Genomic DNA, 121,896 nt, shown 5'->3' on the forward strand with positions numbered 1-121,896 from the left:
GAAGGCAGGGTACACCCTGGGCAAGTCGCCAACATGGACAGACAACATTCACACTCACATTCACACACTAGGGCCAATTTAGTGTTGCTAATAATCTATCCTCATGTGCATGTCAGACCAACATTAAAATACAATAGCATAGTAGGCCTAACCATTCATTAAAAACAAGGCAGCGGTTTTATTTAACAAGTATATTTAATATTTTGGCCACTGTAACATTACACACAGTTTGAAAGGAACACTGTATTTGACAATTTCAGTAAGTGGTTATTTGTCGTGACAGCACGGTCGAACAGGGGTTAGTGCTGGTGCCTCACAATAAGAAGGTCCTGGTTTCGATCTCCAAGCTCGGGGTCTTTCTGTGTGGAGTTTGCATGTTCTCCCCGTGAATGCGTGGGTTCCCTCCGGGTACTCTGGCTTCCTCCCACCTCCAAAGACATGCACCTGGGGATAGGTTGATTGGCAACACTAAATTGGCCCTAGTGTGTGAATGTGAGTGTGAATGTTGTCTGTCTATCTGTGTTGGCCCTGCGATGAGGTGGCGACTTGTCCAGGGTGTACCCCGCCTTCCGCCCGATTGTAGCTGAGATAGGCCGCGACCCCGAAGGGAAAAAGCGGTAGAAAATGGATGGGTGGATGTTGTGTTACAAATAGAGCACAAGGAAATGGAGTAAAATTGCTATGAAATGAAATGGGGTAGGATGAAATAAGCTCTGTGTGGTATTCTTAGGTTGTGGTGTGTTGGTTCTCTGTCCCCGCACCTGTTCTCACTCTCTCGCTCCCCCCGCTGTGGGGCGTGCAGCTGGCTCGAGACAGCAGGACACACCTGATTCTAATTAAGGGTCACACTACTTAACCGTGCTGGTGCAGCTTGACGGCGCCGGAGCTTTGTACTGAGTTACCACAGCCACGTCTTCCGTGGTCTCGCAGGAGAAAGTACTCGTCTTTTACATGCCCGATTTCCCAGGTCTGCCCAGTACTTCCTAGTCTTGCCTAGAGTCCTTATTTTTGTACTTTGATTTTCTTTGTCGTTATGGCGTGCTAGTTTTTGCTGCCATAACCTTCTTTTTTGCTGCCTTATTGTGTTTCCCTCACAATAAAGAGGAATACTTTTTGCCAAACGCTGACTGTCCCTGCATTTTTGGGATGGACAACACCCGCAGGTAACACTCTGCTTCTTCCTACTCTTTTTCGGATGTGCTGTAATGAAACAACTGGAAATATGTGATGCATTACATTTTATCGTATGCATGTTCGAAATAAACTGAAACTGCAAACTGATACATCTCAACTTTGCCGTGAAAAAGTGTGTCCACCTGGTTATATTACATGAGACACCTGTTCTCCATTGTGTCTGTTTGTAAAAACTCTGATTGTGCGCTGTCGAACATGATCTTCGGCTCGAAGAACCAGCAATGTCACGACGTGACGACGTGCCGTCATGTCCAGGGACCGGTACTTTTCAAACAGTATAGTAGCGTTTTTGATTCATTAGTACCGCGATTCTATACCAGTTCCGGTATACCGTACAACCCTAGCTCCTACAGTAGCCTACTCACATGAGCTAGATTCGAGTTTCATGTAAATGTATGTTTTGTTTGTTTAAATGCGATCTTATAAATTTGAATGTGCCAGCGCTAACAAAAATGATGTGAAATACTTGGACTGTTTACTCAATTTGTTATTCCAACGCGAATCAAAGTCGAGACATTCCCCGGGTCTGCGGTGCAAATGTGCCGCCGCCCGCCCGACATGACCAAGGAGTCACAGGTACACATTGTGACAGCAATAGGTGGAAAAATGATGGCCTACATAAATTAATACATGTCCTCACAAATAATATGAATATAAAGCATTAAATGCATTGGCGATAAAGTGAATTTTGTGTCTTTGCCTCGACCTTTTTTACAATGTAGACATCCAATGTTGGCAAAGCCCGAACGACCACCTCCATGTGTCACCAAAATACCCACAGCCAGGAGGAATGTGTGTACGCCAGCGCACATTTCCACGTCAACGTCAGTCTTGACACATCTCACCTTTGCCGTGAAAAAGGGCGTACCCCAAGTTTTTGCCTGTAAGCAATTTTGTTACATAAGGGCCCAGGTCTTAGGTCTCGTCTTAAATCCTACCATACCTTAGCAAAGACCACAGTTTTATAATTTGACAAATGTAGTCAAATCCCCCCCTCCCTCCCAAAAAAAATCAACATAGTATTTTGCTTACCTGTTTTTAGAGTAGGACAATGAAGTAAAGATCTTTCCAAAATTCTGTGAAGTGTTCTGTTAGCGGCGCTTCCCTGCAGGTCCTAACTTAGGTTCTCAGTCCGTAATGCACAAGTTCCAAAAGAAACAAATGAACACAAAAATTCCCCTGTTTACCATAAGTCGTTCGACAACTCTCATAGTTGTTTTATCATGTTTGGTCAATCTGCCCGCATCGCATCACAAAACTAGTTTGTCGAACTCGTCAATGGTAAAATGTCCCTGGCAGGTACGATAAAGCAGGGGTGTCCAAAGTGCGGCCCGGGGGCCATTTGCGGCCCGCAGATCATTTTTTAACGGACCCACGACACATTCTAAAAATACGATAAAAAAACAAAAACAAACGTGGTATAAAAGAGCAAACAGGTGAAATGTAACAAGAAAATGTTGCAATGTTTACTCTAATAACACAAAGCTGCCATGTAGGCTGTTTCTTTCTTTAAAAAATAATATTTAATCAAAATCAACGTCATTATGAATTATTGACCTATTCAAGGCTCCAATTACGTCACATTAAATATTCCACTTTGAGATATTCTTTGGGGAAAATGTTCCATATTTTGTGTTTGCCATATAAAAAACTGAGCTGTTGTTTTTTAAAAGAAGGGCCTAAAACGAACAAACAAAAAACATAAACAACAATAAACTTAGAATTGACGGACAGATCTGAAGCTGATCTCGAGATTAATGTGCTAAAAGTAATCAGTAAAAAAAAAAAGTATAATTTATTTTTTAACACTTTAATGAGTAGGACCCTTTTGGATCCCCAATAATTTTAGTGGGATTTTTTTTTTGCGTGTGTCATTGCTCAAAAAATGTCAATGTTGTTATGAGTTATTGACCTTTTTAAGGCTCCAATTATTTTATAATCTCAAATATTCTACTTTAAAATTTAATTGGGGGAAAATATTGCATATTTGGTGTGTTTTTTTCCATAAAAAACCTGGGTTTTCTTTGACAAAAAGGGCATACAACTTAAATGTTTAAAAACGTGTTTTTGACAGATAGACCTAATGTTGATCTAGAGATTTAAACTTTGAATAATAATAATAATAATAATAATAAATAATGACACATTTTTTATATTTTTTTGATCAAAACTCTTTGGGTTCACCAGGATCAAGCCTGGGTGGCGGCCTGAATGTATATTTTTTAATACATTTATTGTATTGGTTTTTAAAATAAAAAATATCAAAATGGCCCCCGCTTGCTTTGATTTTTCAGTGTGTGGCCCTCAGTGGAAAAAGTTTGGACACCCCTGCAATAAAGTAATCAAAACCAACAAACACACACCATGTGTAATACTATGAGAGCAATAGTTTGACAGTGGGCGAGACAGCTTGTTTTTTAATATGGTAAGTATGGGTTAAAATAAGTCATGTGTGTGAACAAAACTCTTGGATTTTAAAGGCCTACTGAAATGAAATTGTTTTATTTAAACGGGGATAGCAGATCTATTCTATGTGTCATACTTGATCATTTCGCGATATTGCCATATTTTTGCTGAAAGGATTTAGTATAGAACAACGACGATAAAGATCGCAACTTTTGGTATCTGATAAAAAAAGGCTTGCCCCTACCGGAAGTAGCGTGACGTAGTCAGTTGAACATATACGCAAAGTTCCCTATTGTTTACAATGATGGCCGCATGAAGTGAGAGAGATTCGGACCGAGAAAGCGACGATTTCCCCATTAATTTGAGCGAGGATGAAAAAAGATTTGTGGATGAGTAAAGTGCAAGTGAAGGACTAGTGGGGAGTGGGGGGAAGATAGGGAAGATGCTGTGAGAGCCGGGGGTGACCTGATATCCAGCTGGAAATGACTAAAACAGTAAATAAACACAAGACATACAGTATATATACTCTATTAGCCACAACACAACCAGGCTTATATTTAATATGCCACAAATTAATCCCGCATAAAAACACCTAGGTGTTTGTTATGCTAGCTCCTAGCTACTAGCTACTAGCTCGAGCTAGTTATAGCTCGAGCGGGTAATATGGACAGGATCCCGTCCATATAACCCGCCAATACAATTCAGACACCTGCACAACACACACACTCACTCAGCCCAAAGAACCGTTCACCTAACCCAGGGGTCGGCAACCCAAAATGTTGAAAGAGCCATATTGGACCAAAAATACAAAAAACAAATCTGTCTGGAGCCGCAAAAAATTAAAAGCCATATTATATACAGATAGTATGTCATGAGATATACATTGAATTAAGAGGACTTAAAGGAAACTAAATGACCTCAAATATAGCTACAAATGAGGCATAATGATGCAATATGTACATATAGCTAGCCTAAATAGCATGTTAGCATCGATTAGCTTGCAGTCATGCATTGACCAAATATGTCTGATTAGCACTCCACACAAGTCAATAACATCAACAAAACTCACCTTTGTGTATTCACGCACAACGTTAAAAGTTTGGTGGACAAAATGAGACAGAAAAAGAAGTGGCATAAAGCACGTCCGAGAAATTCGGAGAAAGTTATATATGTAAACAAACTGGGGTGAGTTCAAGGACCGCCAAAATTAGTAGGACAAAACGGCGCTCGCCAAATACTTGAATCAGTGAAGCATGTTTAATATAAACAGTGTGATTTCTAACAATTAGGGAGGTTTGTGTCATGTTTGTCCTCCTACAGAAACCATATTAAAACCAAAAATATTTTTTTCCATTTTTCATACATTTTTGAAAAAGCTCCAGAGAGCCACTAGGGCGGCGCTAAAGAGCCGCATGCGGCTCTAGAGCCGCGGGTTGCCGACCCCCGACCTAACCCAAGGTTCATAAAGCTTATATATTTAACCAAAGTTACGTTCATGACACGCACGTACGGGTAAGCAATCAGATGTTTGGAAGCGCGCGGGTGGGACCTGATATTCAGCTGGGAATGACTACAACAGTAAATAAACACAAGACATATATATACTCTATTAGCCACAACACAACCAGGCTTATATTTAATATGCCACAAATTAATCCTAATGCTAGCTCCTAGCTACTAGCTCGAGCTAGTTATAGCAAGCGATCAAATGTTTGGAAGCGCAGCTGTGTACTCACGGTATCGCAACTGTGTATCCAAATCAAAGTCCTCCTGGTAAGAGTCTCTGTTGTCCGAGTTCTTCGATCTTGACTGCATCTTTCGGGAATGTAAACAAAGAAGCGCCGGCTGTGTACGTGTTGCTGCTGACTTCCCTCGCAAAATAGACGCTTCGCACCGACAACTTTCTTCTTTGCTTGCTCAGCTTCTTTCTCCATAATGCAATGAACAAATTGCAACAGATTCACCAACACAGATGTCCAGAATACTGTGGAATAATGACATGAAAACAGAGCTATTTCGTATTGACTTCAATGGTGTCCGAATACTTCCGTTTCAATGATTGACGTCACGCGCATACGTCATCCTCAGAGGCGTTTCGAACCGGAAATTTAGCGGGAAATTTAAAATTGCACTTTATAAGTTAACCCGGCCGTATTGGCATGTGTTGCAATGTTAAGATTTCATCATTGATATATAAACTATCAGACTGCGTGGTCGGTAGTAGTGGCTTTCAGTAAGCCTTTAATACACTATCTGTTCTGTTGGAGTGGGCCATAATGGGAATTTTTATATCTATCCAATACCAAGTAAAACTGAGTAAATTCCTGTCATTAATGAAAGTACATATTACACTGGGGATGGTTTTAATAGTACAATGGGTCCAGTGATGGACAAAGCACAGTCTATCATTCATTTCAACAGCCGCAGTCTAAACTGTAATAGATAGAAGTAACTTATTAAAAGGCGCATATTGACATGCGCCGGATCCAATCCCCTGACCAAATGATGACTTCACATTCACTATGATCATTTTTCTACCATTTAGCTCACAATTAAGACATAGTCTTTAGAACCGATCCAAAGCGAGCGCGTCAACTGGCTTTTGAGGCAACTATTGAATGACATTGTTTACAGCAATGTAATGTTCATATGTCACACAATCATGAAGTAAGAGGGCAGCAAAATAATGAAAGACACATACAGGTAGAAATGTGTATTCATGCACACTGCATGCGTCGGTGTAAGACGCAATTTCATTCATGTAGGAGTGGAGAGGCAGAGATGTGGGCACTGCTTTGTGGCTGAGAGGCCTCAGATTGGTGGAAAATTGACATCCTATAAATATTAATCTTTATCTTTAAACTTTAGCGCTCCCATTTAGATTTAGGTTTAGATTTAACATTAAACGCTATTTAGATTCAGGTTTAGATCGGGGTAGTAGAGATCATTAATAGTGCGTTCACGCCGTTGTTGGCCAAGTGGTTTCTTCTGAAACTTGATCCGTTTTAAGTCCTCTGCACATGCAAGATGCTTTCAGATTATGTCATGTATGCACTGATCTCTGCCGCACTGCTCAGGTGTGTTTCGAGGGCGCAGGGGCCAGCTTCCTCTGTTGCAGACAACCCCATGCCAGGAAACTAATAAGAAAGCCTCAAAACAGGCAGACCACCCAACGCCGACCTACACACAGACCTCGACTATGACTTAGCAAAAATAAACTGGAAATCCTTGAAGTGAACATCCGAGGATTATGCACTAATATCGTGGACCTCTCCAACCTCTGCTCAGAAAAAGAAGCCATCAATTGTCATCTTGGTCGAGACGTTCCTGGACTCCACCTTTCCAGATGGGGCAGATTCCTGGCTACTCACTCAGCTGTCGCAAGGATCGCATTGGGGCGGCCGGAAGTGGTATAGCAGTCTACTGTCTAGAAGGTGTATCCATCTACCACAATCCATCCAAAGACCCTGAAGACTTCGAGCTTATGTGGTTCACTGTTGCTCTGAAGTTAAGGAGGCTGCTGATAGGTGCTGTTTACTGCCCCCCAAGTGCCTCCAATGAAGTCTTAGACTAATTCAACAGAAACACCTTCTCTGTGATGGACGAGTTCGGAGCCCAGTCAGTGATGCTCATTGGCGATTTCAATGTACACCACAAAGAGTTCCTGGGGTACACTTATTAATGATCAGAAATTATGTATATTGAGGCACACCTTTAAAAATGTTTGGATTTCACTCACTGTACGCAGTTATTGAAGGACTGCCTCAAGGTTCCATCTTGCAGCACATTTTTTGCTATCTATTGCATTGGTAATCTATTTTGTTATTTTGATTAATGCCATTGATGTTGAGATGTTGGCTCTGTATCCGTATTGGTTGTCTGTGAGTGTTTCATTTTTTATCATGAATTTGTCCCATCTGTTCAAGAGTTTTTCAATCATTTTAGAAAATTGTGGAAGTAGAGAAACAGGTCTGTAGTTTGTAAACTGGTCTTATAAATTGGTACGACTTTTGCTATTTACATTGTATCTGGGAATTTCCCTGTTCAAACTTATAGGTTGCTGATATGTTACATTTTCTGAAATCTCTTCAATAACCTGTTTTATCGTTTCCATATCAGTCAGTTGAGGTCTTGATTTACATTTTTTCACAATATTGATTATTTCGTCTTGTCACACCTTCGAGGAAAATCGAGTGGGGATTTCTGTCTGTAGTGTCATTCAAGTCCTCAACTGACTCGGGATCTGGAATCTTTTCTTCCAGATTTGGTCCAATCTTCACAAAGTATGTATTGAAGCTTTCAGCTACTTTGTTCGTATTGTCATTTTTTACATTTCCATCTGAGAAGTATTTAGGATAATCCTTCTTAGCACCATTTTAAATAATGCTATTTAGGATTAGGATGTTGCGCTCATATTGTTTTAGGTTTGGTCCAATAATTGACAGCAATAATCTTTCCTACGTGTTCGTAGTATGCCAGTTAGCTAGTTCTTATATGTTTTGTACTTGTTTTCTGCCTCTGTAGAGCTTTGTGTTATAAATGTTCTATATAATGTATTCTTCTTATTGCAAGCATTTTTCAGTCCTTTTGTCATCCATGGTTGATTGTTTTTCTTTTGCTTCTTACTAAGTTATTTCAATGGACAGTGTTTGTCATATACTGTATACATTTGATCTCTCAGATCATTTTTGAAAGCTGTCATACTTTCTGTGCATATTCTCTGAAATGTCTTTTTTTCATCAATGTTCCTCTTTTTGGAGTTTCCGTCGTAGATTATGAAAACTGGCAGATGATCACTGATGTCGGATATTAGCAGACCACTTGTGGTATTATCGAAATCATTAGTAAAAATATTAAGTGTGGCCCTGTGTCCTGAGATTCTGCTTGGCCCTGTGATTTTAGGATATAAACTCAGGTTGTACATTGTACATCAATAAAGTCATCTATGGACTTTTGTTTGCTAGGGTTCAAGAGGTCAATGTTGAAGTCTACGCATAAAAAAGTAATTTTTTTACTGATTTCAATAAAAGTTGCTCTAATCCAGTTCTCAAACGTATCAATGTTTGACTTCGGTGATCTATATATACAACTGATCAGTACGCTTTTGCTTTTTTCATGACATATTTCAATGGTAATACATTCTAAGATTCTTCATCACGTACACAGCTACTCCCCCTCCATTCTTGTTGATTCTGTTGATATTGTTTTGTTCACATCCTTCTAGTTCAAAATCTATTCCTTTTTTTAGCATCCATCCATGTTTCTGAGATCACGATAACTTTGAAGGTTCGTTGAATTGTTCCAAAAAATGCGTCACGTTATTGTAGTTTGCATACAAACTTCTGCTGTTTATATGAATAATCGACAGTTTGTTGTCTATTTTAATGTTTCCGTTATATTTGTTATGATCCGCTGCCCGGATCATATTTCTGTTTACGTTTTCAAGTCACTTGTGTTTTTCTGTTAATCTTGTTCTCTTTCTAGTTCCTGTTTATGCACCTCTGAGTTTGGTTACTATAGCAACTTATTACTTTCACCTGCCGCTGGGGATCCCGACACGCACCTGTTTATCATCACTGTCATTATTATATAAGCCTGCCTTTCCATTCAATCGGTCTTGCTTCGTAGTTTGTTTCCTTACAACAGATGACGACTTTTGTTCCTGCTCTGGTAACCTTCTTGCTCCCACGCTAAAGGCACTGTATGTTTAGTGTTTACCTTCTAGCTCCCACGCTAGCTCCTTTTGTTTCTACCTTAAGTGCTATGAGCACGTTTGTGTTTGTTCCAGTATTATTTATTTCTTAAATAAATCATTCTTTACCTGCAAGCTGTGTCCGAAGCCTGATCTGCATCCGTGGGAGAACGAACACCCGCATCTATGCGACCCGGTCGTCACAGTACGAAGCAAGCAAGAAAAAGTTCTCTCGCTGCGGGCATGTCGGAGGAAGATGAAGGTGCGTGGATGGTCCTCCGAGCGATGGGGGCAGAGACGCTCCGCTGTTCTCCAGATGAGGAGATGATTTGGGGACCTGGAGGTGTTCTGGTCCCAATCGACTCTATCTGGCCCGGGGAGGTCCGCTCTCAGCCCGCTCGCACGCGTCAGCGAAAGCGGAAGTCAATGAAGAAGGCTTCGGCTCGCGGCAAAGACGTACCAACCCCGCCATTCGTCCCTCCGGAACACAGCCATCTATCTACAAGCTGCCCAGGATTCCTCTCTTCAAATTTCTGGTAATTCCATAGATCACTTTGCCAAAGATTTGTCCTCCTGGCCTGTCAATCACTGGGACTGCAGCTATGACGTAATTTCGTTGTCGCCCCCTGACGACACGCCCCCATCCACTTTTGATGATGTCATAGACGAAGACATTTATGTACATTCTGTCAATTCTTTCTGTCAGCCTTTTACAAATGACTTTAATTCTGCAATTAATCATCATCAGGACACTTTTTTTTTTATCTAAATCTAGTCAGTCCATGTCACCTGACTTTCTAGCTCCGCCCCCAGTTACTTTGGCCCCACCCCCTATGGCTCAAGCTCCGCCTCCCCTGTCTGCCGTGCCACGTGTTGCTCAGCGTTCTCCACTTCCTGTTCCAGCCCAGTCATCTTCCGGGACAATCCTTGAAAAGTTCAGTCCTGCTTGGGTGGATGAGTGGTACCGGAAGGTACTTATTGATCTAAAACTTGAGGAGCAATCCCAAGCAGCAGAGTACACTCCGCCTGCCATTGGGGAGCACAATAGACTTTTTGAACAATCAAAAGGGGAGGAGTCTACCCCCATCCTCACCTCCTCCCACCCACCCCTAAAGACTGTTCCTGACTGCACAGAACGCGTCTGGGATCCGCTTCTTCAGAGGGGGGCTAGTGCTGGGTGTTTTGCTAGCGAGAGGGTACAGCTTCTCCCAGCCAGACAACAGGAGGAACAGTTTGGCGTTCTTAGGGCTGGCGTCAACGCCATGGCGGAACGCCAAGACGCCTGCCCTGAGGCTTTGGAGAGACAGCTGGGAAGTATGATGATCCCTTCTACGGCCGACCCAGCAGTCCAGCTGAGACATCCACCACCCACAGGTAGTCCAGTGCCTGCTCCGCCCACGCCGGCAGACGAGCCGCCGGCTCCGTCCACGCCGGCAGACGAGCCGCCGGCTCCGCCCACGCCGGCAGACGAGACGCCGGCTCCGCCTCTGGCTCCCCCCACGTCGTCGCCGCCTGCTTCCATGGCGTCGCCGCCTGCTTCCATGGTGACGCCGCCTGCTTCCATGGCGACGCCGCCTGCTTCCGTGGCGACGCCTCCTGTTTCCACGGCGACGACGCTTCATGTTTCCACGGCGACGACGCTTCATGTTTCCACGGCGACGACGACGCCACCTGCTTCCACGGCGACGTCGACGCCTCCTGCTTCCACGGCGACGTCGACGCCTCCTGCTTCCACGGCGACGTCGACGCCTCCTGCTTCCACGGCGACGTCGACGCCTCCTGCTTCCACGGCGACGTCGACTCCTCCTGCTTCCTCGGCGACGGCGACTCCTCCTGCTCCCACGGCGACGTCGACGCCTCCTGCTTCCACGGCGACGTCTGCTCTCTCCAAGTCTTCGGTGGGTCTTCTCAGGGAGCCACCACCTTCCTCAGCCTCATCGTTGTCTCAGCGACCTCGAGTGGTCAGACTGCGCAAGCAGCTCGCTCAGAGGTCAGTGAAGGGACGCCATTGGCGCAAACAGCAGCGACACCCAAGACTTTGTCATAGAACTCTCTGGCTGCTGAACTTCTGGCGCCAATCACGCCCACCTTTTTGGCGAATGTGGCCTTTCCGTGGTCGCCCGCCTCGCCTGCGGCAGCGGCGTTCCATTCGCCACCGCCATCTGACTCGTCCCCGTTGGATTCGGGGACACGTGGCCTGGCGACCCTCCGCCAAGACCTCCCTCCACCCTCCCTTGACTTGTGAACTGCCTTGTAGTTGGGGGGGTTTAGTTTTTCCAGGGGACATCTGAAATATGTCCCTTAAGGGGGGGGGGTACTGTTATGATCCGCTGCCCGGATCATATTTCTGTTTACGTTTTCAAGTCACTTGTGTTTTTCTGTTAGTCTTGGTCTCTTTCTAGTTCCTGTTTATGCACCTCTGAGTTTGGTTACCATAGCAACTTATTACTTTCACCTGCCGCTGGGGTTCCCGACACGCACCTGTTTATCATCACTGTCATTATTATATAAGCCTGCCTTTCCATTCAATCGGTCTTGCTTCGTAGTTTGTTTCCTTACAACAGATGACGACTTTTGTTCCTGCTCTGGTAACTTTCTTGCTCCCACGCTAAAGGCACTGTATGTTTAGTGTTTACCTTCTAGCTCCCACGCTAGCTCCTTTTGTTTCTACCTTAAGTGCTATGAGCACGGTTTTGTTTATTCCAGTATTATTTATTTCTTAAATAAATCATTCTTTACCTGCAAGCTGTGTCCGAAGCCCGATCTGCATCCCTGGGAGAACGAACACCCGCATCTATGCGACCCGGTCGTCACAATATTGTTCAACAATACTATACAAAACAAACCATTATTCCTGGTATGAAAGAACAAATGTGTATTTGGATCTATATCCTTATCTAATTCTGGACTATTGTGATCTATGCTGCTGAAGGTTTTCAGTTCCATACTTTCCTGTTCACCAAACATTTGTGTTGCTCTATGAATGTCTGTAAGTGTGGTGAATGTGCACCTGAGTGAAGATCTTCTTGTTCGGTAATCCCTTGGAGTGTTGTAATTTTGTAGTTGAATGTCGATGTTTGTTTTCCGTCAGACTCCATTATCATTGTTGTTGTAGTTGCTGGGAGTTCTGATATTCGTCCAGATCCTTAATTTCTTCAACTAGGACTCTTGCTTGTGGACCTCCATTCAGCTGTATGTAGATTTTGCAGTTGGCGCTCCAAGTTCCCTCAATTTTTCCCCCCCGTTTCCTCAACTACTTCCTTAACGTAAATGACCGCCATAACCACAACACCAGGGGGTGCTCCACTAACCACGTTAAACCCAGATTCCGAACTAACAAAGGTCTTAACTCATTCTCTTTCTATGCCACATCAATGTGGAATGCGCTCCCAACAGGTATAAAAGAAAGGGCATCTCTATCCTCCTTCAAAACCGCAATAAAAGTTCACCTCCAGGCAGCTACAACCCTAAACTAACACCCTCCCCGGATTGCTAATAATCAAATGTAAACAATCAAATGCAGATACTTTTTCTTTTTCTTATGCCTTCTGATCTCTCTCTCTCTCTCTCTCTCTCTATGTCCACTACTTGATGTCCATATCCCCACCCCACCCCCCCCCCCCTCCCTCCACACCCCTGATTGTAAATAATGTAAATAATTCAATGTGATTATCTTGTGTGATGACTGTATTATGATGATAGTATATATGATAGTATATATCTGTATCATGAATCAATTTAAGTGGACCCCGACTTAAACAAGTTGAAAAACTTATTCGGGTGTTACCATTTAGTGGTCAATTGTACGGAATATGTACTTCACTGTGCAACCTACTAATAAAAGTCTCAATCAATCAATCAGTCAAAAGTCTCGTGCTTTCTTGACAATTTCAGCATTGCGTTTAGTGAGGTGCTCGTTCATGTACACATTTGTGCCCTTCAGCTTTTTTCCCTGTGTCAGAAATGCCATTTTAGATTTCCTGTTGGCGAGCTTAACGATGATGACTGGCATGGTGTTGTTGCCTCTTCTATTCAGTGGAATGCACACATCAATGGTGTTAATATCGACATCAATTCCCTTTTATGGCAGAAAGTTGACCACATGTTGCTCTGTTGAAGCAGTGTCCATATTATCTGGTTGTCAACTGCTCTTGCGTAGGATCGAAGATTGATACGTAGCCCTGCAATGATGATGTCATTCTGTCGTGTAAACTGATCCACTTCCTCTTTGATGTTTTCTAAAACACTGATAAGTCCCAGATTGGTGATATAACATATATAACATTAAAGGAAACAACAGAGGTATTTCTTTGTCTCCCACCATATCTGAGTTATTGTGTAGAAATATGGGGAAATAACTACAAAAGTACACTTCATTCATTAACGGTGTTACAAAAAAGATCAGTTAGAATAATACACTATGTTGGATATAGAGAACATACAAACCCTTTATTTATTAGATCAAAAATACTGAAATTCCACGACATAGTCAATTTGCAAATTATACACAAAGCAAACTATAACCTGCTACCCAAGAATATACAACAATTCTTCTCAAAAAAAGAGGAGAAATATAATGTTAGAGAAAAATGTAATTTAAAACATTTGTATGCACGTACTACACTTAAGACCTTCAGTATATCAGTATGTGGAATTAAATTATGGAATGGATTAAGCAAAGCTATCAAACAATGTACTAATATGATCCAGTTCAAGAAACTCTTCAAACTTAAAGTGTTTACAAAGTACAAAGAAGAAGAACCATGATAAACATTCTGAATTTATTTCATCCATCCATTCATTTTCAAAATAATCTTACTCATCTCACCATATGAAATGTAACTTACTTCACAGAGTATTATTTATTTATTTATTTTTATTGTGATTACTTATGGAGTATATTGTGAATAAATTGAGAACAGGAAGTGAACAAAAGTTTTAGCAACTGTTATGTAAAAGAAAAAGGGGTAGTATTAAATAAGCTCTGCTTCTTCCTACTCCTTTTCGAACATGTTGAAAAGAGAAACTGGAAATTGTGATTTATCATGTTGTATGCTTGCATGTTTGAAATAAACTCAAACTCAAACTCAAACCATGGTTACAGTGTAGCCAAGTGCTATAGGCTTCATCATATGGATATTCTGGTACAGCAAAAAAAGCATGTTCCCCGAGATAGCAAGCGCCCCCTGCCATCGCACCCCCCAAATATTTGAGAAGGAGTGCTCTAAACCAATACGAAAATGTCCATCATACAGGAAACTGCTTTTCAGGAATTTCAAAATTTAAAGACACTAAACTGAACATTACTGTTTTCTAATTGTTACTTTAGATGTTTACATTGTCAGTTTAAAGACATTTAAATAAGTTATTTTTATATTTGCTTGTTAAGTCAGTTGCTTATTTAGAACTGAGCTTCTGGACCACAGGCACAAGTTGGATTGCCAAAAGTTGGTCAGATTTATAGTAGCAGCCATAGGTGGATTAATGACCGGGCCTACCGGGCCCAGGCCCAGGGGGCCAGAGGCCCCAAGGGGCCAGGCCAACTTGGCCCCGCGGCCGCGACCCAAGCAAAACTACTTTTGCAAAAATAATAATCTTAAGCCCCAAGGGGCCAGGCCAACTTGGCCCCGCGGCCATGATCCATAGAGGGTAAGAGGCCCCAAGGGGCCAGGTCAACTTGGCCCCGCGGCCGCGACCCACAGAGGGCCAGAGGCCCCAAGGGGCCAGGCCAACATGGCCCCGCGGCCATGATCCATAGACGGTCAGAGGCCCCAAGGGGCCAGGCCAACTTGGCCCCGCGGCCACGATCCATAGAGGGTCAGAGGCCCCAGGGGGCCAGGTCAACTTGGCCCCGCGGCCACGATCCATAGACGGTCAGAGGCCCCAAGGGGCCAGGCCAACTTGGCCCCGCGGCCACGACCCACAGAAGGCCAGAGGCCCCAAAGGGCCAGGCCAACTTGGCCCCGCGGCCGCGAGCCACAGAAGGCCAGAGGCCCCAAGGGGCCAGGTCAACTTGGCCCCGCGGCCACGATCCATAGAGGGTAAGAGGCCCCAAGGGGCCAGGTCAACTTGGCCCCGCGGCCGCGACCCACAGAGGGCCTGAGGTCCTAAGGGGTCAGGCCAACTTGGCCCCGCGGCCATGATCCATAGAGGGCCAGAGGCCCCGAGGGGTCAGGCCAACTTGGCCCCGATCCATAGAGGGTCAGAGGCCCCAAGGGGCCAGGCCAACTTGGCCCCGCGGCCACGACCCACAGAGGCCCCAAGGGGCCAGGCAAAATTGGCCCCGCGGCCATGATCCACAGAGGGCCAGAGGCTCTCAATCATTATTATCAAAGCTAATTCTCAAATTGGATGGATCACACAACCTCACTCACATATTCTTTATCAATTATTAAAGGTTGTTTCTGAATTTTGATCACAGAACTTAATGCAAATATTCTTGATTGATTGACAAAGCTCATTCTCAAATTTTGATTACACAACCTTACTCTGACAAATTATCATTATCAAAAAGCTCTATCTCGAATTTGGATCACAGAATCTCACTCAAGTATTCTTAGCTGTGCCCCTCCCCCATCAAGTCTTTCATAAACCGGTCTGTTCTTTTAGAATCTCCTCATTTGGTATTTTGAACTCGTGAGAGACTGCTCAAAATTTGGTTTCCTTTCCCTCAGTTCAGACTCAGAGATAATTTGAAATCATTCAACAAGAAGTTTAACGCGCGCACACACACACACACACACACTTGAGTTGAGCATTACTTGGAAATTCTTATATTTTCCATTTTGCTGTTATTATCAGCATCTTCCCATTTTGTCCTTTTCTTTCGAGAAAGTTTACAGTCTGACATTTGTCACTGCTGTCAGTTAATAACTTTTTGGTCTTTGACCCATTTTGTCATTTTCTCGATTCGATCGTCACTGACCACTCTCTCCTGTCTGGCAGACATCGTTGCTGCCATCATAGCTAGCAAGCTGCCTGCAGCGGGTCATCCCTATGTTCCCCGTCCCTATGTTACCCGGGTCCTATGTTCCCCTCTACCGGGGAACTAAGGACCCTTTTTAAAAAAAAGGGTTCTATGTTCCCCGCTGCGGGGAACGTACAACACTTTTTCCAGAAAAGGGTTCTATGTTCCCCGCTGCTTCCAATGCGCGACTAAGTAAGACGCACGCAGACACGCATGACAGAGACGCGTTTAAGTTGTCGAAGGAAGGAAGTTCGCGTTTGAGTTGCTCTATCTGCTGCCGCACGCCCTGTGACAGGTTAGGTTTAGGGATGGTTTTGGTCAGGGCACAATTTCGCCAAAAAAGTGCTCCACAACGCCCTGTGACAGGTTAGGTTTAGGGATAGTTTTGGTCAGGGCACAATTTCGCCAAAAAAAAGTGCTCCACAACGCCCTGTGACAGGTTAGGTTTAGGGATGGTTTTGGTCAGGGCACAATTTCGCAATTTCGCCAGATACAATGCAGGGAACATAGGACCCTTTTTTAGAAAAAGGGTCCTAAGTTCCCCGGTCGCATACAAAGACCCAGGAACAACCGGGGAACATAGGACCCGGGGAACATAGGACCCGGGGAACATAGGCACGCTCCCGCCTGCAGATAGCAACATTTTGGTGTCCTTTGGGAAAATATTTAGAAAGAAGACAAAAGTACACACAGTTGTACAACTATTATCTTTATGATCTTTTTTTTGTTAGTTTCTCTGTTACTGTGTGTGGCCAATTAAGCGACTTTTGGCCATACCTGGCTGGTGACATTTAGCGACTTTCTGGTTGATGTTAAGATTAATAATAGCAACAGTTCTCTTCATCTTAATGCAATTTATTGTGTCTGTCTCTCCACATTTTGCCATTAGGTACTTTGAGCTCTTGTTGGTCAGTCACTCTAAGGTACATTGTTGCTGCCATCATAGCTAGCAAGCTGCCTGCAGATAGCGACATTTTGGTGTCCTTTGAGAAATATTAAGAAAGAAGACAAAAGTACAAGACATTGTACGATTACTATCTTTTTAAAATTATTTGTTTCACTGTGTGATTGACCGACTTTGCCGCTAGATTTCGCGTCTTTTGGCCATACCTGGCTAGCGACTAAAAACATCATTTAGCGACTTTTTGGTTGTGAAGATAAGTGGTAAAAGCAGATCTTCCTGTTGGTCTTCCCACATTTTGCCATTTGGTACTTTGCACTCTTCTTGGTCACTCCAAGGCATTTGTCCCTGCCTTCAGCTAGTCACTTGGCTCTTTTGGAATATATTTCACTGTAATTGGCTCTCTCTCTCTCTCTTTCTCCTCAGTACAAATCAGCCTGTTCCCTTGCCATTCATCACTGACCACTCTGCTCTCCTGTCTGTCAGACATTATTGCTGCTTGCAGATAGCTTGGGGTCCTTAGAGAAAATATCAGAAGAGAAAAGTACACAATTATCTTAATTATCTTTTTTATTCAGTCAGTCCTTCAGTGAGTCCCAGTGTGTTGGCGATTAAGCAACGTTGGCATTCAATTAGCGACTTTTGGCCATACATGGCTGGCGACTCAAAAAACTAGAAAAAAAGTACAAAAAGTTGTACAATTAATATCTTTATTATCCTTAATTCCCCTGAATCCTAGAGTGTGTTGCAATTAAGCAACTTTGCTGCTAGGTTTAGCGACTCTTGTTTTGGGCATACCTGGCTAGCGACTACAAACATTATTCAGCAACTTTTTGGCTGTTAAGATTAACGTTAATAAATTAAATCCTAATATAATTTATTGTGTTGGTCTCGCCATCTTGCTATTAGGTACTTTGAATTCTTGTTGGTCTCTGCTAAGGTATCTGGCTGTTGTCTTTGCCTTCAGTTAGTCACTTGGCTCTGGAATATATTTAACTGTACTTGGCTCTCTCTTTCTCCTCAGTACAAATCAGTCTGTTCCCTTGCCATTTAGACATTTTCTTGATTGGATCATCACTGACCACTCTGCTCTCCTGCTGTCTATCAGACATTGTTGCTCCCATCATAGCTAGCAAGCTGCCTTGGTGTCCTTTGTGAAAATATTTAGATAGAAGACTAAAGTGCACAAAGGTGTACAATTATTATCTTTTCAAAATATTTGTTTCACTGTCAGTGTGATTGACCGACTTTGCCGCTAGATTTCGCGTCTTTTGGCCATACCTGGCTAGCGACTGAAAACATCATTTAGCAACTTTTTGGTTGTGAAGATAAGAGGTAAAAGCAGATCTGCCTGTTGGTCTTTCCACATTTTGCCATTTGGTACTTTGCACTCTTGTTGGTCACTCCAAGGCATTTGTCCCTGCCTTCAGCTAGTCACTTGGCTCTTTTGGAATATATTTCACTGTAATTGGCTCTCTCTCTCTTTCTCCTCAGTACAAATCAGTCTGTTCCCTTGCCATTTAGACATTTTCTTGATTCGATCATCACTGACCACTCTGCTCTCCTGCTGTCTATCAGACGAATCAGTTGATTCTCTGCTCTCAATTGTCTATGCTAGTAAGCTGTTATTCTCTGCTTTGGAGTGTTGATGCTGGGTTGCTAGTTTTCTAAATCACCTCACACACTTGAAGGAAGCAGCACCGATCATAAACACACAAACAAACTCACACACACACACACACACACACACACACACACACACACACACACACACACACACACACACACACACACATAGTTGGTTTATCTGCTGTGATAGGCAAAGAGCCAATGTGCAAAGAAAGAAGGGAAATATGGATCATAAACGTTTAAGTGGAGGAGCTAGAAAAAAAATTCAGCAAGAAAAGAAAAAAAAGGAATCAGTTTTACTTGAGAGTGTTCCAAATATCTCCAGCTTCTTCAGTACAAAGACATCTGCTGAAAGCAATTCTATAAATGCTACTGCAAATTCAGCTAAGGTTAGCAATGCACCTGAGCTAGCATGTAGCTCCCAAGATCCTGAGACCACTACAAGTGTAGACACTGAACCAAATGCTTCTGATGCTTATGATTCAACCAATTCAGCAGTAGCCAGTTGCTCGGATGAATGTGAGGTCACTGCACCTCTGGACAGCATAGAAAATGAGCTGAATCTTTCTTCAACACCATCTACAGTGACAACTCTACCTAGTGATCCCGCTAAATGGGCTGAGACCCTCACTGAGTCAATGAAGGAAGTTCTTATTCAAAGAGGTGCAAAATCATTTCACAACCGTCACAGCCATTATCCAGCTTCTGTGAGGAACAGTGGGCTAGGAGGCAAAACCCGATGCCTAAACAATGAACATTTTACTTCACACTTGCCCAATGGACAACGAGTACAAAGAGAGTGGCTGATGTACTCTCCCTCTACTGGTAATGTTTACTGCTTTGCATGCAAACTGTTTTCCCCAAAAACGCATTCTTTTGTGACAGGCTATTGTGATTGGAAACACTCAGAAAGATTTGGTGAACATGAGCGAAGTGCTGAGCACATAACCTGCATGCAAGCAGTCTTGAACCGCGCCAAAGGTGCCACAGTTGATGCAGACCTGTTCAAACAGTTTCAGGCAGAGAGCAGCTATTGGAGGCAGGTGTTACAAAGAGTTGTTGCAGTCATTAAATTCCTTGCAGAAAGGGGCCTTGCATTTAGGGGTAAAAATGAATCGTTAGGGTCTCCTCTCAATGGGAACTACCTTGGTATTCTGGAGGTCCTGGCTGAATTTGATCCCTTTCTAAAGGATCACATCAGAAAGTTTGGGCAGATGGGTCGAGGTAATACCTCATATCTGTCCTCCACCATTTGTGAGGAATTCATTGAATTGATGGGTGCAAAAACCAAACAGGCTATAGCAGATGAACTGCAAGCAAGCAAATACTACTCTATCATTGTGGATTCAACCCCAGATTTATCTCATGTGGACCAATTGACATTCATATTCCGTTTTGTTAGCAAAGAGGGCAGTGTTGTTGAACGCTTTGTGGGTTTTGAGCCCATTACTAGCCATACAGGTGAAAGTTTGGCTAACTGTGTCATGTCTGTGTTGGAAAATCTAGGGTTAGAGCTGTCAAATTGCAGGGGGCAGGCTTATGATAATGCCAGCAACATGTCAGGGAGGTATAATGGGTTGCAGGCTCACTTAAAGAAAAGCAACCCATTAATACACTATATTCCATGTGCAGCTCACTCTTTGAATTTGGTGGGAGTCAACAGCATTGACAGATGTGGAAATGAAGTCTCTAAGTATTTTGACTTGATTCAGTCTATTTACAACTTCACAACTGCATCCACACACCGATGGGACAGGGTATTTGGCAATTCCAACATAGATCTCACACTTAAAGCTTTATCCAACACGCGTTGGAGTTGCCGTGCAGAATCTACCAAAGCACTGTGGCAGAACTACAGTAAAATAAAAGCAGCACTACAGGTTATTTCCACTGATGACACAGAGAAACGAGACACACGAACTGAAGCTGACAGTCTAGTGCGGAAGCTGGATTCACTTGAGATGGCCTTCATGGCAGGCTTTTGGGACACTGTTCTGTCCAGATTTCAGGCCACAAGTCTGCAACTTCAAAAAGCAGACATGGACCTTGGTACAGCAGTTAGATTGCTGGAATCTCTGCGCACCTTTGTTCTCTCCCAAAGAGATCTATTTGATCATTTTGAGCAGAAAGCCTTAAACATGTTGGGTGGCACCCCATCTTACAGGGCTGAACGGACGAGGAAACGTAAAAAGTTTGCTGATGAATCAGCATCCCCAGATGTTGTGCTTGAGGGAAGGCAACTGTTTCAAATAGAGACATTTATTGCCTCTATTGATCAACTGAGTTCAAGCCTTAATCACCGTCTGGAGGCCTACAAACATCTGAACAATTTGTTCAGTGTCCTTTTCTCTTTGGATACAGAGTCCAATGCTTCAGTCCTTCACAAGGCCAAGATTCTCACTGAATCATACCCATCTGACCTCAATGAAAGTCTTGGACAGGAGCTTATACAGTTCAAATCTTTTATACAGCTCAACAACACTGATGAGGAGAGGACCCCTTCAGGACTGCTCAAAACAATAATACATTTTGGACTACAGCCTACGTTTCCTAATACATACATTGCGCTACAGATTTTTCTCACTCTACCGGTCAGTAACTGTGAGGGAGAACGCTCATTCTCTCTTTTGTCAAGAGTAAAAAATGAGCTGCGCACAAGAATGACTCAGAAAAGATTAAATGCGTTATCTCTAATGGCAATTGAGAGTGAGCTGACAAGAGAGTTGGACTTCAATGATGTGGTGGATGATTTTGCAAAATTGAAAGCACGAAAGAAACCCCTTGCTTAAAGGTGCACTGTGTAAGATTTTTAGGTTATTTCCAGAATTCACCCATTCACTAATGTTAGGCTACCTGTTTTCATGAATACTTACCACCACCATAAAATTCTAAGTATCCATTATGACTTGGAGAATTGCACTTTTGCCATTTCTGGGAAGTGTCACCTGGATTGTGAAGATAGGATTGACTTTAGGCAGAAGCTTGGTGCTTTCTCTGGCAAACTGAACCTCAAGCTTCATTCTCTGCAGCTTTGCATTCTTGTGCAGACTTTCATCCACAAGGAACTTTTCAACTTCCCCACTATCGTGAAGGGGCCATCAAAAGATTTCAGTGTGTCCAGCATGTCTAGTCTCTTACTCTCCTTTCTTTGAGCCATCTCTTGTTTCTCATCTGCCCTACTCTCGAATTTTGCCTTCATGAATTTACTCCAGTTGAGTTCAACCTCCCTTTTTGCTTGTGCTGCTGCCTTGAAACCTCTGAAGCTCCTGGCTCTTCTGTAAAATTATTGACCTATTGACTGCGTTCAGTGTGCCCAACTTCTTCAGTTTGTAGTCCACCTTGCCACATTGTCTCTCCATCCCAATGTTGTGCACAGGGGTGCCATCAATGTTACTAGCCTGTTCACTGACAGGGTCCATTGGGAAGGTCTCCTCATCCATCCTCTGCCTGGCCAGGACAGTCTTCAGATGGGGCAGCATGAGATCTGTCAGCTGCTTCACTTCATCCAAGTATTCGGCAGCCACGTCTGACACTGAGTTCAGGACATGTCCAGTGCCTGTCCAGCCACTATAGCATTCTTGGAAATGGGCTATCTTGACCTGCATGCAGCCCTTGTACCATGAACTGGCCTACACCTTTCTTTGTGGTGCTCTCCGATGCATGTTATCATTTTACCTTTCTCCTTCTCCTCAAGCTTAACCACAAATAGATACAGACTTTGAGCCTCAATTTGCTGCACAGCTGCCGTTATGCCAATGTGTTTTCCTAAGATATTATTTTATTTTTAATGATAGAAGGGAGGAAAAGGGGGCAAAAATCATGTCCGATTTAGTTTTTTGGGTGGGTTGGGGGGTTTATTTCATGATAGCTACCAACTTCCAATACATAATATCTCTCAAATGACCCAATGCACCATCACTGAAGTGGGCGTAATCATTTTCAAAAATGTTTATTTTTAGGCCATTTATCCCCTCCCCCTGTGTCTGTGTGAAACCTGTGCTTGTCAGTGTCTGTGTGGTATACCTAATAGTGTGTGTGCAGTATGTGCACTCTTCTGTACAGTACAGTGTGCATGTCTGTTCACAGTATACAGTATTTCTTGCATAGTGCGTGCGTGTGTGTGCGCCCACACGCGCGGGGGGTTGAGGGGCCAAGACCATGTCAGGCCCAGGGGGCCAAAATTTCTTAATCCGCCCCTGGTAGCAGCTATCACTATTTCCTGTTGTTAGCATCTCGCGCCTCGTTATTTGACAATGGACACATCAAAGGCTCACCAATGTGGAGATGAGTTATTGATAATAACTAAATAAATAAAATAAGCTTCTTTGTTGTTGTTAGCAGTGTTCACTCTTAAGTCGGAAACGGAAGTTCCGCTTGGTGAATATCTTTATCTACCGCCACAACATAATGATAGAAAATAAGACAATTCCCGCAACTTAATACATATAAGACCTAATTTAACCCTTAATGTAGGCCAAAAATATATAGCATATGCGTTAAAAAATTTACAAATCTTCAATGTGATGACGCTGCAATATTTGAAGCACGATGTGTATGACAGTTTCCTTAAGGTTTATGCTATCTTTTTATTTTAACCAATTTGTAAAATGGAAAAGATTTCACAGAACATAAACATTTTTAGCATATTTTTTTGTCTGAGTTTAATGCAAGCCATTAAAAACATGATCAACATCCAACAAGGGTCCATGGTCTGGTCTCACCAGGCTTCAGATCGGCCGACACATGAACAAGCTTTGTAGAGTACAGGGCTGGGGCCAGTGGACATTTTGGTAGCTGAACAACAACAAAATTCATTATTTCTGGTCATTAAAAACAACTTCTAACAATTAATATACACAACATCTAAACTGTTAAATATAAAAGAAAATATGCAATCATTCAAACAGTTAATTAATTCAGCAGAATATGACACCAAATGATAATAATACATATTGCATAGGGACAATTTTGACTCCGCATCACTAGTATGTTTAATTGACTGACTTTTTTTCTTTACAAACCATAGATTCTGAATAGGGTGATGTGAGTAGAAGACAAATCATTATGAGAAATATCGAGTAGCGCGCTCGAATGTGCAAGCAAAGCTGCTAAACCTGCAGTGATAACCAAAGCTGGATGGGAGAAAGGAACATGATAATAACAATTAGTATACAAACAATGCACTTGACCTCTCATGTTGTCTTCTTCTTTTGAGCTCACCTTGTATCTGTGAGTGCTTTTGGATAGAGGCACCGCCATTAGTGCAGGGACAGAAGTGGTTATGGGGGAAGTCACAGTCATGGTAATGGTGATGGTGTTGTTGGTGGGGTTGGTGTTGCTGGTGGTGCTGGTGGTGATAGATTTGCTTGGAAGTGAAGTCAGAGTGATGGTGGTGGTGGTGGTGGTGGTGGTGGTGGTGATAGATTTGCTTGGAAGTGAAGTCAGAGTGATGGTGGTGGTGGTGGTAGTGGTGGTGTTGCTGGTGGTGGTGATAGATGTGCTTGGAAGTGATTTTCATGGTAGGGACAGTGGTGGTGGTGGGAGGAGCAGCAGCAGTGGTGGTGGGAGGAGCAGCGGTGGTGTTGGGAGGAGCAGCGGTGGTGTTGGTAGGGGCAGCGGTGGTGTTGGGAGGAGCAGTGGTGGTATTGGGAGGAGCACCGGTGGTGTTGGGAGGAGCAGCGGTGGTGTTGGTAGGGGCAGCGGTGGTGTTGGGAGGAGCAGCAGCAGTGGTGGTGGGAGGAGCAGCGGTGGTGTTGGGAGGAGCAGTGGTGGTATTGGGAGGAGCACCGGTGGTGTTGGGAGGAGCAGCGGTGGTGTTGGGAGGAGCAGCGGTGGTGTTGGTAGGGGCAGCGGTGGTGTTGGGAGGAGCAGCAGCAGTGGTTGGGGGAGGAGCAGCGGTGGTGGTGGGAGGAGCAGTGGTGGTGGTGGGAAGAGCAGCGGTGGTGTTGGGAGGAGCAGCGGTGGTGTTGGGAGGGGCAGCGGTGGTGTTGGGAGGAGCAGCGGTGGTGTTGGGAGGAGCAGCGGTGGTGTTGGGAGCAGCGGTGGTGTTGGGAGGAGCAGCGGTGGTGTTGGTAGGGGCAGCGGTGGTGTTGGGAGGAACAGCGGTGGTGTTGGGAGGAGCAGCGGTGGTGTTGGTAGGGGCAGCGGTGGTGTTGGGAGGAACAGCGGTGGTGTTGGGAGGAGCAGCGGTGGTGTTGGGAGGAGCAGCGGTGGTGTTGGTAGGGGCAGCGGTGGTGTTGGGAGGAACAGTGGTGGTGTTGGGAGGAGCAGCGGTGGTGTTGGTAGGGGCAGCGGTGGTGTTGGGAGGAACAGTGGTGGTGTTGGGAGGAGCAGCGGTGGTGTTGGTAGGGGCAGCGGTGGTGTTGGGAGGAGCAGCGGTGGTGTTGGGAGGAGCAGCAGCAGTGGTGGTGGGAGGAGCAGCGGTGGTGGTGGGAGGAGCAGCAGTGGTGGTGGGAGGAGCAGCGGTGGTGGTGGGAGGAGCAGCGGTGGTGGTGGGAGGAGCAGCAGTGGTGGTGGGAGGAGCAGCGGTGGTGGTGGGAGGAGCAGCGGTGGTGGTGGGAGGAGCAGCGGTGGTGGTGGGAAGAGCAGCGGTGGTGTTGGGAGGAGCAGCGGTGGTGTTGGGAGGAACAGCGGTGGTGTTGGGAGGAGCAGCGGTGGTGTTGGTAGGGGCAGCGGTGGTGTTGGGAGGAACAGCGGTGGTGTTGGGAGGAGCAGCGGTGGTGTTGGGAGGGGCAGCGGTGGTGTTGGTAGGGGCAGCGGTGGTGTTGGGAGGAACAGTGGTGGTGTTGGGAGGAGCAGCGGTGGTGTTGGTAGGGGCAGCGGTGGTGTTGGGAGGAACAGTGGTGTTGGTGGGAGGTCTGGGACGGGTAGGTTGCACTGCCCCATGGCTGCCCCCAAACATCCATGCCAGGATCAAAAGCAGCAGCCCACTATTAAACATGTCTGCAATGCAATGATCACACACAGTTAACAAACATTATGACACATATACCGTCAGCCAGAGATCTTCAACCTTTTGGTGGATCAGGGGTTTAGGGAAACATTTTGGTTGACTTTTTGGTCGTTGTGTCTGACTCACTACTTCGAGTCCAACAACTCACACAGTTCTACAACTACACCGATGAAGATTACAGTGATGTCACTTTTTCGACTTTACAGACTTCATCATGTCTCCAATTTCGCCCCTATTTCCTGACTATCGCGATCGACCCTCGTTAAAACAATAAACTAGTGGGTCACAGACTTTTTTTCACCAAGTACCACATCAGAAAACACTTGGCTCTCCCAAGTACCACCATAATGCCTTTCATTCATCCATTTTGTACCGTTTGTCTCTTTCGGGGTCGCTGGAGCCCATCCCAGCTGCACTCGGGCGGAAGGCAGGGTACACCCTGGGCAAGTCGCCAACATGGACAGACAACATTCACACTCACATTCACACACTAGGGCCAATTTAGTGTTGCTAATAATCTATCCTCATGTGCATGTCAGACCAACATTAAAATACAATAGCATAGTAGGCCTAACCATTCATTAAAAACAAGGCGGCGGTTTTATTTAACAAGTATATTTAATATTTTGGCCACTGTAACATTACACACAGTTTGAAAGGAACACTGTATTTGACAATTTCAGTAAGTGGTTATTTGTCGTGACAGCACGGTCGAACAGGGGTTAGTGCTGGTGCCTCACAATAAGAAGGTCCTGGTTTCGATCTCCAAGCTCGGGGTCTTTCTGTGTGGAGTTTGCATGTTCTCCCCGTGAATGCGTGGGTTCCCTCCGGGTACTGTGGCTTCCTCCCACCTCCAAAGACATGCACCTGGGGATAGGTTGATTGGCAACACTAAATCGGCCCTAGTGTGTGAATGTGAGTGTGAATGTTGTCTGCCGAGCGATGAGGTGGCAACTTGTCCAGGGTGTACCCAGCCGTGCGCCCGAATGCAGCTGGGATAGGCCCTAACAACCCCCGCGACCCCGGGAGGGACAAGCGGTAGGAAATGGCTGGATGGATAGGTTGTTTGTCGACCGACTATATGGAGCCCGCGTACAACTAATAGTACCACTGTTTGAGAATCACTGCTATCGACAATGTTCATGAAAGCCAGAGTGGTCAATGAATCTATGCTGCGACAAGACCTGGTAGGAGTGGACGAGGTTATCCTCATGACTAGCCTGGAACACTATTTTAAAAAGGTAAAAACGCCCCATAGAAATATGGGGAAACAACTACAAATGTGCGCTTCTTTCACTAACGGTGTTACAAAAGAGATCAATTAGAATAATACATCATGTTGGATATAGAGAACACACACACCTTTTATTTATTGAATCGCAAATATTGAAAAATTAACGATTTGGTGCATTTACAAACAGCTAAAATTATGTACAAAGCAAACTATGACCTGCTACCCAATAATGGTAAATGGTAAATACTTGTATAGCGCTTTTCTACCTTCAAGGTACTCAAAGCTCTTTTTCAGGGTCAAACACTGATGACATCTATTAAACAGACAAGAAGCAAGGATTTAAACAGAGACAGGATTAAATTTGGCTCAATGAGGAGAAACGTCTGGGCTGTACTCTTTGCACAGTCTTCCACCACGCTCTGACGAAAGATTGCACGCCTCCTCTTTTATTTGGACTTTCCCTGATTACATGGCAACAGCTGTTTCTAAGGGGAGAGGGGGGTCGTAAACAGCTGTTGCCCTTGGTCACAAAACAGTTCAAAGAGAAGATGCCTGGAGCTTGCGTCAGGTCCTGCTTCCTCTCCGCTTTGTAGATCTCGGGTCAAGACAAAATCTTCTTGTGGATTACAATAGATCAAAGAAACCGACGCCTTTATGTCGCTTCCCATCGTACACAGTGGAGTTTTACAAGCCTTCTGCTTGGTAAGATCAAAGATAGCTTTTGTCTGCTCGCCGGGAACTCATTGAAACACAAAGTTTTGTGATAACTTAGATATAATTATTCTGACACTCTTTGACACTAATTCCACATTCACTCATTCACACACACCGATGGCGGGAGCTGCCATGCAAGGCCCTAACCACGACCCATCAGGAGCAAGGGTGAAGTGTCTTACTCAAGGACACAACGGACGTGACGAGGTTGGTAGAAGTTGGGGATCGAACCAGGAACCCTCAGATTTCTGGCACGGCCACTCTCCCAACCGCGCCATGCCGTCACCCGTTCTAATGTACAACAATTCTTATCAACAAAAGAAGAGAAATATAACCTTGGAGGAAAATCTAATTTAAAACAATTGTATGCGCGTACAACACTTAAAACCTGTAGCATATCAGTATGTGTAATTAAATTATGGAATGGATTAAGCAAATAAATCAAACAAAGCACCAATATGATTCAGTTTAAGAGACTGTTCAAACTACAAGTGTTCACAAAGTACACATAAAACATATATTTTTTTTTTTTAGATAATGATTTTTTTATTTAATATTTATTTTCTTACTTATAGTACAATGTCTATTTATTATTTAATCATTGTTGTATAAGCGGAAGAAGATGGATGGATGGGTGGATGTTGTGTTACAAATAGAGCACAAGGAAATGGAGTAAAATTGCTATGAAATGAAATGGGGTAGGATGAAATAAGCTCTGTGTGGTATTCTTAGGTTGTGGTGTGTTGGTTCTCTGTCCCCGCACCTGTTCTCACTCTCTCGCTCCCCCCGCTGTGGGGCGTGCAGCTGGCTCGAGACAGCAGGACACACCTGATTCTAATTAAGGGTCACACTACTTAACCGTGCTGGTGCAGCTTGACGGCGCCGGAGCTTTGTACTGAGTTACCACAGCCACGTCTTCCGTGGTCTCGCAGGAGAAAGTACTCGTCTTTTACATGCCCGATTTCCCAGGTCTGCCCAGTACTTCCTAGTCTTGCCTAGAGTCCTTATTTTTGTACTTTGATTTTCTTTGTCGTTTTGGCGTGCTAGTTTTTGCTGCCATAACCTTCTTTTTTGCTGCCTTATTGTGTTTCCCTCACAATAAAGAGGAATACTTTTTGCCAAACGCTGACTGTCCCTGCATTTTTGGGATGGACAACACCCGCAGGTAACACTCTGCTTCTTCCTACTCTTTTTCGGACGTGCTGTAATGAAACAACTGGAAATATGTGATGCATTTCATTTTATCGTATGCATGTTCGAAATAAACTGATACTGCAAACTGATACATCTCAACTTTGCCGTGAAAAAGTGTGTCCATCTGGTTATATTACATGAGACACCTGTTCTCCCCTGGGCCCTCATGTAACAAGAGTTAAGTAGATTTCCTACAAAAAAATAGACGTACGTTCAAACCCAGGAATCAAAGTACGCAATTAAAATTCCGATGTATTAAAGCAGGGGTCCTCAAACCTTTTGACTCGGGGGGCCGCATTGGGTTAAAACAATTTGGCTGGGGGCCGTGCTGTATATATATATATATATATATATATATATATATATATATATATATATATATATATATATATATATATATATATATATATATATATATATATATATATATATATATAGATATATATATAGAATAGAATGGACTTTATTGTCATTATATTTGCATATAGCGAGATTAAGGACTCCAACTTAAAGGCCTACTGAAACCCACTACTACTGACCACGCAGTCTGATAGTTTATATATCAATGATGAAATCTTAACATCGCAACACATGCCAATACGGCCAGGTTAACTTATAAAGTGCGATTTTAAATTTCCCGTGAAATATCCGGCTGAAAATGTCTCGGTATGATGACGTTTGCGCGTGACGTCACGGATTGTAGCAGACATTTTGGAACAGCACGGTGGCCAGCTTAAGTAGTCTGTTTTCATCGCAAAATTCCACAGTATTCTGGACATCTGGGTTGGTGAATCTTTTGCAATTTGTTTAATGAACAATGGAGACAGCAAAGAAGAAAGCTGTAGGTGGGATCGGTGTATTAGCGGCTGGCTACAGCAACACAACCAGGAGGACTTTGAGTTGGATAGCAGACGCGCTATCCGACGCTAGCCGCCGACCGCACCAATGATCGTGGTGAAGTCCTCCGTCGCGCCGTCGATCGCTGGAACGCAGGTGAGCACGGGTGGTGATGAGCAGATGAGGGCTGGCGTAGGTGGAGAGCTAATGTTTTTAGCATAGCTCTGTAGAGGTCCCGTAGCTAAGTTAGCTTCAATGGCGTCGTTAGCAACAGCATTGCTAGGCTTCGCCAGTCGGGACAGCATTAACCGTGTGGTTACAGGCCCAGGGTTCAGTGTCTCCTGAGAGTAGAAGTAAGTAGTATTGTTGATCTTCGGTCTATCCTTCCAGTCAGGGGCATGTTTCTTCTGTTTCTATCCGCAGTTAAGCACGATGCTATCACGTTAGCTCCGAAGCTAAAGTGCTTCACCGATGTATTGTCGTGGAGATAAAAGTCACTGTGAATGTCCATTTCGCGTTCTCGACTCTCATTTTCAAGAGGATATAGTATCCGAGGTGGTTTAAAATACAAATCCGTGATCCACAATAGAAAAAGGAGAAAGTGTGGAATCCAATGAGCCCTTGTACCTAAGTTACGGTCAGAGCGAAAAAAGATACATCCTGCCATCCTGCACTGCACTCTAATCCTTCACTCTCACTTTCCTCAGCCACGAATCTTTCATCCTCGCTCAAATTAGTGGAGTAATCGTTGCTTTCTCGGTCCAAATCGCTCTCGCTGCTGGTGGGAATGATTGTAAACAATGTGCAGATGTGAGGCGCTCCACAACCTGTGACGTCACGCTACTTCCGGTACAGGCAAGGCTTTTTTATCAGCGGCCAAAAGTTGCAAACTTTATCGTCGATGTTCTCTACTAAATCCTTTCAGCAAAAATATGGCAATATCGCGAAATGATCAAGTATGACACATAGAATGGATCTGCTATCCCCGTTTAAATAAGAACATTTCATTTCAGTAGGCCTTTAAGGTGTGGTAGTGGGAACAAATATGGGATAAAAATAAATAACACAAGAACTAATAAAGATAAAACTAAGAATTGAAGTAAATAGACTACTATCCAATAAAAATAATAAGCAATCCTGTACAATATACAAAAAAATATACAAAATACTGTACAATACACAGAACAAGACAAGAGTACCGGAGTGATAACAATCAGTGTCGGATGTATTGCACTCGAAGGGTAATATTGCACAGTAGGGTTTTAGGGTAGGATATTGTATGGGGGTGAATTATTTATTATAAGTTAGAGTTCAAGATGGTGACAGCTCTGGGAAAGAAGCTGTCTCTGAGCCTGTTTGTTCTGGCTCTGATGCACCTGTAGCGCCTGCCCGATGGTAGCAGGTCGAACAGGTGCAAGCCAGGGTGTGTGCTGTCCTTGGTGATGTTTTTTGCTCTGTGGAGGGGAGGGGGCAGCCGATGATTTTTTGTGCCCAGCCGATTAATTTTTTTGTGCTGTTTTTTGTCATATATATATATATATATATATATATATATATATATATATATATATATATATATATATATATATATATATATATATATATATATATATATATATATAGGACAGTGCACAAGGAATATATATATATATATATATATATATATATATATATATATATATATATATATATATATATATATATATATATATATATATATATATATATATATATATATATATATTCCTCGATATATATATATATATTCCTCGATATATATATATATATATTCCTCGTGCACTAATTGACTGAAAGAGTGCGCACTTGATGACACGTTATCGATGGGAAAAATGCATTTTTAGACGATATGATTTGCCTGAGCAGTTAGGAGACACAGAGTAACAAGCGGTAGACAATGGATTAGAAAGGACAGATTTTAAAAAATTATAATACAAAAATATTGATTTATTTTTTGTAAAACTTGGACTTCCTGCAGGCCGTAGTTTGGGGACCCCTGTATTAAAGTGTGAGCATGAACAAATCCAAGCACATTTATTTGTTTACATCCCAAGTACATAAAATTGGTCACGCCCCCTTATAAACACGCAAATCATATTCAAAGTAAGCTATGCCCAATCGCAGGTTAGTTGAGGGGCTTCCTTCTCATGTATGGAGCGAATGACATGCAGAGCGATTGTCAGTCAGCCTGTCATTGTCGTGTCTACGAGGAATAAAACAAAAGAAAACAAAAAAAAGAAATGGTCGTGTCAGGAAGAAAGAGGAGAAGAAAATAGATGTGTGTGGCCAAAACTAACTCCGGTAAATAAGTGCTGCACGCCTTTGAAAAAGATAGTTGCTACAATGATACGTACACTTTAGAAGAGGCGGGTGACTTTGATTACCTACATAATAAATATTCTTTGTGTAATTTACAACAAAATGTGTTCCTACAAGTGTTGTCCCGATACCAATATTTTAGTACCAGTACCAAAATGTATTTCGGTACTTTTCTAAATCAGGGGGACCACAAAAAATTGCAATATTGGCTTTATTTTAACAAAAAATCTTAGGGTACATTAAACATGTTTATTATTGTGATCGAAGAACAATTTTGTCCCTAAATAAAATAGTGAACTTAGACAACTTTTCTTTTAGTAGTAAGTAAACAAACAGACTCCTAATTAGTCTGCTGACATATGCAGTAACATAGTGTGTCATTTCTCATTCTATTTTGTCAAAATGATGAGGGACAAGCTGTAAAATGGATTATTAATTCATTCTTCCATTCCATCCATAGTTTCTCTTTTAGCATGTTCTATCTACACTTCTGTTAAAATGTATTAATCACTTATTCTTCTGTTTGATACTTTACATTAGTTTTGGATGATACCACAAATGTAGGTATCGATCCGATACCAAGTAGTTACAGGGTCATACATTGGTCATATTCAAAGTCCTCATGTGTCCAGGGACATATTTCCTGAGTTTATAAACATAATATGATTTTTTTTTAAAGGAAACAAGATTTTGTGACGATTAAAAAATATCGATGTAATTATAGTACTATCAACTAGATACGCGTTTGTACTTGGTATCATTACACTGGATGTCAGGTGTAGATCCACCCATGGCATTTGTTTACATTCAGGGTGCTAGCTTGCTGTTAGCTATTGTATCCTCTTAAGGTGTGTAATGAAGCATGTTTAGCTATTCCTCGTCCTGCAGGGATGATACTTGTAAGAAACTTACTTTGTCGCCATGGAGGCGAGGATTACTGATTTAGAAGTAGCTAAAACACTGCCGACTGCGAATGGACGTTCGCCGCTAGCTAGCTAGCCATGTCTTAAAGCACCTCTTCCTGAGGGCGTTTCAGTGTTCGGCTCGCAGAACCAGCAATGTCACGACGTGACGACGTGCCGTCATGTCCGGGGACCGGTACTTTTCAAACAGTATAGTAGCGTTTTTGATTCATTAGTACCGCGATTCTATACCAGTTCCGGCATACTGTACAACCATAGCTCCCACAGTAGCCTACTCACATGAGCTAGATTAGAGTTTCATGTAAATGTATGTTTTGTTTGTTTAAATGCGATCTTATAAATTTGAATGTGCCAGCGCTAACAAAAATGATGTGAAATACTTGGACTGTTTACTCAATTTGTTATTCCAACGCGAATCGAAGTCGAGACATTCCCTGGGTCTGCGGTGCAAATGTGCTGCCGCCCGCCCGACATGACCAAGGAGTCACAGGTACACATTGTGACAGCAATAGGTGGAAAAATGATGGCCTACATAAATTAATACATGTCCTCACAAATAATATGAATATAAAGCATTAAATGCATTGGTGAAAAAGTGAATTTTGTGTCTTTGCCTCAACCTTTTTTACAATGTAGACATCCAATGTTGGCAAAGCCCGAACGACCACCTCCATGTGTCACCAAAATACCCACAGCCAGGAGGAATGTGTGTACGCCAGCGCACATTTCCACGTCAACGTCAGTCTTGACACATCTCACCTTTGCCGTGAAAAAGTGCGTACCCCAGGTTTTTGCCTGTAAGCAAGTTTGTTACATAAGGGCCCAGGTCTTAAAGGCCTACTGAAATGATTTTTTTTTATTTAAACGGGGATAGCAGATCTATTCTATGTGTCATACTTGATCATTTCGCGATATTGCCATATTTTTGCTGAAAGGATTTAGTATAAAACAACGACGATAAAGATCGCAACTTTTGGTATCTGATAAAAAAAAGGCTTGCCCCTACCGGAAGTAGCGTGACGTAGTCAATTGAACATATCCGCAAAGTTCCCTATTGTTTACAAGGATGGCCGCCAGAAGTGAGAGAGATTCGGACCGAGAAAGCGACGATTTCCCCATTAATTTGAGCGAGGATGGAAGATTTATGGATGAGGAAAATGCAAGTGAAGGACTAGTGGGGAGTGGAAGCGATTCAGATAGGGAAGATGCTGTGAGAGCCGGGGGTGACCTGATATTCAGCTGGGAATGACTACAACAGTAAATAAACACAAGACATATATATACTCTATTAGCCACAACACAACCAGGCTTATATTTAATATGCCACAAATTAATCCCGCATAAAAACACCTAGGTGTTTGTTATGATAGCTCCTAGCTCCTAGCTAGTAGCTCGAGCTAGTTATAGCTCGAGCGGGTTATATGGACGGGATCCCGTATATATAACCCGCCAATACAATTCAAACACCTGCACAACACACACACTCACTCAGCCCAAAGGATCGTTCACCTAACCCAAGGTTCATAAAGCTTATATATTTAACCAAAGTTACATACGTGACACACACGTACGGGCAAGCGATCAAATGTTTGGAAGCGCGTGGGTGGGACCTGATATTCAGCTGGGAATGACTACAACAGTAAATAAACACAAGACATATATATACTCTATTAGCCACAACACAACCAGGCTTATATTTAATATACCACAAATTAATCCTGCATAACAAACACCTAGGTGTTTGTTATGCTAGCTCCTACCTACTAGCTCGAGCTAGTTATAGCAAGCGATCAAATGTTTGGAAGCGCAGCTACGTACTCACGGTATCGCGTCTGTGTATCCAAATCAAAGTCCTCCTGGTTAAAGTCTCTGTTGTCCGAATTCTTCGATCTTGACTGCATCTTTCGGGAATGTAAACAAACACTGGCTGTGTTGTGTTGCTGACCTCCCTTGCAAAATATCAGCTTCGCACCGACAACTTTCTTCTTTGCTTGCTCAGCTTCTTTCTCCATAATGCAATGAACAAATTGCAACAGATTCACCAACACAGATGTCCAGAATACTGTGGAATAATGAGATGAAAACAGAGCTATTTCGTATTGGCTTCAATGGGGAAGCCATACCTCTGTTAAACTGGCTACGTCACGCGCATACGTCATCATACCGAGACGTTTTCAAGCGGAAGTGCGGCGGGAAATTTAAAATTGCACATTATAAGTTAACCCGGCCGTATTGGCATGTGTTGCAATGTTAAGATTTCATCATTGATATATAAACTATCAGACTGCGTGGTCGGTAGTAGTGGGTTTCAGTAGGCCTTTAAGTCTCCTCTTAAATCCTACCATACCTTAGCAAAGACCACAGTTTTATAATTTGACAAATATAGTCAAATCCCCCCTTCCCCCCCAAAAAAAAAATCAACATAGTATTTTGCTTACCTGTTTTTAAATTAGGACAATGAAGTAAAGATCTTTCCAAAATTCTGTGAAGTGTTCTGTTAGCGGCGCTTCCCTGCAGGTCCTAACTTAGGTTCTCAGTCCGTAATGCACAAGTTCCAAAAGAAACAAATGAACACAAAAATTCCCCTGTTTACCGTAAGTCGTTCGACAACTCTCATAGTTGTTTTATCTTGTTTGGTCAATCTGCCCGCATCGCATCACAAAACTAGTTTGTCGATCTCATCAGTAGTAAAATGTCCCTGGCAGGTACGATAAAGTAATCGAAGACAAACAATCCCAGACCATGTCTAATACTACGAGAGCAATAGTTTGACAGTGGGCGAGACAGCTTGTTTTTTAATATGATAAGTATGGGTTAAATAAGTCATGTGTGTGAACAAAGCTCTTGGATTTTAATACACTATCTGTTCTGTTGGAGTGGGCCATAATGGGAATTTTTGTATCTATCCAATACCAAGTAAAACTGAGTAAATTCCTGTCATTAATGAAAGTACATATTACACTGAGGATGGTTTTAATAGTACAATGGGTCCAGTGATGGACAAAGCACAGTCTATCATTCATTTCAACAGCCGCAGTCTAAACTGTAATAGGTAGAAGTAACTTATTAAAAGGCGCATATTGACATGTGCCGGATCCAAACCCCTGACCAAATGATGACTTCACATTCACTATGATCATTTTTCTACCATTTAGCTCACAATTAAGACGTAGTCTTTAGAACCGATCCAAAGCGAGCGCGTCAACTGGCATCTGAGGCAACTATTGAATGACAGTGGCCATGTTGTTTACAGCAATGTAATGTTCATATGTCACACAATCATGAAGTAAGAGGGCAGCGAAATGATGAAAGACACATACAGGTAGAAATGTGTATTCATGCACACTGCATACATCGGTGTAAGAAGCAATTTCAGAATCAGAATCAGAATCCCTTTATTGTCATTGTATGGAATCAACGAAATTGGACCGCAATCCAGCTCAGTGCTTTTAAAACAAACCTACATGAAATAGTGTTAAGACAACAACAATAATAAAACAATTAAAAATTTTAAAACATAATAAAATGTTAAAAAAAACATATTGCACAGTAGATCTTTATCAGAGGTAAGCAAGTAATAAAGTTGTGAGTGTTAAGGTAAGTGCAGAGTTTAGGGCAATAACAGCTATAGGATAGAAACCGTTTTTCAGTCTATTTGTCCTTGCTTTGATGGTCTTATAACGCCTCCCTGAGGGCGTCAGTTCAAGTCAGTGGTGACCTGGGTGGGATGAGTCCTTGAGGATGCTGTTTGCTCTCCTGTTGCAGTGTCTCTTATGAAGGTCCTCTAGAGATGTAAGAGGACATGCAGTGATCTTCTGGGCCGCGTTTATGACCCCCTGTAATCTCTTTCTCTCTGCCACCGTGCATCTCAAAAACCACACGGAGATGCCATAGGTCAGTATTGACTCAACGGAGCAGGTTATCAGCCAGATCTATTTTCCTCAGCCTTCTCAGAAAATACTCTTTGCTGACCTTTTTTCTGGAGTGCAGTGGTGTTGCTTTTCCAGGTCATGTTGCTTGAGATGTTCACGCCCAGGAATTTGCACTCTGAGACCCTTTCCACCCCCTCTCCCATGATGTAGATGGGCTGGATGAGCTCAGTGATTTTTTTCCCTGAAATCAACAATCAGCTCCTTGGTCTTTGTGGGATTGAGAATGAGGTTGTTTTTTGCATAGTGGTCTGACAGTGCCTTCACCTCTTCTCTATAGGCAGTCTCGTCCCCTTCTGTGATGAGCCCCACCACTGTAGTATCATCCGCAAATTTGATGATGGAATTGCTAGGATGGATGGGAATACAGTCATGGGTGTGAAGACTGTAAAGCAAGGGGCTCAAAACCCAGCCCTGTGGGGCACCGGTGCTGACGCTGAGGGTTGAGGAAAGATGGTGTCCGACCTTCACTCTCTGAGGGCAGTTCGTTAGAAAGTCCTTAATCCAGTAACAGATCTGTTGAGACAGTCCTAACTCCAGCAGCTTGGGAATCAGTCTGCTCGACAGAATGGTGTTAAAGGCACTACTGAAGTCAATGAAGAGCAGCCTGACATAGCTTCTTGGCTTTTCCAGATGTGTAAGTGTGGAATGGAGTACTTTTGCTATGGCATCCTCTGTAGATCGGTTTGCTCTATATGCAAACGAGGGTCGAGTGTAGGTGGTATGAAATCGGTGATATGGCTTCGGACCAGTTTCTCAAAGCACTTCATGATGGTTGGTGTGAGAGCTACTGGCCGGTAGTCATTTGGGCTGCTGGCGTTTCCCTTCTTTGGTAGGGGGGATTATTGTGGAGGACTTTAGGCAAAGTGGAATCACGCCCTGTGATAGGGACTGGTTGAATATTTTAATTAATTTAATTCATTGTCAAACGGCGAAGTGCAGCATCAGGTGTTTTGAGCATCTAATTGTCTTAATGCAACACACCACGCACACTCACACTTTAAGAGCTAACTTTTTTTTTTTAATATGCAACTGTATTGGCATTATTTGTTAAGAATCTTTCATGTTTCCTTCTTCCGCAGTAAGAAAGATGTAGGAGTGGAGAGGCAGAGATGTGGGCACCGCTTTGTGGCTGAGAGGCCTCAGATTGGTGGAAAATTGACATCCTATAAATATTAATCTTTACACTTTAGCGCTCACATTTAGATTTAGATTTAAATTTAACTAGAGATGTCCGATATTATCGGCCGATAAATGCTTTAAAATGTAATATCGGAAATTATAAGTATCGTTTTTTTAATTATCGGTATCGTTTTATTTATTTTATTTTATTTTTTATTAAATCAACATAAAAAACACAAGATACACTTACAATTAGTGCACCACCCAAAAAAGCTCCCTCCCCCATTTACACTCATTCGCACTCATTCACACAAAAGGGTTGTTTCTTTCTGTTATTAATATTCTGGTTCCTACATTATATATCAATATATATCAATACAGTCTGCAAGGGATACAGTCCGTAAGCACACATGATTGTGCGTGCTGCTGGTCCACTATTAGTACTAACCTTTAACAGTTCATAAATGATAAATGATATTGTACTCATTTTCATTAATTACTAGTTTCTATGTAACTGTTTTTATATTGTTTTACTTTCTTTTTTATTCAAGAAAATGTTTTTAATTTAGTGGAGTTTGCATGTTCTCCCCGTGACTGCGTGGGTTCCCTCCGGGTACTCCGGCTTCCTCCCACCTCCAAAGACATGCACCTGGGGATAGGTTGATTGGCAACACTAAATTGGCCCTAGTGTGTGAATGTGAGTGTGAATGTTGTCTGTCTATCTGTGTTGGCCCTGCGATGAGGTGGCGACTTGTCCAGGGTGTACCCCGCCTTCCGCCCGATTGTAGCTGAGATAGGCTCCAGCGCCCCCGCGACCCCGAAGGGAATAAGCGGTAGAAAATGGATGGATGGATGGATCTTATTTTATTTTATAAATTTTAAAAAAAAGGACCTTATCTTCACCATACCTAGTTGTCCAAATTAGGCATAATAATGTGTTAATTCCACGACTGTATATATCGGTATTGGTTGATATCGGTATCGGTAATTAAAGAGTTGGACAATATCGGAATATCGGATATTGGCAAAAAGACATTATCGGACATCCCTAGATTTAACATTTAGGTTTCGATTTAACATTTAGCGGTCACATTTAGATTCAAGATTTAGGTTTAGAGTTAACATTTAGCGCTATTTAGATTCAGGTTTAGATGGGGGTAGTAGAGATCATTAGTAGTGTGTTCACGCCGTTGTTGGCCAAGTGGTTTCTTCTGAAACCTGATCCATTATAAATCCTCTGCACATGCAAGATGCTTTCAGATTATGTCATGTATGCTCTGATCTCTGCCGCACTGCTCAGGTGTGTTTCAAGGGCGCAGGGGCCAGCTTCCCCTGTTGCCGACAACCCCATGCCAGGAAACTAATAAGAAAGCCTCAAAACAGGCAGACCACCCAACACCTACCTACGCACAGACCTCGATTATGACTTAGCAAAAATAAACTGGAAATCCTTGAAGTGAACATCCGAAGATTAAGCACTATTATCGGGGACCCCTCCAACCTCTGTTCAGAAAAATAAGCCATCAATTGTCATCTTGGTAGAGACGTTCCTGGACTCCACCATTCCAGACGGGGCACATTCCTGGCTACTCACTCAGCTGTAGCAGAGATCGCATTGGGGCGACCGGAGGTAGTATAGCAGTCTACTGTCTAGAAGGTGTATCCATCTACCACAATCCATCCAAAGACCCTGAAGACTTCGATCTTAAGTTGTTCACTGTTGCTCTGAAGTTAAGGAGGCTGCTGATAGGGGCTGTTTACCGCCCCCCAAGTGCCTCCAATGAAGTCTTAGACTACCTCGACAGAAACACCTTCTCTGTGATGGACGAGTTCGGAGCCCAGTCAGTGATGCTCATTGGCGATTTCAATGTACACCACAAAGAGTTCCTGGGGTACACTTATTAATGATCAGAAATTATGTATATTGAGGCACACCTTTAAAAATCTGACATTTTGGGATTTCACTCACTGTACGCAGTTATTGAAGGAGTACCTCAAGGTTCCATCTTGCAGCACATTTTTTGCTATCTATTGCATTGGTAATCTATTTCGTTATTTTGATTAACGCCATTGATGTTGAGATGTTGGCTCTGTATCCGTATTGGTTGTCTGTGAGTGTTTCATTTTTATTCATGAATTTGTCCCATCTGTTCAAGAGTTTTTCAATCATTTTAGAAAATTGTGGAAGTAGAGAAACAGGTCTGTAGTTTGTAAACTGGTGTTTGTCACCAGTCTTGTAAATTGGTACGACTTTTGCTATTTACATTGTATCTGGGAATTTCCCTGTTTAAACTTATAGGTTGCTGATATGTTACATTTTCTGAAATCTCTTCAATAACCTGTTTTATCGTTTCCATATCAATCAGTTGAGGTCTTGATTTAAATTTTTTCACAATATTGATTATTTCCTCTTGTCACACCTTCGAGGAAAATCGAGTGGGGATTTCTGTCTATAGCAGGGGTGTCAAACTCAAATACAGAGTGGGCCAAAATTTAAAACTGAACAAAGTCGCGGGCCAAGGTTGAACAAATTAACCTTTTAATAGGGACCCAAACAAGTTTTGCATTGAATATTGAACAATCAAGGCTTGTATAACTTTATAGTGAAGTGCAAAATCGAGTTTCAAATAATAATAATAATAATAATAATCAAAAAATATCAATGGCATATCAAATACAATTTGAATAAAAATTGAATGCCTCTTTTCTATTTGCAGCCTTCTGAGGTAAATATCAACATTAACTTTTTCCACAGGCTAATAAATTTGAAAATAAAATAACAATGAATAAACCAACCATTCAGGACTTTAAACTGCTCAGTTTGCAACACACTGATCTATTCTGATGTGCCCAAGCCAGATATCTGGCATCTTTTCTTGGATGCTAGTTCATTAATGTCGGGGCTCAGGCTTTGCGCTGAGGCAACCTTCATTATCGAACGAAGGTGTTCATCAGTCATTATATCTCGTAGTCCACCCAGACCACAGTCTTGGGGGCGTGCCTTAAAGGCACTGCCTTTAACGTCCTCTACGAGCTGTCGTCACGTCCACTTTTCATCCATTATAACAACGTGCAGGCCCAGTCACAAGATATGTGCAGCTTCTGTACGCACACACACGTGAATGCAACACATACTTGATCAACAGCGATACAGGTTACACTGAGGATGACCGTATAAACAACTTTAACACTGTTAGAAATACAAACCCCGTTTCCATATGAGTTGGGAAATTGTGTTAGATGTAAATATAAACGGAATACAATGATATGCAAATCATTTTCAACCCATATTCAGTTTAATATGCTACAAAGACAACATATTTGATGTTCAAACTGATAAACTTTTTTTTTTGTGCAAATAATCATTAACTTTAGAATTTGATGCCAGCAACACGTGACAAAGAAGTTGGGAAAGGTGGCAATAAATACTACTAAACTTGAGGAATGCTCATCAAACACTTATTTGGAACATCCCACAGGTGAACAGGCAAAATGGGAACAGGTGGGTGCCATGATTGGGTATAAAAGTAGATTCCATGAAATGCTCAGTCATTCACAAACAAGGATGGGGCGAGGGTCACCACTTTGTCAACAAATGCGTGAGCAAATTGTTGAATGGCACATGTTGCAGCCATTAAATTCTAAGTTAATTATTATTTGCAAAAAAAAAAAAAGTTTATGAGTTTGAACATTAAATATCTTGTCTTTGTAGTGCATTCAATTGAATATGGGTTGAAAATGATTTGCAAATCATTGTATTCCGTTTATATTTACATCTAACACAATTTCCCAACTCATATGGAAACGGAGTTTGTATATGCCACACTGTGAATCCACACCAAAAAAGAATGACAAACACATTTCGGGAGAACATCCGCACCGTAACACAACATAAACACAACAGAACAAATACCCAGAACCCTTTGCACCACTAACTCTTCCGGGACGCTACAAAATACATCCCCCGCTACCACCAGACCACATGTTGCTCTGTTGAAGCAGCCTCCATATTATCTGGTTCTCCTCCTGTTGTCAACTGCTCTTGCATAGGATCGAAGATTGATGCGTAGCCCTGCAATGATGATGTCATTCTGTCGTGTAAACTGATCCACTTCCTCTTTGATGTTTTCTAAAACACTGATATTCCCCAGATTGGTGATATAACATATATAACATTAAAGGAAACAACAAAGGTATTTCCTTTTCTCCAACCATATCTGAGTTATTGTGTAGAAATATGGAGAAATAACTACAAAAGTACACTTCATTCATTAACGGTGTTACAAAAAAGATCAGTTAGAATAATACATAATGTTGGATATAGAGAACATACAAACCCTTTATTTATTAGATCAAAAATACTTGAAATTCCACGACATAGTGAATTTGCAAACTGCTAAAAATTATACACAAACCAAACTATAACCTCCTACCCAAGAATATACAACAATTCTTCCCAAAAAAAGAGGAAAAATATAATCTTAGAGAAAAATTTAATTTAAAACATTTGTATGCACGTACAACACTTAAGACCTTCAGTATATCAGTATGTGGAATTAAATTATGGAATGGATTAAGCCAGGGGTGTCCAAAGTGCGGCCTGGGGGCCATTTGTGGCCCGCAGGTCATTTTTTAACGGCCTCACGGCACATTTTAAAAATACGATTGGAAAATATTTAAAACATAAAAAATGGTATAAAAGAGCAAACAGGTGAAATGTAACAAGAAAATGTTGCAATGTTTACTCTAATAACACAACGCTGCCATGCAGGCTGTTTCTTTCTTTAAAAAAATAATAATGAATCAAAATCAATGTCATTATGAATTATTGACCTATTCAAGGCTCCAATTACATCACATTAATTAAATATTCCACTTTGAGATATTTTTTGGGGAAAATGTTGCATATTTTGTGTTTGCCATATAAAAAACTGAGCTGTTTTTTTTAAAGAAGGGCCTCAAACGAACAAACAAAAAACATAAACAACAATACAATTTATAATTGGCGGATATATCTGAAATTGAGATTATTGAGATTATTGTGTACAGTAAAAAAAACATATAATTTATTTTTTAACACTTTAATGAGAAGGACCCTTTCGGATCCCCAATAATAGTGTGATTTGTTTTTAAGTGTCATTGCTCAAAAAATAATAATGAATTAAAATCAATGGTGTTATGAGTTATTGACCTTTTTAAGGCTCCAATTATTATATAATGTCAAATATTCCACTTAAAAATTTTATTGGGTGAAAATATTGCATATTTTGTGTTTTTTCCATAAAAAACTGGGTTTTCTTTGACAAAAAGAGCATACAATTTAAATCTTTAAAAAAGTTATATTGACAGATAGACCTAATGTTTATCTAGAGATTTAAAACTTGAATAATAATAAACATAATAATACTGAATAATGACACATTTTTTATATTTTTTTGACCAAAACCCTTTGGGGTACCCGGGATCAAGCTTGAGTGGAGGCCTAAATGTACAAACCCCGTTTCCATATTAGTTGGGAAATTGTGTTAGATGTAAATATAAAAGGAATACAATGATTTGCAAATCCTTTTCAACCCATATTCAATTGAATGCACTACAAAGAAAAGATAGTTGATGTTCAAACTCATAAACTTTAGGTTTTTTTTGCAAATAATAATTAACTTAGAATTTCATGGCTGCAACACGTGCCAAAGTAGTTCGGAAAGGGCATGTTCACCACTGTGTTACATGGCCTTTCCTTTTAACAACACTCAGTAAATGTTTGGGAACTGAGGAGGCACATTTTTAAGCTTCTCAGGTGGAATTCTTTCCCATTCTTGCTTGATGTACAGCTTAAGTTGTTCAACAGTCCGGGGGTCTCCGTTGTGATATTTTAGGCTCCATAATGCGCCACACATTTTCAATGGGAGACAGGTCTGGACTACAGGCAGGCCAGTCTAGTACCCGCACTCTTTTACTATGAAGCCACGTTGATGTAACACGTGGCTTGGCATTGTCTTGCTGAAATAAGCAGGGGTGTCCATGGTAACGTTGCTTGGATGGCAACATATGTTGCTCCAAAACCTGTCTGTACCTTTCAGCATTAATGGCGCCTTCACAGATGTGTAAGTTACCCATGTCTTGGGCACTAATACACCCCCATACCGTCAGAGATGCTGGCTTTTCAACTTTGCGCCTATAACAATCTGGATGGTTCTTTTCCTCTTTGGTCCGGAGGACACAATGTCCACAGTTTCCAAAAACAATTTGAAATGTGGACTCGTCAGACCACAGAACACTTTTCCACTTTGTATCAGTCCATCTTAGATGAGCTCAGGCCCAGCGAAGCTGCCGGCGTTTCTGGGTGTTGTTGATAAACGGTTTTCGCCTTGCATAGGAGAGTTTTAACTTGCCCTTACAGATGTAGCGACCAACTGTAGTTACTGACAGTGGGTTTCTGAAGTGTTCCTGAGCCCATGTGGTGTTATCCTTTACACACTGATGTCGCTTGTTGATGCAGTACAGCCTGAGGGATCGAAGGTCACAGGCTTAGCTGCTTACGTGCAGTGATTTCTCCAGATTCTCTGAACATTTTGATGATATTATGGACCGTAGATGGTGGAATCCCTAAATTCCTTGCAATAGCTGGTTGAGAATGTTTTTTCTTAAACTGTTCAACAATTTGCTCACACATTTGTTGACAAAGTGGTGACCCTCGCCCCATCCTTGTTTGCGAATGACTGAGCATTTCATGGAATCTAATTTTATACCCAATCATGGCACCCACCTGTTACCATTTTGCCTGTTCACCTGTGGGATGTTCCAAATAAGTGTTTGATGAGCATTCCTCAAGTTTAGTAGTATTTATTGCCACCTTTCCCAACTTCTTTGTCACGTGTTGCTGGCATCAAATTCTAAAGTTAATGATTATTTGCACCAAAAAAAACGTTTATCAGTTTGAACATCAAATATGTTGTCTTTGTAGCATATTTAACTGAATATGGGTTGAAAATGATTTGCAAATCATTGTATTCCGTTTATATTTACATCTAACACAATTTTCCAACTCATATGGAAACAAGGTTTGTATATTTTTTATACATATATTGTATTGGTTTTTTAAATAAAAAATATCAAAATGGCCCCTGCTTGCTATGATTTTTCAGTGTGCGGCCCTCAGTGGAAAAAGTTTGGACACCCCTGGATTAAGCAAAGCAATCAAACAATGTACTAATATGATCCACTTCAAGAAACTCTTCAAACTTAAAGTGTCTACAAAGTACAAAGAAGAAGAACCATGAAAAACATTCTGAATTTATTTAATGCATCCATTCATTTTCAAAATAATTTTACTCATCTCACCATATGAAATGTAACTTACTTCACCGAGTTTTTTTTTTTTTTTTAATTATTATTGTGATTACTTATGGAGTATATTGTGAATAAATTGAGAACAAGAACTGAACAAAAGTTTTAGCAACTGTTATGTAAAAGAAAAGGGGTAGTATTAAATAAGCTCTGCTTCTTCCTACTCCTTTTCGAACATGTTGAAAAGAGAAGCTGGAAATTGTGATGTATCTTGTTGTATGCTTGCATGTTCCAAATAAACTCAAACTCAAACTATGGTTACAGTGTAGCCAAGTGCTATATATGCTTCATCATATGGATATTCTGGTACGGCAAAAAAACAATGTTTCCCGAGATAGCAAGCGCCCCCTGCCATCGCACCCCCCAAATATTTGAGAAGGAGTGCTCTAAACCAATACAAAAATGTCTGTCATACAGGAAACTGCTTTTCAGGAATTTCAAAGTTTAAAGACACTAAACTGAACATTACTGTTTTCTGTTTGTTACATTAGATGTTTACATTGTCAGTTTAAAGACATTTAAATAAGTTATTTTTATATTTGCTTGTTAAGTCAGTTGCTTATTTAGAACTGAGCTTCTGGACCACAGGCATAAATTGGATTGCCAAAAGTTGGTCAGATTTATAGTAGCAGCTATCACTGTGTTGTTAGCATTTCCTGTTGTTAGCATCTCGCGCCCATACTTGCCAACCTTGAGACCTCCAAATTCGGGAGATTTGGGGCGGGGCCGGGGGGCGGGGTTAAGGGGGGAGGAGTATATTTATAGCTAGAATTCACTGAAATTCAAGTATTTCATATATATATATATATATATATACATATATATATATATACAGTATATATAAATATAAATAAGGGCAGCACGGTGGCACAGGGGGTTAGTGCATGTGCCTCACAATACGAAGGTCTTAGGTTTAATACCGGGCTCGGGATCTTTCTGTGTGGAGTTTGCATGTCCTCCCCGTGACTGCGTGGGTTCCCTCCGGGTACTCCGGCTTCCTCCCACCTCCAAAGACATGCACCTGGGAATATATTGATTGGCAACACTAAATTGGCCCTAGTGTGTGAATGTGAGTGTGAATATTGTCCAGTTGTGTTGGCCCTGTGATGAGGTGGCGACTTGTCCAGGGTGTACCCCGTCTTCTGCCCGATTGTAGCTGAGATAGGCTCCAGCGCCCCCCGCGACCCCGAAGGGAATAAGCGGTAGAAAATGGATGGATGGATGGATATATATAAATAAAATAAATAATTGACTTTCAGTGAATTCTAGCTATATACTGTATATATATATATATATATATATATATATATATATATATATATATATATATATATATATATATATATATATATATATATATATATATATATATATATATATATTGTTTATATACATATAAATAAAATAAATACTTGAATTTCGGTGTTCATTTTTTACACATATACACACATAACACTCCTCTCTACTCATTGTTGTATTTGAAAGTGCAACGCTTTGCAGCCAGTAGCACAACTTTGAAGGAGCATAGATATGGGCAGTGTAATATTGTGGGTTGGAGTCAATAACCAGGCGAGGTGACGAAGTTACGTCTCTTTACTTCATACTTCCGGAAGAATAGTCTCCACTGCGGTGTAAACTAATGGGGATCCTTAATAAACTTAACTAAACTTCAGAACCAACTCCCACACTTGCCGTCAGGGTGCGCAATACAACGTAAACCGTTGGCCAACCAAAAAGTAACCACAGAACACTTACTTTTTGGTTGGCCAAGCGGACGTGACGACAGGCTGTCCTCACTCAGGTCCGCACGGACCTGTAGGGGGCGTGTGTTAAGTCCGTCTGGAAATCGGGAGAATGGTTGTCCCGGGAGATTTTCGGGAGAGGCACTGAAATTCGGGAGTCTCCCGGAAAATTCGGGAGGGTTGGCAAGTATGCTCGCGCCTTGTTATTTGACAATGGACACATCAAAGGCTCACCAATGTGGAGATGAGTTATTGATAAGGTCGGAGTTGAAGATGAACTGCATCAAAAAGTTGTTCTGCCAAAGATTGGGGAACTTGATTGTTGCGATCAAGATAACTTCTTTGTTGTTGTTAGCAGTGTTCACTCTTAAGTCAAAAACGGAAGTCCCGCTTGGTGAATATCTTTATCTACTGCCACAACATAATGATAGAAAATAAGACAATTCCCGCAACTTAATACATATAAGACCTAATTTAACCCTTAATGTAGGCCAAAAATATATAGCATATGCGTTAAAAAATTTAAAAATCTTCTATGTGGTGACACTGCAATATTTGAAGCACGATGTTTCCTTACGGTTTATGCTATCTTTTTATTTTAACCAATTTGTAAAATTGAAAAGATTTCACAGAACATAAACATTTTTGGCATATTTTTTTGTCTGAGTTTAATGAAAGCCATTAAAAACATGATCAACATCCAACAAGGGTCCATGGTCTGGTCTCACCAGGCTTCAGATCGGCCGACACATGAACAAGCTTTGTAGAGTACAGGGCTGGAGCCAGTGGACATTTTGGTAGCTGAACAACAACACAATTCATTATTTCTAACAATTAATGTATACAACTTCTAAACTATTAAATATAAAGGAAAATATGCAATCATTCAGTTGATTAATTTAGCAGAATATGACACCAAATGATAATAATACATATTACATAGTGACAATTTTGACTCGGCATCACCAGTATGTTTAATTGACTGACTTTTTTTCTTTACAAACCATAGATTCTGATTAGGGTTATGTGAGTAGAAGACAAATCATTATGAGAGATATCGAGTAGACGAGCGCGCTCGAATGTGTTGGCAGCTGTTCCTCATAGTGCAAGCAAAGCTGCTAAACTTGCAGTGATAACCAAAGCTGGATGGGAGAAAGGAACATGACAATAACAATTAGTATACAAACAATGCACTTGACCTCTTGTGTTGTCTTCTTCTTTTGAGCTCACCTTGTATCTGTGAGTGCTTTTGGATAGTGGCACCGCCATTAGTGCAGGGACAGAAGTGGTTATTGGGGCAGTCCCAGTCATGGTAATGGTGATGGTGTTGTTGGTGGGGTTGGTGTTGGTGTTGCTGGTGTTGGTGGTGGTGATGGTGATAGATTTGGTGGGAAGTGTCTCTGTTGGCCCTGCGATGAGGTGGCGACTTGTCCAGGGTGTACCCCGCCTTCCGCCTGAGTGCAGCTGGGATAGAATCTAGCCCCCTCGCAATCTCAAAAGAGACAGGCGGTCGGGAATGGATAGACGAATGGATGGTTTTGATGGAAGGAGCAGCGGTGGTGTTGGGAGGAACAGTGGCGTTGGTGGGAGGTATGGGACGGGTAGGTTGCACTGCCCCATAGCTGCCCCCAAACATCCATGCCAGGATCAAAAGCAGCAGCCCACTGTTGAACATGTCTGCAATGCAATGATCACACACAGTTAACAAACATTATGACACATATACCGTCAGCCAGAGATCTTCAACAGGGGGGCTTCGGGGTCGTTGTGAACCTTTTGGTGAATCAGGGGTTTAGGGAAACATTTTGGTTGACTTTTTGGTCGTTGTGTCTGACTCACTACTTCGAGTCCAACAGCTCACACAGTTCTAAAACTACACCGATGAAGATTACAGTGATGTCACTTTTTAGTGAACTTTACAGACTTCATAAAAAGCCGCAAGAGGATCAACGGCTACAAATATTAGTTGCCAATTTTGCCCCTATTCCCTCACAACCCTTGTTAAAACTGTAGACAATTAATGTTCACGCAAGCTAGAGTGGTCAATGATTCCGTGCTGTTACAAGATCTGGAAGGTGAAGAGGAGGTTGGCTGACTAGGAAGAGACTGACTAGCCTGGGACAATATTTTAAAAAGGTAGAAACGATTGAAAGACAACAACAGGTGTAAGAGTAAGTGTAATTAAGCGGGCTCTTACTTTAAAATGTTAAATGGACATAAATAAATGGAAGCGTGTAGGGTTTTGAAAAGTTATTTACAGCATCATGTTACAACAAAGGCTTCACATTGTGAACTGAATATTAGAGCGTGACACTGTGTAACAAGTGACAAATTGCCCCTAACAGTAATAACTCGTAAGATCCACATTAATTTCTGTATTACTACATTATTTATGCCAAAACCACAATTACGTATTACATCAACTTTTCTCATGGGCTCTTATTAGCCATCGATATATTCCTGTCATTTTTTTCAAATATAACATAAATATTCATAATAATTGCACAAAATTAAAAATGCAATGTATAGAGAATTAATATTTTTTTATTTTAATGTACTGGCATGTGAAATATCCGCGGAATAGGCATTTTTAAATATTCCTTTTTGCGTCAAATTATTACTTCCGTGTTTTTTGTATGAAATATCAAAAAAATAGGATCCAATCAAAAATTGTTGAGCACTCTCCTCCGCCGCAGTTACTCGCTGTTCCTCTTGCCTAAACGCCGCATTGATTTGCAGGACAGGGAGTCGATCAGGAGCGGCGAAACAAACACGTCAGTTAGCATAGTTAGCATCTAGCTAGCTAGCTAGCTAGTTGTCGCTTTCCGATAGGCTGACCATACGTCCTCTTTTCCCCGGACATGTCCTCTTTTGCGGGGGTGTCCGGGGTGTCCAGGCGGGGTTTCTTAAATGCCTCAAATGTCCGGCATTTTGAGTTAGGGTTGCGTGTATTTTCAATGTATGTCCAGGGTTAAGTTAAGAAGGGGTTAAACAAAACAAACTGTGAAGGTGTGCGCACGCAGAAACATTCGTGAGGGAGGGGCAGAGACACAGAGCGAGAGAGCTAGAGAGTGGAGAGAGACATGAAAACAAGAAATGCCGAAAAGTAAATGCAACTTCACGGATGATTTGCAGAAAAGTATTTGTGTTTTCGTCCTGGCCGTGACACATGGGAAGCAGAATGCACTGTGTGCAAAGCAGAAAAGTGTATATCTGTGGCAAATAAAGAGGCCAACGATGTACAAGCCCATATCGACACTACAAAGCACAAAACAGCTGTGCAGGGCGAGAGCTCGTCTGCTGTTTTTTGTTTAAATGTAATTAACTTGTTTTAAGGCATAATTTATGTTTAGATTATATACAAGAGGTTATTTTGAATATTTCTACCTCTGCACTTTTTTTTCCAAAACTGTGAATGTTACAGAATATAAGTGTGACTTATTTTGTTATACTGTCAAGCGGTGTTGGCGTTAACGCACTTTTTGTGTTTTTTTAACGCATTGAAATCAGAAAGGTCGCAGATTTTTTTTATTTTACCATTTGCGGCCCACAGCTAATGTTTTAAAGGCCCACGGCACATTCTAAAAATACTATTAAAATAAACAAAAACATAACAAAAGTGAAATAAAAAAGCTTACAGGTGAAATGTCATTTAGAAACAGTTGCAATGTTGACTAATAAAACAATTTTTTTTTTTTCTTTCAAATGGTCATTGCTCAAAACATAAGAATAATAATCAAAATCAATGTTATTATGAATTATTGACCTATCAAAGGTTCCGATTACTTCACATCAAATATTCCACTAAGAAAAATATTTTTGGTGGAAGATTTTGCATATTTTGTGTTTGCCATGAAAAACATAGTTTTGTTTGACAAAAAAGGGCGGAAAACAAACAAACAAAAAACACAACATAAAAAAACTAAAACATTTTGAAATGAGGAATAGATGTGAAGTTGATGTAGACTCCAGAGATTTAAGCATTAAATATAAAATGTATGTATGCCCTGGCACACCATTATCATCATTTCATGACCGAAGCAAAACACTTTTTACACTTTTATACTGAAATAAACACCTACAACTTATTCAATAAAAACATAGAAAAAACTACCAGCAGCGGTAAAGTTTAGATCCATGAAGGAAAGAAGAAAGTGAATGAATGTTTATAACTGAATACATTTACATGTGTATACACATTTGTTTTCTTTTGTATTCTTTTTTTTAATGAATTAAGTAACGTTTATGACAACCTTTTTACAAAACACAACATAGAATGTGAGATATAACCGGATAATGCATACATTTGTCTTTTATTTTCAAAACGCTTACAAAAAAGTGGGACCCCAAAAATTTACTGTGGCACCCCATTTTTATGACTTAATTTTGAAAATTCTTAGCACCAACACTGCTGTCAACAAAGGAGAAAAAATTCTTTATTTAAATAAATATATTATTCATGAAGCAAGTTCGAGTATCATTGGCAAATTTTCACCTAGTCCCGGCCTTGGCGTGCTGCTCGCCTTGGCACACATATATGTGTCCTCTTTTTGGGATTTCAGAATATGGTCAGCCTACTTTCCGAGCCACAAGGTTGACGACTTTCTACTCTGCTGCTAATCATATTTGGATCATTACAATCTCATAACTGTTAGTTCCGATCCAGTTGTAGCTCTAGATAATTTATTAGTAGCTAGCAATAAGTTTAGATTTTTGACTTGACAGCTGTGAACAGAGGTCACAAAACCGGAAGTATATCACCCGAGGTGGCGTGGCTATAGGATAGAGTTGCCAAATGGGAAACCTTTTCTGAGTTCTTTGCATGCATGTTATAGAATATTACATTACATTTTCAATGATAATAATGTTTGTGAATTAGCTAGCCAAAAAAACAAAACATTCTGTGGTACATTACATGGGACATATAAGTATAAAAAAACAAACCAGCCAAAGGAGGTTGATAGATGACAACAAATCTAAAGGTAAAGCATATGGAGGCTAATTTGTGTCTTTAGTACAAAAACAATTTTTGGAAACTGAATTTATGTAACTGATTTTTTTGCATTTGAATTTTGTGAACTGATGTTTTTTACTTGAAATTATGCTGACAATTTCATTGAAGAAAAATCAGTGTTTCAAAATTCAGTGTATAAAAATTCAAGACAAAAAAAAATCAGTGTTTCAAAATTCAGTGACGAAAAATTTGCTGCTTCAAAAAGAAAGACTTACTTCCGGTAAATGAAGACTGAAGCGATCAAACCTGTCTCAGAAGCAGGCAATGAGGTGTTAAGTTTGAAGTCACGTGACACGGATCCTGCAAAACAGCATAAAATGTCAGTTAACTGGGCATAATACAACATAATAACACTTCTGCTGGATGTTTTCAAACTATATAAATTATTCCAATGGTTAAAATCTGCACTTTTGATTGACATACGGTTACGTGTCATGATGTGCGCCTAAACTAACCGTGGTACACAAAGTGACCAGAAGATGGTGCTGAATAATGTTCAGGTAAACGTAACAAAGAAGACATGTTTGGATGCATACATAGAGGGAGGAATAAATGTTTGAGAGTAAGATCGTTGTTCACCAAACAAACTAACCCTAACCCCCGTAGAGCTTCTGGCGGCAAACAAAATAAATAAATACATGAAAAATGTAATGAAGCAAACGTACACCGAGACATTGGTCACACACCGAGGCATACTTGGCTCGATCTAAACCTTATTAGATCGAAAAGAACGCAAATAGAGGCGTTCGTGAATCAAGGTTCCGCTGTATGAAGCATTACATGAATCGCAGTAAAAGTGAATGTTGTGTCCTCGCCTGGATCTTTTTTACATTGCAGAAATTGAATGTTGGCCAGTCCCAAATGACCACCTCTGTGTGTTGCCAAAATATCCACAGCCTGTAGAAATCTGCTTACGGTAGCTATGAAGTTGGCGTGAGGCAGCGCACATTTCCACGTCAGTCTTGATACAACCCATCTTTGCCATGAAAAAGGGCGTATACCCATACTTGCTAATCATCCCCGTTTTCCTGAGAGAGTCTTGTATTTTCAGTATTTTTGTGTGTTTTCACTGTGAAATGTTTGTTTGTATTTCTGCACCTTACTGTAATGTCATCTAGATTATTTCCTTTTTTCATTATTTGTTCTTTTGCATTGTTTTTAACATGTCCAAAATAAACTACTACTACTAATAACTTGTACAACATGTAAAGGACAGAATATCAAAAACATTTATTCATGTTGAAAAAATATCACCTAACATCTTTGACAATCAAAGCATGATCGTAGCAATCCATATTTTGTGTTATTAAATCTAAACATGGAAGTGTAGCTCCTCTCCTCTTAATGCAAGTGCTCCTAAAGCAGAATACAAATTATGTATTCCTACAAAATAGAAAATCTGGAAAGACACCAAAGTATTTGTTTTTAGTTCTCTTTAAAAACGTGTTTATATCCTTTTTGTGTTGAGCTGTTTCAAAATGGCATAATGTTTAAAAACATTTCATTAAAGCACATATATATACATATGTGTGTGTGTGTATATATATATATATATATATATATATATATATATATATATATATATATATATATATATATATATATATATATATATATATATATATATATATATATATATATATATTTATCCAAAAAAATAGTGCTCGATACCGTGGTAGAGCGTAATATGTATGTGTGGGAAAAAATCACAAGACTATTTCATCTCTACAGGCCTGTTTCATGAGGGGTTTTCCTCAGGAAAACCCCTCATGAAACAGGCCTGTAGAGATGAGTCTTGTGATTTTTTCCCACACATACATATTACGCACTATTTTTTTTGATAATCTAATTAAGACATATATATATATATATATATATATATATATATATATATATATATATATATATATATATATATATATATATATATATATATATATATATATATATATATATATATATTTACTTATATAGAGGTTCCGCAGCCTCCGAAGCAGAACTTCCAGGTTCTGTAACAGCTTCTTCCCTCAAGCCGTAAGACTCTTGAACGCATCATAATTAAATTATCCCCTCAACTCCCCCCAAAATGGATTATCTCGCTGGAATAAAAAACACAATATAACATACATCCATAAACATGGACGCATGTGGAAAAAGTGCAATATATTTATCTGTACAGTAATCTATTTATTTATGTATATATATTTATATATATATATATATATATTTATTTTATATATATATTATTTATATATATTTATTTATCTATATATGCACCTTATTGCTTCATATTTTTTCATCCTGCACTACCATGAGCTTATAACGAAATTTCGTTCTTATCTGTGCTGTAAAGTTCAAATTTGAATTACAATAAAAAGGAAGTCTAAGTCTATATATATATATATATATATAAGTAAGTGTTTATAAGTATCGATATACATTTTGAGCGACAAGTATGGGCGTACCCCAGGTTTTTGTGCGTAAGCAAGCTTGTTACATGAGGGTCCAGGCTTTAAGTCTCCTCTTAAATCATACCGTACATTTGCAAAGACCACAGTTTTATAATATGACTAATGTAGTAAAATCTAAATAAATGAACATATAGTATGCTATTTTTGCTTACCTGTTTTAAAATAGGCAAATGAAGTGGAGTTCTTTCCAAGATTTTGTGAAGCTTTCTGCGAGCGGAGCTTTCTGCGAGCGGAGCTTTCCTGCCGCTTGGGTTCTCAGTCTCTTCTATTTCAAGAGAGCTTTTGTATATATACAGTATGTTTACAAAAACAAATTCCCCTACCAAAAGTTGTTCAACAACTTCCATAGTTGTTTTATCATGTCTGGTCAATCTGCCAGCATCGCTTCACAAACTAGTTTGTCAAACCCCAAATGCAGGTACGATAAAGTAATTGAAACCAAAAAAACATACCCCATGTGAGCAATAGTTTGACAATGGGCAAGACAGCCTGTTTTTATTATAGTAAATATGTATTAAATAAACCATGCGTGTGAACAAAACTCTGATTTAATAAACATTGTGTTCTGTAGGAGTGGACGATACTGGTTAATTTTGGTATCAATCCAATACCAAGTAAAACCAAGTAAATTCCTGTCATCACTTTTTGAATTTTACATATCATTCACATTCCTTATGTAAGACAAGCACACACATGCTTTTTTTTAAAATTCATACTAACCATTAAATAAACTCAAGCAAAAGTCAGCTTACAATAGAGCCCATGGGAGTCGCTCTATTCCGCCTATAAAGCGCTTAAAAAACATCCAAACACCTCGATCAAGGTTAAATTCCAAAAAAAAGTGCAGTTCCCCTTTAAATATACACAGGTAGAGACCATTGATGTTTTCTTATATTACGTAATAAACCCCATATTGTCCAGCAATACGGGTCTCACATTAGTTCAATGTAGTCAGGCAGGATGTATCAACCTTCATAAAAAAAATGTCATAACTTTAACGATCATACATGGACTTACAACTACTTGAAGGACACCTCTGTCATGGCTTGAGGGGGTCTGTATCGCTCTGATTGGCACTTAGCAACTTTGAGGCGGGTGGCAGGAACCCTGCCACACATAAAACCACAAATATTCTGACTTGCTTCACGGCATAGGTCACTCCCCTTTTCCTCGTTCTTTAAAAAGACGTAAGTCGATGCGAACGCCTGCGTGCTGCCAGAAAACTAAAAGGAGAAGAAGAAGAATGCCTATGTGCAATTACTGCCATCATGGCCGAAGTAGCAAAACAACCAAAGAAAAAAAAGTTCTGTCTGAGGAGACCCAAATAAAAGGACAGTCAAGGATCAACATTGGCCTTGCTTTCACTCGCTGGCGTGAGATCAAAGATGACAAAGGATTTTTGGCTGATGCTGTCTTGGCTCGTAAATTTGCATGGTAGCAATAAATAGCCACCAGCCTGATAGTTTGCAGTTCCAGACGACTTCCTTCAAAAAAAACTCTCCCGACTGCCTTTTTTCCTTTATGACCTGCATCCACCCCGAGACATCTGAGATAAGTTCTTGATAGTGTCTGCTATTTAACATAAGCAAAGCCTTTGGAGACGTAATATTTGTCATTTGTGCCAATATTACAGCGGACATCATGTCAGTTTGACTCTATATGCGCGCGTCCTCATGGGAAATGTGGTCTTCCTTCTGACAAGACACTGCTAAATTGCTCCAAATCAACCAAAACTGAAAGTTCTTAAGTGGGGCTTTAAGACTTAGAACATTTCGATTTCGATTTAAAATTTTGATACAATATGTAGAGTCAATATTTATTTGAAACAAAAATGAGCTAAATATGAGGAAAAGTGTGATAAATGTGAGCAATATACCGCCTAGAAAAATGTGACTGAACTGTTCTATTCGGCACCACGTATCCCTGCAGTTGTTAACTTAGTTCTCAGTCTGTTATGCACATGTTCCGATAGGGCTTTTACAAATATATGATTTCAAAAACAAACATTTCCCTAAATTTGACTACTTGAGGGAAGTAGAAGGTTTAGAGGTGCATGGCGCAGATCAGAGAGCAGCAGTTACAGGGGTAGCATTTGATCCATCAAAGTGTGGTTTACCTGTGGGAGGCCCAGTGGTTAGACCCAAGGAAGGAGTTCAGATGCAGTTCCCCACTACTCTGTTTGATGCATCTATACCCCAAGTTCCACCTGCCAGCTTCCAACCTCAACAGGCCCCAATTCAGCATGCCAGCCTCCAACTCCAACCCCAACCTCAGCAGGTCCCAACTCAACCGCAGCAGGTCCCAGTTCTACCTCTGCAGGCCCCCGGTCAGCCTGCCGGTCTCTATCCCCAGCAGGCCCCCGTTCACCAAGCTGTGCCTGCCAGTTTCCAGTTCCAAACTCAACAAGCCACCCCCAGCTCAACACAGAACAATCAGCTGATCAAAATTCTGGAAGCCCAAAATGAACTGACTAAGATTCTTGTGAAACAGCAGCTTCTGTCCACTCTCCCACAAGGAAATGTTCCCCTCTTTGATGGACAAATCTTGGAGTACAAGTCATTCATCCATTCTTTTGAACACATGGTCGAAAGTAAAACGGACAATGACAGGGACAGGTTGCAGTTCCTCATCCAGTACACAAAAGGCCATGCTCAAAAGCTAGTCAAAAGTTGTGAATATATGTCACCAGACAGAGGCTACCAGAAAGCCAAAAGGTTATTAAAACAGAACTTTGGTCATGACTTTAAAATTGCCTGTGCTTACCTAGATAAGGTCCAGACCTGGCCTCAAATTAAGGCAGAGGATTCCAAATCCTTGCAGGAGTACGCCATGTTCCTCAGGAGCTGCTGTAATGCCATGGAGGAGACGGAGTACATGGACGAACTGGACACAGTGGCCAATATGAGAAACATTGCGTTTAAGTTGCCCTTCAAGCTGAAGGAGAAATGGCGCAACAAAGCTTATGAGCAGCAGGAAGAGCACAACCACAGGGTAAGGGTTTTAGACCTGGTTAGCTTTATAGAAAAGCAAGCTCGTGTGGCAGCCCATCCAGTCTTTGGAGAGCTAAGGGTACAGGAGCAGTCAGCCATAGGAAAGGCTAACGCTAGACCCTCTGTAAATCCACAACACTCAAAGTCAGCTGGTAGTAGTTTTGCCACGAGTATTACTATTAGCCCAATGGAATCCAAGCCAGAGTCTGACTCAGAGCCCATTTGTCCACTTTGTAAAAACAAACACCCACTAGAGTTGTGTAGACTGTTCATTAAGAAGAAGCACAGAGACAAGCTTAGTTTCCTAAAGAGCCAGGGCATGTGCTTTGCCTGTCTTTTAAGAGGGCACATGAGTTCTGTTTGTCCAAGTCGTCAGACATGTAGACTGTGTAAAAAATCTCACCAAGTGTTTTACATTATGACAGGAAAGACAAGGTATCGAAAGAGGTAGAAAAGCCCTCTAGAGATGTAAGCAGTGCAGGAGCAGAGCTATGTGGCCATATAGGGGCCGGCGACCAAGAGAGTGTTCTGTCCATTGTCCCAGTCAAAGTTAAGGCAGGGAAGGGCAGAAAGGTCCTCTCAGTTTATGCACTCCTTGACCCTGGATCCTCCGCTAGCTTCTGTTCTGAACAGCTTATGTCCCAGTTGAAAGTAAAAGGAGTAAAGACCCATATCCTACTAAGGACCATGAATCAGAAAAGGTCTGTCCCAACTCACATGGTAGCTGGGCTGGAAGTTTCTGCACTGGACAGCAATCATTTCCTACCTCTTCCTGTTGTCTTCACACAGAAAGAAATGCCAGTCACCACAAGCAGCATCCCCAAACAGGAAGACATAGCCCCATGGCCATATTTAGGCAACATTATACTCCCGAGCATCAGTTCAAAGGTGGAGCTGTTGATAGGCACAAATGCTCCAAAACTGTTAGAGCCATGGGAGGTTATAAATAGCCATGGTAGGGGTCCACATGCAGTGAGAACGCTATTGGGATGGGTGGTTAACGGGCCATTTAGAGGTCAGAAGAGACAGGCAGTGAGTGCAACTGTGAACAGTATTTCAGTTGCAAATCTGGAGCAGCTTTTAATTTCCCAGTATAACCTGGAGTTCAGTGAGGTAGTGTCAGAGGAAAAGACTAAGCTGTCAGTAGAAGACAAACAGTTTTTAGAGATAGCCAATGAGGCAGTGCTACAGGACGGACACTACAGCCTGAAATTACCCTTCAGAAAGCCCACGGTCAACCTGCCCAACAAGCGCCCAAGTGCCGAACAGTGCCTCCAAAGCCTGAAAAGAAAAATGGAAAGGAACCAGCAACTCAAACAGGAGTGTGTTGCATCTCTCAATGACATTCTGGAAAGCCACTATGCTGAGGAGGTGCCAGAGGAGGAGCTCAGCCAGACAAAGGTTTGGTACATACCACACCACAGAGTGTACCACCCCAAAAAGAAGAAACTCAGGGTGGTTTTTGACTGTGCAGCCACCTACAAAGGTGTATCCCTCAAAACAAAGCTGTCTCAATGGAGGTATGTAGGCAGTAAGGACAATCCAGCTGACGATGCCTCCAGAGGGCTGAGTACCAGCAGATTGATGCAGCAAAGGAGATGGATACATGCCCCTGACTTTTTATGGAAAGCCAAAAGGAAAGTTGGCCTGCACAGGAAACATGGGGCTCCAAGTCAGTGTTACAGGATGACCCAGAAGTCAGAAAGAACACTACTGTCTTCACTACAGTGGTAAACACTGAAACCCCCACAAACCAGCTGCTTTCCTCCTTTTCAAACTGGAATAAGCTCCTTAGAGCAGTGGCATGGTATCTGAAGATGAAGAACATTCTAAGCTTGCTTGCTAAAAGGAAAAAGGAACTCCTCTCAGGTCAAACTGCCACCCGTTCACACAGCTACAACGTGAACAAGGAACTCAAAACTTTCAGGTCCACACTTGGTGGACAGCGCCTCACAGTGGAAGATGTCTCGCAGGCCGAAAAGTCAGTGATCATCCATGTCCAAAGACAATCATTCCCTGTGGAGATGGCAACACTCAAAACGGCTTCATCTAGTGTTCGTAAGAGCAGCAACATCAGCAGGTTAGATCCCATGCTAGATGAAGGCATGTTAAGCGTAGGGGGTAGGTTGCATAGATCTGCAATGCCTGAGGAAGCCAAGCACCCCTGTATCCTCCCCAAAGATGCTCATATCTCAACTCTCATCCTGAGACACATTCACGAACACACTGGACACAGTGGCAGGAACCACATGCTTTCTGAGCTCCAAAAGAAATACTGGGTGGTAAAGGGAAACTCCGCAGCCAGAAAGGTGATTTCAAAGTGTGTTGTGTGTCGACGTGTGAGAGGAAAAACAGGAGAGCAAAAAATGGCAAGTTTACCCCAAGAGAGAATCCTCCCTGACCTCCCTCCCTTTACTAATGTCGGGTTAGACTACTTTGGCCCAATCACAGTTAAAAGAGGGAGGAGCCTAGTCAAAAGGTATGGGGCCCTCTTTACCTGTATGAGCAGTAGAGCGGTGCATTTGGAGGTAGCCTACACACTAGATACTAACTCATGCATCCATGCTATAAGGAGGTTTGTCTGTAGGAGAGGACAAGTTAAGCACATTCGATCCGACAATGGCACTAACCTGGTGGGAGCTCAAGCTGAGCTCAAAAAGGCCCTGAGTTCACTAGATGACAGGAAAATCCAAGGCTCCCTTCTCTCTGAGGGAATTCAGTGGACATTCAATCCACCCGCAGCCTCCCACCACGGTGGAGTCTGGGAGAGGCTCATCAGGTCTGTCAGACAGGTACTCAACTCTACTCTCCACCAACAAATCATTGATGATGAGGGCCTGCACACCATCTTTTGCGAGGCAGAGGCAATCCTCAACAGTCGTCCCCTCTCCACAGCCCCCCCAGATCCACAGGACTTAGAGCCGCTGACCCCAAACCACATTCTCCTTCTAAAAACTCAACCCATCATTCCCCCTGGCACCTTCGAGAAAAGGGATCTCTACGCCAGGCGCCGCTGGAAACAGGTCCAGTATATGGCTGACCTTTTCTGGCACAGATGGACAAGGGAGTATCTGGCGCTTCTGCAGGAAAGACAAAAATGGACCCAAGTGAGGAACAACCTGCAGCCAGGAGATGTGGTCCTGGTGGTCGACCCCACAGCCCCACGGGGCTCCTGGCCATTGGGCAGAATACTGGAGACTCGGCCAGATGGAGGAGGCCTGGTCCGGTCAGTCAAGCTCCAAACAAAGACTTCAGTCATCGAAAGGCCTATCACCAAGCTGTGCCGCGTCCTGGAGGCTGAGGGCTGACTGGTCAGTCATGGAGACCAGACCACAAGACACGCACAAGGGACGTAATGTATATACTTTATTTTCTCTCAAGGCTTTGCCTTTTGTTTGTTTATTATGGAATAGGCTCCTTTTTTTTGCATTAAATTAATGAATGTGATTGAGTCTGTAAAGATCAATCAGGGGCCGGTGTGTAGGAGCCAAATAGAGAGCCATACTTGAATCCATGTTTATATTGTTATTTTTGAGTGATTGATTTGTGTATGTCAGTGTGCACCGTTTGCAGGTGGTGAAAAGTTCCCACGCAGGCCTATAAGGGGCAGGAGTGCGCTGGGCGCGTGATTGACAGTCGGGCACCAGCATACCGTCTTTGACCTCACCTGTCTGTAGACCTCACCTGTCTGTAGACCTCAGCTTTATATAAGCTACCATTTATTTTGTTTCCCGACTATTCTGTTACTTGATTATTGTAAATAAAACAATCTTCAATTGCGCTGCTGGATCAGTTTGAATTAGTGGATGGAAAGCGGGAAAAGGAAGAATACGTGACAAGGAAGGCTGTGTATGGTGTGAGTCAGACAAGATGCCCGCGCCACAAGTGGAACAAACATTTGAAACAAAGGGGTTATAGGAACAATCACTTTCAGTGTTTTATGCCACTTCAATATATATATATATATATATATATATATATATATATATATATATATATATATATATATATATATATATATATATATATATATATATATGTATGAATGTAAATTTGCTCATTTTTGTGAGATGCTGAAATGACACCAGGAACCTGTTTGTCGGACACGGAACATTTTCTTTACATTCATGTTGCACTAAAACAATTGTAATCACTAACAGAGGTTAAGAGCAATTTATCGACAGTTGCAGTGTCGCCATATTGAGATATTATTGAGATTGTGAGCCATGTATTATGTATCTCAATGGAAGGAAAATAACCTTTGTCCATGGGGAGAATATTATCTAGAAGAGCCAGGATAGCTCATTGGTTAACACAGGGGTCGGCAACCCGCGGCTCCGGAGCCGCATGCGGCTCCTTGACCACTCTGATGCGGCTCAGCTACATACAGGTAAGTATGGGTAATAATAACAAATAGTCTATATTCCAAAAGTCAAGGGTAACCTCGGGGGTTAGCTCCTCCTGTGTGCCGAGGCTAAAGTTGGTAAGTGTGCCATCAGTAATTCCTAGGCTAGGATGGGTGGGAATAGGAACATGAATAATTAATCATTGTGAGTGTTGGCTAATCAGCTCTCCTCGGTCTGACAGACCATTAGTCAATTGGTTAATAAAATAAATACCAATAAATACAAAAATTGAAGAGAGAAAAAAATTATAATTGGATAATGAAAAACAAAAGAAAATAAAAACAGGGGAAGTCAATGGATTATCATGATGAAAATAATTATTTAATTAATTGCATATACTTTATTATGATGAAAGATGTGCTTTTCATATTATTTTTTTCATCATCCAATTATTGATGATTATTCTAAAAAAGACTTATATTTAGATTTGTTTTTGCATATGTGTCTTATTTCATCATCCATTTATTTTTTTTATTATCCAATATGCAATTAGTCAGACTGAGGAGAGCTGATTGAGAATTTTTTCTCTCTTCAATTATTCCAATTTGTTGTATTTATTTATATTGTTTTATTAACCAATTGACTAATTGTCTGTCAGACCAAGGAGAGCTGATTGGTCAACACTCACAATGATTAATTATTCATGTTCCTATTCCCACCCATCCCAGCCTAGGAATTACTGATGTTACACTTTACCAGCTTTAGCCTCGGCACACTGGAGGAGCTAACCCCCGAGGTTACCCTTGACTTTTGGACTATAGACTATTTGTTATTATTACCCATACTTACCTTTTTAACTATAAGTTAATTAACCAGTTACCACTTAGCTTTACTCTGTGTGGGGGAGGTGAAACACCCCCACATTGTCCGGCGTCTCCACTCCTGCATACATTGGCTTGGCAAGCCGATCGACCTGACTGGGATTTGAACCCAGTACCCTTTGATTGGGAGCTGGCTGTTTAACCATTCAGCTATTCTTGGTCTTCTCAGGTCCAGATTTCGGGCCCCAATGACATATTTAATTGCGAACCTGTCTCAGTAAACTATGATATAAAACATTTACTCCTTCATTTGGAGATTTCCTAGTTACCAGTCAACCTGACTGGGATTGAACCCAGTACCCTTTGACTGAGAGCTCACTGGTTTAACCACTCAGCTATCATTGGTCTTGCTGCTCTGGGATTTTCGGCCCCAATGACATATTCAATTGAGAACCTGTCTCAGTAAACTATGATATAAAATATCAACTCCTCGGACTAGAGTGTTTCTAGTTTGACCTGACTGGGATTTGAACCCACTCCCCTTTGATTGACAGCTGGCTGCTTTAACCACTCAGCTATCCTTAGTTGTCTGAATCATCTCATGACATTTTCAATTCAGAATCTGTCTTAGTCAACTATGATTGAAACACATTAAAACACAAACTCTTCCAAGTGGAGTTTTGTAAGTTACCTAACAGTCCGACTCGGATTCGAACCCAGTATCACTTGTTGGGGAGGCATCAATGACAATTCTATTCAGGGAACCCTGTCTCAGTTCAATTACAATGGAGGTGAAACATCACTAAATACCAATCCACCCAACTAGGATTCAAACACAGATCCAATAATTGAAAGTGTGGAGTATTAAACACTAAGCTATCCAGATTAAAAAATAAATAAGAGACCCGATAAAGAACTTGAAAAATCGTATTTCCATCTGTCGTGACAATATTGTACCTTTATGATTTTAGAATTTAGTGATGTAAAGGGATGTCGAAAAATAAGTGCAGGTAAGACTTTTTAAATTTTTCATAAATGTGTGTAGTTTTTAAATGATTTCCATGATAAATATTATTCTACTCTACAATCAGTCCTAGATAATTAAGAAAAAAACATTGAAATATTAAAATATTCTTCAATCAAATTCAGGCTCATAGACTTGGTCAGACAAATGCAGTCTACTGTATGGGCATGACAGTTAGAAATAGTTCACTTGTATTGTATTTTAAAGTTGTGTACCTTTTCAAAAACTTGACCTATGATGAGTTCGGTCTTTTCTGACGTATAAATGTTGGATACTCTTGTTAAACCATGCCAAAGCCTCAACTCATAAGGTTTGTGCATTTTGGTGTGAGTTTGCAGTTTTGGATGCCTCTTTTTGCGGGGTTTTCAGTCTGGCTATGTCAAGATGTCACCGTGAGGAAGGCCTAATTATTAGGACATAGAGTCAAGCTCTCAGTCCGAGGGGGAGGAGACTTCAACATATATTTAAATAGTATATATAAAAATAAATTAAAAAACATGGTTTTGAACAAGGTGGGGCCTGGTTTTCATCACAAGCTGGGAAAGCCCCCACTCCTTCAGTTATAAAAGTGACTTTGGAGCAAAATTGACCTGTGTACACCAAAGCATATCCAATATATGAATAAATGTTGACACTTCACGTCAAATTGTATATTAAGCCTCTGAACTAAAAAATGTTTTTGTTGATATAGGTGCTGTACACAAATGGCGCATTGCAAAGCAAGCGGTGGACAGGGACATAAACATGTCATCAGATGGTTCAATTTGGCGTCCAACTGTGAAGGTGGTCGTTTGGACTAAGATTTGCAGGTAAATCTAAATGCAACTAATATTTTAGTCATAAAACTTCAACTTGTAACATGGCTGTTTGTCAGTGCTTTATATTGCATTGAACGTTACATTATGTCATTATTTTAGTTTTCTGGTATTTCAACAAAATAGCCACTTCTGAGTTTTCTTTATTTGTCTTTACTCATTTTCCCTAGGTCTGCAGCTCAGAAGCATAGACTGAATGATGAACTGTGAGACCTGTATACAGGAGCCAGTTTGTTCAAGTATGTTGCTGTGTTTCAAGGTTTAGGTTACAATGTGTTTGTTGAACATGCTAATGTGATCTCAAATGTATGGAGGGTCAAATGGGACCAAATAAAATGAATAGTTCTTTTAATTGAATGGGTTAATAATTATAATTGGAATTAAACACATGTGGGATTTTCTTGAATGTAAACAAACATTACATTTTATAATTTCATTTGAATATTGAATTATTGAGTTAATTGTTAAACACATTATTTCATGATTTATTTATTTAATGAACCTGTATGGCAGTCCATGAATTGATTTTATCCGACAAAGTCAATGGGTGGGGCAAACCGGAATCTAGTCCAATTATTTTGATTTGAACCACAAAACTTTGGAAGTTTTGGTGGGGAAGGGTGATATTTTAGACTTACAAAAGTACCTATTTTCCGGACTATAGAGTGCACCGAGATATAAGCCGCACTTTTTTTTTTCCATACATCAGCTGCACTGGATTTATTAGCCACATTGGGAAATTAATTATTTACACCGAAATATTTTTTAAATGTTAATTTACATACCTTAATTGTTTCCAAACTGTGTCTGTCACACGGCAGTTAAACGGCTGGCCTAACAAAACAGAAGTCATCGTCATGGACCCACTAGCTGTGGAAGCTACTTTTCCAATGAGCTAAACAGACTAAACTCCACAGTGACATTTTGGTGAATTTACTGAGGAACTTGTGGAACTGAAACAATACAAAAAGATTGCCAGACACGAGGGGAGGAGAGGGGTAAGCGTGACAATAATCAGACAAGGGAGCCATTAGTGGGAAAGATGAAGGCAGCAAAGTACAGAGACTTCTTGGATGAAAACCTGTTCTGCAGCACGCTTGTCTTGACCTCAGACAAGGGTGACGATTTATCTTTTCCAGGACAGATCCTAAGCAAGTTAAGCACACAGCCAAAATACCAAGATGGGTGGCTTTAGGACAACATTGTGAATGTCCTCATGTCACCCAGCTAATTTGGCCTTGTGCCTTTTTACTGCATTCCACAGGGGGATGCAAACTCTGGGCGTTCGTGGGAGAGGCAAGTGCGCTCACCACTGGGCTAAAGGCCCAAGCTGGCAGTCCAGCAGCACTCTTTAAAGGCCTACTGAAAGCCACTACTACCAACCACGCAGTCTGATAGTTTGTATATCAATGATGAAATCTTAACATTGCAACACATGCCAATACAGCCGGGTTAACTTATAAAGTGCAATTTTTAAATTCCCGCCACACTTCCGGTTGAAAAACTCCTTTGGATATGATTTATGCGCGTGACGTCACAAAAGCAACGGAAGTGGTTGGACCCCATCGGACCCGATAGAAAAGCCTCTTGTTTTCTTTAACAAAATTCCACAGTATTCTGAATCTTTTGCAATTTGTTTAATGAACAATGGAGACTGCAAAGAAGAACGTTGTAGGTGGGATTGATCGGTGTCTTAGCGGCTAAGTACAATACTGTAATATCCGTGATATTTGCATTAGTGTACTGTCTTTGGGGAACGCGCATGCGCGAGTGAGTTGGCGGAGAACTTGAGTGTGTGTGATCGTGACTTTTGGCTAACAGCAGCTCGTGTATGTGTGTGCGTTACTTTTTGAACTACAACCAGTTACCGCTTGTTAATAAAGCGATTGAGCAATTTGTTTAATGGACAATGGAGACTGCAAATAAGAAAGTTGGAGCCGGTGGAGCAGCGGACTACAGCAACACCAACACCAGGAGGTTGTGTTGTGTTTTGAGCAGGATAGCAGACGCACTACGGTGAGTACAGCTTTGGCTTCCAAACATTTGATCGATTGCCCGTACGTGCGTGTCGATATGTGCATGTGACGTACGTAACTTTGGGGAAATATATGTTTCTTGCCGACTCTGATGGCGGCCGGGCTGTCGTCAAAAGCGTACAACGCCCGCCGCCGCATCTAAGTTAGCTACGCAGCTAGGTTAGCTTCTGTTTTTTTAGCTTCGCCAAGCTGAATATTAATTGTGTATTTACATGTTCATGGTTTAATAGTATTATTGATCTTCTGTCTATCCATCCAGTCAGGGTTTTTTTAAATTTAGTTTCTATCTGCATTTGAGACTGGCGCTATCGCGTTGGCTACGTAGCTAGGTTAGCTTCTGTTTTTTTAGCTTCGCCAAGCGGAATATTATTAATCGTGTATTTACATGTTCATGGTTTAATAGTATTATTGGTCTTCTGTCTATCCATCCAGTCAGGTTTTTTTTTAATTTAGTTTCTATCTGCATTTGAGACCGCTGCTATCAAGTTGGCTACGTTGCTAGGTTAGCTTCTATTTTTTTAGCTTCGCAAAGCTGAATTATTAATCGTGTATTTACATGTTCAGTCACTGTGAATGTCCATTTCGCGTTCTCGACTCTCATTTTCAAAAGGATATAGTATCTAAAATGGTTTAAAATACAAATCTGTGATACACAATAGAAAAAGGAGAGAGTGTGGAATCCAATGAGCCAGCTTGTACCTAAGTTACAGTCAGAGCGAAAAAAGATACGTCCATCACTGCCTTTCAAGTCCTTCACTGCAACGTTCCTCATCTACGAATCTTTCATCCTCGCTCAAATTAATGGTGTAATCGTCACTTTCTCGGTCCGAATCTCTCTCACTCCATTGTAAACAACGGGAATTGTGAGCAGCACTACCGCTTGTGACGTCACGCTACTTCCGGTACAGGCAAGGCTTTTTTTTATCAGCGAGCAAAAGTTGCGAACTTTATCGTCGATTTTCTCTACTAAATCCTTTCAGCAAAAATATGGCAATATCGCGAAATGATCAAGTATGACACATAGAATGGATCTGCTATTCCCGTTTAAATAAAAAAAATTCATTTCAGTAGGCCTTTAAGTCGTGGGGGAGGGAGATTTTACTAACATATACCCGGCACAGCCACACTGGCTGGCCCGTTAGACTGAATTGTCCCAGTCAAAGCAGACTTGAATCCCAAGTTTTAAACATTTCTGGAGAGATATGAAAATATCCGTGCTCCGAAACTTGATTGGGCAGTTTTGCTTTTTGCAGCACCAAAGATAAATGTGTCAAGCTTGTAGCATCACACTCTAAAAGCCACAAGGCTGTAATTGCTGCCAAAGGCGCATCAACAAATGTATGAATTTATACATTTTTTATGACTTCAAGTATTAAAAACTGTTGTAGAATTTGATTTTTTTTTTTTTTTATGTGACAAGTAAGCTGGTCACATAAAAAAATTATTCAAATCAAATGTAGAAGAAAGTGAAGCACTGAAAAGGTTTTGGATGCATGTACTAAAACCATGACACCAAAGTCATTCTCACAGCTGTCTTATGTTTGGTGCACCTTCCAGTATCTCGTCACACTATTTTGTTAACATTTCACATGAGGGTGCGATGAAGCAGCAACACTAAACTCTGTAATGGAAACCAAAAGACTCACATGTCCAATGCCATGAGATCAAAAGGTCTACCACAGCCTGTTCAACCTCTAATACTTTGGTTGGGGTCAGGTTGGAAGCAGTGTGCATCATCACGGCTTTGCTTCCATTTTATTCAGAAATTATAAGAGGCTGCTGCTGACTGAGGCACTTTAATTTATCACATTTTGTTGAAAGAAACTAAACAAATGAAATATACAATCAGAATATTAAAATATAAATAGTTGCATATTTAAAATATTGAACTAGTCAGAGGTTCTACATTGCCATTACCTGGTTAAAATCAAGAACAGGATTAAGGCATTTGATTTGGTTTAGTCATTCTTCGAGCTCATTGAGTTTCTTCAGATCAGACTTCAAAATCTCCTCGTCCTCTTCTTTCACTTCCACCTCGATGCCATCCATCGTCTTCTGCAGCTCTTCCTTGATGCGGTTCAGCTCCAGCAGTCCACGCTGCAGGTCTTTGCAAACTTCTCTGATTTTCGCGGCGAACTCTGTCTTGGCGCCTTTTTTCAGCTCTGCAGAGTCCTTGGCCAAGAAGAAGAGATCTAGTGCCAGGAAGAGGCCCGACATGACCCCAGTGGTGATGCTTATCGCCTGGGCTGCTTTGGCAGCGCCACCCGCCACACTGAGGACCTGGACAGTGTTGATCAGGCTTTCTGTGTTGATGACCAAAGCTTTGCCAGCCCGGCCGCCCTCCTTCATGACATGTTTGACGTTCTGGTTGAGATGTTTTTTGGAGATGCTCTCGGCGTACTGCTCAAAGTTCCACTCCTCAAGAGTTTCCATCCCTTCCTGTCAGGGAGCAAAAGTGTGTCACTTGCATTACTGATCAAAATAAATACATGACTGGTGCACATTTAGCATGTCATATATAAAGCAGTGATAGGACAACAATTAAGCTGCATTCCAAAAAATTAGGAAATAGTTCATCTAGCCACTGTCAGCCTACGGATACAATTGAGCTATTTTACATACTTTTGTGTTTAACTATTGTTCAAATTTCCTACAATGGTTGGTTTCCCTTTTTTAGCCCAACATTGTATTTAATTGTACGGTTATCTTTTCATTTTGGAATAATCACAAAACATTATCGCATTAATCAAAGTATAAACGCGTATTAATCGAGCAATTTATTTTGACCGCATAGTTTCCTTCACCTTAACCACAGTAAAGCAAGCAGGTTGCCTTACTGTCAGTGCAAAGATGAGTGACGAGACTCAGACTGATTGGCTCACTTCAAAATACACCCCCTAGATAAAACTGTTACCAGGTTTTGAGCAAATTCTGAAAATGTAATTTACGTCAATATTAAATTATGTATGCAAGTCATTTACTGCAAATAGCGGTAAATCAAAATGCAAAGGTGTGATTAATCCGACTAAAAAGTGTGATAGTTTGACAGCACTAACTTTGACATTATGTAGTCCATGGTCACACTAAAACCTAAGTAGAGACATCTGAATGCAAAAGCATATAATAAAAAATTTAAAAAAAGGAACGTACAGATTTAGCAAACAGTTTAGTGAAAGACTAAAACATTTATCTCCAAAGCCTGTCAAAGCCTCAAGCAGTTACAATTTTGTGTCATGCTGCGCCACCTACAGCATAGACAACAGATGTACCGGTAGATGACCCAGAGAGTTACGGTAAAACCACCAATTTAAGGCCAGAGTTGTCATTCATTAAAAGTAATTAGCGTATTGCAGTTGCAAAATATTTTTTAAATGTGATTTTGTTCACCTGGAATACTTTGAGTGGGCCCTGAATGCATCATTAGTGTTCAAGTGTCTCACCTGCAAGAACTCCAGACACTCTTTGATGTCATTCATCTGCTCCTGGTAGTCTTGGATCATTTTTTCCACCTTCTTACGATCAGTCTTCGAATGCACCGTGTCTGTGATGTTGGCGGAGGCAGAGGCTACGCCCCCCGCCGTGGCAATGCCGATACCCACAGCTGTGACAATGAGCGACGTTCCTGCCGTGAATGGGGCCAGGATCAGACCGGTGATGGTGGTAATAGAGCCTGCCACACTGGCCACACCACCACCGATGCTGGCCGTAACCGTCTTCTTGTGAAAGTTGTCAGCGGCGTCAGCCAGCGTGACGAGCTCCAGGATGCGCTGCTGCAGAGAAGCGCCACGATGGTTGAAAAGGCGAACAAAGAGCCGGGCCGCCATGAAGACACGATCGGCCGCTTGTTCCACTATCCTGATATGGATACAGAAATAGTTAAGTATCATTCGAAGTTTTATTGCAAGAAGGGATGGGTATTGCTAACATTTTAAACAATACAAGTGCCAAATAGGTACTTGAAAAACGAAACTTAGTAATTTGCTTTGAAAAAAATGTTGCTTTAATTTTGTGACATGCAGGTTTTAACAGAATAATAATTATATTTCAATTTTAAAAACAGGATAAGTAATTAATGTAAAACGTATTTCATATGACTTGTCTATTCTTGCTGCTGTGATAATTGTGTTTTACTTTACATTGTACCGGCTATATTGTTTTGTCTGTGTGTGCGTGTGCAAATATATAAAACATACTAACACCGCCCCTCGCCCCTAAAAAGTCATAATTATTGCAGCAAAACCAGAAGCAATTCGGAGCGCACACAATGTGCAAAAAAGACTTGCCTATGTTGTAATGTTCGAGGTTCGTGAACACACCTCGCTCACCATGCCCACGATTGGTGAATAATCAAGTGCTGCGTTACTGTTAGTGCTACGTGAAAATAGTTGCATCCAACTGCTGCGGTTGGCACGCAAAGGTTGGCAATAGAGTTTAAAAAAAGTGTCAGACTGTCAGTACTACATTACTCACATAACTTCAAGCAACGTGCTTTAGCCATGATGGCTGATTCTGCATTATTTAGCACCAATAGCTTTTTCGGGCTAGTTGCTACCATTTGATTAGGGAAGTTATTTTTGACAACCATCCCTTATTGTAAGTTTACTTACTCCTCAGCGTCATTATTCTGGGTGGCCTCGTTCCACTCAGTCCAGCCTAAAAAAAAAGGGAGGAATAAGTTATGTACACTATGAACCTAATTTCATTGTTCAGGCATCAAACCTGCATACCATCGACTGTTCTCCACCATGCCAGTAGTCCATCTTCATCCTGGAAAGCAAAAATGTTTACACTCAATGGAGCATGGCAACTTGTACATAAACAAAAAGGTGGCATCTTTTATAAAAAAAAATTTAAAAAAACAATATGACACACCTCCAAAGGGTCTAATGAGCTTCCATCATTGAGTGCAGTCATTTCAACCATCTCCAGTGTTTGGACCTCCACCTCCTTCCAGTGTAAATTTAATGACACATGACCGTCAAAATGGGGAAGCGATGAAAAGTAAACAGTATTTTCTCATTTCTAAAGGACATAAACATTGCTCTATTTGTCACAAGGTCCATGTACTTGAATGTGTGTAAAAAGAACAGCGACAGTGACTTTTGGGACGGCGTGGCGAAGTTGGTAGAGTGGCCGTGCCAGCAATCGGAGGGTTGCTGGTTACTGGGGTTCAATCCCCACCTTCTACCATCCTAGTCACGTCCATGGTTTCCTTGGGCAAGACACTTCACCCTTGCTCCTGATGGGTGTTGGTTAGCGCCTTGTATGGCAGCTCCTGCCATCAGTGTGTGAATGGGTGAATGTGGAAATACTGTCAAAGCGCTTTGAGTACCTTGAAGGTACAAAAGCGCTATACAGGTATAACCCATTTATCATTTATCTAAAAATTGTACTAAATGATATATTCTTAGTATTTTTTTCTCTACATTTGAATGTTTGAACTTGCATAATTAATGTTTAATGTTTCATGTAGAATACCATATTGGTGAACTTGCTGTCCACAAAAAAAAGTCACCACTCCCATCCTGTGGTCTTCTTTTTTGGCTTGTGTGTTCAAGACAACACAATGCTGTGTGTGTGTGTGTGTGTGTGTGTGTGTGTGTGTGTGTGTGTGTGTGTGTGTGTGTGTGTGTGTGTGTGTGTGTGTGTGTGTGTGTGTGTGTGTGTGTGTACTGTGGTGCACTTATGTTTACTTTTTTTACCCAACTCTCACCACACGGCATGTTGTGTCATATGTGCGTTACCTGTGGCAAAGGCTGTGTGTCGGTCGATGCGTTCAAGTCCTGTAAATAAAGATAAGAGTAAAAACAGCGAATGATACCAAATGACTCACTCACTACCTTTGCTCGAAAAAGCCCACTTGGAAGAATTCTTTTGATTCTGAAGGTCTGGAAAATAAAAGGAAAAAATACATTCCGTGATTGCCAGGCAAAGGTTTACAAACAAACTGGAATTTAAAAAAAAAAGCCAAACCTTTCTTTTCTTTTCCTCATTTGGCTGAGTTTTCAACTCACAGTTGCTGGGATCATCTAAGTACCAAACAGACTGAGGAGAGGTTGGTAGACCGTTAGTAAATACAAATCAATCAGCCATTTAACATGCATCAAGTTAAATGTACATGTCTCTCTACTGCGCCATCATTTAAACTCTCAGAGCTGCACGCCAATGGTTGGACATCCTAAGGAGAAAAAAAAACATGTTAGACTGATTTTAGTCTAGGCACAAACATGCTGATTACTTTATCACATTACAAGACTGGAAGGCTGTACACCAAAAAGTATATGTGATTTCCAATGTTGACATGTTTTATCTAGTATTAAAAAATAAAAGACGACATTGACTTTTTACCTGCTTCAGAGATGTATCAGAGTCCACAGTATCCTCTTGTGACATCTGCATTACACAAAAACATGTAAGCAGCATCCACAAATTTGTTTTTGGTGTTAACTTGTCATGGGACCACTTCCCTATCTTACCGGTGTGCTCGACCTTGATGGTATGACTTTGTGCATAAACCCCTTCAGCCCTCTGCTCTTCTATGAAAAAAATTAAAATGCTTAGAAACATTTTTGTTGCATTTTAAGAAGTGATTCTCAACTTAATCTACATCCATAGAAAAAAATTGAATGAGTTCTTTTTTTGAATTGGGTGCCAAAACATTTTGTAGAAATGGTAAAGCTAATCCTGCTTTATCCATCCATCCATTTTATATTGATCGTCCCTCTCGGGGTGGCGGGGGCTGCTGGAGCCCATCCCCTTGCTACTAAATAGGAACATTAAGTTAAATACAACTTAGCAATGAAGATGTAATGTTAAATAGTCTTTATTTTTTTTGCCTAGGACAAGATTGTCTAAAAGCATTTTACTTTCTTTCTCTCCTAATCTTGAAATCTAAAAGACTAAACATCATGTGACAATTGTTATGTTGCCAAGCAACAGGGACAACAGGTGAAAGCACCTCGATGTTAACCGAGATAACCACCACGATCTTCTTAATAACTTTACCGGCTTCTCAGGCATGTTGTTGTTATCGACCAGGCTTTCTTCGCTGGATGAGACATCACGCTGGAGAGGCTGCGTGTCCTGCGGAGGCAAGAACAAAAAATATTTTCAACTGCAGTCTGTAGTAAGCTTTCAAAAATAGAGGGGGAAAAAGCTGCCTGCAAAAAAAGTTGATCATAACAAAACAAAAGCATGTGACAACTAAAACATGTTTTATAAACTGCTCCTCTTCCAAAAAGTCACCTTTGGCTGCGAGTATTTGAATGGATTGACTTTATGTAATACACCTGCCATCATTCCTGGTTTCTAAAAAGAAAAAGAAAAAATCAGAGGCAAATTAAAATCATTTTGATGAACATTTCTTGTTACCGGTACCTCTTTTTCATTGAATTCATCTCTGGGCTCTGCATCCTGAGGCTCATGCTTTGGTGTCTGAAGCAGTCAAATCAATGTTTAGTTATTTAAAATAGCCATTTTATCACTTTGTTATTTAATTATTGGCTTGACAACACAGTATTAATATTCGGGACGCTTTTGCTTGGGGCAAACCGCACCTGTGTTGAAGACTTGAATGGATTGACTTTGAATACACTTGCCATCATTCCTGGTTTCTTAAAAAAATAATTAAAAATACATTAAAAAAAAAAATCTAAGGCAAATTAAAATAATTTTGACAAATATTTCCGGTACCTCTTTTTCATTGAATTCATCTCTGGGCTCTTGGGGCTCTGCATCCTGAGGCTCATGCTTTGGTGTCTGAAGCAGTCAAAACAACTTTTGATCATTTAAAATAGCCATTTTATCACTTTAATTATTGACAACACAATAGTATTAATATTCGGGAAGTTTTTGCTTGGGGCAAACGGCACCTGTGTTGAAGACTTGAATGGATTGACTTTATGTAATACACCTGCCATCATTCCTGGTTTCTTAAAACAATAAATAAATAAATCTAAGGCAAATTAAAATCATTTTGACAAATATTTCTTGCCAACCTCTTTTTCATTTAATTCATCTCTGGGCTCTGCATCCTGAGGCTCATGCTTTGGTGCCTGAAGCAGTCAAATCAACATTTGGTTAATTTAAAATAACAAAAACTTTGTTATTTAATTATTGGCTTAACAACACAATAGTATTAATATTTGGAAAGTTTTTGCTTGGGACAAACAGCACCTGTGTTGAAGACTTGAATGGATTGACTTTCTGGATCATCCCTTTAAACATTCCCGGGTGCTGAAACACAAATGGTTGTCTTTTTAGAAAGGGAGAGCCAAGGAAACATGTCAAACAGAAATAACACTGTCCTGTTGATAAAATTTACAATGATTCTGGCTATTAGTCATCATGACAGGAATCATTGGCTGACCTGTCCTGATGACTCAGACCCTCCAGTTTCAGGGACCTGTGGGAGAACCGTTTAAATTATCGAACATGCATTATCTTATGTTTCATGAAAACATGCTACGCGTGCAGTGCTTACTTGAGAGGAAGACTTGAATGGGTTTACCTTCTGCATGACCCCTTTAAGCATACCAGGGTTCTGAAAAATATATCCATCTTATGGTTATTGCTGTAATTTGAGTAAGTTTTTTTTCATAATGATAAATTACAGTAGACCCTCCAATTACGGAACCTCCTCTTATAACTTTCCAAGTTCAGAACCACAGCCCAAACAAAAATATGCTTTTTCATACGAACTTAGTATGAACAGTCCTTATTTCCAACCTCGTATACAGTATAAACTTGCACAAACACTTCCCAGAGCCACAAATCACTACCCCATTATCTACACAGCAAGGTCCATTCAAACACTGGAATTCTCAACACAAGCTTGTGATATTATCTCTTCAAAGATGAAGGAAATGCCTGTTTTGTTGGCCAATGGTGGGAGAACACAGTTTTGTGCTGTGCTCCTTCCCAGATAAAGCAGAGGGCAGTATAGCAAAGTATTATTGTAGCAAAACAATTTACAAATGTGCATCTCAATGGCAAATTGCTCACACAGTCTCTGTTCCTGTTTTTCTACGATAATACTTCCATACCATCAGTGTTACAATCCAATTGAACAGTAATGCAAAGGTTCCTAGGAAATCTAAGTTGCAGGGTGAACAGTTAAAGAGAGACACGTAACCGAAAGCAAGCCGGGACAGTGTGTGTGTGTGTGTGTGTGTGTGTGTGTGTGTGTGTGTGTGTGTGTGTGTGTGTGTGTGTGTGTGTGTGTGTGTGTGTGTGTGTGTGTGTGTGTGTGTGTGTGTGTGTGTGTGAGACGAGTGTAACTTTTGGTGAAGTTTGAATAGTTAAAGTGAGCAAGTTTAAAGATCTAACCATCCAGTCTAAAAAGTAAAAGTTAATGATGCAACAGACTAAAAAGGTGCAAGAAGACTCACCAACATCAGTGTTTTGTTTTGACTTTATAAATAATTTTATACATAATCATATTTCTTTGTGATATAGATACAGATAGTGTAAAAATCACAAACCTTTACTAACATTGGTACTTCTGTCAAAGCTGGAAATAATCAGAATCATTTTTTTAATGGGAAATATGTTCTCAGATATGAACTTTCCCCAATTGTGAATCTCGTTTAAAAAACTCTTAAGTGTGTAATTGGAGTTTTCACTCGCATCTCTCCCATGTTAGCACAAGAATGATCAATAACATTTTTTAAAAATGTCTGAATTTTATTACGTTTTTTTATTCCTGTCCTAAAAATATACCATCAAATAATGCAACATTATAAGAGTGGTGGAGGACACAAATGTTAGCAACACTAGGATAGCTTTGTGAGCTTGTGACAACATAACATTTATATTTTAACAGCAACATCATGCTAGTTTAGCCCATTTGCCAAAGAAAAACTAAATAATGAAACTTACAGGTCCCATATCCTAAAAATTAAGATTGAGGATTTGCTTCAAGATGTGTAGCACATCATCTAGCTAGAGGCCATGAGGAAGTAGGTAAAAGCCCGGAACTTCTTCTAAGGAGACAGTTTGATAACCTCTTCAGTCAGGTGTAGCAAACAAGTGGAACACTAAAGAGTTCAACATAGGCCTACAAAAAAAGCTGAAAACATATACAATGGGGTACTTTGTGCTTGACTCCAAATGCAGACTTCTTTTTTCGAGTTCTTCTTACCGGTGTGGGATTTGTTCCTACATCTGGCAAGTCTTCAGTGGGACTTTTGCCAACCGTGGAGGGTGTCTGCACAAAAAAAATGTAGGCAAAGGCTGACACAAAATTGTATAAAACCTGTGTTTGTCTTGCCTGCAACAAACTTTCTGCATACCCATCACCCCAGTCCTCTGCAAACATATAACATCATGTATTGTGTCCTGCTCACGTTTAAGGGTGTACAGAAAATGTATAAATACCATATCTTTGACTTTGGAACACTCAAGAAATTAATTCCAGTTGAATGTCTGCAAACATGTCAGTGTTTTTATGTCAACATTTACCTGCTGGGTTCCGCCTGAGTCTTGTACTTCAGAGCGGTGTGTAAATGGATAGTCCAGATCCTGGTGGTGGAAAAAATAAATAAATCCTGGCTTGATAGAATAGAAACATTGAGCCCATTATCAGAATCACCCTAACCTGTTCGTTGGGCCTCGGTGGAAGTGATGGAACTGTGGGTAATCTCGGTGGAAGTGAGGGAACTGTGGGCAATCTCGGTGGAATTGAGGGAACAGTGGGTGCTGAGCGCTTTTCTTTGCGAAACATATTCAAGCTGAAACATTAATTAAAGATGGCAATTAAAAACATTATAGAGTGTGGCTGCAGTGTCAAACTATCTGTAAAAAATTATATTGGGTAGTAGTCAAATGGTGGGAGAGGGGATTAAGTCATACAGGTGGTTGCCTGGGCCCTGACATTTCCACGGTGTCAAAAAACATCTCATTAAAAAAATTAATACAATTTTTATCTATATAAAACAATTATATATTTTTTGTCTCAATTTGTGCGCTTCAAAATACATGATTCCGAGTGACCGGCAACCAAAACAAACCTGTTGGTGCGCTTATAAGAGGATTACCGGTATGTTAAGATGACAGAGTTAGTCAAGTGGAGCAGCAAATAGGAGAAAGCAAACTGTTTTTATTGTCAAGGTGTCAACCTTTTTCTCACAGACACTGAATGTATGTGATCAACAAAAGCGCAAGTGGAGAGTTATGCCTTTTATCACAAATATATGAGTATTAAAGTGCTCAAAATGGTAAACTATTTTAACTGAGGGTCTAGTCAAATGTAATGTAAAGTTCAGCAGGTAGGAAGTCAAGAGACACTTTTTTTTTTTTTTTTAAAGGAGTAACATGATTATTTTCTACAATTAAGATACTTCCTTATGGTCTACATAACATGTAATGGTGGTGCTTTGGTCAAAATGTAGCATAGATTATGCTTTACAGACCATCTTCAAGCCGCTTTCTGACTGTCTCTTCAGGATGTGCCATTTGGTGGGTGGTTTTATTTGCGTGCCAAAAACCTACTCCAGGTCAAACCCCCTTCGACAGCATCTCCACCCTGTCAGCCATGTTGTAGTTTTTAGTGCTTTCATATCAAGTCTACTGACTAAGTTTGAACTGTACGCTACTTTTTATTACAAATGGCAACAGCGGAGGGTTTTAGCATGCATGTGCATGTACAAGCCAGCCTGCCCCACAAGACACAAGAGGACAGGGAGAAATAAGGAACTTTCTGACCACAACTTTGGACTAAAAGTGAATCCTCAGGTAAACCTTTACCATAAATGCAGATATCCACTCACAAATTTCAAACGGCTCATTTTGGAGCATGTAGCTTAGCTAACCGCTACATGGGTTTAGAAACAGCTAAGCTACGGAAATGGCGACTTGTTTAAAAAGGTAGCGAAGCTACTGCCAAGCTACTGGGAAATGCAGTTAAGCTACGTAGCTTTGATTTTAAGTTAATTATTTTTAACGGAAAACCGTAGTATTTACCACTTCAGCCGTAAACCGGAATGGATTATCAAAAACCTTACTCATTACAGGAAAACAGTAGCGGTTGGCAGGTAGGCAGAAGTTTGCGTTTTACAAGTTGGTCACTGGCACACATGTTGCTGGTGTTAAGACTCCATATTTGCTTGTGTGTTGTGGGTCAGTGCAGTGGGTGGGAGAGGGCAAGCACATGTTGGAAGGAGGAAAGGGAGGGATTTAATAGCCCATGGAGTGTTGAGAGGGAGTGGGAAGCGGGGAAAATCAAGGAACACAACAAATAGGCGGCGTTTGGTCATCTTATTGTGAAATAAATTATATCGATATTAAGATATATCTTACAAACGCTGTATATCGTCCAGCACTAACAGGACACCTTTAAAGGGCAACTTTATTTTTTGGGTAATTATGTCTATCGTTCACAATCCTTATAAAAAACATGAGGAATGGATTATTTAATTTTTTTATGCATTCTAACTTAAATACATAAATGAAAGTCCGCTTACAGCGGGGCCAATGAGAGAGTCCTCTATTCCGCCCATAAAATCCAATAAATACCCTTCAAAAACCAACAATAATCCATTTACATTTTGTGACTTGAATATTAACCAAGTATTAGTGATATTGTTATTATATGCGCTAACGCAGACAATTATTTATCGCGGCGCTGTGACCACAAGCCTGTGTACAATTTCGACATGATCGACTGGTGAGGTGTTTCCTCGCTCCCTTGCTCCCTGGAATTTTAATGTAGATCATAAATCATGCCTATCACCTGGATATAAGGTGGTTGTTGATATAGTCTGACAAGTTGGGACACTGCCAGTCAATTAGGACCCAGAAATGAAGAGAACGACACGAAAAGACGCTTGGCCTCCACCCACCTACACCGTTTCTTTGTGAGGATTGTCATTCTTCATCTAAAATGGGAGTATATCAACATCCTAGCAGTCGACATCCTAATGACAGCAGACCTTGTACAGTAAGTGCTGTTTTATTATGTTTGTTAGCTCTTATAAATTCTGCAGTGAGTAGTAATCAGTGATGAGGGAAAAAAAGCAAACGTGATGCTTTTTGGAAATGGGCCGCATATGCCAAAAATGATCAAAATACGTTAACATTGAATGTTATTATAAATGTGCCCGTTACTACATTACATATATACTTACATCATGTACTGTATTTTTCTGACAATAAGTCGCAGTTTTTTTTCCATAGTTTGGCCGGGGGTGCGATTTATACTCAGGAGCGACTAGTGTGAAATTATTAAACACATTACCGTAAAATATCAAATATTATTTAGCTAATTCACGTAAGAGACTAGACGTATAAGATTTCATGGGATTTAGCGATTAGGAGTGACAGATTGTTTGGTAAACGTATAGCACAGGGGTCGACAACCTTTACCACTCAAAGAGCCATTTTGGCAAGTTTCACAAACTAAAGAAAGTAATGGGAGCCACAAAAAAAAATTTAAAATTTAAAATGAAAAACACCGCATACAAAGCTTAAACGCTTTGTGCTATGTTAACCAGGGGTCTCCGACACACGCACCGGCACGCACTGTAATGTGGAAATTTGATGTTAGTGCAGCCCGCGAGTTTTGAATGAATGGCGCTTGATAGCGTCATACTTGCCAACCCTCTCATTTTTCCCGGGAGACTCCCGAATATCAGAGCGTGATGACACTGCATTTGGCGCCCTCTATAGTCTGCCCTAACAGTGTACCTGCTCGACCACACGTAGAATGCAATTTCAGCTTGCTCACGTAAGTGACAGCAAGGCGTACTAACTCAGCAGCCACACATCTTACACTGACGGTACCAATACCCAGAATCCCATGCAGCCCTAACTCTTCCGCTCAACCAACGCACGGAGAGGGGGGGGGTTGATGTGTGGGGGGATTTGGTGGTAGCGGGGGTGTATAATGTAGACCGGAAGAGTTAGGGCTGCATGGGATTCTGGGTAATGGTTGTGTTGTGTTTATGTTGTGTTACGGTGGGATGTTCTCCAGAAATGTGTTTTTCATTCTTTTTTGGTGTGGGTTCACAGTGTGGCGCATATTTGTAACGTAACAATGTTAAAGTTGTTTGATACGGCTACCGTCAGTGTAAGCTGTGTGGCTGATGAGTAAGTATGCTTTGCTGTCTCCTGTGTGTGCAAGTAATAACAACATGCAACATATGGCTGGACTGGCACGCTGTATGTAAATGCTATAGAGGACAATTACTGCAGTGCAATTAGGGCGCGCCCTTTATTTAGTAATTAGAGTGTAAATAGGATTATTTTTTCCCTGGGAGTAATCTATGAGGGACACTGAGATCCATAAATCTCCTGGGAAAATCGGGGGGGTCGGCATGTATGTAACTGAGCCGCATTAGAGTGGTCAAGGAGCCGCATGCGGCTCCGGAGCCGCGGGTTGCCGACCCCTGGTATAGCATGTTCTATATGTTATAGTTATTTGAATGACTCTTACCATAATATGTTACGTTAACATACCAGGCACGTTCTCAGTTGGTTATTTATGCCTCATATAACGTACACTTATTCAGCCTGTTCACTATTCTTTATTTATTTTGAATTGCCTTTCAAATGTCTATTCTTGGTGTTGGGTTTAATCAAATAAATTTCCCCAAAAAATGCGACTTATACTCCAGTGCGACTTATATATGTTTTTTTCCTTCTTTATTATGCATTTTCGGCCGGTGCGACTTATACTCCGGAGCGACTTATACTCCGAAAAATACGGTATATACAGTGTTTTTTTAAAGAGCTTTTTAGGCTGAATAGAGCAGTTCCTATAGGATCCATTGTAAGTTGACTTTTGATCGCATTTATTTATTATTTAGAATGCAAAAAAATATAAAAATCAGTAGTCATGTCTCAATGATTATGAACTATAGGCAAAATTCCATAAAAAGTGCAGCTCCCCTTTAAGTCAACAGTCTCGTCTCGTTCAAACAGGACCACTGTCAAGAGCTCTTTTCCCCCACAGGTCACCCCCTTCGGCCTTTGCAACAGCACTACACGTCACAGCATGTCCAAGGACACAGACAAAATAACGATGTCCTAAAAATGGCTTGCACTTTATCAAATGTTGATTAATGTTCTTAACTTCCTCTCAATTACAGTAAAAAAAAGTTGGGATCAATGAATCTCACTGCACAGTTCACCAAACTCACATGGTAGTTTCTAACATTAAACGACTTATTTTTGTCATGTGAAGTGCCACAATGACTAGGTTTGCTATGGGCCCTCAAATGACTGAAGACGCAGTGTTGCCGATTTTGTCGCTAAATCTGGTGATTTTCCAAATCCGCTCGGCGACTTTTTTTCTAAAACAGCTACAAGCGACAAATATTTTCCCGATATAATTCAAGACTTTTGTGTCTTAGATAGTCTAATGTGAAAGCACGCTGCGGTTACTGCCCTCAACGAGCAGTGGCGGGTGCCGCCGTGAGCCCCAAACCCATTGCCCTTACAGGCGGTCAGTCTGCTGCGCGAGCAAAGCGGACACACTCACTACTCAAAGTCCAGGCTGCAAACTAAACATGCAAGTGCAAAGCTGCCGCTGTTTTCCGCCTTGGTTCCAAGAGCAAGATATGAATGTAAATACTTCTTCACTGTAATGTCACGCTAAAAATAATTCACTGCAAAGGCCCAACCCCATTGATCATGTTAATGAGCCAGTCAATAGAAGAGAATAATGTCACCACCCTCCAGTTCAGTGATTCTCAAACTGGAACACAGGCAAATAATCACTTGATTAAAGTACAGTGTTTCGTTTTCCTTTATTGAAACACTGTGTTACTATATATTATAAAATATCAAATATACTTGTTAAATAAAACATCGACCTTGTTTTTAATGAATACTTAGGCCTACTACGCTGTGTTTTAATGATAGTCATTATGGTGGTACTTGGAGAATTAGTGTTTTCTGTGGTGGTACTTGCCGAAAAAAAGTTTGAGAACCACTGCTTAGTCTTTTGATCAAATGTAATTCTAATTGTTTAATGCATGTGTCAAACTCTGGCCCGTGTAATTTCACTTGGCCCTTGAGGCGATATCAAATTAACACTAGAGCTGGCCCGCCGAGTATGTACAGCGGCGGTGCCGCGGTAACACCGCATTCACCGTTAATTCTCATACTTGCCAACCCTCCCGGGAGACTCCCAAATTTCAATGCCCCTCCCGAAAATCATCACGTCCGCTTTGCATCCAGTCCAACGAGTGCTGGCCCAGTCACATAATGTGCGGCTTCTGCACACACACATACGAGTGAATGCAAACGCATACTTGATCAACAGCGATACAGGTTACACTGAGGGTGGCCGTATAAACAACTTTAACATTGTTAGAAATATACGCCACACTGTGAACCCACACCAAACAAGAATGACAAACATTTCGGGAGAACATCCGCACCGTAACACAACATAAACACAACAGAACAAATACCCAGAACCCTTTGCAGCACTAACTCTTCCGGGACGCTACAAGGTGTGTGTGTGTGGGGGGGGGGTGTATTATGTAGCGTCCCGGAAGAGTTAGTGCTGCAAAAGGTTCTGGGTATTTGTGCTGTTGTGTTTATGTTGTGCTACGGTGAGGATGTTCTCCCAAAATGTGTTTGTCATTCTTGTTCGGTGTGGATTCACAGTGTGGCGTATATTTGTAACAGTGTTAAAGTTGTTTATACGGCCACCCTCAGTGTGACCTGTATGGCTGTTGATCAAGTATGCATTGCATTCACGTGTGTGTGCGTACAGAAGCCGCACATTTCTTGTGACTGGGCCGGCACGTTGTTAGAATGGATGAAAAGTGGACATGACGACAGCTCGTAGAGGACGTTAAAGGCAGTGCCTTTAAGGCACGCCCCCAAGACTGTGGTCCGGATGAACTACGAGATATAATGACTGATGAACACCTTCGTTCGATAATGAAGGTTGCCTCAGCTCAAAGCCTGAGCCCCGACATTAATGAACTACCATCCAAGAAAAGATGGCAGGTATCTGGCTTGGGCACATCAGATTAGATCAGTGTGTTGCAAACTGGGCAGTTTAAAGTCCTGAATGGTTGGTTTATTCATTGTTATTTTATTTTGAAATGTATTAGCCTGTGGAAAAAGTTAATGTTGATATTTACCTCAGAAGGCTGCAAATAGAAAAGAGGCATTCAATTTTTATTTAAATTGTATTTGATATGCCATTGATATTTTGTAATTATTATTATTATTATTATTTGAAACTCGATTTTGCATGTCACTATAAAGTTATATAAGCCTTGCTTGTTCAATATTCAATGCAAAACTTGTTTGGGTCCCTATTAAAAGGTTAAATTTGTTCAACCTTGGCCCCGCGGCTTTGTTCAGTTTTAAATTTTGGCCCACTCTGTATTTGAGTTTGACACCCCTGGTTTAATGGGTGTACATGTAAAGAAAACAAGCTAAGAATCAACATAAGGTTAAACTTGCAGCTCTGGGGCCGTATTTATCAAACGTCTTAGAGTGCCATTTTACACTTAAGTCCTGAGAATTAGCGAAATTTAGTCCTACTCTCAAACTTAATAAAAGCTATTTATCAACATTTTTAAGTCTAACAATCACTCCTACTCTCCACGATATTTAAGAGACCTTCAGAGGTGTCCTAAGTGGTTAAGAGTTGCCAGCGGGGGATGGCACTGAGGCGAGAGAGACGTGCGCGAACGTTCAGGGAGCGGAAGGATGTCCTGGCTTTGTTTGATGACGAGCAGCTGATCAAACGGTATCGTTTAGACAGAGCGGGTATTTTTGTCACAGATTTAATAAGGGGCGTCATCTCATCAGCAACATCACGCAGCAGAGCTTTCACAGCAGAACTAAAGGTCATCACAATGCTTCGATATCTCTCCACTGGGAAAATGCACATTTATTTTTGATTCATTGCCAATATTTTTTGTTTGTTTTGTATTATTTTGTAGTTTATTGTCAAAATATACACTCCCATTGTTCACTTAAATATTTCTAAGATATTTCTTTATTCTTAGACAAGGGATTCTCTTCCGTGATTGGTCATTTCTATGGACACAGAAATTACGTCACCTAAAATTCCGTTTACGGCACATAGTAATGTCGTAATTCAGCTCTGAGTGTGACACTTAAGATTCAGTCCTACACTTCGCTGAAAGTGTGAGTAAGACGCTTGATAACTAACTTTTAAGTGCAGCTTTCAGCGAAGAATTTCTTTACTCAGAACAAGTCAACTCTTAGCAGCCCACACAGCAGAAGACTGCTATACGGATCCGCCTTCAAGTCGCCCAACCCGCGTTACTGTCACATTCGTTTTGGCTCCGCCTAGAGGATACAGCTCCGCCTCTGAAAATTGTACGGTCAGACAGCTGATCCTGAGCGGACTTGTGTCTGATTCGCATACGCGGACGCGACAAACCAAACCGGCGCGCGCCGCCTAGAGTTATAGGCTCCGCCTACGCGCGCTGAGCCGACCAATGTCTGCACCCGCAGACGTGGACGCGCCTACTAGCGTGTACGCGCATGAGCCAAGATCTCTGTACTTTCTTTGCTGGAACACGAACGTAAGTATAGATTTATTGATTTATTGCTACATTCGCAGTAAAGATCAGCCTTTGTGTTTCCAGCATCGTTTATGTATGATTGTAATGACGTTGTTTGATATTAGGACTAGCAGTAAAACTTTATATTCTGTAAAAAAAGGCTTTTTTCCAGCGCCGCCTCCCAGAATGCTTTGCATGGGGACGTGCGTCTGACGTCACGTATACAGAAAATTCGAAATGGCTGCACGCGGTAGGTGAGGCCCGAGCGAAGAAAAGTGGAAAAGATTGTTATTCGTCAAAAAACCCACACAACGACGGTCATTTTTTCGCCGTGCTATTGTAAAATTGTCTTTTATCTGTGTTTTGTGTTCCGGGGGACCCCGACTCCAGAATGTGAAAGTTTCCCGCGTGAAGCCGGTGAGTAAAAAGTTCAATACAGTTAACTTAGGCCATATTTTGTTAGACGCTGTGAATGTGTGTAGGTTACATGCTACGATATTCCACATATATCCAACTGCTTGAAACGAAAGCGTATTACTTTATTGTCAGTGTTGTTTAGGCCCAGGTCGCTAACGTTACTGCGTTAGTCAACAACGTAACGCTAGTGGAAACAGCCGTTCTTTGCCATTAATATGAGTGTGTATTATTTCTTTCTTTGTTCTTTAGTGGAGCTCGAGATCCTGTTTACTGTGGACTAGCTGTGTGTGACGCCATGTTGTTTTTGTTTCCATTACAAAAAAAAGGTATGTCTGTGTTTTTTGGTATAGTTAATTGTAGAAAAAAATATAAAATGAGGTGATGTGAGTGTGAAAAATTGCTGCACATATTAAGGATCCTTTTTCTTGATCTATATTTTTGTTATTTGCTGATGTATATATTTTATATGCTGTTTTTTATTTAATTAATTTATTAGAGACTATTTTATGCTTTATTTACCTTTTTTTATTATTATTATTTTATTTACTATTATTATTATTATTTCCACATGTAAGCATAAATAATTGATCATATTAGTACATTGTTTGATTGCTTTGCTTAATGCATTCCATAATTTAATTCTACATACTGATATACTGAAGGTCTTAAGTGTTGTACGTGCGTACAAATGTTTTAAATTACATTTCTCTCTAACATTATTTTTCTCCTCTTTTTTTGAGAAGAATTGTTGTATATTCTTGGGTAGCAGGTTATAGTTTGCTTTGTTTATAATTTTAGCTGTTTGCAAATTCATTATGTCGTGGAATTTCAGTATCTTTGATTCAATAAATAAAGGATTTGTGTGTTCTCTATATCCAACATTATATATTATTCTAACTGATCTTTTTTGTAACACCGTTAATGAATGAAGTGTACTTTTGTAATTATTTCCCCATATTTCTACACAATAACTCAGATATGCAACACTAGTGAACAGTAGAGAATATGAAGTGATTTTTTGTCTAGAACATGTTTTGCTTTATTCATTATTGACGTGTTTCTTGCTACTTTATGTTGTATATTTTTTACTTGAGATTTCCAGTTCAATTTATCATCAATCATTATACCTAGAAATTTGGTTTCATTTACTCTTTCAATTTCTGTTCCGTCTATTTGTATTTGTGTTTGACTTTCTTTTCTACTGTTACCAAATAGCATTATTTTAGTTTTACTGAGATTCAAAGATAGTCTGTTTTTGTCAAACCATCTTTTTAATTTGTTAATTTCTTCTGTTATTATTTGTATTATCTTCTGTGTTCTCTCCTGAACAAAACGCTGTTGTATCATCCGCAAATAATACTAACTTTAAATCTTTTGTAACTTTACAAATGTCATTTATCTAGACATTGAATAATTTAGGTCCTATATTGATCCCTGAGGTACACCACAGGATATATTTAGCGTTGTAGACGAAACCACCACATTAATATTAAAGATATGGTTAACATTCTTAGTGCTAAAGATATTCCCCTCTCCTTGTATCCCTTCTCCCAGCTCCACCGTCTCGCCGAGTGCCAGCAAGAGTCATGAGTACTTGTCAACTCGACTCCTCAACTGGAGATAACTTTCTAGGTAAAGACTGATCTCCAAAATAATATCTCAGCATCCAGTAACCATGGTTAATAGATCACAACCATTTAATACCAATTTATCTCCCTTAGCACCTCACCATGGGGAAGGATGTATTCATATGCCTTCACCAGCACATGCATTTAACATGCAGAGAGTTACACAAGGTAGGGACTGATCTCTGTATACACTACACCCATAATTTCAAACCCTACTTTACGATTGAGCTGAAGTTCTGACTATTATGACCTGTACTTTTACCTTTCTTATAGTTCTTACCACCTTGGGGCACCATTCAGGTAAAATCTCAGCTCATCTTACTTGCTTATTTGTATACACTAACACCTGTGCATTCTTTTGTCCACGTTGTTCCTTTGACGATGAATAAATACCCCTTTTCTTTCTTTCTACATTAAGGGTGCCTTTTCATCTGATTAAATTTATAATGAACAGGGACATTGCGGTTGTCCCAAGTGGATGGTATGATGATAGGATGGTTTTCTGGCCCAGCTATAAAAACACCGACAGAATTGAAAGGGCCGCTTTAAATGAGGAGCAGCATCAGCCAAACTGGCCAAGATTTGACGTTTCTGTTGTCCGAACTTGTGGTATGCAAATTCATAATCTTCTTGTTTAAAAATAACGTCATAGTTGCTTCTCTTTATGCTTGGAATAACCTATTGTGTCTATGTTCTGACCAGGTCTCTTGTAAGAGAGAGACCTGATTTATCATCATCAATAATAATAATATTCTGTTCAGCTCTACAGCTAATTTGAAACTCATGTTCATTTTAACATATTCAATTTTAGACAACTACAAAGACGCATTAAAAATAATGCAACAATATGGAAAGGGCTGCAACACCTCAGTCCTGCAATCTGAGGCAGAGAACGAGGAGCCGCCAGAAAAAAGGAACAGGAAGCCAGTGTAAGTGTGTTCCGTCTTGTTTTTGTCATGTTTCTACAGTAATAGGAAGGTTATTTCCGGTAGCATTCAAAAATAGACCAGAGATGCTTGTACTATATGTATATTTGGCAATTTTGGTATTGCAATAATCCTAATGATATGGTTACCCAACAGCCATCGTCTCGGGGACTCAGATGATAGCGAATAAGACCCGGGAAATAGTGACCTCACATCTCTGGGGTTGGCAAGCCAATTGCACAGGCAGAGTAAGGAATAATCTCTTAACATCGAAAACAACAAAACCACCACATTAATATTAAAGATATGGTTAACATTCTTAGTGCTAAAGATATTCCCCTCTCCTTGTATCCCTTCTCCCAGCTCCACCGTCTCGTCGAGTGCCAGCAAGAGTCATGAGTACTTGTCAACTCGACTCCTCAACTGGAGATAACTTTCTAGGTAAAGACTGATCTCTGAAATAATATCTCAGCATCCAGTAACCATGGTTAACAGATCACAACCATTTAATACCAATTTATCTCCCTTAGCACCTCACCATGGGGAAGGACGCATTCATATGCCTTCACCAGCACCTGCATTAAACATGCAGAGAGTTACACAAGGTAGGGACTGAACTCTGAAATATTAGTGTATAGATAGGCCCCTTGGGTATTACCAGTCATGGTTAACTGATGGCTCTCTCACAATGCCCACCTCACTAGGAACGGCAGTCCCTCCTCGACTCCCTCCACCCCCCTCACCAGCAGCCCTCAACATGTGGCAGACCCAGGAGCCTGGATCCAGCCTGGCCTACAGGCCAACATGGCGAGGGGGAAGAATGGCCGACAACATTTCCTGCTCTGGTGAGCAATAACTGACAAATACCGGATGGTCATTCTGTGCCACAAATTTTGGAAAAAATTCAAATTCACAAGCAATCACATATTTTCTTCAAACTTTGTCAATAACTTTTGTCATTAACTAAGGTCAATAGCTAATGTCAGGATTACGAGTAATGAGGATAAACACTGAAACATGTTAATTTTATACTGCTGTTTGTCAACAGCGCCTGAGGTAATCCAGATCCTTAGCCTGCTGGAAACTATTAAGCACAACCAAGACCAGCTGATTGCGAAGGTAAACTTCTTAAGCCTTGAATAGGTCAATAATTCATAATGACATTGATTTTGATTCAATATTTTTTAAAGAAAGAAACAGCCTACATGGCAGCTTTGTGTGATTAGAGTAAACATTGCTACATTTTCTTGTTACATTTCACCTGTTTGCTCTTTAAATACCACTTTTAATGTTTATTTATTTCGATCGTATTTTTTAAAAATGTGCCCTGCGGCCGTTAAAAAATGACCTGCAGGCCGCAAATGGCCCCCGGGCCGCACTTCGGACACCCCTGGCCTACACGAATACAAACATAGAATGATAGTACAAATATAATAAGAAAACTGTCAACCTCCCAAAGTTGGGTTATGGATATTTATTTATGCCCCCCACCCCCAACCCCCAGCCGCGTCATCCAACAGAGCCAAACAAGTACTCTGATCAAGGAACCAAATAACGATATTGTTTAAACATTTTGGATGTCTTGCACACCTATACCCTGATCACAAATTCATAGTTTACGCACCTTATTTTAACCACCTCCAGTAACTTTAAGTCTTTTTTTTTTTTTTCAAATGTAATCTCCTTAATACCTATCACATATTTTGTATTGTGTAAGCATACTTGGCTTTGGATGCTTCCTACCATAAACATAAACGTATCTGTCTTGTAATCTTGTTTGATTACAGGTGCTGTGAGTAAAAATGTGTTGACAAGGTCAGCCACGGACGCTGAGGTCACCAAACACGCCATCAGGTGGTTCAACTTGGCGGGGGATCGGGCAACGAGGAGACGAGTCCCGCTTCCACCTCCTCAGGAGGAATAGAGATGTATATGTATAAATAAACAACCTTTTATTGGACTTCTTGTCATTCACCAGTTATTCATTTTCTGATATGTTAGCTGTGGATGGAGCAGTGTTTCCTTGAAGTTGTAGCCTAATAGATTAAATATGTATATTTACTTTTTAAATATATATTATATATATTTACTTTATAGAGTGAATTGACCATTTTCTGTTTCTGCCTATTGACAATATTGTTAGTTTAAAAATACAAGGCAATGCATATGTAAGCCTATATTGCTGTAGTAGGGCTTAGTGAATTTTTTAGTTTCCTATTTTATCCTACAGCAAGAACAGAAGGGATTTTGAAAATAAGATAAAGGGGTCCAAAACGGCCAGATGAGCCAGGGTTTTTATGAGTCCGTTGCTGGTCCGCGGCGGGAGGTTAGGCTTTGATCTTGGGTGCGGAGCGGATGCAGCGCGCAGTCACGGCGCACCCGCCGCGGAAATAAGGCTTTGATCATGGGTGCGATGCGGATGAAACGCGCCGCCACGGCGGATAAGCTACCCGCCGCCGTGGCGGATACGTTCCTGAGTGCAAATGGACGCCGATGCGGGTCCGTTTCGCGGTTCCGTTCCGGAAAGCGCGATACCTGCGCGGGGGATCCGCCGCGGAGTGTTTTTGCTGTGTGGGAGACTTCTTAGGAGTAATTCTAAGAAGCTTGATAAATACGGCCCCTGATCAAACTTGTTTTTCCCCCTACCACAACGTTTTTCCTCTCTCCTAAAATTCATTGTAATCAATTATACAAACGCAGCAATGACGTCATCTACGACTTTTGACGAATTTTAGGACAGCCAATAGCTGCTTTCCTTACTGGAGAGTCGGCAACCCTGTAAATACGCCCCTGGCGGTGTGGTGTTATTTATTTCCTGTGTCTGAGCTGAAACAAAACATTTAGCCGAATTTATATAAAAAGGTCTTAGTGAGAGGCTACATGTAATACAAGTTGCTTTCCACAAACGCCTTTAAAAAAAAAAAGTCTAAACTGGATATGACCGAGTTTGTTAGGCAGTTTAGTGAGATTTGCTTCACACAGGAACAAAAGTTGCTAGCGTAAACCAGTGGAATGTTCGCGGCATAATGAACGTATTCTACACCTAGCAAAAAAAACAAGGTGTAGAAAAAGCAACAAACATCCTACCCTTTAGTTGAGTCAGGAAACAAGCATGATCCACAGCGCCACCGCAACGCTTTACTTCCCTCACGCAGTACAGCCGTCAAACTGGTTGGGCAGAAGTTGACCGAACTGTTAAAGAGTGACGTCACCGGACTTGTTCGCGTCTACTCTGATTTCACACACAAGTCCTTCAACAAATACAAGAGTGGCGAACAGAAAGACAAACTATCGGTCATCCAGTGAATTCAGTACCGAGTCGGTGCTCCTGGGACTCTTAGTATTATTAGCAAGTCGTCTGGATAGTCCTCTCACAAGCTAAACTCGTGTTCAGAAAGCACTGATGGGAAATTAAGTACACCTGTGTTAGCTGTGTTCATCCGCTAGGGGGAGTGGAGAGTCAGCAAACACACGTGCCTTTAATAACTATGATGACTTGTGGTGAGTGTGAATGTTGTCTGTCTATCTGTGTTGGCCCTGCGATGAAGTGGCGACTTGTCCAGGGTGTACCCCGCCTTCCGCCCGATTGCAGCTGAGATAGGCTCCAGCGACCCCGGAGGGAATAAGCGGTAGAAAATGGAAGGAAGTTTAAAAAATACACTTATATCCTAGGCCAGGGCCGGGTTCCCAAACTAAGCTGGCAGGCCGGACCCGCGGCAAGTCCCAAGTTAAAATAAATAAATGCATTTTTAGACAATATGATTTGCCTGAGCGGCTAGGAGACACCGAGAGTAACAAGCGGTAGAAAATGGATTAAAAGGACAGATTTAATTATATATATATATATATATATATATATATATATATATATATATATATATATATATATATATATATATATATATATATATATATATATATATATATATATTTAATCTATATATATATGTATATATATATATATATATATATATATATATATATATATATATATATATATATATATATATATATATATATATATTTAATCTGTCCTTTTAATCCATTTTCTACCGCTTGTTACTCTCAGTGTCTCCTAGCCGCTCAGGCAAATCATATTGTCTAAAAAGGCATTTTCCCATCGATAATTTATCAATTAGTGTGCGAGGAATATATATATATACAAATATATATATATATATATATATATATATATATATATATATATATATATATATATATATATATATATATATATATATATAATACAGACCGCCCCCGGCCAAACTGTTTTAACCTCATGCAGCCCCCGAGTCAAAAAGTTTGGGGACCCATGTCCTGAGCTGTAGCTTAGTTAAAGCTAAGTAAAACTGAACATTGTTGCTGGTTGAAATCTATCTTAGTCGTTTTCAGCAAAACATTCAATTTAAGTATACAGGTGCTTAATCTGTGAGCCTGAATGTGTAATAGTGTCCTGAGTCAGTACAGCAGTTCCTTCTTTCCTTCGTTTAGTTTATTTCCAACATGAACACACTTACAGTATAATACATCACACATAATTTCATATCATTTCTCTTTACATCATGTCCAAAAAGGAGTAGAAAGAAGCAAAGCTTATTTAATCCTGCCTTTCCCACTTTAGAGCGTTTACAAGTACGTATGTTCATTTACTGACTTCTTTTTGTAACACAGTTACATCAGTGAATGATTAATACAGCAATGTTTGTAATACATAATTAAGTCAGTCATGATAAACATACTGATATGAAGAATATCCCATTTTCAATAAGGTTGAAGTTCCATCCATCCATCCATTTTCTACCGCTTGTCCCTTTCGGGGTCATTTCTCATAATTCTTCTTCTTTGTAAGCACTATTAATTTGAACAACCTCTTAAACTGGATCATATCAGTACATTGTTTAACATATTTACTTAATCCATCCATCCATTTTTCTACTGCTTGTCCCTTTCGGGGTCGTGGAGGGTGCTGGAGCCTATCTTAGCTGCATTCAGGCGGTAGGCGGGCTACACCCTGGACAAGTCACCACCTCATCGCAGGGCCAACACAGATAGACAGACAACATTCACACTCACATTCACACACTAGGGACCATTTAGTGTTGCCAATCAACATATCCCCAGGTGCATGTTGTTTACTTAATCCATTCCATAATTTAATTCCACATAGTGATATGTTAAAGGTTTTTAGTGTTGTGCGTGCATACAAATGTTTTGAATTACTTTTTCCTCTAAGGTTATAGTTATCCTCTTTAGTTGAGAAGAATTGTTGTACATTCTTGGGTAGTAGGTTATAGTTTGCTTTGTACATCATTGTTTGCAATTTTACCAAATCATTGAACTTCAATATTTTTTGACTCAATAGATAAAGGGTTTGTATGTTCTCTATAATCCAACATTATGTATCAGTCTAATTGATCTTGTTTTGTAACACAGTTAATGAATGAAGTGCACATTTGTAGTTATTTTCCCATATTTCTACACAATAACTCAGATATGGTAACACTAGCGAGCAGTAGAGAACATGAATTTATTTTTGGTCTAGAACATATTTTGCTTTGTTCATTATTGAAATGTTTCTTACCACCTTATGTTGTATATTTTTCATATGAGATTTCCAGTTCATTTAATCATCTACTATTGCACCCAAAAATCTAGTTTATTTTACCCTTTCGATATCTACTCCATCTATCTGTATTCGTGTATGATGCTCTTTTCTACTTTTACCAAATAGCATTATTTTGTTTTACTAAAATTCAAGGATAGTCTGTTTTTGTCAAACCATCTTTTTTATTTGTTAATTTCTTCTGTTATCCATCCATCCATCCATCCATTTTTCTACCGTTTATTCCCTTCGGGGTCACGGGGGGCGCTGGAGCCTATCTCAGCTGCAATCGGGCGGAAGATGGGGTACACCCTGGACAAGTCGCCACCTCATCGCAGGGCCAACACAGATAGACAGACAACATTCACACTCACATTCACACACTAGGGACAATTTTAGTGTTGCCAATCAACCTATCCCCAGGTGCATGTCTTTGGAAGTGGGAGGAAGCCGGAGTACCCGGAGGGAACCCACGCAGTCACGGGGAGGACATGCAAACTCCACACAGAAAGATCCCGAGCCCAGGATTGAACCCATGTAACACGGATTGAAAAGTTTACAGTAGCAAATAGCAAGCCCTCCTAAAAAAACTACCATACGACTACTTATTACTACTATAGTTAATTAAGAAACACACACTTGTCAAACTTGTAAAATGAGTTACTAGTAGTTTATATTCAATTAATACTAACTGAACCAAGTATATGTAATTAGCCTAAACTATTAAATATATAAAAAACTAAAATATATAATAAACTTGTGTGCAAACTGAGCTGAAGTTGCACCAAGAAAACGACCACACCATTTAGTTGTCGCCCATTAAATGTGAGGTGAGAAACTATCTTTATTTCATCATTTACTTTTACAGTAAAACATTTCCAAATTTAGAAACATACATTTTTAAAACATTCACATATAAAATGCTATGACAATGTATATACATGTATCTGCAATACAACATTGTGTTTTAATATGCAATCATTTCAAATACTGTGCATGTTAGTAATATAAAAACAACGCCTTATGCATACACCAGAAAGTGACTGGAATAATACTATAATGTTGTAATATGAAAATGTTGTATATATATACTGCTGTTCCTCAGTTAAATCATTAAATTGTAGTTTGCGTGGATTGCATGGTGCCATTATTGTTTGAACTACAGTGAAAAATTTAAAGCCACACTCCGGTGGAAGCCACACCATTTAACCCACACACAAAAAAGTGCTTTTTTAAAAAGTGTAAATGCCTTACATTTGAATACACCGACAAACTACAATAAGAAGAACGATTTTCATATTATTAAAAAAAAGTATTAATATTGATCCATTTTCAATACGGATTGTCCTTATTGGGGCCACGAATATGAGCTGCAGCCTATCCAGCTTAATTCAGGCAAAAGGCAGGTTATATTCTGGACTGGTTGGTACCAAAGCCGTAAAAACCTTAAAAAAAACCTCAAACAAGCACTTGGAGAAAATGCAAAGTCTACGTCGATACTTGAACCCACATCTCCTGACTGCAAAGCAGACATGCTAACTAAGCAAATGGTTGCCAAAGGTGTATTTCTTTCAGTGATACAGTAATACAATATTTGGTCCTCTCCTAAAACACTTGCATATCTCCTCCACAAGGGGCAGCTGTTCCTCAACATTTAAATGTTCCCAACTGCGCTCTGTAACTCCTCCCTGATGGCGTTGAGCTCCACCACTCCATCATTGAGCACATTGGCAACCTCCTTTATCTGAGCCACAAACTCCTTCCTATAGCTTCTCTTCAGCTCCCGCGATTCCTTGAGGAAATACTTGTCAATGCTGCTGTGAAATCTTTGGACTAAGGCCAAGTTGGTCTCGGTGACCTGTGAAGCTCGCATGACGGGCGAGTCCACCAGGCTGATCATCTGCACTGCCTTGCGCACCTCCCAGTCCTCGGAGTAGTGCTGTGTGCCGGACCGAAGGAAAGGATGCCCGCGCAGTTTGTAGATGCCGTGATTGACGAAGTTAAGGACCTTGGCCACGTCCTGAAAGTGAAGATCGTACTCCTGCAGCACCGCCTCCACCTGACAACAACAGCAACACATGCAGTTGCAGCCAGGAAACACAAACACAAACACATGCCGCTCACCTTCTTGCGCTCATGCATGTTGTTGACATTATCCGAAATGGTCGCCGAGGCCGTGGTGATCCCTCCAGCGGTAGCGACACCTACACCGACAGCCGTGATAATGAGGGAGGCGCCAAACGTGAAAGGTGCCAAGGCCAGGCCAGCGATGGCTGTCACGCCACCGACGGCCGCCGTGGTGCCGCCGGTGATGCCTGCCGCCTTGGCTTTCTGGTGGAAGATGATGATGTCATCGGCCAGGGCGTGCAGCCTGATGATATGCTGCCACAAAACCTCGGCACGCTCCATGAAGATTTTGTTGAAGACGCGCAGGCCTCGCTGAACCTTGTTCGCCAAGATACTGAAGGATCTGCCAGAGGGCATGTTGTTAGAGGGACCATATTATGCAAAATTATGTTGTAAGAGTAATATGTTCAATAAGTCTGCCTATGAGCATCAAACGGAAGAAAAATCAATCACCTCCCTCACATATTTGCTTCATTTTTTAGAGAAGAGGCGTTCAAACGATCGTTTTAAAGTTGTGGAATTTCAAAAACCTCTTTCCAAATTGACATTATACTGCCTCTGAATCACCTTTAGCAAGATAAGCGCGACCTGTGTATACGTCCACTACTTTACAGTGGACAATGCTGGAAGAAAAGCAGGCTTCACTACCAATCTTAAAACAAAGCCTGGAGCTCTGTCAACTATCAGTTAGCGGCATAAGAGAGTCCATGTAGGTTTCGTTCACTTGTTTTTCGAAATAAAACCCACACTAAAAAAACTAAATAACAATTCGTTTTTTCAATATTTGTATCCAGAAGCAACATGAAAAATTAATAGTTATTCAAATTTCAGATTTCGTGCACAATTGGAAAATGGACTAAACGGATAACGGGCATTTGAACCCAGAAGTAGATATCCGTAGACTTGGGTGTGCAGGTTAAAAAAAAAAAAAACTTTGAGCTTCATACTTCATAGATTCTATCCAGTCACAACATTAGGTACACCTATACACACCACGATCAATACATAGCTGCATAAATAAAATGCTTTTAGCATAAGCATTCACATCACTGCATGTCGGTGTTATTGTGCGCATACCAAGATTACATTAAAATAATACTTAATCCTACTTCCTCTTTTGTTTCCTAAAACTCCGCTGACCTCATTCAGAGCTCCTGCCCTCAAGCTGAGTTTTACTTAACTTAAAGGCCTACTGAAATGAATTTTTTTTATTTAAACGGGGACAGCAGATCCATTCTATGTGTCATACTTGATCATTTCGCGATATTGCCATATTTTTGCTGAAAGGATTTAGTATAGAACGACGACGATAAAGTTCGCAACTTTTGGTCTCTGATAAAAAAAAGCCTTGCCCCTACCGGAAGTAGCGTGACGACACCGGAGGAAGGACTGCTCACATTTTCCTATTGTTTACACCAGCAGCGAGAGAGATTCGGACCGAGAAAGCGACGATTACCCCATTAATTTGAGCGAGGATGAAAGATTTGTGGATGAGGAGCGTGAAAGTGAAGGACTAGCGTGCAGTGCAGAACGTATATTTTTTCGCTCTGACTTAGGTACAAGGGTTCATTGGATTCCACACTCTCTCCTTTTTCTATTGTGGATCGCGGATTTGTATTTTAAACCACCTCGGATACTATATCCTCTTGAAAATGAGAGTCGAGAACGCAAAATGGACATTCACAGTGACTTTTATCTCCACGACAATACATCGGTGAAGCTCTTTAGCTACTGAGCTAACGTGATAGCATCGGGCTTTACTGCATATAGAAACAAAACAAATAAGTCCCTGACTGTAAGGATAGACAGAAGATCAACAATACTACCAAACTCTGGACATGTAAATACACGGTTAATGCTTTCCAGCTTGGCGAAGCTTAGCAATGCTGTTGCTAACGATGCCATTGAAGCTAACTAAGCTACGGAACCTCGACAGAGCTATGCTAAAAACATTAGCGCTGCACCTACGCCAGCTCTCATCTGCTCATCACGACCCGTGCTCACCTGCGTTCCAGCGATCGACGGTACGACGAAGGACTTCACCCGATCACCGATGCGGTTGGCGGCCCGGAGACGGAGGAAGTCAAGGTGAGGTTGTTCGGCTAGCGCGTCTGCTATCCTCAAAGTCTTCCTGGTTGTGTTGCTGTAGTCCGCCGCTAATACACCAATCGCACCTACAGCTTTCTTCTTTGCAGTCTCCATTGTTCATTAAACAAATTGCAAAAGATTCACCAACACAGATGTCCAGAATACTGTGGAATTTTGGGATGAAAACAGAGCTTTTGTGTATTGGCTTCAATGGGTCCGAATACTTCCGTATCAACCGTTGACGTCACACGCATACGTCATCATATCTAGACGTTTTCAACCGGAAGTGTGGCGAGAAATTTAAAATTGCACTTTATAAGTTAACCCGGCCGTATTGGCATGTGTTGCAATGTTAAGATTTCATCATTGATATATAAACTATCAGACTGCGTGGTCGGTAGTAGTGGGTTTCAGTAGGCCTTTAAATAAGTATGTCATATTTCTTGGAGACAGGTGTAGACAAACACGCTCTCACAAAATGTTGTGTTCCCAGTAGGGCACTTTTAAACTTTCAAAACTCCAGCTAGGTAATTAGATGTTGGACAAACATTTCCAATACACTCTGGGACCTATGAGACTTATTTTAAATTGGTAAACAAAATTCTAAATATGATACTTTTAAAAGTATTACCCTACTCTCCTAGTACTGTCCTGCCCTGGAGTTTCCTCACCAGGGAGGCGTCCGGGACATTCAGATAAAAAAAAAAAAACACCTACGTGGAATCATCGTTTTTTTCCTCTTCGTCTGATGGAAGCTCATCCCATTCTGGAAGACAATCGGACAGGTGAAGATGGAGATGTTATTTTTCATTCCGATTTATTCAGTGAGGTATGTCCCAACAGTTGTGTACATACAATATGAACAGAATGGTATGTGACTCACGTTCCACTGTGTTCCACCATTCCATCAAGCTGTCCGTGTCCTGCAGAACAGAGTGACAATGAAGTGACAACATCTTCTAAACACTTACTACACAGTAGTCAGGCACAATATGGACACACTCACCCCGTCACCCTCAGTGTCTTCCACACTGTTCGCTATGTCCCTCTGAGCCGCCAGCATTTCAGCCTAAGAAGGGAGAGGGGAAACTATTAGCACTCCAGCTATAGCACCATTCCCATTAACATGACAGCATGATTGCTTTGTCTTTGTCTTGATGAGTGCTATGTCCAAAAAAGTTGACACACAACACTTGTATCTAATTTTGCATCTTAAGTTCAGTTTTTGAGCAGTCTCAAACCAGTTCATGTTAAAAAGTTAAAGTTAAAGTACCAATGATTGTCACACATACACTAGGTGTGGCGAAATGATTCTCTGCATTTGACCCATCACCCTTGATCACCCCCTGGGAGGTGAGGGGAGCAGTGGGCAGCAGCGGTGGCTGCGCCCGGGAATAATTTTTAGTGATTTAACCCCCAATTCCAACCCTTGATGCTGAGTGCCAAGCAGGGAGGTAATGGGTTCCATTTTTATAGTCTTTGGTATGTCCTGAAAGAGGTAAACACTGACATGGGCCGCCTCTGACAGGGCTGCTAAATCCTCGCTGGCGTCATCCCACTCTTTGTTCTGCCAAGAGACAGACAACAACAACACGTCAGAATGCTTTTTGATGTTCTCTCAACAGACCAAAGCTCAGACCATGCTTACCTTCGATTTGTGCTTCAATAAGCTTTTACGCTTTGACTTTTTCTGCAAAAAAAAAGAAAGAGGAAGTCATTATTGAGTGACCCGCCCAAAAATATGCCTTTAAAGGGAAATAAATCAGCATGACCCAATTACCAGTTTGCAGATTGCCAGTTCATCCACTTCGTAGTTGTAGTCCACTTTGGTACTCCAGCGTGGGTTTCCACTCCGCATGACATCATCCTCGCCAGGCCAGTGGTCCAACTGTTGAGATGGGAAAGAAATTATCCCAAAAATCCTTTGAAGATGCAGCAATGGGAATGAAAATAGAATAAAAAAACGTACATAAGACGCCTCTGCGGAAGAAGCATGGCTGTATGCGCCTGGTTCCTCCAGTTCAGGTAAACTGTGAATCGGCTTTTGTTTGCGAAACTGAACCGGAGGAGGGACCGAAGCCTTGAATTTGTTTTTTTTCTAAAAGAAGGGCACAAATAATACAAAGCAGAGAAAAAATACAAGAAATGCCGTAAATGCTTCCATTAATGCTTATAGACAATGAACCCCCAAGTCGCTGGTTGCATGATCTACAAAGGCAAATAACCACCAGGTCAGTAATTAAAAAAAACATTGAAAGCTGATGCTTCAGGAAGTCTCCTAGTGTTTAAATGACAGTAACACAAGATGACAGTAGCTCCATTTCACATATTTGACATTTGACTCGTTTTACATTTCAATGACAAAATGGTAAATACGAAATGATACATGATAGTTTCTAAGGTTTAGCATATGTGCAAAAGTAACAGTTCTAATAGTGTGCACTGTTATTTTAATTTTAGGAAATTTAAAGTTCCTTATTGGTTGAATGCAGTATTAATTCCAGCTTGTCCCGCTATCCTCCATCACTACTGAACAATGGCAGCACTTTCAATGTTCTTTTTAATGTCAGACATCAATGTTGATGTCAACATTGATGTCTGACCAAATCTCTTTAGCTGCGTTTCCATTATCCCTAGAAATGCGCAAAACCTAAATATCACAATAAGAAACTGGTAATGGAAACACCCATATCTCATGACGTGTTTTTTTTTTCTGCATTTACAGGGCACCGAAACACCCAACCGGCGGTGCGCCCATGCAGGACAACTACTGCAGACGGGTCTTGGTTTTGCTTCCGATCAGATGGCCGGACCGAGCGAGGCGGCATCGCCATACCGGGCAGTCTTGCGGGTCCCTTCCCTGCAAAAGAGGCCGACCCGCAGGCTCTGAGAGACCCACATGCCCAAACAATGTTAAGGGGGCCAACAATGTTAAGGGGGCCGTAAGTCTCTGATCGGTCGGCCAGAGGGGAGCGAGGCGGCATTGCTGCACAGGGGCCGTCTCGCGGGTCCCTTCCCCGCAGACTCTGGGAGACCCACATGCCCGGACATGTGTCAAAGGGGCCGTAAGGACGTTGCCTTTGAGTGATCACCCCCTACCTTCGTCATCTATTGACATCATGGCAACAGCGCTGGCTGCAATATCTTTCTCAAAGTTGAGTCTCGCGAAATTAGATTTTACGAGAATCACAACTCATGACGCAAAACACCCTTTAATAGAAACACCTACAAGTCGCAAATGTACTGAATCGAAACTTTCTAAATATCGCTTTATTTTGCAAAAAACTGCAATGGAAACGCAGCTAATCTTGATTTAATTACTTTTTGCTATCTAGGGACAGATGTCAAGCTTCTCATTGGCACAATCGCTACCCATTAATTCTGCTAGGTGAAGTCTGTGTTGCACTGTATTTGTTTATTGAGTAGACAAGTGGCCACGGACTCTTCCCTCCCTAAATGTGTACCATCTGGGAACTCAGTATGCATCTGAACCGATAGCTTTAGCTACCTCTGCATGTGCTTTAAAATGTTGCTACTCATCTACTGGTTTGAAAGTCATGGATGTTACACTTGCCGTACTGTACTGTTGTTTTCAATTAACTCATTAGCGCTATTAATGCTTGATAATTAGTTGGCTCCTTGATGCAATTACAACATTAGTTCTACTGCTGCTGTGTTGTGCAGTATATCTGTTAATTAACAACCGTGTGATTAAAAGTGAGCTATGTTTTCCTTTTACACATTCTCATGCACTACAAATCACTATTAAAGTAGTAACAAGTAGTAAAGTGACTTGTTTTATATATATATATATATATATATATATATATATATATATATATATATATATATATATATATATATATATATATATATATATATATATATATATATATATATAAATATATATATAGTTTTAACATTTTAGAAATAACAGCCTCTCTCAAATTATTGCCTGCTTCCAATTAACCTCCCGTCCTCTTGATGGTGTAGGTAGATAAACACTCCGGCTATTAGAACATGTTTTGTACTTTACAGACAGGTTTAATCGTATATGTTTTTAAATGTACTGATGATTAGACAAATACCGGCTTGGAGTCGTCTGAGTTCAGCTCTTCATAATACTGCTTGTTGGTGTTCAGCATGTCCTCCTGTTATTAGTAGCAAAACGCAATATTTCAGACTTTGCCTAATGATTGCCTGTTCCACATCTCAAACACACACCTTGGAGCTGTGGCGAGCCAAGTGCAGCAATTTCTTCTTTATGGATTTCTTCTGCTTAAAACAAATAAAGTCACTTAACAGCAGAAAACTGAACACTGACAGAATTCAAAGAGGAAGACATTACAGTTTTGTAGTCCTCAGGCCAGTAGAGTTCTTGGTCATTCAATCCGGTGGGCATGCTTGCAGAAAAAGCATTCATGTCTACGAGCCCGCCCTAATGACATTGACACTGTGAGGTATGCACATCTGGTATTATATCTGTAAATAAAACTACCTGTCTGGTGGAATGAGGGCTCCTTAACCTGTCCTCATCCTCAAATATATACTGATTTGAGTCTGTGCGATTGGAGAATCCATATGCCCCCTTGGACTGCTCCCCAGGAACATTTTTCTTTGAGATTAACTTGAACTTCTTCTTCTTTTTGCCATTCTGTATAAAAAATAAACACAAGCTCATGCCAACTACATCATCACTAACTGCTCTGGAAGAGTCTGGAATTCAAAAGAGCGTACACTGGTGTAGCCGTCACTCTCCCATTGTCCAACTTTCTCTTCCACATTCATGCTGTCGTCCAACATGGCCTCCTGGGGAACCAATTGCACATCATCAACAAGTTTTGCTAAGTCAATAATTATCCCAATATTAACAGCAGTTAACTTATTTTTACACTTACATGGTATGTTATGGCATGGTTTATTGGTCTCAGATGTGCTTAACAAGTTACAATGAGGAATATCACATGGTTTTTTTGCACAATTCAACATATCCGAAAAGGGGTAGGAAGAAGCAGATTTTACTCAATCCTGTCCTTCTTCATACTGATAATTCATTCACACCATATTTTTTACATGTTAACACAAGATTTTATTTGCTTTTATTTTGTTATTTAAAGTTTTCTCACTTTCTTTATGAAAATAAAGGAAGGTGTTTGAATCAAATTTTCAATCCAAATGAGTAACGTGTGTTATTGGCTTTTTTACCCATAGATCTATACGACATACCAATATTGTCTAGCACTTCACTTTCCGATACCTCTTCCTTCAAATACAGTATATGTCAGCTGACATGTGATGTAATGAATATATGTGTTGTGCTTATTTTGCTATGATGCCACTATGTTAATGTCACAAATAAACACTGTTTGGGCAAAATAAGACAAATACTGCAATGTAAGTTATAGAAAAAGAGTGATATTCAAATTCAACATTTGGTCCCAACAAAATAGTAAAAACATAAATGAGCAATAATCAAGTAACATAGCATGTTCTACTATCAACAAGTAAGACAGGTTAGTCTTTTGAATAAAATCAATCAAATAAGGCTGGCAACTGAACAATTTAGAAAGCTGCACATTGCTATGTAAAACAAAGTAAAGTACAAAGTATGAAACTCTGAACTAATACAATCGGTGACATTATAAATTGATATTACAAATCCCACAATTTTGCATGTTTATGTTCACTTTATGGTTCACTTGTGGGGGGGTTTTCAGTTGTTGTGATTTAGTACTTTGTAGGGCGGTTTTTTAAACGCATCATAAATGTGTGGTGTGACCCTGAAGAAAAACATACGCATTGCTCTCTCTGACGCTACCGACGGGACCAAACTCTATTCTCCAAGATGACAACACTCGCCCCCACATAGCAGGGTTACCAGAGACTATCTTTGGAATTTGGGAGTGGACATTATGGAATGGCCTGCCAGCAGTCCTGACCTCAGCCCCATTCAACATTTGTGGAATCATCTTGAATTGGATTACCACTGGATGCGCAACGGCAGCGAAACTGCACCACCACGGTGACAGACTCTTTCCATTTCCATTTAAGTCAATGTGTCAGTTTCCATTACCTGCAGGGTGGCACTGCCATGGCTGCGCTAAATATACGCAGAGCTTCTATATTTCCCGGTCACCGTAAAACAGCGAATCATCCATCCATTTTCTACCGTTTGTCTCTCTTGGGAGTCGGTTGAAGCCTTTCCCAGCTGCATTCGGGTCAAAAGCAGGGTCCACCCTACACAAGTTGCTACCTCATCGCAGGGCCAACACAGATACACAGACAAGCAATCACGCTCAAATTAACACACTACAATTTAGCTCAAATATGCTTTTGTTGGACAAGAAGTCATGCACAAACCCTAAATAAATTATCCAGTTTACTTTCGATATAAAATACCCCGTTTTCAAGGTGGATCGGATTAACACTTTGAAATGTCCTAATGAGCAGGGATGGACAAAGTATTCAGACCTAATTTCCCCTCGTTGACACAATGGATGAGGAAATGTATGGGATCCTGGGGACGGTGAAGCAGGGGAGTGGTTAGTGAGAGTGGAATGACATGTGTGTGTGCAACGCTTGTCAGGGATGATGTTACTGTTGTGTTGTTGCTTGGCACAAAAAAAAAAAAAAAGTTGTCCTTCTGCAAGGAAAAACTGTCGTCTTTTCCACAGGTCATGTCAGTGCCGTCACAGACACTCGTCTGTGAGTATTGATGAACCGCAAAGCTCAACACGTTCTGCGGCGTTGCCCTTCAGCAGCCATTACGTATCTTAAAGGGAAGGACCAAGTTTATTTGCTTCTGCTCCTCTGGAAATACAGAATAAACTGTTTGTGGGTCCCTATTCTACAACTCCCCTTATCACATGATAACGCCAATTTGCGAGATCTTGAAAAGGTCTGTGCTATTTTGCTGCATGTCAGAGCCACAACCGAACGGCGATGGGAACGGCCGTACGGCTGCGCTGTTCAGAGGCCGTTATGCATCCAGTGGAAATCTTTTCGGGTGAGGCGTACTGTTTGTGCCAGGGTGACCAACACAAAAATGTTGGCTGTCTTCTGACAAATAATGTTTTGAGAATGGTATGCCATCCCACAGAAGTGTGTTACTAAGCTGGAGACCAACATGAAGAGGAGTTGCCATGCCGTTGTGGCTGTGTATGGTTTTTCACACGCTACTGTGGCCCTTGTTGGTTGCATGAATACATTTTTAAATTGTCGAAACAGTTGTTTCTTGTCACTTTGCGCTTTGAATTGTGTGGCTTTACTCTATCGCATTTTTTACACTTTTTTTTATTTTTTTATCATATCACAGGTCCTCACTGTTTTGCGTTTTACTACAACCTATAGTTAGACACAAATATGCATATTTGAGCACATTTTATGTATTTTATGTGTGTGTGTGTAAATTACTAATTATAATTACTTAATTACTAAATTCTATATTACTGTACAGTATCTCTTGTATATGTCTTATCTGTGTAACATTAGTACACGTATCATAATTATGTTTACTACTGTATATTGCGTAAAACAACACAAGATGTTTGGCACTGGCAGAGAAGATTTGACAATTTTTTCATAAGTGCAACACATGCTCATACCCATTTAAAAGGGTGATATATTAGCGAGTGTGTGCGTTACCTGAGAGTGCCATGTGTTGGTGGGCTCTTCCATTTGCATCTTTTTCTTAATGAAGTCATCGTCCTGCTGATGACGGGGAGCAGAAAAGCTGTGACTGACAACACCTGCAGTAGCTTCACATGCATGTCACATGATAGTTTACCTTGCTTTCAGCAGTCGATTGTTTGTTGATGAGACTGGTGGACGCACGCCTCAGCAGCTGGTTGACTTTGTTCTTCAGAGGGTCCTTCTTCTTCACGCAAAAAGAAGACACATGGGTCAGACTTGAACAAAGACAACAACGTTGAAATGCAGAAAAAAAGCCCTACTTTTGTGTCCGACCAACTTTGCACTCCATCTTCTTTCTCAACTGGTGATGAGTACATGTCGTAAAAATAGTCCTGACAAAAGAAGAACAGACAGTAGGAAGAATGTTCTCTCTCTTTATCTCACTTCGAATGATGCACGCTAATTCCTGATGGTTACCTGTGATGATTTACTTTGTGTAGGTAAAGTGAAGCTCCTGTTGTCACCAGGAAATGTGTCCTTGCAAATTAACTTATTTGTCAGCACAAATAAACTGATGTAATCTTTAATTTGTAGCTGCTTGGTTTACCTTTGAGCCTCTTCTGGACATCAGGGAGAACTTCCTCCCCTTTTTCTGTGGCACATGTTCAAACCTTAGCTGATGATATGTTTATGAATCACGATACAGAAAGTTTGCAAACAATGATGATTCACCTTGCCCTGAGTTCCATAATCATCCTGATCTTCTCCACTGCCTCTTTCTGCTATCTCATGGTCCATATTCACCTGAAAAGAGAGGCTTGGCTTTGTTGGCTTCCATTTTTTCCATTCATTGGCAATTCATAAAAACTCTTACTCTTAGGGATTCACGGCGGAGTTTAAACTTCCCGGACTTGAAAAGCAAAACACAGATTTGAGTTAAGAGGTCCTCCATTCGAGTGCAAATGAATGAAAGCCTTTGCTCACTGGTTTGAAGTCGGGGTCCAGCTGAGGACTGTCCTCTGGCCAGTCTTCTACACACCTCTCCTGTTTGGACCATATTCGATTGCTTTGAAAAACATTAATCAAGAACTTTTACACAAAATGTGTTCTCAAACTACGCCATCCAGACATTGTTGAATATGGGTGTGATTCTTCCCCCGTCTCCATCTTCTGGGCCCCACTAAGCATTTGTGCTTAGACATGTTTTCTTTCGCCATCACTGCTTATTTCGAGTTCTACTGATTATTTCGATTATGTGGGATTACTTGTGAGAGGAACGATCACGTTGAATAAATAAATGACATGCTTTTATTACACACAAGAACGTTGTCACAGACCGGTAAGTCTGTACTTTTGAAACAGTGCTTAAACGGTGCCCAAATCGGTACTTGGAAAATGGATAACATACAAATTTAGTTTACAATTAATGTTTCTTTTATTTCTAACATAATTTTGTGATAATTAGTTGAACAGAATAGTAATTTTATTATTTATATAATACAAATAAAACTATAACTAAGTAATAAGTTAAATATGACAATAAATTGCCAAAACAAACTGTCAATTATCCCAGTAATGGATGGATAACGAGAAAGTATTGTGTCGCTGTTGAGGTTAGCACTACAGCAAAATGTGTGTGCAGTGCTGAAACTGAGAACTGCTAAGGTCGGCAATAAAGTTTAAAAAGAGCATCAGACTGTGTGTGTTGGACGCTATATTACCAAAAGTTACTTGCACAATATCACCTTCAAGACTAAATCTGCATTCACTCAACAATGAGATGAGGCACCAACATGTCATTTCAGTTCAGTGTTGTTACAACTGTTTACGTCAGTCCTGGTGCCCCTATGGTACTGATTTTCTGTATCCATCACCTAGTCGCGGACAAGCAAATGTGCCGTGGGTTTGAACCTTTGAACAATTTTGAGTCTTGGGTATATTTCTGTTAAACATACATTCGATTATCAATAAGAAATTGCGATAAGCAATCACATTAAACGTAATCCATAACTCTGCTATGTTCAGGGCATGTGCAACTGTGCATGAAATTATGCCTTGGACCACCTCTTCAAAACATGCCAAAGTGTATCGAACTTGAGCGCGGATTAAAGCACTCACAAGAGCCAGACTGCAAGTGCAAAGTAAGCACGTTACTAATGGAATAGTGTAAGTCAGTCAGTCCCCAAACCTGTCCCATCAGAAAAATGTCCTCAAAGACGGGGTGGTCGTCCGACTCAGCTGCTTTGTTGTCCTGCAACACAAAGTGGTTCATTATAACTTCCTTAGGGGCTAATCAGAGAGACGATTTGAACAAGCAGCATACATCCGCATCGGTTTTGAGGTGAATGGGCAGCTTGGGTAGCGGTTTAAACGGTCTTGGAGGAGGTTTCGGAGGCACAGCTGCATCAGGCTCCACCTTAACAACCAGAGACGTCACTTGCGGAATGTTATGCTCATAAATTTGGCTTACAGAGTATGCTGGCTTGGGTGGCCTGGAAGGTTTGGAACGAGGCAGTGGCTTTGGTGGACGCCTAGAGAATTGCACCTGGAAGTTTGGTGTCCAAAGAAACATAAAAGCTATTTAGAAGTTAACAACATAACTTTGTAGTGGTATGCATGTCAAATATGAAAAATTACACACGTGCTCTGACTCAGTCGGAGAAGAATCCGGCGACCCCATCAGTTTCTGGGCCTGATTGAAGGGGGTCGGGTGGAGGATTCCGTGCTTGCTTCCCTGTGGAGTGGTGAGCACAATCTCGTGCTGTGCGTCAGAATAATTTGATTGGACCAGGGGTGACGACCTAAAATTGTCCTTGCTATCAAATGGCTTTGCACCAAATGAGTTGCTGGCATTGCCACCATCTCCAAATAAATTCTTTACTAGCGGGCTGGGGAATGGCTCTGCAGTGGAGAAAGGGGAGAATGCATCCAGATCTGACCCAGATAATCCAGAATCAGCAAGTTTGTTATTATGAGAGAATCCTCCTCCGTTTGTTTGAAACTTGGTGGAGGCAGAATAAAACAGGTTCAACACTGGATCCTTTGAGGAGGTGAAGAGATCCTTGTCAGGGGACGGATTTGCTAAAGTGCTGGGATATTTAGCCAAGACTTTCTCATCTTCTCTGGAATTTTGGAAAAGATCCTGCATGTTTGAGCTGTATGAATTTGAGTCCTTGTAGAGGTTCTCAGGAAGGTTCTTCGTGTAGGTATCTACCGAGTTGTGGTTGGCGCCGTGATAATGGCCGCTTGAAGACACACTTTGGGATGTTGGAAAGCTGTCCTGCACGTGGTTTAGGCTGAAAGCCTGAATGAAGTCCTTATGAGGGTCAGACATTGTGGCTTCATTTTCCAGAGGAGAACTCTGGAATTGGGGCTGAGGGACAAAGATGCTGTCTTGATCTTGTTTGTACTTGTTCTCAGATTCCTGACGGCAGATAAAAACTTGAGCCATTGTCATGTAAAAGTAAACAAGGAATACTAGTCCTTACCATGTAATACGAATAAAAAGGGTTGCTGCTGGCCACATTCTGCAAAGAAAAACCATAGATCGACCATGATTGTTTGGACGTTACTCCTCACACTGGTTACGATAGGGAATAAACATTGGAACACTTACCTGAGAGCTTCGCGCGAACAAAGTAGATTCTTTGATCTGTGATAAAGATCCCGAACATTAGAGACACCCGCTCATTTTAATGCATTCAGCACACAAAGTACACCCCTCACATTTTAGCAAGCATTTTTATGACAGTATATCTTGTTCAGGGATGATACTCATTAAACTTGGCTATATATTTTACAGTAGTCAGTGTACAACTTGTATAGCAGTACAGATTTACATATCCACTGAAAATGAGTCAACACACTTACACAACCACTTTGTCTTCAATAAATATTCAATATTTAGTTAGAGTAAGCATATTAAAAGGTAGATAATTATATCTTCCCAAACGACAATACTGTATAATAGGGGTTTCAAACTCCCATATTTTGCTGCCCTCTGTTACTAAATTAAACATATAAATATATTATGGCGGGCAGCACGGTGGTAGAGGGGTTAGTGTGTCTGCCTCACAATACGAAGGTCCTGAGTAGTCGTGAGTTCAATCCCGGCCTCGGGATCTTTCTGTGTGGAGTTTGCATGTCCTCCCCGTGACTGCGTGGGTTCCCTCTGGGTACTCCGGCTTCCTCCCACCTCCAAAGACATGCACCTGGGGATAGGTTGATTGGCAACACTAAATTGGCCCTAGTGTGTGAATGTGAGTGTGAATGTTGTCTGTCTATCTGTGTTGGCCCTGCGATGAGGTGGTGACTTGTCCAGGGTGTACCCCGCCTTTCGCCCGATTGTAGCTGAGATAGGCTCCAGCGCCCCCCGCGACCCAGAAGGGAATAAGCGATAGAAAATGGATGGATGGGTATATTATGGCATTCTTGAATTCCACTAGACACTTAATGTAGTAACTGTGCAAACACAAAAATGACAGCACAACAAACAGCGATTTTACTTTTGATTAAATAGCATCTTATCAGGTTCAAGACCAACCCTCTGATACAGTTTGGATGGTTCTAATTTGTTAAGATATTATGATTAATTGTGTCAAATGCTTTTGTTAGATCCATTAACACTGCAGCTGCACACTGTTTACCATCTATTGCATTGGTAATCTCTTACGTTATTTTGATTAATGCCATCGACGTTGAGTGTTCCACTTCTGTTTATGAATTTGCCCAATCTGTTACATATTTTTTCTATAAATTTAGAAAATTGATGCAGTAAGGAGACTGGTCTATAGTTTGTAAACCGGTGTTTGTCTCCAGTCTTATATCGGTATGACTTTGCTATTTTTATTTTGATTGGGAATCTTCCTGTTAGAAATGATAATAGGTTACTGGAATACGTTATCGGTTCTGAAATCTCTTTAATAACCTTTTTAGCATTTCCATATCAATTTCATTACTAATCAGTGAAGGTCTTAGATTTTATTTTTCTCACAATTTGGAATTTTTTCCCATTCCGTCACATCTGTGAGGTATATCGAGTTGGAATTTCTGTCTATGGCGTCATTCAAGTCTAACTATTTCAGGATCTGGAATCTTTAACCGTGATCTTACAGAAAGCCTTACAAACCGTACATGTAGAATTCACTAATATTCATTAATACAGTTAAATTTAGCTGATCACTTTCTGCGATGAGAAACGCTTACAATGTTTTCAAACTCTCACGGCCGCGCTGTGTATAGCTTTGTGTTGCTAGGGAACCGCTTTGAGCTACAGTTTTAGATAGTTAGCTTCAGGCAACTTTATTAAAATGCAGACACAAAGTGGTTGTGCAAGTCACAGAGTGCTCGCTAGTGTGTGTGAAGGTCAAAAAAAGCAAGAAGGGCGTGGATGTCACCTCAACTGAAGCAGGCACCGGCTGATTGTTCTCTGTCTTAAAGGCGTTCTAAGAAATGAACAACAAACATTAAGAGACACAACGCCTTCTGAAAATAATGCATACTGTTTTATGACTTCAGCTGTGCCAGCTCACAGTTGGGGAGGCTATCCTATAGCTAAAAGACATTAATTAATATATTTTCAAATATTACGAGAGGGAGCTCACCTGTTTGCTTCTCCAACCGCCCACAGGTGAAACGCTTAATTCAGAGGGCGATGAAACGAGAGTCTGCGGAGGAGGACAAGAAGACAAATATCAGGATCTTCACAGAAACGAGACCAAAGCTAAAATAAAAAATACCTGGTATTCATTGTCGAGTGAACTTTGCGAAGCTTTTCTCAGCATGTTTTGAAGCAGCAAAATACTCTGCAAAGTCAAAATACAATATATTTTACAGATGGGATTTATGGCTCTCGGAAGGGAGCCTGATTTTGAGGAGCCGTTCCCTTCAAATAGCCGTTAAAAAGACTGACTTGTATTTTTTTTTGTATTAATTAAGGAACAATTGCTATTATCAGTTATATGAAAAGATTTATAATATTTGAATTTACACAAATATTACTCTTTTTTTTACTTTTTTAACTGTGAATATTCCATAAAGCGGTGTCGTATTTTCATGTTTTAGCAGTGACATCACGAGTTAAAATTTTCCCTCAACTAAAAAAAATGTCTGTTTAGGAAAAATACACAAATATTGAGGAAGAATAAAATGCCTTCATGGATATAAAAAGTATGTATAAAATTACAATAACAATTAGGACATAATTAAAATGTGAATAAAAAATTGTACTGCAGTAGCTGGTTTGTGTACTCTTGAACTACAAACGTTTAGAACAGGGGTGTCCAAAGTGTGGCCCGGGGGCACAAATGTTTGAATTCTAATATTATTATCATGCTAGATTTTTTGCTAATTTTGCAGGTATACACCTCAAGGTCAAATATTGTGTTCCTTGACAAATGCTACCATGTAGTATGCTAACGTAAGTATGCTGTTTTTTTAACAAATTTTGTAGGCAAGGCAAGGCAAGGCAACTTTATTTGTATAGCGCTTTTCATACACAAGGCAGACTCAAAGTGCTTCACAGACAACAAAGTGAAATGAAAGAAAATAAAAGCAAAATTAAAATGCAGACAATAAAAATAAAAACAGTGCAGACGTTAAAAGTTAAAAGATTAAAAGATTTAGCTGAAAGCTAAGGTGAACATAAAAGTCTTCAGTCTAGTTTTAAAAGTAGTGAGAGTTGGGGAGAGTCTGACATCTTCAGGAAGTTTATTCCAGCTATGTGTTGCATAGTGACTGAATGATGATCTCCCTTGATTTGAGTTTACTCTTGGAACCGCTAACAGATTGGTCTCAGAAGATCTTAGTGATCTAGAGGGCGTATATAGTGGGAGCATATCAGTGATATACTTGGGCCCTAGACCATGTAGTGATTTATATGTGAGCAGGAGGATTTTGAAATCTATTCTCTGATGTACAGGGAGCCAATGTAAGGATTTAAGAATTGGTGTAATGTGCTCACATTTTTTGGTCTTTGTTAGAACTCTAGCAGCAGCGTTCTGAACAAGCTGTAGCTGCCTGACAGTTTTTTTGGGAAGACCTGCAAGGAGACCATTACAATAGTCTAGCCTACTGGTAATAAAGGCATGTACAAGTTTTTCTAAGTCTTGAGCTGACATGAGCCCTCTAAGTCTTTTTACATTTTTGAGGTGATAGTAGGCCGATTTTGTTACTGATTTGATGTGACTGTCGAAATGTAAATCAGAATCTAAAATAACCCCAAGATTTCTGGCTTTATTTGAGGTTTTCAGGGACAGTGATTTAAGGTGTTGGATGACTTTAAACCTTTCTTTTTTAGCACCAAAAACAATTATCTCAGTTTTATCTTCATTTAGTTGTAGGAAATTTTGGCACATCCAGTGTTTGACTTGCTCAATGCACTGGCACAGAAGATCTATGGGGCGATAGTCATTTGGTGATAGCGCTACATAGATTTGGGTGTCATCGGCATAGCAATGATGGTCAATGTTATTATTTTGCATGATTTGTCCTAGTGGGAGCATATAGATGTTAAATAAAGTCGGCCCCAAGATTGAACCTTGGGGGACTCCACACCTTACGTTGGTTGGTTCTGATACAAAGTCACCAATGGAAACAAAATAGTTCCTATCTTGTAGATATGACTTGAACCAGCTTAAAACTGTGCCTGAGATCCCCACCCAGTTTTCCAACCTGTCCAAAAGTATTGAGTGGTCGACAGTGTCAAATGCAGCACTGAGGTCCAAAAGCATTAATACTGAAGTTTTGCCAGAGTCTGTGTTTAGACGGATGTCATTTATAACTTTAAGAAGGGCCGTCTCTGTGCTATGAAGAGGTCGAAATCCTGACTGGAAGTTGTTGTGGCAGCCAGTAGAAGCCAAGAAGTGATTTAGTTGTTGGAGGACAACTTTCTCAATTATTTTACTTATGAATGGTAGATTTGAAATTGGTCTGTAGTTGTTGATAACAGAGGCATCTAGGCTCTGCTTTTTTAGAAGAGGTTTAATGACTGCAGTTTTGAAAGCCTTCGGGAAATTGCCCGATTTAATAGAATTATTAACTATTTGCAAGATGTCTGTTGATAGGCAGTCAAAAACATTCTTAAAGAAGTTGGTAGGTAAAACATCAAGGCAGCAGGTGGATGACTTTAGAGCTGTCACCGTTTCCACTAGAGTTTTAGAGTCTATGGCATTAAAGCTTGCCATCATTGCTGTGTTACTTTTGCCTAAATGGGGTGGTGATCCAACTTTTTTACTTGAGATATTGATGGTGCGTCTGATGCCTTCAATTTTATCAGTATAAAAGAATGCAAAGTCATTGCATTTCTGCGTGGAATGGAGTTCGGCTGGTATTTGTGTTGGGGGTTTAGTCAGTCTGTCAACGATTGTGAATAGGGTTTTGGCCTTATTTGTGTTGCTGTTTATGATATTGGAGAAGAATGTTTCTCTAGCACTTTTTAAGACTAAATTGTAGGCCTGGAGGCTCTCTTTATAGATGTCATGGTGAATATGAAGTTTTGTATTCCGCCAGATTCGTTCAGCCTTCCTGCACTCTCTTCTCTGGGCTGTTACAGCAGCAGATTTTCTCCAGGGTGCCTTTTGCTTGCCAGAAATCGTTTTAACTGTAACAGGTGCAATGATATCTATGATATTCACAATTTTGGAATTAAAGTTGCTTACAAGATCATCAGCATGACATGGGTTTAGAGGTGGTAGTGAGGAGATGGCGTTTTTAAAGAGGACATTAGCATGTTCATTTATGTACCGCTTTTTGACATTCTTTGATTCTGTTTGTGTGTCCGGAATTACAGAAATATTAAAGAAAACACAGAAATGATCAGACAATGAAGGATCAATCACAAGAACATCAGAAACATTGAGACCTTTTGTGATAATCAGGTCCAGTGTGTGTCCCTTATAATGTGTAGCCTCTTTCACATGTTGAGACAGTTCAAATGTGTCTAAAATAGTAAAAAGTTATTTTGCGCCCTTGTCATTTAAATCGTCAATATGAAAATTAAAATCACCAGTTATAACCAGGCAGTCAAAGTCAGTGGAGATGCTAGACAATAGTTCAGTAAAATCATCAAAAAAATTTGCAGAATATTTAGGTGGCCTGTAGATAATTAACAAGAGAATTTTGGGAGAGCATTTCAACACAGCACACAGGTATTCAAATGATGTAAACTCACCGAGTGACATCTGTTTCCCCTGAAACATGTTTTTAAATATAGCAGCAACCCCTCCACCTCTTTTCCCCGATCTACATATATCAATGAAGTTATAGTTGGGGGGTGCTGTCTCGATCAGAATGCTTGCACTGTTATTTTGTTCCAGCCATGTTTCAGTTAAAAACATAAAGTCAAGTTTAGAAGTGCTAATAAAATCATTGACTAAAAATGATTTGCTATTCAGAGACCTGACATTGAGCAGACCCATCCTGATGGTGTTATTGACAGGCTTCGATGTTGGCTTTGATTTGGAGATAATAGGAATGAGATTGTTTAGGTTAGCAGGGTGGCTAAGTTTCCCAATGTTTACTCTCTTGGTAGTCACAACAGGGATGTAGAAGGTGCCATGATTTGATGTAGGCAACCTTGGGCCCAGCTGATAATGTGGTCTACTGCTGAACCCTTTTCTGTATCAGAAATATTCAGGACTGCTGTCAGGGCGAGGCGGGGTTTGCCGTAAGGGGGAGGGGGAGTGAGCAGCGTCAGAGCTGGGACGAACTACTGAAGGTGGACGTTGAGGGCGTGTAAGGGGTTGGCGTGAGAAAGGTGAAGTATGGCTGGGGGGTTGTGGAGCACGCCTTCGTGGAGGGGGTGGTGGAGGTGAGCGATGATCTAGGGGGGTAAAAATCTGAGTAGGGTGGGGCGTGAGTGGGGGTAGCTCCCGGAACTCCAAGGGGGAGAAGGGGGGAGAAAGGTCTACTTGAGGGAGGGAGAAAGATGGAGACGTGGATGGCTTGGGGGATGTGGGGGAGGGATCTTCACATGCATTCAGAATGGAGGGAGGGGCGGTAGAGGAGGATAGACACCTCTCCTCTTTGCTCTGGTGTATCTCATGGTCGACGTTCTCCTTTTGCAGTGGCGGTCCTCCTTCGACGTTCCTGATAGGCTGTGTTGTGTCTTCCTTCCTCGGTGGCTCCTCTTGTAGGTATACACCTTAGTCATAATTTGGTACTTGATGCATGCTGAGCATATCTAATTATTTTTTCCAGTTGTGCACCTAACAGTAATATATTTTAATACTTGACTCATTTTACGGTTAGCATTTTAGCATGCTAACACTGGCATGCTAGCTTTTTTAGCTAATTTAGCAAGCACACACTTCAGTGCCATATACTTTAGTATTACACTAATGCTAAATGTAAGCACACTTTTGTTAGCATGGTAATGTTAGCATGCTACCTTTTTTTTTTAGCTCATTTTGCTGATATACAGTAGGTACAGGGTTAATATGGCCTCATTCCTGGGTGGATCTCCTGTCAGGGGATGGGGCAATGCATCATTTGGCAATGCAGCCTGCTGAAAATGATGGAAAGCGCTACCCCACATAGAAACTGTTAAAGTTAAAGTACCCATGATTGTCACACACACTAGGTGTGGTGAAATTGTTCTCTGCATTTGACCCATCACCCTTGATCACCCCCTGGGAGGTGAGGAGAGAAGTGAGCAGCAGCGGGGGCCGCGCCCGGGAATCATTTTTGGTGATTCAACCCCCAATTCCAACCCTTGATGCTGAGTGTCAAGCAGGGAGGTAATGGGTCCCATTGACACTGTGGTCAAAGTTGGATTTGCCACAAAACACATTTTAAGATACAGTCAGACTTGTCTATGGTGACCAAGGGAAACAAAGAAAGTGACCGCTATAGACAGGTGGCCACTACACTATTTCGTACATGACCTTTAAACAATTATGGATACATGTTTGTGTGCATGCATCCGGAATTGTGGTAAACCGTTTCTAAAATACAGTTTTGCAAGCTTTCTAAGCTTGAACAGTGCTATTAAATTTCAGCCTGCTCATTGTTGCTCACGTGAATTGCTGAGTCCCAGCATGCATGGTCTGGCTGCTTGCGACCCCATGGTTGGGATCCCGCTGTGGCCACCTCAAATCCCGCTTAAGAAATGAAATTTCACGGACAGTGGTATGGCAAGTTTTTAAATCGATGGCCGCTATACGTAGTCAATAAAATGTTTTGGGATGCAAAATGGGTAACCGCTGGCCACGTTAAACAGGTGGCTACTATAGGCAAGGTAAAAAAACATCCCTTTTTTCTGCCGGGGAAATTTTCTGTGGCTGCTATCTGCAAGTGACCACCGTAGACAGGTGGCCACTAACACAAGTTTGACAGCGTTCAACACTCTACTGCCATCTGGCGGCTAAAGTGAATGGTGCACATCTAATTCTTCATGTTTCATATGGCAGGTAAACCGCGACAAATAAGGCCATATGAATCCCCTTCCTACTATACACCAATGAGTCATATTTTTCGTTACATGACACTATCTAGCCAGCATGCTAACTGTTCGCATTTCAGTTTGGCTTTGGCTCATCCGCATCCACACAAAATTTCTGGAGAAATTGCATTTTCTAGTTCTATGAAAATAATCTATCTATTGCACTAGTTTCAAAGGTGAAAATACCAAAATGGCCCCTGCATTCTTTGATTTGTTGGTCTGTGGCGCCGCTGCTTTCGAAAGATGAACACAAAAATTAAATGCAAACAAAAATTATGTTAAACAAAGTTAATCAAAAATGCAGCTGAGTTTTCTTTACCTCTAAATCATTTTCTAGTCCAGTTGCCAGTCGAGTGGCACGCATATGCATTTTATATACATTTCTATAATTTTAAATGTAAAAAAAAAAAAAAAAAAGTTATTTCAAATTGCTGCCAAGTTTCCTTTAACGCTGAGTCATTTTCTAGTCCGGTTCCCAGTCGGGTGGCACTCCCGTGCATAGTGGGCAATTGCTGACACTAAAATTGCTTGTGTATAAACATCTCTCAAGTGGGAATCGGTTCCCATCGTTCACATAAATGATCCGTTCAAAAGACTTCCTTCGTTTGCAAACGTCGTATCTCTCTGACATACATACCAAGTATAAAAAAGTATGTGACGTAAGTCTTTGTACTATTTTAAGAATGAAAATATTATTTTGAGCTTTTCAAGATACAAAGATACTTAAATTAATCATTACAAATCACAAGCTAAATTGTGTCTACTAGTGAGGAGAAAAAAAACAGGTACTTTTAAAGCAAATATTTACAGATTACAGAACCACTGGACTAGAGCCTTAAGTTGCTCCTGAATGGAAGGCACTTTTGTATATTCATTGCTCAAAGCAAGGTCCTGAATGGCATGATTTGATGAATTTGATGTGGAAGAACCCCTTATGAATGAACATTGATTCTCAAGTTTTGATATGAGCAACATACACTGCATATCTGCAATATTGCCCAACCTGAACAGACATCCATCAGGTCTAGATGCCCCTTAAAGCCTGGAAAACTTCCATTTTGTTTCGCAAACTGGCAGCATTTCTCTCATGCAGATGTTTTAGGATCGGGTGTGCTTTTGGCATTTACAGATTTTTTTTTTTGCAGCGTTTATGTGATTCAGCAGTTTTAATTTGCAGCATTTTCCTGTTTTGTGGCGTTTGTGTGATTTTGTTTTTGGATCTTTTCTGTGTACGGAGCGTTGTTTTCTCCAATTGGTCACTGTGCTTTTTTTTGGTAAAAAATAAGCACATTTCTACAGAGCCCCTAAAAGGGACATGGATGTTTTGCGAGATCTCGCAATACTCTTTGCGAGACCTCGCAAAAGGTTTTTTTTCCTATGTCAGTGAACCGGAAGTAAAACAGACACAGTGATGGTGAACCGGAAGTGAAACAGACACAGCGATGGAGGAGCGGGAGCCTACCCATCATCTGTGCTCTGTTGTGGGACCATAATACTATTTGATGTCTTTATATGTTAGGCCAATACTAAAATAGAAATCAATAAACTTCTCCCACAGATGATGGGTAGGCTCCTCCATCGCTTTGTCTGTTTCACTTCCGGTTCACCATCGCTGTGTCTGTTTTACGTCCGGTTCACTGACATAGGAAAAAAAAACTTTCGCGAGATCTCGCAAAAAGTATTGCGAGATCTCGCAAAACCTTTTTTTTCCCTCAGTGTCCCTTTAGGGGCTCCGTACATTTCACCTCATCCACTTTTTGGTGTGTGCTATTTTAATGATGCTAATGTGTTCAGATGAATAGTATGTACAAATACATACGCCCAGCTAGACTTTCTTATTTATATTAAATATACCTTAGGGGTGATGGACGGCTGGGCAGCGCCTGAAGAGCTACAGCCTTCCACCGTGGCCCCCACTCCCTCCCCTCTGTTGCTAGATATCTCGAGATGTATGTTGTAATGTGTATATGTGCTTTGCTATGGAGTTTTTTTTCCCCAACTCCAGACTGGACCCTAGGAGCTCAGTCTAGATTGTATTTTTTTTTACTCATCCTTCCCTAGCATTTACCTTTTTTCCATCTTTTACGGGGCGCCTTGTGGCGACCCATCAGCGTTCCTGTTCTGTAACCCTGTACAATGTGTGTTTGTCTAATCTTGAACGGGTTTGTGCTAAAAACAAAGTTTTGTTGTACTTGTGCAGTGACAATAAAGACCTACCTACCTGCCTACCTACCTAAGTAAAGAAGCCAAGTAATACTATTTTAATGAGCTTATTTTGACAGTAAACTATCTTTATTAGAGTACACAAGAAAAGTAATATATGTGCAGTCACATTTACCAGTACAACATAGCTAACACGAATGTGGCTAAAGTGTGTGTTGTGTTAAAGAAGGTGTCAAACTGGTTGGATGACGGTGCAAAACTCAGGCTGGGGGACAATTCATGAGCATGCATCGAATACCACAAAGTTCAAATAATAACAATATTTAAAAGACATTAAAAAAAACAACGTACAGGTCGTCTTTCGCTTGTGGCGCGGTCTCCATCCACAGCCCCCTCCTGAAACAACACCATTGATTAATACAACACATTAAATTATCACACTTTACGTCGTGTTTCGTCGAACACCGCAAAAAAAAAAAACGTACCATTTCTGCTCTCATGTTCTTCGTGTTTGTTTGTTTTCTCTTCAAACTTTCTGGAAAACGGGAGTATTGGTTTTTTTTTTAGGAATGACAGCAACAACAAAAAAGCACACCGTTCGTCTCCACGATGCTTATCATATCATCCAACAGTGACCTGTCAAAACTCTGTGACAAGGGCAAAGCATCCTGTATTTGACTTTCAAAGTAAAAGGCAAAGAGCAGTAATTTGGGTCTAAGATAATTTAATACATTAGTGTATGATTGATAAAGGTTCAACCAGATACTTTTTAAGGGATACAGCTTTCTCAATGTGTTATTATTTACTACCGCACTCTACATTTAAGCTCATTGATATACTTCCGGCGGTTGCAGAAGTGAATGTTAACTTGACACAGGTGTTTATCTCGGTCGTCACCACTACAATGCAAACGGACCGGTTGTCCTCGTCCTGGCCTGCAAGCTCATTGTAAGAACTGTAACTTGCTACACCCAAAAAAAAGGTCATTACCTCAAAAAGTTAATCAAAGCACATGTGAATCAAACATCAGAAAATCAGGCCTTACATTAAATATTCTAAACCAGAAATTATTAATTAATTCTCTGCGGATGACACATGTTTATCACTTTCCAAAAACATAGTAACTTAATTTTAACAGAAACACTATTGATGAGAGAAAAACCATAATAAAGGTTATTAATTAATTTGCATTTGATTAAGTTAACTTTTTGATCGCATACCAACCAGCAATAATTAATTCTGCCCTTCAGCAAGAAGCTTGGAGATGATGAGACCATTGTTGGAAAATGGAAGAAACCAATGATAACAGTCAATCGCGCTCAATCTGAAGCTACAAGTGAGATCTAAACTTGTGGGAGAAGCTTAATAAATCAAAAATGGCCTAAACTCAACCGGACGTGTTCGGAGGCGGAGAAATGCTGATATGAGCCCAACAACAGCATCTCTACAGTCAAACATGAAAATGGAAACATTCCGTTTCACTGCTAAGGGTAGAAAAAGACTTCACCGCATTGAAGGGCTAATGAATGTTGGGTAATGTACTGTAGAATCTTGGATTAAAGACTGAGAACCTTCTGGCCTAAGCCAAAACACTGAGGACGGGACATGGATGGTTCTTCCAGTATGACAATGACCAAAAACATACAGCCAGTCATAATAAGTTCCTGAAGTGGTCTTCTCTGTGGCCTTAATCCTGTAGAAAATCTGTGGAGGGAGTTTAAACTTTAAGTCGCCAAGCGAGAGCCTCAAAATCTTCAGGATTTTAATTTTGATATCAGAAGTTTTAGGGACATTAATATTAAAATCTTTGTCCGTGTATGTGCATACCTGCTTAATTTCGTTTAGGACGATGAACTTTCAGAAACATATAACACCCACGTTTGTGGATTCCTCCGAGAATTGCACATCTGTAACTTCTGATTGCCAAACAGATTTTATATGATTACATTATTGATGACTTTGCATCAAGGAAGGGCAAAAAGGGCCAAGATTTATATAATAATAAGTGTGTGTTCGTAAAGCCTCCTCTGGATAAAAAAAAAAAAAAGTTACATTGCAAAATTCTACAGTATGTGTAGGCTATAAACAAACACACATTCAGATGGGTTTATTAGGCCTAAAATACAGTTGCTTTGATAAATGTAGATGGTGCAAAAATAACAAATGTCTCTGAAATGAAATTACATACATGTCTCTATTTCTATTTGAAAAATCAAGGTAAAAGAAGATAATAGCTCTTTTTTCAAGTTTTACTAGACAAATAACCAAAAAAATTAGGGCTGTCAAAACCAACGACCTAACTAATGGGATTACAGTGCATCCTGAAAGTATTCACAGCGCTTAACTTTTTCCACATATTATGTCACAGCCTTATTCTCAGAATTCTACAGATAATACCCCATAATGACAATGTATTTTTATGTTTTATTTTGCAAATGTATTAAAAAGAAAAAAGAAAAAATCACATGTACATAATAAATACGTTTGCTCAATACTTTGTTAATGCAACTTTGGCAGCAATTACAGTCTCGAGTTTTGTGGGGGGTTTTTTGATGCCACAAGCTTGGCACACCTATTTGTGGGCAGTTTTGCCCATTCCTCTTTGCAGCACCTCTCAAGCTCCATCAGGTTGGATGGAAAGTGTTGTTTTTTATCCAGGATGTGTGTACATTGCTGTATTCATCTTAATCCAGTCTTGGAGGTGACCAAGAACCCGATGGTCACTCGGTCAGA

General features: G+C 40.7%; 4 protein-coding genes and 3 long non-coding RNA genes across 16 annotated transcripts in view; 2 read left to right on the forward strand and 5 right to left on the reverse strand.

The window, feature by feature from the left end:
* Window positions 1-2,388, reverse strand: part of LOC133662128 (threonine-rich protein-like) — a 5,025-nt gene extending 2,637 nt beyond the window's left edge. The window contains exon 1 of the mRNA XM_062065835.1: window positions 2,227-2,388. The gene's annotated coding sequence lies outside the window, so the exon portion shown is untranslated. The remainder of the gene's footprint in view (window positions 1-2,226) is intronic.
* Window positions 1-8,556, forward strand: part of LOC133662130 (uncharacterized) — a 68,901-nt gene extending 60,345 nt beyond the window's left edge. For 2 of the 3 annotated variants that reach the window (XR_009828064.1, XR_009828067.1), the window contains exon 5: window positions 6,678-8,556. This is a non-coding gene — a long non-coding RNA (uncharacterized LOC133662130). The remainder of the gene's footprint in view (window positions 1-6,677) is intronic. The other variant, XR_009828065.1, reaches the window with a different exon arrangement.
* Window positions 8,557-23,448: 14,892 nt separating this feature from the next.
* Window positions 23,449-24,408, reverse strand: LOC133662817 (uncharacterized histidine-rich protein DDB_G0274557-like). The gene is made up of 2 exons (XM_062066983.1): window positions 24,010-24,408; window positions 23,449-23,921 (listed from the first exon to the last, which is right to left on the reverse strand). The coding sequence occupies exons 1-2, from the start codon at window positions 24,305-24,307 to the stop codon at window positions 23,803-23,805; spliced, it is 417 nt and encodes a 138-aa protein (XP_061922967.1). The 5' UTR covers window positions 24,308-24,408; the 3' UTR covers window positions 23,449-23,802.
* A 4,097-nt stretch (window positions 24,409-28,505) lies between these two features.
* Window positions 28,506-64,917, forward strand: LOC133662132 (uncharacterized). Its single transcript, XR_009828069.1, has 3 exons — window positions 28,506-28,854; window positions 64,478-64,595; window positions 64,772-64,917. It is a non-coding gene; the product is annotated as an uncharacterized LOC133662132 (long non-coding RNA).
* On the reverse strand, window positions 47,763-54,839 carry LOC133662818 (uncharacterized). Its single transcript, XR_009828171.1, has 4 exons — window positions 54,758-54,839; window positions 52,350-52,434; window positions 48,351-48,797; window positions 47,763-48,262 (listed from the first exon to the last, which is right to left on the reverse strand). It is a non-coding gene; the product is annotated as an uncharacterized LOC133662818 (long non-coding RNA).
* Window positions 64,918-68,376: 3,459 nt separating the features above from the next.
* On the reverse strand, window positions 68,377-91,548 carry LOC133662133 (uncharacterized). Of its 3 annotated transcripts, none has more exons than XM_062065838.1 (25): window positions 91,199-91,548; window positions 77,235-77,367; window positions 77,099-77,158; window positions 76,779-76,844; window positions 75,120-75,179; window positions 75,006-75,041; window positions 74,813-74,872; window positions 74,635-74,691; window positions 74,509-74,568; window positions 74,330-74,395; window positions 74,194-74,250; window positions 74,015-74,071; window positions 73,883-73,945; window positions 73,643-73,720; window positions 73,114-73,170; window positions 72,986-73,030; window positions 72,756-72,815; window positions 72,611-72,682; window positions 72,478-72,525; window positions 72,382-72,420; window positions 71,510-71,584; window positions 71,365-71,404; window positions 71,245-71,290; window positions 70,078-70,492; window positions 68,377-69,076 (listed from the first exon to the last, which is right to left on the reverse strand). In XM_062065838.1, exons 2-25 carry the CDS (start codon window positions 77,358-77,360, stop codon window positions 68,600-68,602), a joined length of 2,220 nt encoding a protein of 739 aa, XP_061921822.1. In that variant the 5' UTR covers window positions 77,361-77,367; window positions 91,199-91,548; the 3' UTR covers window positions 68,377-68,599. The 3 variants fall into 3 exon arrangements, with proteins under 3 accessions (XP_061921822.1, XP_061921821.1, XP_061921823.1); XM_062065837.1 differs by having other exon boundaries at window positions 73,114-73,173; window positions 91,199-91,547; XM_062065839.1 differs by having other exon boundaries at window positions 73,114-73,173; window positions 76,779-76,835; window positions 91,199-91,546.
* A 2,982-nt stretch (window positions 91,549-94,530) lies between these two features.
* On the reverse strand, window positions 94,531-119,854 carry LOC133662134 (uncharacterized). 6 transcript variants are annotated; one of them, XM_062065844.1, is made up of 33 exons: window positions 119,649-119,854; window positions 119,515-119,559; window positions 111,299-111,364; window positions 111,164-111,226; window positions 110,957-111,004; window positions 109,177-109,212; window positions 109,049-109,087; window positions 108,202-108,984; window positions 108,031-108,105; window positions 107,884-107,976; window positions 107,749-107,811; window positions 106,545-106,604; window positions 106,435-106,470; window positions 106,293-106,364; window positions 106,168-106,212; window positions 106,038-106,097; window positions 105,881-105,952; window positions 105,715-105,801; window positions 105,573-105,635; window positions 102,666-102,737; window positions 102,427-102,582; window positions 102,277-102,366; window positions 102,153-102,206; window positions 102,017-102,079; window positions 99,898-100,026; window positions 99,709-99,816; window positions 99,577-99,618; window positions 99,439-99,495; window positions 98,935-98,997; window positions 98,812-98,851; window positions 98,646-98,694; window positions 95,838-96,183; window positions 94,531-95,772 (listed from the first exon to the last, which is right to left on the reverse strand). In XM_062065844.1, exons 1-33 carry the CDS (start codon window positions 119,661-119,663, stop codon window positions 95,368-95,370), a joined length of 3,495 nt encoding a protein of 1,164 aa, XP_061921828.1. In that variant the 5' UTR covers window positions 119,664-119,854; the 3' UTR covers window positions 94,531-95,367. The 6 variants fall into 6 exon arrangements, with proteins under 6 accessions (XP_061921828.1, XP_061921827.1, XP_061921826.1 ...); XM_062065843.1 differs by having other exon boundaries at window positions 105,715-105,804; window positions 119,649-119,849; XM_062065842.1 differs by having other exon boundaries at window positions 105,573-105,638; window positions 119,649-119,848.
* Window positions 119,855-121,896: the final 2,042 nt, after the last annotated feature.

This window comes from Entelurus aequoreus, linkage group LG12 (assembly GCF_033978785.1).
Source record: "Entelurus aequoreus isolate RoL-2023_Sb linkage group LG12, RoL_Eaeq_v1.1, whole genome shotgun sequence".
In the NCBI taxonomy this organism is placed as follows: Eukaryota; Metazoa; Chordata; class Actinopteri; order Syngnathiformes; family Syngnathidae; genus Entelurus; species Entelurus aequoreus.

Bases quoted from the DNA above. Each gene is read 5' to 3' on its own strand.
- LOC133662817 (XM_062066983.1), bottom strand. From the start codon at position 24,307: ATGAAAATCACTTCCAAGCACATCTATCACCACCACCAGCAACACCAC. The intron at 23,922-24,009 runs GTGAGCTCAAAA...TCTCCCATCCAG, and splicing joins AAAGCACTCACAGATACAAG to CTTTGGTTATCACTGCAGGT.
- LOC133662133 (XM_062065837.1), bottom strand. From the start codon at position 77,360: ATGTTTCGCAAAGAAAAGCGCTCAGCACCCACTGTTCCCTCAATTCCA. The intron at 73,946-74,014 runs GTACCGGTAACA...TTTTCTTTTTAG, and splicing joins ATGAATTCAATGAAAAAGAG to AAACCAGGAATGATGGCAGG. The intron at 71,585-72,381 runs GTAACGCACATA...TTACACTGGAAG, and splicing joins ACACACAGCCTTTGCCACAG to GAGGTGGAGGTCCAAACACT.
- LOC133662134 (XM_062065840.1), bottom strand. The intron at 102,207-102,276 runs GTAATGTCTTCC...ATTTGTTTTAAG, and splicing joins GGCCTGAGGACTACAAAACT to CAGAAGAAATCCATAAAGAA. The intron at 98,998-99,438 runs GTCAGTGTTTAC...CTCCCTTCTTAG, and splicing joins CCCTGTCAGAGGCGGCCCAT to GCTGAAATGCTGGCGGCTCA.